At 41.5% G+C, this 144179-nt stretch overlaps 1 protein-coding gene and 1 pseudogene across 1 annotated transcript; both read left to right on the forward strand.

Annotated features, from left to right (window-relative positions):
- Positions 1 to 11616: 11616 nt before the first annotated feature.
- Positions 11617 to 74485, forward strand: LOC141409541 (matrix-remodeling-associated protein 5-like). The gene is made up of 7 exons (XM_074030582.1): positions 11617 to 12285; positions 15526 to 15741; positions 35357 to 35486; positions 35729 to 36119; positions 40467 to 45440; positions 59689 to 60589; positions 72173 to 74485. Exons 1-7 carry the CDS (start codon positions 12239 to 12241, stop codon positions 74079 to 74081), a joined length of 8568 nt encoding a protein of 2855 aa, XP_073886683.1. The 5' UTR covers positions 11617 to 12238; the 3' UTR covers positions 74082 to 74485.
- Positions 74486 to 124429: 49944 nt separating this feature from the next.
- Positions 124430 to 125184, forward strand: LOC141409540 (eukaryotic translation initiation factor 4E type 2 pseudogene; annotated as a pseudogene).
- The last annotated feature ends 18995 nt before the right edge of the window (positions 125185 to 144179 follow it).

Below are 144179 nucleotides of genomic sequence, written 5' to 3' on the forward strand. Positions count from 1 at the left end.
GGAAGTGGAGTTCAAGCAGTAATGCAAGCGATGGGGGGCAACTGTCAATACAGACGCAGCTTCACTCTCTCACCTGCTGCTCACTTCCTGCTGTGTGTGCCAGTTCCTATCAGGCCACCGACTGGTACCAGTCCATGGCCTGGGGGTTGGGGACCCCTGGGATAGAGGAGAAACAATCAGTAGGTGATAAATTAGACAACTGATAGAGATCAGATACATAGATATATATATATAAGACAATTTATAGATTGATAGAAATATAGATGGATACATGGAGGATGGATAGATAAGTTTACCCGTTAAGAAAAAAATAGAGTATGCTGAGAGTTCGTAAATAAGAAGTCTGTGCTTGCTGTGCAAATAATGTCTATATTAAGGGTTCTATTATAACGCTCCTGGAGAAACATGGGAAGTGTGGTTTCACAGTGGCTTTCAGATGTTCTGTGCATCATATTCACGGGTGCTCATTTCATGATGTGCAGATTCTGTGCCTATTTCACTAGATCAAAAATGGTTGCTAACATATTTGGTTCTTTACTAAAAAACATTACCGGCTGGGTATGATGGTTCATGCCTGTAATCCCAGCACTTTGGGAGGCTGAGACAGGGGGATCACTTGACATCACAAGTTCGAGACCAGCCTGGCCAATATGGTGAAACCCCGTCTCTACTCACATACAAAAAATTAGCTGGACATGGTGGTGCGCACCTATAGTCCCAGCTAGTTAGGAGGCTGAGGCAGAAGAATTGCTTGCGCCTGGGAGGTGGAGGTTGCAGTGAGCCCAGATGGCACCACTGCCTGGGTGACAGAGACTCCATCTTAAGAAAAAATAAATAAAAGTGTTACATATAATTTTACCTATCCATCCAAGGATCAAGGAATAAACAAAATATGTTCAATATGTTCAATTCCTACAGTCTAATATGATTCATTCATGAAATGGAATGAAGCGCTATAGAGGCTAGTATATGTGTGAATCTTGAAAACAACATGCTCAGTAAATGAAGCCAGTGTATCATTCCATTTATATTAAATTTCAAAAATAGCTAAATCTATGGATAGAAAACAGAAAATAAGTGGTTTCCAGAGACGAGGAGAAAAGGAGAACAGAGAGTGGCTGCTTAATGAATACAGGATTTCCTTTTGGGATGTTTAAAATGTTTAGGAACTAGATAGTGATGATAATTGCACTATATCAGGAGTTTCTAACCCCTAGGTCATGGAGTGGCTCCTGTCTGTAGCTTGTTAGGAACCAGACTACACCCCAGGAAGTGAGCGGCAGGTGACCAGCAAAGCTTCATCTATAATGACAGCTGCTCCCTATTACTCACAGTACTTCCTGAGCTCCACCTCCTGGCAGATCAGCGGTGGTATTAGATTCTCATAGGAGCCTAAATCCTATTGTGAACTGCACATGTGAGGGACCTAGGTTGAGGCTAATTATGAGAATCTAATGTCTGATGATCTGTCACTGTCTCCCATACCCCCTGAGATGGGGCTGTCTAGTTGTAGGAAAACAAGCTTAGGACTCCCACTGATTCCACATGATGGTGAGTTGTAGAATTATTTCCTCATATATTACAATGGAATAATAATAGAAATAAAGTGCACAATAAATGTCATGTACTAGAATCATCCCGGAACCAACTTCCTCAACCCCACCACCACTGTCCATGGAACAATTGTCTTCCACTAAACCAGTGTCTGGTGCCACAAAGGTTGGGGACCACTGCACTAAATGCCACTGAATCATACTTCAAAATGGTTAAAATAGTCCATTTTATGTTACATGAGTTTTATCCCAAAATAAAAAGTGAAACTTATGAAATTACTAAACTTCAGACACATTTTATTTAAATGAGAAATATTTCTTTTTAAAAGATTATTTCAGCTGGGTGTGGTGGCTCACGCCTGTAATCCCAGCATTTTGGGAGGTCAAGGTAGGTGAATCACAAGGTCAGAAGTTCAAGATCAAACTGACCAATATGGTGAAACTCCATCTCTACAAAAATACAAAAACTTGCCAGGCATGGTGGCAGGTGCCTATAGTCGCAGCTACTTGGGAGGCTGAGGCAGGACAGTTGCTTGAACCTGGGAGGTGGAGGGTACAGTGAGCCAACATCATGCCACTGCACTCCAGCCTGAGCAACAGAGTGAGATTCCATCTCAAAAAAATATATATATATTTCAGAGTAAAAGAAGAAAAAAGAAAAACCAGGAGATGAAAAGCACTATGTGCCCTGGGTCTTTTGGGAGTTTAACTAGGTTAACCTCATATTGCTTAATGGCTTTAAGTTTAAATGTCAAGGCAATAAAACATTCAGTGGTCCTTTTAAACATAAAAATCAGAAGACATTCTTTCTAAATCAGACAAATCCCCCTTTTGGGTATAAAACCAAAAATGTCTAGAGTAAAAAAAAAATAATAATAATACTAAGCTTTTTGTCTATCCCTTCTTTCTCCTTCCAGTCTTAAACAGAAAGTGGTCTTTAGGAATTTATTTTAACTTCTCTAAATTTTTATAGATGGTGAATCATCTGTTAATAAATACTGATGTGTGCCATTTAAAATATTTTATATAGTGAATGAATAACACTTCATACTTATGCCTATCTTTACAGTGATTATGCCTGAGAAATAAATGAGGAAAGGCGATCATAAATAATTATCTTATAATAATTTAATTATCTTTATAATTATCTTACAATAATAACCATTAGATATTAGATAATACAATATTACATTAGTTAAGATAATATTAATAATCTTATCTAATAATTTTCAAAATAAAAAACTCATGGGTAAAATACTCTGCCTCATAATAAAAATACAATGTAACATAATAATAAAAACAAAGCAAAACTTACCTTATATGTTGGTTCTTCCTTCTTTCCTATAGTTCCTTATTAGAGGAGTAGTGGATTTGGTAATGTAAGAAGTGTTGAATCTTCCCTTCAGTAACTACATGCCTGCCCAGGGAGTCAGCTCACAAGTCATGCATCAATTATAAGGACATGGTAGACCCATCGCTTTTAGTAAAGTGAGGGGCACTGTGATTCAGGAACACAGATTTTTCAAAAAGTGGGGTGAGATAGCTACAAAATTTTTGCACAGCTATTGTTTTCTTGAAGTTTCCAATTATTTTTCACCAGTCTGATATCCATCAGGAAAATACACATTGCCCTCACTTCATTTCAAGCATGAAGATATTCTCTGGAGAGGCCTGGGTCCTCCTTGCACTACGATCTGGAATTCTTTCCAGGGCTGTTGCCTAGGGGAACATTTCTTCTCAAGCATCCTTGATTATTTCTACTGCTCTTTTTATTCTGTTTTATTTTCCCCAAATATTCTTTGTTTTTCCAGGAGTGTATCCTTGGGACTTTATTTTTCCAGGAAGAATGTTTGGGATATAAATTTTGGCAAACATGCATCTTTCTTTTCTTTTCTCTTTTTAAAATTTTTTTGTATTATGTATTTATTTATTTATTTATTTATTTTGAGATGGAGTGTCGCTCTGTCGCCCAGGCCAGAGTGCAGCGGCATGATCTTGGCTCACTGCAAGCTCCGCCTCCCGGGTTCACACCACTCTCTTGTCTCAGCCTCCCAAGTAGCTGAAACTACAGGTGCCTGCCACCATGCCTGGCTAATTTTTTGTATTTTTTTTTTTTTTTTTTAGTAGAGACGGGGTTTCACTGTGTTAGCGAGGATGCTCTCAATCTCCTGATCTTGTGACCTTCCCCCCTCAGCCTTCCAAAGTGCTGGGATTTCAGGCATGCGCCACCTCACTCGGCCTGAATGTGCATCTTTCTAACTCCAAACAGCCTTATTGTAAAGTAATATTCCTTCAGATATTTAAAAACTCCACTTCATACTTTCTGATATATTGTATCCTTCTGATAAGAAGTCTAAAGCCGGTAAAAGTTTTCTTTTTAAATTTGTAGATAAAGGCCTCTTTCTTTTTCCTCTGATTATGGAATGTATCTAGTGTGTGTCTGCCTTTTTTTTCCCCTTGAAAAACATGTGTTGTAGACCACACAATCATGTTCATAGCAGCATTATTCTGCACAGCCAAAAGGCAGAAGCAACCCAGGTGTCCATCAACAGGTGAATTTCAATGTGGTAAAACCCTGCTTCTACAAAAAAAAAAAAAAAAAAAAAAAAAAGGCCAAACAGTAAATGTGTTATATACCAAAAAGGAATATTATTCAGTCTTAAACAGGAAAGACATTCTAGTAAGTGGTACCACATGAATGAACTTCAAATATGTTATGCTATGTAAAATAGGCCAGATGCAAAAAGAGAATAGTTGTTGGATGCAGTGGTTCATGCCTATAATCCCAGCACATTGGGAGGCCAAGGTGAGAAGAGGGGTTGAGATCAGGGGTTTGAGATCAGTCTGGGCAACAGAGTGAGACCAAAAGGGAAAGCACTTCACATGGTGTCCTATAGAATTCTGAGTATTCACTATTTATAGGACATCTTTCTGAATTAATAGTTTCATGCTGAAGGAGAGACCATTTACCAGTTTTATTCTGAAAAGTGAGATGGGTCTTAGAATCCATCCACATGTAAGAAGAATGTCATAGGATAGGGGTTTGCAACCCCATGGGCCATAGACTGCTACCAGCCTGTTAGAAACCAGGTTGCGGTCGGGCGCGGTGGCTCAAGCCTGTAATCCCAGCACTTTGGGAGGCCGAGGCGGGCGGATCACGAGGTCAGGAGATGGAGACCATCCTGACTAACACGGTGAAACCCCGTCTCTACTAAAAACACAAAAAACTAGCCGGGTGAGGTGGTGGGCGCCTGTAGTCCCAGCTACTCGGGAGGCTGAGGCAGGAGAATGGTCTAAACCCGGGAGGCGGAGCTTGCAGTGAGCTGAGATCCGGCCACTGCACTCCAGCCTGGGTGACAGAGTGAGACTCCGTCTCAAAAAAAAAAAAAAAAAAAGAAAGAAACCAGGTTGCACAGCAGGAGGCGAGCAGCAGGTCAGTGAGCGAGGCTTCGTCTGTGTTTACACTGCTTCCCATCCTGAGTTCCACCTCCTGTCAGGTCAGCAGCAGCATCAGATTCCTACTGGAGCAGAAACCCTATTGTGAACTGCACATATGAAGGATCTAGGTTGCAGGCTGCTTATGAGAATCTAATGCCTGATGATTTGTCACTGTCTATCCCATCACCCCCAGATGGGACTGCCTAGCTGCAGCAGAACAAGCACGGGGCTCCCGTGGATTTTACATGATGGTGAGTTGTAGAATTATTTCATTGTATATTACAGTGGAATAATAATATAAATAAAGTGCACAATAAATGTAATGTGCTTGAATCATCCCAAAACCATATGTCCCACCCCCATCCTACTCCACAGAAAAGTTGTCTTCCATGAAATTTGTCCCGGTGCCAAAAACATTAGGGACCACTGTCCTAGGAAATTTCTAGACCATGCCACTCAAGGGCAAGGTCTCCACCAGCCATTAGTGCTCAAACTAGTTTCAGTGACATTCTTTCCTTCTTCCTCACAAGCTTCTAGGGCAGCTTCCATGTGGAATCCCCTAGAAGCCATTTGGTTTGTATTCCAAAAGGCAGCTTGTCTGAAAGAAGACGAATCAGCAAAAACGTAAGCCAAAACAGAACACGGGAAAGAAAGAGTCTCAACTCTTTAAATATAGACTTTTAAAAACTAGACTTTATTTTTAGAGCAGTCTGAGCTGCAAAATTGAGCAGAAGGCACAGAAATTTTTATATATCCCTTTCCTACACACACACCCGCTCTTCCATGATCAATATCTCTCAGCAGGGTGAGACGTCTGTTACAACAGATGAATCCACATGGAAACATTGAAGTCACCCAAAGTCCGTAGTTTTCATTAGGGCTCCCTCTTGGTGTGAACTCCAGAATTGTGAGTGTTCATCATTTATAGAACATCTTTCTGAAATGAATAGTTTTACGTTGAAAAAGAGACCCTGTGTCATTTTTATTTTGAAAAGTGAGATGGGCTGAGTGTGTTGGCTCAGGTGTGTAATCCCAGCATTTTGGGAAGGTGAGATGAATGGATGACTTGAGGTCAGGAGTTTGAGATCAGCCTGGCCAACATGGTGAAACCCTGTCTCTACTAAAAATACAAAAATTAGTTAGGCAAGATGGCGTGCGCGTGCAGGCCCAACTACTTAGGAGTCTGAGGCAGGAGAATCACTTGAATCCAGGAAGTGGAGTTTGCAGCGTGCCATGATTCCATCATTGCACTCCAGCCTGGACAACAGAGTGAGACTCCATCCCCCTACAAAAAATGTGAGCTAGGTCTTGGTTTCTGCTGAATTACCCATCCAGGACTGAGATATTTGAAGATTAATAATTGTTGACATTTTCTTGCCGTTCCCTGTCTGCAATTCACTGGCCTGTGTGGTCTGGGTCAGGGAAGAAGAGGGTAACCTTCCACAATCTCATTTTCTGCAGCTGCTTTTCTACCAACTGAAATTTTAGGGATCCAGAGCAGAGAAGCCTGTATCTGAGTTCCGTGTTCTAAGTACTGCTGGTCCTAGTAAGAGACAATAGTAGACAACTTTCATTTTGCCCGGAAATCCCCATCAGCACGTCCTCCCAAGCTGGGTCAGGCAAGTTCACTTCTCCACAATGCTTTTCTCTGTAGGCTGATGTGCACCATGCTAAGCAGAATTTTCTCCAGCCTAATTTGCAGAGATAACTCAACTGTACTTAAGAGATCTAGAGGGTTTCTCTGACATGTTCCTTGTGTTTATTTACTTATTTTCCATGCTGCTGTTCTATTTTAAAGTTGAGAAAATCTGGAAGCATTTTAGTACATGCAACAGAACAGGGTATTCCTACTGACTGTGCTATGAGGATAAGAAGAAAAATAAAAATACCCCCTCCTTTTCATCGAGGTGGCCAGTAGCCTGTATTTTTATTTAAGGTTTACCCTAGACAGATGAGGGCAAGTTCCCATGGAAAATTCCTAAAAGTCTGTTTCTGCTCAAATAAAGATACAACCCCACTAGCTATTAGTCTGCCCCCGGGATTTCTGAGCTATGCAAGCCCATGAGTTTGAAGTAGAGATTTCCTGTGTAAACTATTTTTTTTCTCTCCAGTCATTCAAAGGTATTCACTAGATCAGCCCTTCTCCTGATTACAGAGTTTAGGAAGCAGTGGGATTTGCAGGCATTAAAAAAGTGACTAAGGAAGTTACTTTTACAACCCTGTTAAGAAAATTACATAGTGATCCACAGAGTCCTTTAGAATATTAGATTTTCACATTGAAATCAGAATCGCCAGGAACTGCAGTTCATACACAAAACAGCCAGTGCACCTCCAGAGACTCTGCATTGGGGTAGCACCTGGATAGGAAGATAAAAAACACAGCAATAAAGTTGAAAAAATGACTGTAGGTTCACTGGATCCTCTATATAAATATTAACTACAGATGTGGTGCAGGTAGTATGTTCAGTTCTCTCTATACAGCATTGCATTCTGTCTTTACGACACCTCCAAGAGGTAAAATTACCCTTATTGTACCCCTGAGAAATCTAATTTTAGGAAGGGAGAATAGTGTGTTCTAGGCCCTCTGGCCAAGAAATAGTGAGTAGTAGGAGGAGGTGGTTTGAGCTCTAATATCTGTCTGACTTAATCACCTATGGTTCTGCTGTTGGTTAAAGCCTTGCAAGAAAAGTGGATTTTAAAGGTCTTATGATGGAGGCAGAGGGATGATGGCTTCCCCATGGTAAGGGCCTCCTGGGTCTCCTGGGCTGCAAGTTTCCCTATCTCCATATTTCTAGAGGAAAGATGGTCTCTGTGGAGGGTCAGCGTTGGGTAATGAGAAGTGAATTAGCAAACCTGTTTGGATTTCCTTCTGAATGCGTCAGTCTAGCGGGTTGAATTTAAAAGGCAGACACTTCTCAATCATGTCTTTTCACACATCACTTTTTAAAAGTGGCATGCCATCAGCCTGCTTCAGAGGCATCTCAGCAAACAGAATTGGTTACACAAGGAAATGGTACCATTAGGCTTGTAAAAAAACCAGAAAGTTCTATTTTTTTTTTAATACTCACAGATGTCTTTTATAGATCAAAGACAAAACAGGCAAACATTGATAATAAGGACATGTTGTCAAAATGCTGGCTCAGGAAGAGAAATGCTGCTAACCAGAGGAACAGTGAAAAGCAGTGGCTGGTAAAAGTCACCGGTGCATCCGTAACAAGCAATCCGTCAGGTTCCATGGCATTTGGCGATTAAGAAGGCTCCGACCTTTGGTTAATCGCTGAATTCAGTATTATTCTTTTGCTTGAAGTACATTCTGTAGCTACAAGTACTGACCTGCCCTTCATTTGATCATCCCTGCTCACCCACCATATTTTGAAATTATTAGTAAACAGATGAATTTAATTTAACCAATACGTACTCCAAACCTCCTGTATTTAAGGAACTCTCTTGGCACTTCAAGGGATTCGACAATTAATCTAATTTCCATAAACTTCTGCCTTTAACTGCCTTTGATAAACCATTTTTGGGGTGCAGATTATCCAGGTAGCACAAGTATTTAGAGGTATTAATAGATATTATCTATTAAGTGTGGCAATAATATTCCCTCTGAATTCGCTAGCACAAATAGATTTCCTTAGTGTAGGGACATCTTGACTTTTTTTTTTTTTTTTTTTTTTTTTTTTGAGGCAGGGTCTTGCTTTGTCACCCTGGCTGGAGTGCACTGGTGCAATCTTGGCTCACTGCAAAGTCTCAAGCGATTCTCTCTTTTCAGCCCCCAGTATGTAGCTGAAACTATAGGCATATGCCTCTATGCCTGGTTGGTTTTTTGTTTGCTTGTTTTTTTTTTTTTTTTTTTTTTTTGTAGAGATATGGTTTTCCCATGTTGCCTAGGCTCAAACTCCTGGAATCTTCCTGCCTCAGCCTCTCAAAGTGCTGGGATTACAGGCATAAGCCACTGCATCCGGCCAAATCTAGACATTTCTTAATAGAATTCAACCTTAGTCATGTTTTCTTTCTCTCTTTCTTTCGTTCTTTCGTTCTTTCTTTCATTCATCTGTTCACTCATTCAATTGAACACCTGGTGTATGCCAAGCTGTGTACTATACTCCAGGTGTCAAGAAGCTATGACAGCATGAAAAGAAGGTGAGTGATTGTCCACAATGCAGGAAAAAGCCCACATTAGCAATGGATACAGATGCAAGGTAACGCTATACAATGGAGACTAAGGAGAAGTTTGTCAAAACAGTGGCATAAACCAACAACAACAACAACAAAAATCAGAGATGTGCTGCCTGTTCTTGATAAGCCGGATATATCAGCAAAAGGAAGAGCCCAGTGACAGGCTGGGAAGTATAGGGTGTGGCACCAGCCACCCATGGAAAACTTCAGCCTTGGGTTTGAGGATGATGGCACCCCTCTAAGTCTCAGTGATGGCCTGGAAGGGATGAATGAGAAGGAGTTGGTGGAGGAAGAAGTTGTCAAAATATAAGACATATCCATGCAACTGCAGTGAGAGAGGTGGAGAGAAGAGCACATTGGGCCCAGAGATTCTTAGCCATCATGATCTAAACTTGGCAACCAGTTGACTATGAGGAAGACATGAAGGAGAGGCAGAAGGGGAGGATGGCTTGAGCTTCTAGTTTAGCTGACAAGATGGGTGGCAACATTATTAACAAAGGTAAAGAGATGTTCAAGAGATGGTTGTTTTTTGTTTTGTTTTGTTTCATAATTTAATCAATGGGTTTGGGACATGCCCAGAAAGAGGCTACCTAAGGTTATTTGACTAATCCCTGGAACTCCGTCAACACATGCTGAAAACAAAAGCTAGATAAGGAATGAATTCCCATTTATGAACCAGTGTTTCCTGACTATCAACTCTGTGGAAGCCACCCTAGGTGTGGGAGGAAGGTGGTGAGGAATTCCTAGATGCTGTGTTTCTTAGGAGGAGCTAAGATGGTCCAGGCTCCATGCAGGGGAAGCAACTTATTTCTTAGGCTTATTCCCACCTTCTTCCTGACAGGCCCTGACAGAGTGCTGGATGTAGGACAGGGCATCAAACCTAAAGAGCAGATACTTCTCAATTATACCTTTTCCATGCATTGCCTTTTAAAAATTGCATGTCTGCTGGGCATGGTGGCTCATGCCTGTAATTCCAGTGTTAGGAGAGTCTGTGTGAAGAGACCAATAAACAGGGTTTGTGTGAGCAGTAAAGCTTTTTAATCCTGGGTGCAGGAGGGCTGAATCTGAAAAAGGAATCAGCAAAGGGACATAGAGGTGGGACAGTTTTATAAGATTTGGGAAGGTAGTGGAAAATCACAGTTAAAGGGGGTTGTTCTCTGCAGGCAGGGGTGGTGGTCACAAGGTATTCAATGGGGAGTTCCTGAGACTCATTGTCCAGGAGAAGAAATGCCGCAAGGTTAAGTGATCAGTCAGGGTGGGGTGGGAACAAATCACAATGGTGGAATGTCATCAGTTAAGGCAGGAACTGGCTATTGTCACTTCATCTTCTTTTTTTTTTTTTTTTTTTTTGGAGACAGAGTTTTGCTCTTGTAACCCAGGCTGGAGTGCCATGGCACCGATTCACCATAACCTGTGCCTCCAGGGCTCTTTTTTCTGGTTTTTCAGTTGCTTCAGGACATCTGGATTTTACATGCAGATCACAGGGGTATGATGGCTTCGCTTGGGCTCAGAGGCTTGACACGCAGCACTTTGGGAGGCAGAGATGGGTAGATCACTTAAGGCTAAGAGTCCAGCCTGAGCAACACAGTGAGACCCTGTTTGTACAAAAATAATAACAATAATAATAATACAAAAATTAGCCTGGTGTGGTCGCACATGCTTGTGGCACATGCCTGTAGTCCCAGCTACATGGGGGACTGAGGTGGGAGAATCGTTTCAGCCCTGGAGGCAGAGGTTACAGTGACCCAAGATCGTGCCACTGGCACTCCAGCCTGGGCAACAGAGCGAGGCTCTGTCTCAAATAAGTAAATAAATAAAAATAAATAAATAAAAGCCGTCCACCTGCTTCAGGGGCATCTCAGCAGAGAGGATTGGTTGTACAAGTACATGATACCACTGGGCTTGTAAAAAAAATTTTTATATACTCACAGATGTCTTTTGTAAATCAGAGAACACAACAGGCAAACACTGACCCTAAAGACGTGTTGTCAAAATGCTGCTTAGGAAGAGGAATGCGGCTAACCAGAGGAACAGCGAAAAGCAGTCGCTGGTGCACCCCTCAAGAAGCTGGTGCAATGGTGCCTTTCCGGGCCCTGCACACCTGTCTGAGCTCCATGTTTTTACCCCAGGTGGGCTCTGCTGACCGAAGTTCCTGTCCTGACCTCTCCCCACCATTCCAGGTCTGACTTATCTAGGAAGCCAGGCAGCCGCCTTCTCCTCATCTGCCTCCTGGAATAGGGACCTACCCTCTACTTTTCGCCTTGTCGCCAGGTCGCTCCCACCCTCCACCCACGCCCTCCGCAGACAATACCATCCACCCTTCGAACGTCTCAGCCCTCGCCCTGACCCTCGAAGGCTCCCCACGCGGAGGGGAGCCGTTCCACCTTTCTGGCAGGAAGACTCCGGCAGAGGGAGGGAGGCGGGCTCCCGGGAGTCCTGGAGAGGCGGGAGGGCGTGGCGGCGGCTCTCACGTTGCAGCCCTGCCTGCAGCTAGCTGGATGCCGGCTGGGCCAGCCCGCTCCTGCCTGCACACGGGCTGGGAAGAGCTGCCAGAGAAAACGCCATCTGGCCCGGAGAAGCGCAAACGCTGCTCCTTCTCTCTACCCTGAAAGGAACAGAAACGTTCCCGGCGCTGCTTAGGCGTTCTCCAAGCGCGGACTCTGTACTGTGGCTCCCAACTCGCTCCCTGCATCTCGGCCTTCCCTCCTGGGTCCCAGGACTTGTCTCTGACAAGGAGCCCTCCTTCTCGAAGCTGCCTGCGGTTCTTGCAGTGGAAGTGAGGGAGGCATGCCCACCCTGGCCCAGGCGCAATGAAAATGCGAGAGGAAAGCTGAGCGCGAGCGGCGCGGCCAGGGTCCCTTGGCTCCGGCCTGCGCCCCGTCTCCCCGGGGTGGGGCAGGGTGAGGGTGTGCCGAGGCGTGGATTTGGGGAAGCCTCGCAGCGCCTGGAATAAAAGGGCGCCTGCTCGCTGCGTCGCACTGGAAAGCCGAGCTGCCTCACTCCCCGCCAGGGGAAGGGCATGACCCTGGCAGACTCCCGGCAGCGACTCGCGCGCCTCGGCTTGGAGGATGCTCTCGGCTCACCGCTCCAGTGTGCGGCGGCTTCCTAAGGACAGGTGAGAACCCAGGGTGGCCGGGGTGCCCGAGGGCTGCTGTGTCTGCTTGCAGGGGGTAACGGGATTTGATGGACGCCCAAGGGAAAAACTGAGGGTAAAGGGCCCGCATGCAGGCAGATTGCACTGTTCCCCAACATAATTCGAAGTTGCTAAGAAATCAGGATACCTGAATGCCTGCAATTTTAAGTAGCTGAGGATCAGTTAGGGAGGAGATCCAGATCTTCACGGAGGATGCATTCAGGTCTACTTAAGCCCAGACATCCGTGCCTCCTTTTTTCCCTCTCCCAAACGCGCTCCTCATCCCTCGCTCTCTCTGGAGACCTAAAACCCAGCCATCCGGCGTTTCTAGGAAGCTGCCGACGGAATTCCTAAATGAAGCCCACTCTGCTCCTGCAATCGGTGGGGGAAAGGACACTTGAGGGCCCTCTTTCCAAGTTGCTCAGGCTTTGACTACTTAAAGTCTCCTCTCCCTCCTCTGTTCCCCTACTCCTTCCCCGCCTCTTTCCTCCTACTCTTGTCCAGGCTTTCCCTGGAAATGGGACAACCCAACCCCTAGTGTGATCTGAGACACACACACACACACACACACACACACATACACACACACAGACAGAGACAGAGAGAGAGAGAGAGAGAGAGAGAGAGAGAGAGAGAGAGAGAGAGAGAGAGAGAGAGAGAAAAGAAAAGAAAAGAAAAGAAAAGAAAAGAAAAGAAAAGAAAAAAAGACAGTCGGCCGGGCGCAGTGGCTCAAGCCTGTAATCTCAGCACTTTGGGAGGCCGAGACGGGCGGATCACGAGGTCAGGAGATCGAGACCATCCTGGTTAACAAGGTGAAACCCCGTCTCTACTAAAAAATACAAAAAACTAGCCGGGCGAGGTGGCGGCGCCTGTAGTCCCAGCTACTTGGGAGGCTGAGGCAGGAGAATGGCGTGAACCCGGGGGGCGGAGCTTGCAGTGAGCCGAGATCCCGCCACTGCACTCCAGCCTGGGCGACAGCAGCGAGACTCCGTCTCAAAAAAAAAAAAAAAAAAAAAAAAAAAAAGCCATCACCTCAGAGAGAAGGAGTTTGAAGTCCAAGTCCGAGGACTCGCGGCGCTACCCCATCCGAGTTTTGGGAAAGCACATAATTCACCCGCATACAGCTCGACGCGAACCAACGTACTCTGGAAGCGAGCCAGGGGCGTAGGGCGGCCAGCGCTCCCACTCTAGGTTGTCCACCCCGGGCCAAGAAGAAAGCAGACGGCCTCACCACCCCTACTTCCCGGCAGGGTTCGCAGACAGTCTCCGGCGGCCTAACTGGCGCGGGGCCGCTTTCTCTGCGACTGAGAGACCTGACCCCGCGTCCGAGGGATTAGGGTTGTCTGGGGGCGAGTTTCCTGGCTGGTGCCGGGGTGGGAGGTCGTACAGGGAGCGGAGGCTGAGGAGTCCTCTGGAAAGCCCGGGCCAAGTCCGCCCCCAGACACCTGATGCTGGGGACTGGCGTCCTGGGCTGCCCTTGGGACCAGCCCAGCACCGAGGTCAGGCGCGCTGGCAGGGGCGGGGGCAACCTGGGCTCTGGCGAGAGAGAAAACTCCGAGGACTTGAAGAGCTGCGGGAGTCAGTTTGTTCCAGCACTCACGGGCGGAACCCGGAGTTTAACTTTTTTGCAAAGCTACCAAGTGCACCATCAGTCCTTGATGGGCAACTGAAGGGAGGCGCGCCCCTGGCCTTAATAACCTTTTCTAGGTCACTAAAGGCAGGAAAAGCTGCAGGTTTGAATACTCCTCATTTACAGAAAGGGTTTTAGAATTTTTATTTATTATTGTTGTTATTATTATTATTATTTTTGAGACCGAGTGTCCTGTCCCTCTTGTTGCCCAGGCTGGAGTGCAATGGCCCGATCTCAGCTCACCGCAACCTCTGCCTCCCGGGTTCAAGCGATTCTCCTGCCTCAGCTTCCCGAATAACTGGGATTACAGGCTTGCACCACCACGACCGGCAAATTTTGTACTTTTAATACAGACGGAGCTTCATCACGGCCTCCCAAAATGCTGGGATGACCGGCGTGAGCCACCGCGCTCGGCCCGGGTTTTAGAATTTTTAATCAGCAGTTCGTGTTTGTTCAGAACCCAGGCGAATGGGCAGGCGCGCGCTTGCTGTGCATCCCTATTTACTTTCCATGTGTGCCACTATTTTTAAGTGAACGCCATTCAAGAGATGACAAAAGGTTAGATGACATAGGCATTGCCAGGGCATAAAGAAAATGATCACTGCCATTTTAAATGAGGTAGCTGATGCAATCTAGCTTTTCCGTTTTTTTAGTGACTCCATTTTTTTTCTGTTTGCCTGAATATATTTCATAAGCAGGCCCTTCCTGTTTATTGAATGATCGGAGATTCCCCCAGACTTCCTCCCTGATTAACAGCAACTCTGTATCATCAAAAAAACTCTCTGGCTTTTCCAAGACAAAATAGTAAATCAACCCAGAAATAACAGTATGAATCTTCTTCTAGCAAATACCTCTTTAAGCTCTTGAAGAAGCTAGAATTAAAGGTTTGAGAAATATCATTAAAGGAAAGAATACAAATAAACACCTCTCTTAGGAAGTAATTTTGTATTTTTTAGTAGAGATGGGATTTCTCCGTGTTAGTCAGGCTGGTCTCTACATACTGACCTCAGGTGATCCCCCCTCCCTGGCCTCCCAAAATGCTGGGATGACAGTAGTGAGCCACGGCGCCCAGCCTGGGTTTTAGAGTGTTTAATCAGCAGTTCACCCTCCAGAACCTGGGAGAGTGGGCAGGCGTGCATTTGTTGTTTGTGTAGATATATAATGACTCAGTCTTGTCGTTGGAGGCAGAAACACAACATTTTGTTATTTCTTTTATTATGGAAACATAAATAGAAATCTATCCTTTTCTAATGTTCTCTCTGTCTCTCTCTCTCTCTCTCTCTCTCTCTCTATCCTCCAACCCCTATTTCATACCCACAATTACAGACTGCAAGACAGATTTCCAAATCGTAGTATCCAAGCCAAGGATGAAGATTATATTCTATAGTCATGATTAAAGTGAATGGTGAAAAGTTTAGAAAAGCTGTGAGTTCCATCTTTCTCAATTCCCATGGTTTAAGCGTCACTACAACACATCGTGTGAAGTCCTGGGAAGCTTGAAACCCTGATGCACAATTCAAATTTAAAAATTGCCCACAGGAAGTCGGTGCCACCTGTGAATAAGCGCACCTCTTTTCGTTGTTCTACGTCAGGTATCCCAGAATCAGGCACCCCAACAAGATGCCCAAGCACGCGCACTGGGGGGCCCTCTCCGTGGTGCTGATCCTGCTTTGGAGACATCCGCGAGAGGCGCTGGCTTGCCCACCTCCTTGTGCCTGCTACGTACCCAGCGAGGTCCACTGCACGTTCCGATCCCTGGCTTCCGTGCCCGCTGGCATTGCTAAACACGTGGAAAGAATCAATTTGGGGTTTGTACCACCTTCTTCCCGAACCATGCCACTGTCAGTGCGTGCGTCTTGATCTGCTTTTACATGTGTGTATGTGCATTGCCTCTGTGTAGCTCTGTCGAGAATTATGGAGCTGCAGATGGGCAGAACAGAGAGGAAACGTTTTAGTTATGCTAAACGCAGCTTTTTCGATGATTATCTGAATATACCCATCAGTTGCCACTGCTGTAAGGTCTATCAAGGAGCAGCATGAACAACTTTAGAGTTTGTTGAGTAATTCCCTTGATAGCGTTTCTTTAATACATTGTAGAGGTGAATGCATGAGCCACACACTTAAACAAGTGAAGATGATTTAAATAGACTTCAGCAACGATTTAAGAATGGTAAAAATAAGCAGAACATCTGTGCCATTTTATAAGTCGTGTAGATGATAGAATTGTGACTTTGAGGCAGTAGAAGAATTCCTGCAGATTTTGGCTATTAAAAATATAAACATCTTTTTAAAAACATATTTTGATGTGCTGTGCAAGGTAGAATTTTAATATATTGGTTTCATTTTACACACACGAATGTTTTGTGGACCTAACTGTTAGTTGCTATGAACTACAGGTGCTCAACTGCAATTTTAATAGTCAACAATCATTTGGAGTTCTTTAACAAAATATATTAGCTACTTTCTAGCGTCTATCCCCAGAACAACTGATTAAATTAATGTTTGAGAAATATCCACCGTGGAGATGTTTTAATAAAAATAAAATGGCCAGATTTGAGCCAATGCCAAATAACTGTAAAGGTACCTGGACATCTTATAGAACAAAGTTAAAAAAAAAAAAAAAAAATTCTCCTCTATTGACAGTGGTAGAAGAGAATGAACCATTGACATAATAAGATGGAAATTTCTCTGTTGACAGTGGTAGAGTCAGAGAATGAAACGTTGAGGGAGTAAGATGGAAACTTCCCTATTGACAGCGGTAGAATAAGAGAATGAAACGTTGAGGGAATAAGATGACAATTTCCCTAACCCATGGCAACAGACCATTAAATAGGTTTCTCAGTGAAATATTCTTAGACTCTAGGAGTTGGCCATCTGAACATTCAACCACAATGATGATAGCTCATTGGGGAAAACAGCCTGGCATTGCCAGAGGAGGGAATAGTAACAGGTAAGCCAGCTTCCCTTTTCACAATCTTGTAATTTATCAGGACACATTTCTTGTGTAGTGGAAGTAAGAAAAAGGGAAGAAGTGCTAAAACCCATTTGTTTTATTTATTTATTATTTATTTATTTTTATAACTTTAAGTTCCAAGATACACGTGCAGAGTGTGCAGGTTTGTTACACAGGTATATGTGTGCCCTGGTGGTTTGCTGCACCTATTGACCCATCCTCTATGTTCCCTCCTCTCAACCCCCATCCCCCAGCTGGCCCTGGTATGTGTTGTTCCCCTGCCTGTGCCCATGTGTTCTCAATGTTCAACTCACATTTATGAGTGAGAACATGCAGCGTTTGGTTTTCTCTTCCCCTTGTTAGTTTGCTGAGGATGATGGCTTCCAGCTTCATCCATGTCCCTGAAAATGACAAGATCTCTTTCCTTTTTACAGCTGTATAGTATTCCATGTTGCGTATGTACCACATTTTCTTTGTCCAGTCTATCATTGATGGATATTTGTGTTGTTTCCATGTCTGGTAAAACTCATTTGAATCCAGGGAGATGGTGCGTGTGATATTTGAAAGTACAGCTTATCTATAACTTCTTTTTCTTCCACCCTTGGTGTGCAAAATGGCTGTCATTGTTTTTTATACATGAACCATTTTAACACATGGTCCCACTTGCTGGGATTAACCACCTCATCTCTCAAACCTAGCACATTGGCAGGTCCTATGCTGGGGGTAGCATCAGCCAGGCCTTGGTGGAGCCCTCTAAAAAGCATGGGGCTGATACAGAATATGTATATACATATTTATTTATTTATATTTATTTATTCATATATATATTGCAGTACTCCCTGCATAGCAGGTCTGTGTGTGTGTGTTGTGTGTAGGGAAGGAGGCTATCAGGCTGGAAATGAGGGTGGGAACAGTCCCTGCATGCACCCTCCTCAAAGAGATGATTTGTTTAATGGCTTGAGACTTACAACACCAATAAGACTATTACTTCTGAAGTTGTTTGCATCTCATTTACAGTTTTGGGGATGCTTTTCTTCACATTTACTTTTTTTTTTTTAATTAATTTATTATTATTATACTTTAAGTTCTAGGGTACATGTGCATAATGTGCAGGTTTGTTACATATGTTGGTGTGCTGCACCCATCAAGTCATCATTTACATCAGGTATAACTCCCAATGCAATCCCTCCCCACTCCCACCTCCCCATGATAGGCCCCTGTGTGTGATGTTCCCCTTCCTGAGTCCAAGTGATCTCATTGTTCAGTTCCCACCTATGAGTGAGAACATGCGGTGTTTGGTTTTCTGTTCTTGTGATAGTTTGCTAAGAATGATGGTTTCCAGCTGCATCCATGTCCCTACAAAGGACGCAAACTCATCCTTTTTGATGGCTGCATAGTATTCCATGGTGTATATGTGCCACATTTTCTTAATCCAATCTGTCACTGATGGACATTTGGGTTGATTCCAAGTCTTTGCTATTGTGAATAGTGCTGCAATAAACATACGTGTGCATGTGTCTTTATAGCAGCATAATTTATAATCCTTTGGGTATATACCCAGTAATGGGATGGCTGCGTCATATGGTACATCTAGTTCTAGATCCTTGAGGAATCACCATACTGTTTTCCATAATGGTTGAACTAGTTTACAATCCCACCAACAGTGTAAAAGTGTTCCTGTTTCTCCACATCCTCTCCAGCACCTGTTGTTTCCTGACTTTTTAATGATCGCCATTCTAACTGGTGTGAGATGGTATCTCATTGTGGTTTTGATTTGCATTTCTCTGATGGCCAGTGATGATGAGCATTTTTTCATGTGTCTGTTGGCTGTATGAATGTCTTCTTTTGAGAAATGTCTGTTCATATCCTTTGCCCACTTTTTGATGGGGTTGTTTGTTTTTTTCTTGTAAATTTGTTTGAGTTCTTTGTAGGTTCTGGATATTAGCCCTTTGTCAGATGAGTAGATTGCAAAAATTTTCTCCCATTCTGTAGGTTGCCTGTTCACTCTGATGGTAGTTTCTTTTGCTGTGCAGAAGCTCTTTAGTTTAATGAGATCCCATTTGTCAATTTTGGCTTTTGCTGCCGTTGCTTTTGGTGTTTTAGACATGAAGTCTTTGCCCATGCCTATGTCCTGAATGGTACTACCTAGGTTTTCCTCTAGGATTTTTATGGTATTAGGTCTAACATTTAAGTTTCTAATCCATCTTGAATTAATTTTTGTATAAGGAGTAAGGAAAGGATCCAGTTTCAGCTTTCTACTTATGGCTAGCCAATTTTCCCAGCACCATTTATTAAATAGGGAATCCTTTCCCCATTTCTTGTTTCTCTCAGGTTTGTCAAAGATCAGATGGCTGTAGATGTGTGGTATTATTTCTGAGGACTCTGTTCTGTTCCATTGGTCTATATCTCTGTTTTGGTACCAGTACCATGCTGTTTTGGTTGCTGTAGCCTTGTAGTATAGTTTGAAGTCAGGTAGCGTGATGCCTCCAGCTTTGTTCTTTTGACTTAGGATTGTCTTGGAGATGCGGGCTCTTTTTTGGTTCCATATGAACTTTAAAGCAGTTTTTTCCAATTCTGTGAAGAAACTCATTGGTAGCTTGATGGGGATGGCATTGAATCTATAAATTACCTTGGGCAGTATGGCCATTTTCACGATATTGATTCTTCCTATCCATGAGCATGGTATGTTCTTCCATTTGTTTGTGTCCTCTTTTATTTCACTGAGCAGTGGTTTGTAGTTCTCCTTGAAGAGGTCCTTTACATCCCTTGTAAGTTGGATTCCTAGGTATTTTATTCTCTTTGAAGCAACTGTGAATGGAAGTTCATTCCTGATTTGGCTCTCTGTTTGTCTGTTATTGGTGTATAAGAATGCTTGTGATTTTTGCACATTAACTTTGTATCCTGAGACTTTGCTGAAGTTGCTTATCAGCTTAAGGAGATTTTGGGCTGAGACAATGGGGTTTTCTAAATATACAATCATGTCATCTGCAAACAGGGACAGTTTGACTTCTTCTTTTCCTAACTGAATATCCTTGATTTCTTTCTCTTGCCTAATTGCCCTAGCCAGAACTTCCAGCACTATATTGAATAGGAGTGGTGAGAGAGGGCATCCCTGTCTTGTGCCAGTTTTCAAAGGGAATTTTTCCAGTTTTTGCCCATTCAGTATGATATTGGCTGTGGGTTTGTCATAAATAGCTCTTATTATTTTGAGGTACGTTCCATCAATACCGAATTTATTGAGCGTTTTTAGCATGAAGGGCTGTTGAATTTTGTCAAAAGCCTTTTCTGCATCTATTGAGATAATCATGTGGTTCTTGTCTTTGGTTCTGTTTATATGCTGGATTATGTTTATTGATTTGCGAATGTTGAACCAGCCTTGCATCCCAGGGATGAAGCCCACTTGATCATGGTGGATAAGCTTTTTGATGTGTTGCTGAATCCGGTTTGCCAGTATTTTATTGAGGATTTTTGCATCGATGTTCATCAGGGATATTGGTCTAAAATTCTCTTTTTTTGTTGTGTCTCTGCCAGGCTTTGGTATCAGGATGATGTTGTCCTCATAAAATGAGTTAGGGGAGATTCCCTCTTTTTCTATTGATTGGAATAGTTTCAGAAGGAATGGTACCAACTCCTCCTTGTACCTCTGGTAGAATTCAGCTGTGAATCCATCTGGTCCTGGACTTTTTTTGGTTGGTAGGCTATTAATTATTGCCTCAATTTCAGAGCCTGCTATTGGTCTATTCAGGGATTCAACTTCTTCCTGGTTTAGTCTTGGAAGAGTGTAAGTGTCCAGGAAATTATCCATTTCTTCTAGATTTTCCAGTTTATTTGCGTAGAGGTGTTTATAGTATTCTCTGATGGTAGTTTGTATTTCTGTGGGGTCGGTGGTGATATCCCCTTTATCATTTTTAATTGCGTCGATTTGATTCTTCTCTCTTTTCTTCTTTATTAGTCTTGCTAGCGGTCTGTCAATTTTGTTGATCTTTTCAAAAAACCAACTCCTGGATTCATTGATTTTTTGGAGAGTTTTTTGTGTCTCTATCTCCTTCAGTTCTGCTCTGATCTTAGTTATTTCTAGCCTTCTGCTAGCTTTCGAATGTGTTTGCTCTTGCTTCTCTAGTTCTTTTAATTGTGATGTTAGAGTGTCAATTTTAGATCTTTCCTGCTTTCTCTTGTGGGCATTTAGTGCTATAAATTTCCCTCTACACACTGCTTTAAATGTGTCCCAGAGATTCTGGTATGTTGTATCTTTGTTCTCATTGGTTTCAAAGAACATCTTTATTTCTGCCTTCATTTCGTTATGTACCCAGTAGTCATTCAGGAGCAGGTTGTTCAGTTTCCATGTAGTTGAGCGGTTTTGATTGAGTTTCTTAGTCCTGAGTTCTAGTTTGATTGCACTGTGGTCTGAGAGACAGTTTGTTATAATTTCTGTTCTTGTACATTTGCTGAGGAGTGCTTTACTTCCAATTATGTGGTCGATTTTGGAGTAAGTACGATGTGGTGCTGAGAAGGATGTATATTCTGTTGATTTGGGGTGGAGAGTTCTATAGATGTCTATTAGGTCTGCTTGCTGCAGAGATGAGTTCAATTCCTGGATATCCTTGTTAACTTTCTGTCTCGTTGATCTGTCTAATGTTGACAGTGGAGTGTTGAAGTCTCCCATTATTATTGTATGGGAGTCTAAGTCTCTTTGTAAGTCTCTAAGGACTTGCTTTATGAATCTGGGTGCTCCTGTATTGGGTGCATATATATTTAGGATAGTTAGCTCTTCCTGTTGAATTGATCCCTTTACCATTATGTAATGGCCTTTTTTGTCTCTTTTGATCTTTGATGGTTTAAAGTCTGTTTTATCAGAGACTAGTATTGCAACCCCCGCTTTTTTTGTTCTCCATTTGCTTGGTAAATCTTCCTCCATCCCTTTATTTTGAGCCTATGTATGTCTCTGCGTGTGAGATGGGTCTCCTGAATACAGCAGACTGATGGGTCTTGACTCTTTATCCAGTTTGCCAGTCTGTGTCTTTTAATTGGACCATTTAGTCCATTTACATTTAAGGTTAAGATTGTTATGTGTGAACTTGAGCCTGCCATTATGATATTAACTTGTTATTTTGCTCGTTAGTTGATGCAGTTTCTTCCTAGCCTCGATGGTCTTTACATTTTGGCATGTTTTTGCAATGGCTGGTACCGGTTGTTCCTTTCCATGTTTAGTGCTTCCTTCAGGGTCTCTTGTAAGGCAGGCCTAGTGGTGACAAAATCTCTAAGCATTTGCTTATCTGTAAAGGATTTTATTTCTCCTTCACTTATGAAACTTAGTTTGGCTGGATATGAAATTCTGGGTTTAAAATTCTTTTCTTTAAGAATGTTGAATATTGGCCCCCACTCTCTTCTGGCTTGGAGAGTTTCTGCCGAGAGATCTGCTGTTAGTCTGATGGGCTTCCCTTTGTGGGTAACCCGACCTTTCTCTCTGGCTGCCCTTAAGATTTTTTCCTTCATTTCAACTTTGGTGAATCTGGCAATTATGTGTCTTGGAGTTGCTCTTCTCGAGGAGTATCTTTGTGGCGTTCTCTGTATTTCCTGGATTTGAATGTTGGCCTGCCCTACTAGGTTGGGGAAGTTCTCCTGGATGATATCCTGAAGAGTGTTTTCCAACTTGGTTTCATTTTCCCCCTCACTTTCAGGCACCCCAATCAGACATAGATTTGGTCTTTTTACATAATCCCATACTTCTGGCAGGCTTTGTTCATTTCTTTTTCTTCTTTTTTCTTTTGGTTTCTCTTCTCGCTTCATTTCATTCATTTGATCCTCAATCGCAGATACTCTTTCTTCCAGTTGATCGAGTCGGTTACTGAAGCTTGTGCATTTGTCACGTATTTCTCGTGTCATGGTTTTCATCTCTTTCATTTCGTTTATGAGCTTCTCTGCATTAATTACTCTAGCCATCAATTCTTCCACTTTTTTTTCAAGATTTTTAGTTTCTTTGCGCTGGGTACGTAATTCCTCCTTTAGCTCTGAGAAATTTGATGGACTGAAGCCTTCTTCTCTCATCTCGTCAACGTCATTCTCCCTCCAGCTTTGATCCGTTGCTGGCGATGAGCTGCGCTCCTTTGCCGGGGGAGATGCGCTCTTATTTTTTGAATTTCCAGCTTTTCTGCCCTGCTTTTTCCCCATCTTTGTGGTTTTATCTGCCTCTGGTCTTTGATGATGGTGATGTACTGATGGGGTTTTGGTGTAGGTGTCCTTCCTGTTTTCCAGGACCCTCAGCTGTAGGTCTGTTGGAGATTGCTTGAGGTCCACTCCAGACCCTGTTTGCCTGGGTATCAGCAGCAGAGGCTGCAGAAGATAGAATATTTCTGAACAGCGAGTGTACCTGTCTGATTCTTGCTTTGGAAGCTTCCTCTCAGGGGTGTACTCCACCCTGTGAGGTGTGGGGTGTCAGACTGCCCCTAGGGGGGATGTCTCCCAGTTAGGCTACTCAGGGGTCAGGGACCCACTTGAGCAGGGAGTCTGTCCCTTCTCAGATCTCAACCTCCGTGTTGGGAGATCCACTGCTCTCTTCAAAGCTGTCAGACAGAGTCGTTTGCGTCTGCAGAGGTTTCTGCTGCTTTTGTTGTTTACTGTGCCCTGTCCCCAGAGGTGGAGTCTACAGAGACAGGCAGGTTTCCTTGAGCTGCTGTGAGCTCCACCCAGTTGGAGCTTCCCAGCAGCTTTGTTTACCTACTTAAGCCTCAGCAATGGCGGGCGCCCCTCCCCCAGCCTCGCTGCTGCCTTGCCGGTAGATCACAGACTGCTGTGCTAGCAATGAGGGAGGCTCCGTGGGTGTGGGACCCTCCCGGCCAGGTGTGGGATATGATCTCCTGGTGTGCCTGTTTGCTTAAAGCGCAGTATTGGGGTGGGAGTTACCCGATTTTCCAGGTGTTGTGTGTCTCAGTTCCCCTGGCTAGGAAAAGGGATTCCCTTCCCCCTTGCGCTTCCCAGGTGAGGCAATGCCTCGCCCTGCTTCAGCTCTGGCTGGTCGCGCTGCAGCAGCTGACCAGCACCGATCCTCCGGCACTCCCCAGTGAGATGAACCCAGTACTTCAGTTGAAAATGCAGAAATCACCAGTCTTCTGTGTCGCTCGCGCTGGGAGTTGGAGACTGGAGCTGTTCCTATTCGGCCATCTTGCTCCGCCCCTTGTTTTCATTTTTATTCTTTTCAGTATTTTCTACAAAAATCATATTCTGTATTTATTTTTACAATAAATCCATGTTTCTTTCTTCCCCCGGCTCCGCGGGGCCCCGAGCACCATCGCCGCCACCGCCTTACACAAAGGCCCCGGCCCGCCGTGCCCCTCACATTTACTTTTAAACAGAGTACTTTCTAAGTGCAAAACATAACTAACCTCTAAATTACAACACGTTTCTGATGGTTTCATTTTAAACAACTCACAATAAAGATTGACTGTAACATGGGAATAAAACAGATATACCAAAACGTTAATGTTTCTTTTTCCTGTTGATGCCAGTAATATCTAGAGACAGTTTCTGTAATATTAAAATGAAAATAAAAATCTAAAATCCCTAGAGAATCACTTCACTGCATCAACATCTATTACTTCCATCTGGTTTAATTTGTAACAAGAACTAATATACTACTTGAAAAAAAATCACTAATAGTATCATAATAGCATTGTTTCTGAAAAATCAATCTCAAATTAGCTAATGGGTCTGGCATCTTGCATTTCGCTGAGGAAAAAACTGAAGCAAGGGCAGTGTCTAACAGATAAAACTCAAGGGATTGATTTGTGTTTTAGCAGTCTGGAGAGAATATAGGACTCTCAAGGAACGAGAAATTACTGGCCAAGTCCTTAGACAAGCTAAAACTATTTCTGAAAATTACTTTCCAAATTTTTTTTTAGGAACCAACAACATAGCATCTATTTAGAGATGGATTTACAGACTCTTAAATGTTTTTTTCCCTTGATTAAAAAACTGGTTTTGATGATGCTTTTCTGCAGCTTTGACAATGCCCATACTTGCCTATTTTATTTTAAGTTCTGCCTTGTGATATTAACCGGAACCTATGACATAATTTTGCAAATATTGTATGCCATAAACATTTCACAGGGTTGGTTATATATTCAGTGAGTGCCAATCAATAGTAATGAAGGTAGTCTGGAATGTAAGCCATAGGGCTACAGAGCCACAGAACTGCACTTCTTGCAGGGTCATCCCAGTCTCCAGTTAGATTCTGTTCCCTGAGTGTCATGCTCATTTCCCAGACTCTCTGCTGATTTTTACAAGGATGCGAAAAGGGGACATGTATACCCTTGGGTTCTGAGAGGGGGTACTCACGTGATTCCCCAGGCTTATGTCTGTTCCAGAATATCCTTTCCATTCTCATATCTGGCACCCTTGGCATCTGCATCTGCATCTGCATCTGCAAGCTCTCTAATGCCCCTTAAAAACAGCCAGCAGGAAGATGACAGAGTCAGGAAGGTTTCTGAGCTGATATGGAGCCCAGACTTCGGGTGCCTTCCCGAATAGGGGGAATTATCCAGATCTGAAGGGAAATCAACCAGTATTGATCCTTTCTTCCTATTTGTGCTTCTTCTCCACCTTGATAGTAATCACCAAAATTCTCAGGTTACATTTGACATTCAGCTATCCATGGTTTTAGTATGAGCCATTCTGTCTATTTTTCTCAATATCTATCTATCTATCTATCTATCTATCTATCTATCTATCTATCTATCTATCTATCATCTATCTATCTATCTATCTATCTATCTATCTATCTATCTATCTATGTATCTATCTATCTATCTATCTATCTATCTATCTCCTATCTACCTACCTAACATCTATCTCTACCATCAATCAGCCAATTTATCTGTCTTCCTACCCATCATCTATCAATCTATCAATCAATCTATGTTTCATCTGTCTGCCTATCACCTACCTATCACCTAGGTGTCCTTCCTGTCCTTTAATTATTTCCTTCATCTATCTATTGATCTATCTATCCTATCTATCTATCATCTATTAATCAATCTACCTATGTATTCTCCGTCATCTATTAATAATCTACCTACCTATTATCTCTGTCAATCAATCTATCTCTATCGTCTATCCATTCTCTCTATCTATCTATTATTTGTCTGCCTACGTATGTATCTATTATCTATCTGTGACAGTAGTTATCAACAATGGATGAGTTTGCCCATGGAGAACATTTGGCAACATCTGGAGACCTTTTTGGTGACCACAATATAGAACCAGAACATAGCACACCCTTGAAGTAAAATGTGCTGAAGAACATCCAGCTGTTTCTGACCCATTTCAGAGAGTGAGCCTCAGAACCCTATCTCCTTTGTCTGAAGATCTGCCTCCTGTGGGCTCTGTTCAGATTATTTACTTCCAGGGCTCTGTTCCATTGGTTGATTGGCCAGGCTCCCCTGAACATGCATTGTAGATCTCCATCGTGGTCTTGAGCCCTATTCTCCCCTTAGATTCTCACAGAATTCTCAACTATCTCATGGTAAATACAGCTTTGAATTATTTCCCCCACACCTGTCTCTCCCAGCCTTTGCCATCCAGCAAATGATAGCATTCACCCACACGGAGAATCCTCCCCTCCAAGCAGAAGTCCTTCCCTCAAGCTTGTCCTCATTCTCACTCCCACCACTCAGCAGTTTCTGCTGGCCCTTCCTGTAAGTACATTTGGAAATGTTCTGTGTACCTTCATATTTACTGCCACACCTGTTGTCAACCAAGCATCCCTCAATTTCTCTGCAGGGTTTACTTCATTTCTACCTCCTTCACTTGCCCAGCTCTGACAAGTTCTCCAGGTAGTGGCCAACATTGCTGTTTTAACAAATACTTCAGTTCATGTCACTCCCTTCCTTAAACCCTCTAATCACTCCCTTTTGCAGTTGGTGTGAAGAAAACATAGTCTTTTCCATGTCTTCTCAGATCTTAGGTAACCTGGTCACTGACAATCTCACCTGCCCATCTGATATCATTATTTCCCCTGCTTGCAGTATCTAGAGAAATCTCAGCATCCAAGAAATGGAAAAGGATTTTTTTTTTAAGATGGAGTCTCACTCTGTTGTCAGGCTGGAGTGCAGTGATGCTACCTTGGCTCACTGCAACCCCCACCTCCTGGGTTCAAGTGATTCTCCTGCCTTGGCCTCCCAAGGTAACCTTACCACAAGTGACTCACCCACCTTGGCCTCACAAAGTGCTGAGATTACAGGCATGAGCCACCTGCACTCGGCCTGAAAAAGGATTTTGATGCTGATATCAATTCCGTTTTGGGTGTTCACCATGCTAGACAGATTTGTTCTAAAATCCTAAATAATAATAAACACACCACACCTGCCCAAAGATTATCTAGGATTAGAGCAGGATTTCCTCACTTCAGCATAACTGACATTGGGGCACTATTACCATTTTGGATAGGAACATTCTTGGTTTTATGTGGTTGTCATGTGCATTGTAAGATGTTGAGCAGCTTCCCTGACCTTAACCCGTTAGATGCCAGTAGCACCCGCTTCCGTATTTGTGATCACCAAAAATGTCTACACATGATTACAAATGTTCCCTAGAAGCAAACTTTTCACTGGTTGAGAACTACTGCCATAGATAGATAATAGGCAGACAAACAGAAAGACAGAAAGACAGACAGATGATAGAATGATTGATTGATTGATAGAATGATAAAGATAGATGATAGATAGGTTGACAGGTAATAGGATATTAGATGATAGATAAGATAGACGATAGAATGATAAGTAGGTAGACAGATTGATCAGTGACAGAGATATATGAAAAGTAGGTATGTTGATAGGTAGGTGATTGTATAATTGATAGAGTAGATATATGTATATAGAAAGGTGCTAGGTAGATGATAGATATATGTGATGGATGGATAGATAAAAGAAGATAGATAGATAGATAGATAGATAGATAGATAGATAGATAGATGAAAGATGGTAGGGTAATAAGCAGATGATAGAATGATAGCTAAATAGGATGATAGACTGATAGATGATAGAGATAGATGAAAGGTAGGTATATTGGTAGGTAGATGATAGGATGATAGATAGATGGAATAGACATAGATACAGAGACAGATGATGGATAGATGGATAGATAGATACCCAATACATAGCTGGATGCAATGGATAAATAGGTAATAGATGATAGATAGATAGATAGATAGATAGATAGATAGATAGATAGATAGATAATAGATAGATGTGATGGATGATAAATATATGATTGATAGAAAGATGGATGTGATGGATGGATAGATAATAGATAAATAGATGTAATGGATGAATAGATATATGATTGGTATATAGATAATAGATAGATAGGATTATAGATAGATTGATAGAAAGATAGATAGATAGATAGATAGATAGATAGATAGATAGATAGATAGATAGATAGTAGATAGATACAGACAGATAGACAAATTTGCGCATGCTAAAGTAAGGTTACCAAATTTCTGCAATCTTGATGTTTAGGACTGAAACAATCTGGGTTGTAGGGGCTGTCATGTGCATTACAGGATGTTGAGCAGCATCTCTATAGAGAACGAATCAATGGCTGTGCCATAAAGTGGGCAAGCTTGGTGAGTCTGAGGAACAGAAAGACGGCCAATAACTCTGAACTTTATGGCAAATAGCAAAATACCAGAGAGCTAGCTAATTGTCCACCATGGAATATTCTTCTAAAATGATGAGGCAATGCCCGAGTGGACCAAGAATGAATCTCTGGAAATAAAAGGAGGCATCTTGGAGCAGGGAGTTAAGAAAGTGAATGAACTGTAAGTCAACCTATAATTGAGTGAAACACTGAGGTAGCACCCAAAAGCAACTTCCTAATCAGGGTCAACAAACCAAACAGTGAACTTTTATATAAAGCAATGAAAATCTCTTGATGTCTTCCTCCATTGGGAATGCCTTGCTGCAAGAGAGCTGTACATGGTCACACCCTTTTGTTTCTGAAACCTTACTTCAAATCTCAGCTCTCCAGAGTCCTGCCCTAGACATTGGACAGCCAAACCCCTCTACTCTCCTTCGTGTCCTTTAGTTATTTCCTTATGAAATTTACAACTACCGGAAATGATCTTTTTCATTATTTTTACCCTTCTAGTCATCCGTCTTGCTAAGAGAGCTGAGCCCTTGCCTATTTGGTTGACCCACCCAGAATAGTAAGTTGCAGACACACAAAGCTCAAATTATAGCTGTGACTGCGTTGCAGAATGAATCCATGCATGGAGAATCTGTAGCAGACATTGTTTCATATTGAGGGAAGTTCAAACAGCATCTGCCTTATTTTTCCTTTTATTTCTCCATCTCTAAAAGCATTAGAGCTTGTTTTCAGAGCCCACTACATCCTGAAGGCACATACAAAGTTGACCTGTACAATGTTTCTGCAATTTTCTAAAGTAAAATTCGAATGGCATTACATCCACTATTGTAGGCTCTACAATTCAGTACCATTTAGTACATTCATACTATTGTGTATATATCATCTCTATCTTGTTCCGAACATTTCCACCACCTCAAAAGGAGATCTCATATCCGTTAAGCAGTCATGCTCTACTCCCTCTCCTCCTCCAGCCTTTGGGAACCACCACTTTATTTTCTGTCTCTATGAATTTGACTATTCTGAACATTTCATTTCTATGGAATCATATAATATACAATTAATATACATAGAATCATACAATAGATCAGCAGTCCCCAGGCTTTTTGGCACCTGGGACCAGTTTCAAGGAAGATAATTTTTCCACAGGTTGGGGAGGGGGTGGTTTTGGGATGACTCAAGCTCATTACATTATTGTGCACTTTATTTCTTTTATTATTGCGTTGTAATATATAATGAAATAAATCTACAACTCACCATAATGTAGAATCAGTGGGAACCCTGAGCTTATTTTCCTTTAACTAGACAGTTCCCTCTGGGGGTGACAGGAGACAGTAACATATCATCAGGCATTAGATTCTCATAAGGAGTGCATAACCTAGATCCCTCGCATGCACAGTTTAGAATAGGGTTTGTGCTTCTATGAGACTCTAATGCTGTCACTGATCTGACAGGAAATGGAGCTCAGGCAGTAATGCCAGCAACGGGGAATGGCTGTAAATACAGATGAAGCTTTGCTGGCTCACCCACTGCTCACCTCCTGCTGTGCAGCCTGGTTCCTAACCGGTCCGGTACTGGTCTGTGGCCCGGGGTTCGAGGACCACTGCAACAGGTGATCTGTAACGGCTTCTTTCAGTGAACAACAGGTTTCAAGGGTCACCCACATGGTAGCCTGTGTCAGAGCTTCATTATCTTTTGCAGTGTGCCTCTTAAGCAATGATTACTGCCACTGCATAGTGATTTTGCAGAGAATTGATTTAAAGAGTGAACGAGAAAATGTGCCTTGTAGACTTCTATTCTGTAGTTGGCATTTCTAAAACATATATTTAGACTCTCTTTGCTTCTCACTCATGTGCACTGCATTATTCCTCATGGTTGGTATTTCAGTCAAACAAAAACCTCTGAACAATTCTGAGGATGCCATTGGCAAACCCACCCTGCAAGAGTTTCTTGGCCCCCTCTAGTATGCTACATCATCTGTGCTTGTGTTTAAATAAGAATAAACAAGGTACTCCCTTAAACATAAAAATGGTGACCAGGTGCAGTGGCTCATGCCTGTAATCCCAGCATTTTGGGAAGCTGAGGCAGGCAGATAACCTAAGGTCAGGAGTTTGAGACCAGCCTGGCCAACATGGTGAAACCCCATGTCTACTAAAAATACAAAAATTAGCCGGACGTACTGGCAGGCACCTGTAGTCCCAGTTACTTGGGAGGTTGAAGCCAGAGAATTGCTTGAACCTGGGACGTGGAGGTTGCAGTGAGCTGAGACGGTGCCAGTGCACTCCAGCCTGGGAGACAGAGTGAGACTCTATCTCAAATGAATAAATAAATAAAACAACATTTAAAAAATAAAAATGGCAGCTTAGGATGGTCATTATCTGTGACTGACACTTCATTTACCCACAAGATGGGAACTTAAAAACCCTGCAAACACAGTAACAACAACAGCAATGTCCCCATTATAGAGGAAAGGAGACTCGTGGAAGGCACTGAATACATCCAAGAATACACAGTCACTATGATAAAATACAGGTATCTTGAGACCAAAACTTCACCTTGCATTCAGAGACCATTAACTGAGGTGGGAAAGGCTATCAATATCCACTTGACACTTTATTTTATTTAATGAGTTGAAACATATGGAATCAGGCTGCAGAGTTCCTCAAAACATAACATGGCAAAGAATGAATTAGAAATGTATCAGATTTCTACTTTGGAGTCAGCTGAAATCAGGTCTGAAATTGGTCGTTTCAGTGTCTCAGAGAAGAATCATTGAATGGACTTGTTTACGAATAGTATGATTCCTGTATGATTTTTACATTATTCATATTATGTATAAATATTTGAACATCTGAATATGTTTTCATTGAATGTCTTTATTCATATAACATATTGCTCATTATTCCCCTGCCTAACTGCGTTTTAGTTGCCATTTTTAACTCGCGGATTCTTATCATGTTTCTTTTTGTGTCTTGCTTGGCTATGACTTTCCCTTGATCTCCCTGGTGTCAGCTTTGTTGTACCTATTCCCTCCAGAAACTCTGTGGCAGTCCTTGACACAAAGCAATGTCTGAGGGGCTACAGACATTATGTCCTTTAACCCACACATGGCTCTCTGAAAAAAGAATCCTCAGCAACATTACTAATGAAGAATTTGAGCTTCCAAAAAGCTTGGTAACTTCTCTGGGATAACCAGCAGGCAAGTGAAGTGTGCCTGACTTCAAAACATGAGGCCTGGCTGGTTGCAGTGGCTGACACCTGTAATCCCAGCACTTTGGGAGACCGAGGCGGGTAGATCACTTGAGCTCAGAAGTTCAAGACCTGCTTGGGCAACATGGTGAAACCCCATCTCTACTAAAAATACAAAAATTAGCCAGGTGTGGTGGTGTGTGCTTGTAGTCCCAGCTACTCAGAAGGCTGAAGTGGGAGGATGGCTTGAGCCCAGGACACAGAGGTTGCAGTGAGCCAAGACTGTGCCACCACACTCTGGCCTGGACACCAGAGCCAGACCCTGTCGAGAGAGAGAGAGAGAGAGAGAGAGAGAGAGAGATCTTTCTATGCTTCTATCTCACCTGTACACACTGGGACCCCTATTCCCCACCCAACTTGCAGGAGTCAACACCTTCCTTTCCCTTTATTATACTCTGCAGGAAACTGCTGAGCTCATGATTGGAAAAAAATGCACCTCTTTCTTCTCTTACTTGGAATTTTACCCATGGAGGAAGTTCATGGTCCTTAACATGAAATAAAACTTCATGCCTTTGAATTTCATTTATCTTTGCAGCATTATATTTTGGGGAGTTTTGCACCATGATTCTGTACATTTGAACTCACTAAATAAAATACAACATCATGTAGATATTGACAGTTTTTCCCACCTCAGTTCACAGTGTCTGAATGCAGGTTGTAGCTTTGGTCTCAAGATGCCTGGATTTTACTCTCACTGACTGTATTCCTGAATGCATTCAATGTCTTCTGGGAGTCTCCTCTTCTCTGTAATGGGGACATTATTGTTGTTGTTACTTGTTTGTTTGTGGAATATTTAAGTTCTAATCTTGTTTTAATAAGACCAAAATACTACTAGGTAATAGGAAAAAGCTTTGGAAAGGAACATTGTGTGGTTTAACCCTCTTCTTCCTTATTACTTGAAAGTTTGGAAAGTCCCTTCCTTCCTTCCTTCCTTCCTTCCTTCCTTCCTTCCTTCCTTCCTTCCTTCCTTCCTTCCTTCCTCCCTCCCTCCCCTCCTTCCCTTCCTGCCTCCCTCCCCCTCCATCCCTCTCTCCTCTCTCTTGCTCTTCCTTCCTTCCTACCTTTTTCTTTTCTTTCTTTTCTTTCTTTCTTTCTTTCTTTCTTTCTTTCTTTCTTTCTTTCTTTCTTTCTTTCTTTCTTTCTTTCTTTCTCTCTCTCTCTCTTTCTTTCTTTCTTTTTCTTTCTTTCTTTCTTTCCCCTTCCTTCCTTTCTTCCTTCCTTCCTCCCTGCCTCCATCCCTCTATTTCCTTCCTTCCTTCCTTCCTTCCTTCCTTCCTTCCTTTCCTTCCTTCCTTCCTTCCTTCTTTCTTTCTTTCTTCCTTTCTTTCTTTCTTTTTTTCTTTCTTTCTCTCCCCCTTCCGCTTCCCCTTCCTCTTCTTCTTTCCCTTTCCCTTTCCCTTTCCTTCCCTTCCATCCCCTTCTCTTTCCTTTTTGGTTTTGCTCTGTTGCTCAAACTAGAATGCAGTAGCACAATCATGGCTGTCTGCAGCTTTGACCTCCTGAGTTCAGATTGTCTTCCATGCTCAGCCTCCTGAGGAGCTGGGACCACAGGCATGCATGACTACACCAAACTATTTTAGTATTTTTTGTAGAGATGAGGTTTCACTATGTTGCCCAGGCTGGTCTCGAACTTCTGGGCTCAAGTGATCATCCCCCCTTAGCCTCCCAAAGTACTGGGATTATAGGCATGAGCTGCCATGCTCAGCCTGGAAACTTTCTTGAATCTCAGTTTTTGCTGTGGAAAATTGCCTGCTTCATGGGGTTTAGGTGATAATGGGTGAAAAGCAATATAAAGAGGACAAGGCTCAATTCCAGCTAAGTCTCCCACCTTCTATGGAATCCACAGCTTGCCATAGGATACACAAATAGCTATGAGCCCAATTCTTTTAATATGTTACCTCTTACCAGTGTTAAAAAAGCAGAACTTAGCTGACAAGACACTGGAATAATGTGTAAAGCATGGAAAATGTCATGTAATCAAGAAGAAAGAACCTCTATTTATGATTTTTCATTAACTACTTGAGTGAAAAATGATGAAGAGGAAATAGGATCATCTTTTAGTGTATTTTCTACTACACCATATTGAATCTATACAACATTATTTCAATAAAGTGGGATGCATTTAATTCCAAATGATGTTTTCTTTTTATAAAATCATCTTAAAGAGAAAAGTGCAATTATGAAAGAAGCTCTTTGAAGAGTTTGAAACAATCAAGATGAATGGTTTTTCAGGGTAGAGCTTATAAATTTCCTGCACTCAAGAATTCGTAGCTGAAAGATGCTTCCTAAGGCTGGGTCTTAGGGGAGTCACAACTAACCCAGTATTTCTGTTGACTTTGGAATTGTAGTCCAGATTTGGGCACATATGAGTGTGAGAAAACTGAACCATGCTAGCATCTGCTGCATTTAGCTATGAGCTGTCCACTTGTGTTCTCTGCTAATTGATTTCCTTTTATTTAGTTGATAAGGAGAAGCAATCAATTATATCAGGCTAGATGTGTTATATCTCAGCAGAAACAGTGATTTATGGTAACAGCATGCAGGCCTCTCTCTTCATTTTTCAAACTTCTTATCCAGGAATCAAGTTTAAGCATTAGTGTTTGCTATTGCCAATATGGCAACAAGAAATTTCTAAATAGGTCAAGAAAGCACCTTGACAATTATATATGCAGCAACAACAACAAAAAAAAACTAAAAGAACTCACCTTGAGGACCGGTTACAGGAAAAAACAAAACAAAAAAGAAACCTAGCATGTCCACAAATAACTTAGATTATCCATCAGACATATCCATGGGAAATAAGAGTGTCGGCGCTGTAGTCAACGTTTATATTTGGCCCTTAGCAGGGAGCTCTCTCCTTTCTTACCATATGCAAAGCAAATTCCAATTCTGTGGATTTTCCCATCCCTGCTAGCCATGTGTCACTCTTTATTACTGTCACTTTAGCACAGAGTTTCCAAGAAAGAGACATGTGGAATAGCCTCATGTTGAATTCTAAATCCTACTGATGGACATCAAATAGCCTCCTGACCACATTAGCATATTCTAAGTCAAGTTCTCCATGAATGTTCCTTAGCAGAATGAAGACAAATAAATATGGGTCACTTTCTTCCTGACTCCAGAGAGAGACAAGGACACAAATGGATAAATTTCTTTGGGAATGGCACCCCTATAACCTCAGAATCACTATTTCATGGCCAGGTACAGTGGTTCATGCTTGTAATCCCAGCACTTTGGGAGGCCTAGGCAAGAGGATCACATGAGGCCAGGAGTTCCAGATCAGCCTGGGCACATAGCAGGACCCTTTCTTTACAAGAATAAAAATAAAAAATTAGGCAGGGATGGTGGCCTGTGCCTGTAGTTCCAGCTACTTGGGAGGCTGAGGTGGGAAGACTGCTGGAGCCTGGGAGATTTCACCACTGCCCTCCAGCCTGGGTGATGGAGTAAGATTGTCATAAATAAATAAATAAACAAACAAACAAACTCACCATTTTACGAGTTTGCTCTTGAGCAGGTAAGGGAAGGGGGGAGTTAAGTATTTGCTATTTCTTATCTTTATTATCATTATTATTATTCCTTAGGTTTAATAGCATACAGGCCCTGCCAGAAACCTCATTTGCAGGGCTGACCAAGTTGGAGTTACTTACGATTCATGGCAATGAGATCCCAAGCATCCCCGATGGAGCTTTAAGAGACCTCAGCTCTCTTCAGGTAAACCCGCGGCATTTATAAGTGTCACTAAGTGCATCCTCTAAGACCAGTAATAAAGAATGGGAACTATGTCATTCTCTTTAATGATCGATAAAGCAGCTTTTTTTTTTTTTTTTTTTTTTTACATGAAAGACAAGCTTCATGTCATTACTCCCCAGCCCTTTGGTTTCTGTTTGGGGTTGCGGCTTTTTAAACTATAAACAGGATCCTTTTGTTTTGTTTGTTTTCCCCTGTCCTTGTAGGTTTTCAAGCTCAGCTACAACAAGCTGAGAGTGATCACAGGACAGACCCTCCAGGGTCTCTCTAACTTAATGAGGCTGCACATTGACCACAACAAGATCGAGTTTATCCACCCACAGGCTTTCAATGGCTTAACGTCCCTGAGGCTACTCCATTTGGAAGGAAATCTGCTCCACCAGCTGCACCCCAGCACCTTCTCCACGTTCACATTTCTGGATGATTTCAGACTCTCCACCATAAGGCACCTCTACTTAGCGGAGAACATGATTAGAACTCTTCCTGCCAGCATGCTTCAGAACATGCCGCTTCTGGAGAATCTTTACTTGCAGGGAAATCCGTGGACCTGTGATTGTGAGATGAGATGGTTTTTGGAATGGGATGCAAAATCCAGAGGTAAGAAGAGAGAAGAAACCATTTCTAGTTGCACACTCTTATCTTTTTGGAGATGGTCCATTCTTGAAGGAAGGTTCTTATGTTGACTTATTCATCTTGCCTTGGGCGAAATCTGAGCATCTAATCAGTAAGACAGGAACTCACACTTTAAACATTAGCCACTTAAATGTTAAGACACCTCCATTCCCCAGAGCCAATGCAGTTATCCCTTAGTTAAATGTTGTGCTAACATAATCAGTTACATACGGTTGATGTGGGTTGTCATGGAATGGGTATCTGGAGGATCATGCCAGCCTTGGACTGCAGCTTAATGTGGGAAACTGGGACTGAGAAGGGACTCTGAATGCATGCTCCATGAGGAAGTCACAAAGAATGCCTGGCAAAGAGCAGGCTGGTGGGAGCAGGGGCTACAAGGTCATTGTTTTATGGACAAGGAAGCAATGCGCAGTATTGATCCAGAGAGCTATGAAAACAGCCAGGACTTATGCATAGGAGTTGCAACAAAGTAGGTCGTGGTTCCTTCCTTCCTTCCTTCCTTCCCTCCTTCTGTCCATCCCTCCTCCTTCCTTCCTTGTTTCCTTTCTTCCTTCCCTCCCTCCCTCTTTCCTTCCTTCCTTTCTTCCTTCCCTCCTTCCTTTTCTCTCCTTCTTTTATTCCTTCCCTCTCCCCTCCCTTCCTTCCTTCTCTCCTTCCTTCTTGCCTGTTCTCCCTTCCTCCTTCCCTCCCTCCCTCCTTCTTTCCTTCCTTCCTTCTTTCCTTCCCTGACTCCTTCCTTCCTTCTCTCCTTCCTTCCTTTCTTCCTTCCATCTCTCCTTTTCTTCCTCCATTCTTTCCCCCTCTCTCCTTCCCTTCCCCCTGCTTCTTTCCTCCTTCCTTTCTCCTGCTTTTCTAAGTCCTACCTTGCAACCTATCCACATCCCCAGATTGCATTGTGTTCACCATATCCTGAATCTATTTCCTCAACTCCATTCTCACAGCCACTGGCCTAGATCAAGCTCCTTTCCTTCTCTCTCTGGTGGGAAAGGGGAGCATTCTAAACAAGTGTCCCCATGGCCTTGTCAGCCCTGTTTTCCATCCACTCTCTACAAAGCAGTGAGAACAGTTTTGCAGAATGCGCATCCAGCTAGGCCACACCTCTGTGTAACTGATTTCCATTGCTTTTAGGATAAGATGCACATTTGCACTTTCCCTCCAAGAAGTCTCCACACAATGGTCGCTCAATGTGTCCCCACCGTTGTCTAGCATTGTGGCCTCATTTTTCTTCTTATTCACCTATTTCTAGCCACATGGCCTTCCTTTCTGTTTCTTGCAGCTTCTAAACTTATTTCTATCTCAATATCATTGGATTTGCTCAGTTGCCTACTTGCAGATCTTTACTGCTAGATGTTCAAAGGGCTTGATTTTTCTCAGCTTTTAGAACTTCATTCCAAGAGGTCATCAAGCAATGGATGTGGGAAAGACAGAGGTACACGCACGTGTGAATGGTCTTAACCAGAAAAGACACACACCTCCTCCACTCATGTTTCATTGGTGGGAACCTGTCCTCACACCACAGTGGATGCAAGGGGCCAGAAAATGCATTTGGATGGCTATTTTGTAGCAGCAACACTACATTATGGATGTGGACCTATAAAGCTTTGCTGGGCAAAGAACCATCTTTGCTACCGTCTGAAGATAAACATGCATGTCTTTGTCTGTGCATGCCTATGCATGTATGTGTCTCTGCACATGTGTGTACATCTGCATATGCATAGATTTGCATGCATGTGAAAGGAAAACCAAGACTTTAAACTATTAAAGTTAGTTTTATGTAGTGATCCTTTCTGAAGATTGCAATCCCAGAATCTTTCAGAAAGTTTCTATTAGACTGTTCCATAGCAGTGTTTCAGCCCACAGCTTTTACACAGGTGGTGGAGCTTCTGCAGGTGCTCAGAAGTCACATCAAATGTGGTCAGAATTCACATCAGATGTGCTCAGAGGTTACATTAGAGCTGATTCTCATCAAAGTTTGGGTGCCAGGGGACATCTGCTTACAGGTTACAGAGGCATAGTCATTAATCCTGCCAGACATTATCTTATGTGCAGAAAGAGGCAGGGGCTAGGAGCATTGAACTCATCTTTTCTAAAAGTGCAGTGATTCAGGCAAGTGACATGCGGGCCTGTGCTCCATCCTGCTCGTCATCTTCAGGGCATTCATTTACAGGCTGTGCTCATTCCCTGAACCCTGAAACTGAGCTGGCCAAGGGATTTTGTGAAATGCTGCTGATGTTTGCTGGTTTGTCTCACAGCATGTATGTGTGTGGGTATGAGTGTGAGTGTGTGTATGTGTGTTGGGGGGAGATGTGCAAAACAATCCTATTTGCATGTTGAAGTGTTTACTTTGAATGTCACACAGAAAACTGGTCAGGAGGGCAAAAGGAAAGACAGCAATGTCAGTTAGGAGGTTTACAATTGTCCAAGTCATAGATGAAACAGTGTGACTGGCTTTTTCCCAATGGGAATGGTCAGAAGTGGTTGAGGACTTTCAAGAAAAACTCCTAGTCTTCCAGTTTCCCAAGCTGAGAGAGTATGACATCACTTACTGAGATAGAACAGGCATGAGACTCTATATTTAGGTCAGGGAGAGAATATAAGTTTGTTTTGTAGATGTCAGTTCAAGGAGCCTTCATGCTATCTAAAAAGACATATAAAGAGGCAATAGGGTGTGGAACTCAGAGAATGTGTTTGGACTAGAGAAGCTCATAAGATAGTCATCACTGGCAGGTGGATGGTAATTGGAACCACACATGTGGGAGAGACCATTGATGCTGAAGCAGACCAGGAAAGAAAGGGGCTTAGGACCAAGTCAAGGAGGACCCAGTCAGCAAAGATTCAGGCAGAGGAGGAAGAGCAAGCAGTGACTGAGACTGAGTTGTGGCCAGAAAGGATGAAGAAAATTCCAGAGGATTTCATATCCGGGAGACTAAGAGGACAATGTGAACTCAAAAGCAAACCCTCTGCGAAGTATTTACTATAGAGAGAGTTATAAATATAGATATAGTTACCTAGATACATACATATTGATTATATATACATTATATATTATAAATTTATACATATAGAGTTATAAATGCAGATATAGTTACCTATATACATACATATTGATTAAATATAAATTATATATTATAAATTTATAAATATAGTTATAAATACATAGTTACCTAGATACATACATATTGATTATATATAATACATTATAAATGTTTAAATAATAGTTATAAATACAGATATAGTTACCTACATACATACATATTGATTATATGTAAATTATATGTTATAAATTTATAAATATAGAGTTATAAATATAGATATAGTTACCTAGATACATACATATTGACTATATATAAATTATATATTATAAATTTATAGTTATAAATATAGATATAGTTACATAGATACATACATATGATTATATATTTATATAAAATATATAAATTATATATTTTAAATTTATAAATGATTTATAATATAAATATGTTGATTATATATTTATATATAAATAAAAATGTATATCTATAAATTTATATATTGTTATATCACGATTTTTAAAAGTAAATATGATGTGATACATGCCAAAGATTCTTCCTTTTACCTGAAAATGCTTTCATGGGTTTATATACTTGTATCCATATATATTTATATATCATTTATATATATTTAGATATATACACACATTGATTACATGTCTATATATCTACATATTTATATATATTTATTGATATATCAATATGTTTATATATCATGATAGATATATATCTATATATTACATAAATATATATTAAGTTAGATATATATTTGTATATATTGAGATGATATATATCAAGATTTTTTGCATATATGTAGGTTTATATATATCAAGATGAAAAAATAATAAAAAGTAGACATGATGTGATACATGCAAAGATTCACCCTTTTACCTAGAAATGTTTCCCCAGTTTGCAGTTATTTATACAGATTCTTCTAAACTTTCACAGAAAGTACATTGTATAACATATGTGAGTGAAACTGTTTTCTTTAACTTAGAATGTTTTTAAAATACCTGTTAGTAAGCATTTTAAGGTATTTTAAAGTAAAAATTATTATTACTGGTTAAGCAGTTATAAAGCACCCATTAGTTACCACACAGTGTGCTAAAACTGTGGTTTGACATAAAGCCTCAAAGGCAACTCATGTATAGGATTCCTTGTTCATGGGATTACAGCTGAGTGATAAAGATGCAAACATAGGCTTTATCCTCTGGCCATGTGCAAGGCGTGTCATTTTTTGGCTCCTTACCCTATTGAGTGTCTATTTGCTTATTTGTTTTAGGAATTCTGAAGTGTAAAAAGGACAAAGCTTATGAAGGCGGTCAGTTGTGTGCAATGTGCTTCAGTCCAAAGAAGTTGTACAAACATGAGATTCACAAGCTGAAGGACATGACTTGTCTGAAGCCTTCCATAGAGTCTCCTCTGAGACAGAACAGGAGCAGCAGTATTGAGGAGGAGCAAGAACAAGAAGAGGATGGTGACAGCCAGCTCATCCTGGAGAAATTCCAACTCCCCCAGTGGAACGTCTCTTTGAACATGTCTGACGAGCACGGGAACATGGTGAACTTGGTCTGTGACATCAAGAAACCAATGGATGTGTACAAAATTCACTTGAACCAAACGGATCCTCCAGATATTGACATAAATGCAACAGTTGCCTTGGACTTTGAGTGTCCAATGACCCGGGAAAACTATGAAAAGCTATGGAAATTGATAGCATACTACAGTGAAGTTCCCGTGAAGCTACACAGAGAGCTCATGCTCAGCAAAGACCCCAGAGTCAGCTACCAGTACAGGCAGAATGCTGATGAGGAAGCTCTTTACTACACAGGCGTGAGAGCCCAGATTCTTGCAGAACCAGAATGGGTCATGCAGCCATCCATAGATATCCAGCTGAACCGACGTCAGAGTACGGCCAAGAAGGTGCTACTTTCCTACTACACCCAGTATTCTCAAACAATATCCCCCAAAGATACAAGGCAGGCTCGGGGCAGAAGCTGGGTAATGATTGAGCCTAGTGGAGCTGTGCAAAGAGATCAGACTGTCCTGGAAGGAGGTCCATGCCAGTTGAGCTGCAATGTGAAAGCTTCTGAGAGTCCGTCTATCTTCTGGGTGCTTCCAGATGGCTCCATCCTGAAAGCGCCCATGGATGACCCAGACAGCAAGTTCTCCATTCTCAGCAGTGGCTGGCTAAGGATCAAGTCCATGGAGCCATCTGACTCGGGCTTGTACCAGTGCATTGCTCAAGTAAGGAATGAAATGGACCGCATTGTATATAGGGTACTTGTGCAGTCTCTCTCCACTCAGCCAGCTGAGAAAGACACAGTGACAATTGGCAAGAACCCAGGAGAGCCGGTGATGTTGCCTTGCAATGCTTTAGCAATACCCGAAGCCCACCTTAGCTGGATTCTTCCAAACAGAAGGATAATTAATGATTTGACTAACACATCACATGTATACATGCTGCCAAATGGAACTCTTTCCATCCCAAAGGTCCAAGTCAGCGATAGTGGTTACTACAGATGTGTGGCTGTCAACCAGCAAGGGGCAGACCATTTTACCGTGGGAATCACAGTGACCAAGAAAGGGTCTGGCTCGCCATCCAAAAGAGGCCGACGCCCAGGTGCAAAGGCTCTTTCCAGAGTGAAAGAAGACGTAGTGGAGGATGAAGGGGGCTCAGGCATGGGAGATGAAGAGAATACTTCAAGGAGACTTCTGCATCCAAAGGACCAAGAGGTGTTCCTCAAAACAAAGGATGATGCCATCAATGGAGATAAGAAAGCCAAGAAAGGGAGAAGAAAGCTGAAACTCTGGAAGCATTCGGAAAAAGAACCAGAGACCAATGTTGCAGAAGGTCGCAGAGTGTTTGAATCCAGACGAAGGATAAACATGGCAAACAAACAGATTAATCCAGAGCGCTGGGCTGACATTTTAGCCAAAGTGCGTGGGAAAAATCTCCCTAAGGGCACAGAAGTACCCCCAGTGATTAAAACCACAAGTCTTCCATCCTTGAGTCTAGAAATCACACCACCTTTGCCTGCTGTTTCTCCCCCGTCAGCATCTCCTGTGCAGACAGTGACCAGTGCTGAAGAATCCTCAGTAGATGTATCTCTACTTGGTGAAGAAAAGCACATTTTGAGTACCATTTCCTCAGCCAGCATGGGCCTAGAACACAACCACAATGGAGTTATTCTTTTTGAACCTGAAGTAACAAGCACACCTCTGGAAGAAGTTGTTTATGAGTTTTCTGAGAAGACTGAGGAGATAACTTCCACTGAAGGTGACCTGAAGTGGACTGCAGCCCCTACATTTATATCTGAGTCTTATGAACCATCTCCTACTCTGCACACCTTAGACACAGTCTATGAAGAGCCCACCCATGAAGAGACGGCAACAGAGGGTTGGTCTGCAGCAGATGTTGGATCCTCACCAGAGCCCACATCCAGTGAGTATGAGCCTCCATTGGATGTTGTCTCCTTGGTTGAGTCTGAGCCTGTGCAATACTTTGACCCAGATTTGGAGACTAATTCACAAACACATGAGGATAACATGAAAGAATACATCTTTGCACACCTTACTCCAATCCCCACCACCTGGGTTAATGACTCTAGTATATCAAAGTCATTTGAGGATTCTACTATAGGCGAACGAGGTGTCCCAGGCAAATCACTTTTACAAGGACTGACAGAGAACATCCAGCTTGTGAAAAGTAGTTTAAGCACTCAAGACACCTTACTGATTAAAACAGGTATGAAAGAGAAGTCTCAGACACTACAGGGAGGAGATATGCTAGGGGGAGACCCCACACACTCCAGAAGTTCTGAGAGTGAAGGCCAAGAGAGCAAATCCATCACTTTGCCTGACTCCACACTGGGTATAATGAGCAGTGTGTCTCCAGTTAAGAAGCCTGCAGAAACCACAGTTGGCACCCTGCTAGAAGAAGACACCACAACAGCAACAACAACTCCAAGGCAAAAAGTTGCTTCGTCATCCACCATGATCACTCACCCTTCTCAAAGGAGATCCAATGGGAGAAAGAGATTACGCCCCCACAAATTCCGCCACCGACACAAGCAAACCCCACCCACAACTTCTGCCCCATCAGAGACTTTTTCTACTCAAACAACTCAAGCACTTGAAATTAAGATTTCAAATCAAGTGGAGAGTTCTCCAGTTCCTACAGGTTGGGTGGATAACACAGTTAATACCTCCAAACAGTTGAAAATGGAGAAGAATGCAGAACCCATATCCAAGGGAATGCCATGGAGAAAACACGGGAAGAGGCCAAAAAAATATCAATATACCCCTCCTACAGTGAGCTCAAGAGCATCCGGATGCAAGCCCAGCCCTTCTCCAGAAAATAAACATAGAAACATTGTTACTCCCAGTTCAGAAACTATACTTTTGCCTACAACTGTTTCTCTGAAAACTGAGGGCCCTTATGATTCCTTAGATTACATGACAACCACCAGAAAAATACATTCATCTTACCATAAAGTCCAAGAGACACTTCCAGTCACATATAAACACACAACAGATGGAAAAGAAATTAAGGATGAGGATGCCACAAATGTCAACAAACATAAAAGTGACACTTTAGTCACTGGTGAGTCAATTACTAATGTCCTACCAACTTCTCACTCCTTGGTCTCCACTATGGGAGAATTTAAGGAAGAATCCTCTCCTGTAGGCTTTCCAGGAACTCCAACCTGGAATCCCTCAAGGACAGCCCAGCCTGGGAGGCTACAGACAGACATACCTGTTACTACTTCTGGGGAAAAACTTACAGACCCTCCCCTTCTTAAAGAGCTCGAGGATGTGGATTTTACTTCTGAGTTTTCATTCTCTGTGACAGTCTCCACACCATTTCAACAGGAAGAAGTTGGTTCTTCCACAACTCTCTCAAGCATAAAAGTGCAGGTGTCTTCAAGTCAGGCAGAAACCACCACTCTTGATCAAGATCATCATGAAACCACTGTAGCTATTCTACTCTCTGAAACTAGACCACAGAATCACACCCCTACTGCCGCCCAGATGAAGGAGCTAGCATCCTCGTCCCCACGCACGATTCTCATGTCTTTGGGAGAAACCACCACCACTAAGCCAGCACTTCTCAGTCCAAGAACATCTCAAACATCTAGAGATTCCAAGGAAAATGTTTTCTTGAATTATGTGAGGAATCCAGAAACCAAAGCAGCCCCAGTGAACAATGAAGGGACACAGCATATGTCAGGGCCAAATGAATTATCAACACCCTCTTCTGACCAGGATGCATTTAACTTGTCTATAAAGCTGGAATTGGAGAAGCAAGTATTTGATAATATGAGTCTACCACATGGCCCAGATGGCCACCACCAGGATGGAAGAGTTCATGCTTCTCACCAACTAACCAGAGTCCCTGCCAAACCCAAACTGTTCCTACCAACAGGAGCAGTGAGGCTGCCTGAAATGTCCACACAAAGTGCTTCCAGATACTTTGTAACTTTCCAGCCACCTCATCACTGGACCAACAAACCAGAAATAACTACATATCCTTCTAGGTCTTTACCAGAGAACAAGCAGTTTACAACTCCAAGATTATCAAGTACAACAACTCCTCTCCCATTGCACATGTCCAAACCCAGCATTCCTAGTAAGTTTGCTGACCGAAGAACTGACCAATTCAATGGCTACTCCAAAGTGTTTGGAAATAACAACATCCCTGAGGCAAGAAACCCAGTTGGAAAGCCTCCCAGTCCAAGAATTCCTCATTATTCCAATGGAAGATTCCCTTTCTTTACCAACAGGACTCTTTCTTTTCCACAGCTGGGAGTCACCCTGAGACCCCAGATACCCACTTCTCCTGCCCCAGTAATGAGAGAGAGAAAAGTTAATCCAGATTCCTACAACAGGATACATTCCCATAGCACCTTCCATCTGGACTTTGGCCCTCCAGCACCTCCGTTGTTGCACACTCCGCGGACCACGGGGTCACCCTCAACTAACTTACAGAATACCCCTCTGGTCTCCTCCACCCAGAGTTCTGTGTCCTTTGTAACATCTTCTGTCCAGTCCTCAGGAAGCTTCCACCAGAGCAGCTCAAAGTTCTTTGCAGGAGGACCGCCTGCATCCAAATTCTGGTCTCTTGGGGAAAAGCCCCAGATCCTCACCAAGTCCCCACAGACTGTGTCCATCACTGCCGAGACAGATGCTGTGTTCCCCTGTGAGACAACAGGAAAACCAAAGCCTTTCATTACTTGGACAAAGGTTTCCACAGGTAAGATGTTTAAGCATCTACTTTTTTTTTTTTTTTTGTCAATTTTTATTTTATTGGCTAGCAATATAATACATTAAAACAGCATGTGTTGAACAACATAAGCACATTAGGAGAAATTTTTATAACACATTTGGGGAATTGTTTTTACTTGAATAAGCGTTTATTGTTATTTTTATAATTTCAGCTTTTGTTTTAGATGCAGGGGGAGCATGTGCAAGTTTGTCGCATGGGTAGATTGCGTGATGCTGAGGTTTGGGGCACAAATGATCCCATTACCCAGGTAGCTAGCACAGCACCCGATAGGTGGATTTTTCAGCTCTTGCCACCCCTCCTTCTCCTCTCTAGTAGTCCCAAGTATCCATTTTTCCTATCTTTATGTCCATGTGTACCCAATCTACACTTTAACCAGAGTGTAGGAGAAAGTTACCGGAGTCTTACTTTAAGCACAACCAGAAACTCAGAAAATAATGAATTGTTAGGATGTCAGGAGTCATCTGAAAACTTAGATCTAAGCATGTTTTTCTTCAGGGACAGGAAGTGAGGAACTAGAATGAAAGTGAGATTTTAATGGAGCCATGGAAACATCTAATAGGTCCTTTGGATAGAGAATAACTCAGGTTTGAAATATTCCATAAGAAAGCCTCTCAATTTTTTCAGTTGACTCCAGTACAAATGCCTTCAACCACCATGTGAGGGCAGAGTGGATGTGAGATGTGGTCTGTAAATCCCCCTTGCCCTTTTATCAGTTTGCAAAGGTAAACCCAGCTTAGTCAGAGATCAGGTTATAGTCTTACAAGTGCTATTCAGGTGCTTCTTTGATTTGGACCTAGACCTATGGTTGTGTTAGTCTGCTTGGGCTGCCATGACAAAGTACCACAAACTGGGCAGCTTAAGTAACAGATAGTTATTTTCTCACAATTTCAGATGTTGGAAGTCCAACATCAAGGTATTGGCAAGATTGGTTCCTTCCGAAGCCTCTCTCCTTGGCACGTAGATGCCGTCTTCTTCCTACGTCATACATGGTCAAACTTGTTTGTCTGGGTCCTAATCTCTTATAAAGATACCAGTCCTGTTAGATTAGAGCCCATCCTACTGACCTTGTGTAACCTTAATCACCTTGTTAAAGACCCTATCTCCAAATGCAGTCACATTCTGAGTTCCTGGGGGTTAGCACTTAAATGTATAAATTTGGGGGGACACATTTCAGCCCACAAAAAATGGTTTATAGTTGGAATCCTGAGACAGACATTCAAACAGCATCCAGCTTCCTAAATTGACCATCTGCTTTCTCCAAATGGCAGAACAATTTCTAGGTTACAGAAGAAAATAAAACTACAGAATCACAGCCTGGACAAAAGACCATACTTTTTCTCCTTTCTCTTTCCTTCTCTCTCAACACAAATGTATCTTCAGCTCTGGATTCTGATCAGAGGATTGCGTGTGTGTGTGTGTGTGTGTGTGTGTGTGTGTGTGTGTTTCGCCTTCATTTGGATAATACAAAATGATTTATGCTGCTAGCACTTAGCTGTACTTTCTTTGTACTGCTTTATCTCCCAAATGTTGGAAGTATTCCAGAGGTTCACAGAGATTCTGAGCCTAGGGCAATTGTTTACTTCTTTGATAACCTTAGCACTTGAAGTCATAGGTTTTCATAATTTCTTAATTAATTTTGCTGGAAGTGGGAAATGGGGGACACCATGGGTTATTTATTCCAAAAGGGTTATGTCCTTGAAGGAACCCATTCTCCTTCTGGGAATACCATTTGTATAAATCCTTAGGGTCCTTCACACCCTATGCCATTTCAGAGCATCTTTGAATTTTGCCCCTGCACCAGAAATTCACGCACATTTTTCTGCTACACTTCCTGGAATCAGCTCTCAATGCTGGCTGCTCATTTGTTAGCTAGCTCTTGTTTTTAGATAAGAGCTATTTCTCTCAATACATGGCCAAATGAGATTTGTTCACATCCAAAAGTGTTGTAGTTGCATGTTGTGGAACTACATGGCATGACTTTATCATGCCTTTGTTTTCAGATAAACTAAGCTCTTTTATTGAGGCATCAGAGAGAAATGGAAGGCACCTTATAATTGCCCCAGGAAGTGTAACAATAATTGGCAGGAGGTTTCAGTGGTCCTTCCCTTGCACTGCAAACCAAATGAAAGACAGGCACTCTTGTACCTCTGCATCATAAAATGCTTCAGTGGGGAGGTGGGACACCATGAGTGAGAGTCAGCAGGTTGGTGTCCATGACCATGCCCATGGTCACCTGTCATTTGGGAGGGCTCAGCTACAAAGTTGGTGGCATCTTGGCTGCATTGCCGGAAAAGTAGGGAGATTATATCAGCACCAAGAAATACTTGCTCTCCAAGACCTGGTGGGCTGTGCAGACTCACTGGGCTGCTGCTGATCCTGGCTTTGGAGGGGACAGCTGTGGTCTTGGCTGCTTCTGTAAACACACGAGAGCAGTGGCCTTTTTTCAATGTCTGTTCTGTGTTGGAATAATCTATCCACTATGAAGTTATTTTCATAGTGACAGCAAGTAATTTTGCAGGTGGGTGAACACCAGATGCTTTGTCAGAGAGTATGAGTTCCCCTTGAGGATGGAAATGATGGCAAGCTTGCAGGATTTGAAAGCTTTAACCTAAGGGTGAACTCCCATATTAGAGAAAGTTATTAGCAAAAGAGTCTGAGGCACTGGTTAGAATGAAATGAATGGTGCACAGGAAAAGTCCAGACCCAGGAAGATCCAGTAATATGGGAGAAGAATGGAAGTTCTAAAATTCAGGGCTGTCTTGGGCTTCCCTGTTTAGAAATGTAGGTTTTATTATTACATTTCATCATTAACAAAAGTCCATGAGATCTGTGGAGGATAAAGGTGGAGCTTTATTTTCTTTTTAAAGAAAACTATCTCTAGATTGGGTGGACATAACCTTCAGTGTGAGTAAAAAAATGTGCTATCTGAAGAACAAAGGAAGTAGAGACAGTTCCTATACTGGTTCCCAATCAAGTCCATTTACACAAATTAGGAATTCAAGTTTGTTTAGTTCTGATTGGTCCAAATATTTGAGCCCTGATTGGGTGATTGCCAAGCCCCAAACTGGAAGTCTCTGGCAAGTTGTTTGGCAAGAGATACTGCTCTAAGGACAAACAGCATTTGACTGCTGTTCTGTCACCCTGCCATGGTTGCCTGGTTCTGTTTTATAAATTTGGGCATCTCTCTCAGTCACAGGAGATTCATGTTATGAGAGTTTGAGGTCTCATTTACAGTTTCATTGTATGCCTGTATGATTAGGCCAACAGATCAGGAGATGACTGCCATTAAAAAGATAGTTTGTTACTCAGGTACCAGGACAGAGCACATCACATCATGCAAGGCCACAGAGGAAAGCACCAGGTTTGGTTAGGAAGCAGAGTAATAGGGAGAAAATGTGGGCAAGCACCTTTTTTTTTTTTTTTTTTTTTTTTGCAGTTTCTATGGGAAGAAACAGGCGAGGCTTAGAATTGAATATTTTGAAAAATGTCAGCAGGCTCGGCAGCACATGGGGCTGTCACTAGTTTGTGTGGTACCTGACCCTGGGATAGTTAAGGCTAGAAGATAGTTACCTGGAATCAGACAGCCCAATAAAGGAGGTGGTTAGGGTGTGGTCTCTGGATTGATTGGTTTGCATATGGAAGGTGCACTCACAGGTTATCCCGACCCGCGGGATAGTCAGAGCAGGCCCTGGAGGAGGGGGTGGGAATTTTGGGAACAAGAGACACGAGAAATGGAGACAAGACAGTGCTCTGATCAAGTCTCGTTTAATGGCGGTAATGCACTGCCTTATATACACTTGGAAGGGAAGGGGTTGGGCTAAGGCAGAAATGATCTCATTGCCGAGGGCGTGGCCAGGTTAGTTTCGGTTTCTCCGGTCGGACGTCATGTTGTGCTTGCGCTATTAAGTAACAATTTTCCCGGGCGTGGGAAAAGTGAGTGAAGAAGAAGCAGGAAGAGCGCCATCTTTAATGAGGTATTAGTACAGGGGAAAAAAGGCAAAGATAGGGAGAAGGTGTGGGGTGGAAATGAATATAGCTCAGGCGTTTAATCCTCAATTATTATTCGCTATGGCCGGGGCGTGCAGCTCCGGACAGGCCCCCCTTTTTATATTTTTATAAGAAAACCCCTTGGGAACTGCGCCTGTCTTAGGTTGAGTCAACTCACCCCCACCTTCTAGGCCCGTCATGGGATAAGGCAGCAGGAAGGGTGGCCCTCCTGTCTTAGGCTCCGATGGAGATAGTGTCCTCTTACCCGTCATTGACTGTCCAGTTCAGCACACAGGGGAGGTGGTCTTATTAAGGTAAATAAGACTCACTGTTTTCAGTCATCTCAAGGCGATGATAATGGACCTGTATAGGTTTGGCCTGGAAGGCCTCAATTTGTTGTCTGACAAATGCCATAAGCTTATTAAGGATTATAGGCCCGAGAGTGAGGAAGAGTAAAAGAGTGAGTAAAGGACCAAGAAATGGCAGGAGATAGGGGAGAAGTCCATCGAGGCCAGTCCATAGTGGATTGGCGGCCAGGCCTTTTCTGCGCTTTTCTAGTTCTTCTTGCAAAGTTTTTATCTTATCTCTGATGATTCCGGATTTGTTGGCGTAAAAACAGCACTTTTCCTGTAAAGCCAAACATATCCCTCCCTGTTCTGCCGTTAACAAATCTAGACCTCTTCTATTTTGGAGAACTACTTCAGCTAACGAGTCTACTTGGTCTTGTAAATCTTGTATAGTACTGGATAAAGTCTGTACATCTGAGATTAATTGATTGGATAATTTAGTATATTGGGTTAGTGAGACTCCTAGGCCTGTGGCTCCTGTAGTAAAAGCAGTGGTGATTCCTAGTCCAGCCAACAAGGGAATAAATTGTATGGCTCGTTTCGGTCTATAAATAAAATGTTCAATAGCGGGGATGGGGATAGGTTCATCTCCAGGGATTATATCAATGTCGGGGAGAAGAGTGGCCAGAACACAAAGCCCTGTCCAATTTGTAGGTAGATACGTATATGCCATGTTGTTTCCACAAACGAAAACCGAGCCATTTATAGCACACAAAGGGGTGGTGGCATTGATTATGGAAGTACAGTTGCCAAACACAACATAGCCTAAATCAATTTCTTTAGTGTTATTATATGATGGTGAAAAGAGGCAAGAGGAATTAGAAAACGTCATCGGTTGAACTAAGGGGGGGGGTAATAGGACAGGAATTATTTACTAAGGATTTATTTGAGTAATTGACATAGGACAATGAAAGGTTGGGTATGGCTAGAGGAATAGGGGGGCCCATTTTAAGACAAAGCCAACAATCGTGGGCCAGGCTTGTATTGGACATTTGAAGTAAATTGTAAGTAGCATTGAGGATATCAAAGGTTTGGGCATCGAGCCTAAAATTATCTCTAAGCTCAGGCAGGGCTAAAGGGTGATATTGAAGTTCAGGATATGAAGCTTTATGAATTTCTTCTAATTCTTTCTGGACGGTTTTAATTCTTGTAATATCTAATGGGCCTCCTCCATCAGAAATGTGAATGGGGGCAGTAGTGCTCCAACAAACAGGCTTTCCTTTTTGGCCGTTACAAGGAGATTGTACAAGTTTATTAGTGGATCCTAATACTTGTACATCATTGATGCCTCCAGTTTGTGTTTTTAGTAACGTGGCCGTATAATATGTTCTATTGCCTGATTTGCATTGTTGATAGGATGTATAACAGGAACTATGTACAGAAGATTGGAAAGAGCTACAAGGGCATTCTAGGAGCGGCCCGCTAGGTGAGGTATCTCTTGGGGTAGACTTACATTTCCATAACTGGTTTGGCATTAGGTAAGCTGTCTTGCCCGTGCAGGTCACCTGGGTGATTCTATCTGACGGAGGTGCAGATATTTGTCCCCCTCTGCAGTCACAAGGCTGGCCGTATTGTTTTCGTAATAATTCTCTTGCCTTACGAGGGTCACCAAAACCTGCATAGACTGTCACTATGTTATATAGAGCGATTATTCTCCGAAGGAATTTCATGTTAGGCTTCATTTTCTGAAAAACAAGAAGGAAAGAACTTCTCAGGGAGATTTATCTTCCCTGGACTGACAATGGTTATGATTTATTTGTCTTACCAATCTTTCAGGCAGCCATCTGGCTGCATCATTTTTTTGTGAGAAGATGCATACTGAGCCTCTTCCCCAAATTAAAACTGGATCGGGGCCATGCCATGAACTATCAAGTGGATCTTTCCATTTTACCATTGCAAACTGTTTTTGAGATTCAGGATGCCAGAAACGGTCGGCAGCCGATTTTCCATGACTGTCCAAATTTAAAAAATTAAGGATAAACAGGGCATGATTGAGTATGTTTCTGGGGGTACCCTTCACGGGGTACCAGCTCCCCCCTTTTAATTTTGTGATAATAGTTTTTAATGACAGATGAGCTCTTTCTACTATACCTTGTCCTTGGGGATTATAGGGAATGCCTGTGGTATGTTTAATTTGTAGGGTATTACAAAATTGTAAGAAGGTTTTGGCTATATAACCGGGGCCATTATCTGTTTTGATTTGTTTGGGTATTCCTAAAATAGAAAAGCAGTGTAATAAATGAACTATGATGTGTTTGGTGGCCTCTCCTGTTTGGAGAGTTGCACTGATGAATCCACTATAGGTGTCTATGCACACATGGATATATTTTACTTGACCAAATTCTAAGTGGTGAGTAACGTCCATTTGCCAAATTTCGTTGGGGATGAGTCCTCGGGGGTTAACTCCTAGATGGGGAACAGGTAAATATGTTATGCAGTTGGCGCATTGTTTAACTATTTGTCGAGCTTGTTCTCTGGTAAGTTTAAACATAAGTCTTAAGGTTTGGGCGTTTAAATGATGTAAGGCATGTGCTTTTTGCGCTTGTTGCAAATTGTCTGTAGTGACTGTAGCTATGGTTTTTGTTGCCGTGTCAGCTGTTGTGTTACCTTGTGTTAGAGGTCCCGGTAATCCTGAATGTGCTCTAATATGCCCAAGAAAAAAGGGAGTAGTCCTTTTTCGGATAAGTTGTTGACATTGTAAAAATAGGTTAGCTGTGTCTGAAATATGTTTAATTTGAGACACGGTCTCTAAGAGGGGTATTGAATGAGCCAGGTAGGTGCTGTCTGTATAAATGTTAAGTGGCTGACAAGGAAAAGCTGATAGTGCTGCAATTATAGCTTGCAATTCGACCAGCTGAGCTGATGTATAAGTGGTCTGGAATTTAACGACTACATTATTGTAAGTGTAAGCGGCAAGTCCTGTGGAAGATCCATCAGTGAAAATTAGTAATGCGTCATTGAGAGGTTCTTTACTGGTAATATGGGGAAATACAAACGCATGAAGTTTACAAAATTGAATAAGTTTGTTAGGTGGGTAATGGTTGTCAATCGCGCCAGTATAAGAAGTGCAAGCAATTGGCCAGGCTTCCGTATTTTGTAACAGCCAATGGATGCGTGATTGAGTGTAGGGTTGTATAATAGTAGAGGGTTCTATTCCAAAGTATTTTCTACTGTTTTCTCTTCCCAAGATAATTAGATCAGCTATTGCATCATAATAAGGCAACAAAACCTTTTTAGGGGAGGAGGGCAGGTGTACCCACATAATGGGATTGTTCTGCCAAAATAGGCCAGTAGGGGTTATTGTTGTGTTAAAAATAAGGAATATTAATGGCTGAGAATAATCAATACCGGTAACAAATTGTGTTGCAATGGCATGTTCTACCTGTTGGAGTGTTATTAATGCTTCTTTAGTAATGGACCTGGGGGATTTTGGATTAGAGTCTCCTTTTAATATATCGAAAAGAGGTTTTAACTCTCCTGTGGTGAGCTTTAAGTATGGTTGAAGCCAATTTATGTCTCCCAGTAATTTTTGGAACTCATTTAAAGTTTTTAAATGATCACGACGTATAACGGCCTTTTGATTAATGATTTTGGGTCCATTAATCTGGAAACCAAGATAAGTGTATGGATCTTGTAATTGTACCTTTTCTGGGGCTATCTGTAGTCCGGCTGCTGTTAACTCTTGTTTGAGTTGGGCGAAGCACTGTAAGACTTGTTCGCCAATTTCTCCTGCTATTAAAATATCATCCATATAATGTATAATATACATTTGTTCCCATGTTTTTCTGACTGGCTCTATAGCGGCAGCTACATATTTTTGACACAAGGTAGGACTATTGGCCATACCCTGAGGTAAAACTTTCCATTGATAGCGCTTCATTGGTTGTTTAAAATTTGTAGATGGAAGACTAAAGGCAAATCTTTTCTGGCCAGCAGGGTGAAGGGGAATTGTAAAAAAGCAATCTTTAAGGTCAATAATGATTTTAAAATATTTTTCAGGAATCGCAACCGGTGAAGGCAATCCTGGTTGTAAGGCACCCATAAGGATCATAGTGATATTTACTGCTCTTAAATCTTGTAAGAGTCTCCATTTTCCAGACTTCTTTTTAATAACAAAAATAGGTGTATTCCAAGGGGAATTACTTTCCTCAATATGTCCTGCTGCTAGTTGTTCCTGCACTAACTGTTGGGCAGCACTTAGTTTATCATTGAGTAAAGGCCACTGATCAAACCAAACGGGCTCATCTGACTTCCAAGTAATGGGGTCAGCGCACCTTTGGGGTGCAGGTATGTCAGTGGCCTGAGCTAAAAATTTCCAAACCCCTTTTTATCAAGTTGTCCTGAAACCAGTATAGGCTGTGGGATACCGTTCTCTCCTTTTCCAAGACCTTTACCAGGGGTGTATCCTTGAGCTAACATTTGTGCAGTAACTATATCATTTGGACTACACATTATAATTTTCATTGGAGAGAGTAGATCTCGCCCCCAAAGGTTAACAGGTAGGTAAGGGATGACAAATGGCTTAATGAGGCCTGAATTGTTTTCTTTATCTGTCCATGTTAGGTATTTAGAACTTTGTTTAGGATTACTGCTTTGTCCAATTCCTCTCAAGTGAGTTAAAGTTTCTGTGGTAGGCCAATGAGAGGGCCAATCTTCCTGTTTAATGATAGTTACATCAGCCCCTGTGTCTATTAGTCCAGTGAATGCCTTCCCGTCTAACCATAAGGTTAGAGAGGGTTTTTGATTTGTCGTTGGTTGCACCCAATATATATCTGATGATCCGAAACCTTTTATATTTCTATTAGAGTATTGGATATTATTATCTGTTTTAACCAAAGGTAGCAGGAGTAACTGAGCTATTCTAACTCCTTGAGGGACAGTAATAATACTATCAATAGCTCTGGCCATAATTTTAATTTCTCCTTCATAATCATTATCGATAACTCCAGGGAGGACTTGTAAGCCTCTCATGGTGACACTACTTCTTCCTAAAAGTAGCCCAAAAGTGTTAGGTGGTAAGGGTCCATATATTCCGGTATTTAAGGTTTGCGGTCCCATTTCAGGTGTTAGTATTGTGTGGGAGGTGGAACTGAGGTCCAATCCTGTACTTCCTGGGGTTGCTCTACTAAGTTTTGAAATGGATTGCTGTTGCTGGCTGGAACAAAGCTGACTGCCCCATATGCTTGTTTCGGGGCCTGAGGCTGGCCCCTCATCCCGTTTCCCTGCCTGGGGGGTAAAGGATTTCCTTGACTGTCAGTTTTAGATTTACATTCATTTGCCCAGTGCCTTCCTCTTTTACACCTTGGGCAAAGGCCTGGGATTTTTGCTTCTGGACTCCTATTTTGGTTTTCACAGCAATCTTTTGCAAAGTGTCCCCTTTTACCGCATCTAAAACATCCCCCTTTATCTTTACCTTTGTTAATGAGGAAATCTCTTACTGTTTGGCCACTAAAAGCGGTGGCCATTGCTAGGCCTTGTTGATATGAGGGCCCAATATCTGAACAAAGGTGAATGTATCCTGTTAAATCTGTTTTCTTTCGATAAGGTCTGATTGCCACTTGGCAGGCGGGGTTAGCATTTTCATAAGCTAACTGTTTAACATAATCTACACCCGTTTCTGCATTTCCAAAGATTCTACCTGCCGTGGTCATAAGTCTATGCACAAAGTCTGAAAATGGCTCATCGGGTCCTTGTTTAACCGCTGTGAGCGAGGCCCCTGGATCTCCTTTAACGGGAAGTTTTCTCCAGGCCTGTGTAGCAGCAGCCTGGATTTGTGAGAACAGTCCAGGGTCATATTGCATTTGGGCCTGAGTGTCTGCATAATTACCTGAACCTGTTAACATATCATAATCCCAACCGTTTCCTGCCTGTTGATTTCTTTTAGCTGTATCTCTACAATTTTCAAAGAACTCTGACTTCCAAATTAAGTGGTCTCCCCCAGAAAGAACTGCCCTGACTAAGGTATTCTAGTCTATAGGAGTGAGCCAATTCTCAGCTGCAGATTCCACTATAGCAAGAGTATATGGATCAGTAGCCCCATACTGAGAGGCAGCAGTCTTTAACTCTTTTATAATAGTAAAATCAAATCCAGTATGATGCCTCCAAGCCTGTCCCTGTTCATCTATGGTTTCCGTGACCGGAAAAACGTCTTTGGGGGAGGAGTCTTCTCTATGTCGGCTGGCAACTAACCCCCCTCTTGGAACATGTTGTCCAGGCCGCTGAAGTGGGCGCAAGGAACCCTCCATAGCGTCTGAGTTAGGTATTTTTTCATTTCCTGTTTTTAGCTTTTGGAGCCTAATTATCAATGATTGATGTAACTCTTCAAGTTTAATCTGTTCTTCTAGTTGAGCAATTTTTTGCTTTAATTCTTCTTTAGGATCTATTGCTGCCATAATAATGGGCGCAGAAGCCTCATTATGTGTCTTATTATATGGGGGTGGGTATGAAGTAAAGGGAGGCAAATCAGGGTTGTGATATTTAGCCGCCTCTTCCTCTAAATCATCCCAATTGATATCCAATTGATTAGGCTTATTAATTTCCTCCTCCTTTTGAAGCATCTGTAAAACTGGGGGTTTTTTTGGTTTGTTTTCGTGTAGTATTTCTTTATCTGTTACAGAAGGAGACTTGATTTCCTCATGATCACTTTCGAGGGAAATGAGATCTTCCTCCGTATCTTGCGGAGGCTTTGTGAGGTTAGAGCGGGAGCTAACCTTTAAAATATGCTCTGTCTGAGCGACCGCAGCCATGACTTGCGGATTGGCCTCCTTCTTATCTATTAAATCTCTAATGAGGTTCCAATAAGAGAAGGCGGTTACAGGAATTTTTTCTGGCCCAAAAGTATTATAATAGTCCTGCAAACAATCCCCTACTCTACGCCATCTTTTAATATCAATAGTTCCTTCCTGTGGAAACCAAGGGCAAGTGACTTTTACAAAATCAAAAACTTTAAACAAATCATTACCTTTAACCTTTACTCCTCGTATCTTTAAAGCCTCTTTTAATTGTCCTACATATATTTGATGTTGGCTTAATTCTTGTCCCATTTCGGACACGTCACTTACCTTCGATCCTGACGCGGCAGGTTCCCGCGGTGATCGGAAGAGTTTGACTCCTTTTGTCTTCGTTAGCGGTCGACCGTCCTTTGGCGTCCTCTTCCTCACAGAGTCCCTCATTTCCAGGTCCCTGTTCGGGCGCCACGTATCCCGACCCGCGGGATAGTAAGAGCAGGCCCTGGAGGAGGGGGTGGGAATTTGGGGAACAAGAGACACGAGAAATGGAGACAAGACAGTGCTCTGATCAAGTCTCGTTTAATGGCGGTAATGCACTGCCTTATATACACTTGGAAGGGAAGGGGTTGGGCTAAGGCAGAAATGATCTCATTGCCGAGGGCGTGGCCAGGTTAGTTTCGGTTTCTCCGGTCGGACGTCATGTTGTGCTTGCGCTATTAAGTAACAATTTTCCCGGGCGTGGGAAAAGTGAGTGAAGAAGAAGCAGGAAGAGCGCCATCTTTAATGAGGTATTAGTACAGGGGAAAAAAGGCAAAGATAGGGAGAAGGTGTGGGGTGGAAATGAATATAGCTCAGGCGTTTAATCCTCAATTATTATTCGCTATGGCCGGGGCGTGCAGCTCCGGACAACAGGTGAGTGGTTTGCTATCTCTATTAATTATCTAGCTTTGGGAGGGTCAGCAGTTTGGTAGTTTCCCTGGGGTCAGCAAAACCCCAGATGCCAGAGCATCAGAAACACACAATTAATACAGAGCCTGATGATTGCAGAGTCTTAGGAGGTCAGACAGAGTGTGAAATGTGGAGAGTATAGAAAGTGGAGAGACATAAGGACCTATGTCCCATAATTCCTCCCACTGGTTAGAGTGATGAGAGGTCAGATGTCACTGAGAAGCATGAATTCATGCTCAACTCAAGTGGAGAATGACCCCATCCTGACCCCATCAATCTAACCAATCTACCTTCTTTTCTTTTCTTCTCTCTTTTCTTCTTTTCTCTTATCTTATGTCTCTCTCTCTCTCTCTGTTTTGTTTTTTTTTTTTCTTAAATAGAGTTTCACTCTGTTGCCCAGACAGGAGTGCAGTAGCATGATCATAGCTCACTGCAGTCTCTATGTCCCAGGCTCACGTGATCCTCCCACCTCAGCCTCCCAAGTAACTGGGACCAAAGGCACATGCCACCACACCCAGCTATGTTTTTTTTTGTTTGTTTTTGTTTTTTTTTTTTTAGAAACAGAGTTTAGCTGTGTGGCCTAGGATGGTCTAGAACTCCTGGGCTCGCTCAAGGCATACTCCTGCCTTGGCCTCCTAAGGTGCTGGGAATAATTTACCTTTCTTGTGGACTCAAGGACCTCTCTGGGTAGGGGTGGCTGGCTACTGCAAGCCTGGGATGCCCATGCAGACAGCTAGCCCGAGGAGTTAAGGAGAACAGCAAAAGCATAAAGAAATAAGGGAGAGGCTGTGTCTCTAGTAATTGAGCTTGTGACATATCAGCTCACCTTGGAAGTGGCTGGGACTCATGTCTGCTTCCAGAATTCTCTATTAAACCCACATTTGCCCTCCTTTGCTGAATATGGCCCTGTTTCTGGGACTAGTGTAAAAATGAAAAAGAGAAACAAAATATTATTTTTCTCTATCCTTTTTTAAAGAGCATACTTATTTCATATGTGTGTGATGACAACACAAAATCTACTCTGAACAATTTTCAAGTATAAGCTAAATTTTTATTAACTATAGTTGCCATGAGTATAATATCACTTAAGCATATTTTTCCTAACTGAACTTTCTATTTTTTAATTAACATCTTCCCCTTTCTCCCACCCCCAGGCCCTAGTAACCACCATTCCACTATCCATTTCTTCTTCTATGAGTTCAACTTTCTTACATTGCACATATAAGTGAGATCATGCAGTATTTATCTTTCTGTGCCTGGCTTATTTCACTTAACCTAATATCCTCCAGGTTCATTTATGTTGTGGCAAACGACAGAATTTCCTTTTAAAAAAAAAAAAGACAGAATGGTATTTCATTGTGCATATATACTGCATTTTCTTTATGCATTCATTTATTGATAGACACTTAGCTGAATTCCATGTCTTGGCTATTGTGAATAGCTCTGTGATAAACACAGGAGTGCAGATGTCTCATCAACAAACTGACATCATTTCCTTTGGATAAATACCCAGTAGTGGGATTGCTAGACCATAGGCAGCTCTATTGTTAGTTTTATGAGGAACCCCCATGCTGTTTTCCATAGTGGTTGTACCAATTTACATTTTCATCAACATTGTATGGGGGTCCCCTTTTCTCCACATCTTCACCAGTGTCTGTTGTTTTTGGTCTTTTTGATAATAGTCATTCCAGCAGGCGTGAGGTGATATCTCGGTTACATTTCTTTAATGGTTAGGACCAAAACAGGCTGGGTGTGGTGGCTCACATCTGTAATCCCAGCACTCTGGGTAGCTAAGACAAGAGAATCAGTTGAGGCCAGAAGTTCAAGAGCAGCCTGGGCAAAACAGCAAGACGTCTCTACCAAAAAAAAAAAAAAAAAAAAAAAAAAAAAAAATTAAATTATCCAGGAGTGGTGGCCTGCACCTGTAGTCCCAGCTATGTAGAAGCCCAAGTCCAGGAGGTTGAGCCTGCAGTGAGCTATGAGTGTACCACTGCACTCCCGCTTGGGAGACAGAGCAAGACCCTATCTCTAACAAATAAAATAAACATAAAAAAAAAAACTTTTAAAAACACTAAAACATTCTACCTTCTACATTTGCTTTTGCTGTCTGAGTAACAAAGTAGAGAATTAGATTAATACTGCTCGTTTGAGCATTATCAAAAGGGCACAGTTTATGCCAAAGCTGACTGTGTTACTTTTCTCCAGGAGCTCTTATGACTCCGAATACCAGGATACAACGGTTTGAGGTTCTCAAGAACGGTACCTTAGTGATACGGCAGGTTCAAGTGCAAGATCGAGGCCAGTATATGTGCACCGCCAGCAATCTGCACGGCCTGGACCAGATGGTGGTCTTGTTCTCGGTCACCGTGCAGCAACCTCAAATCCTAGCCTCCCACTACCAGGACGTCACCGTCTACCTGGGAGACACCATAGCAATGGAGTGTCTGGCCAAAGGGATCCCAGCCCCCCAAATTTCCTGGATCTTCCCCGACAGGAAGGTGTGGGAAACTGTGTCCCCCGTGGAGAGCCGCATCACCCTGCACAAAAACCGAACCCTTTCCATCAAGGAGGCGTCCTTCTCAGACAGAGGCGTCTATAAGTGCGTGGCCAGCAATGCAGTCGGGGCTGACAACCTGGCCATCCGCCTGCATGTGGCGGCACTGCCCCCAGTTATCCACCAGGAGAAACTGGAGAACATCTCGCTGCCCCCTGGGCTCAGCATTCACATTCACTGCACTGCCAAGGCTGCGCCCCTGCCCAGCGTGCGCTGGGTGCTCGGGGACGGTACCCAGATCCGCCCCTCGCAGTTCCTCCACGGGAACTTGTTCGTTTTCCCCAACGGGACGCTCTACATCCGCAACCTCGTGCCCAAGGACAGCGGGCGCTATGAGTGCGTGGCTGCCAACCTGGTGGGCTCCGCGCGCAGGACTGTGCAGCTGAACGTGCAGCGTGCAGCAGCCAACGCGCGCATCACGGGCACCTCTCCGCGGAGGACGGACGTCAGGTACGGAGGGACCCTCAAGCTGGACTGCAGCGCCTCGGGGGACCCCTGGCCGCGCATCCTTTGGAGGCTGCCCTCCAAGAGGATGATCGACGCGCTCTTCAGGTAGGCGGCTCTGCATGGCTTCCTGTAAATCGCTGGGCTGGTGGCCCCAACGAATATGAGTCCATTTTCAGGATGAATATGCACACACCCTGCTCCCTGCGTCCGATAAAATTAAATGAAATTAATTAGCAGGGCACGGTGGCTCACGCCTGTAATCTCAGCACTTTGGGAAGCCGAGGAGGGCGGATCACTTGCGGTCCGGAGTTTGAGACCAGCTTGGCCAACATGGTGAAACCATGTCTCTAACAAACATATAAAATTTTGCCTGGCGTGGTGGCGAGCATCTGTAGTCCCAGCTACTCGGGAGGCTGAGGCAGGAGAATTGCTTGAACCCCGAGGTGGAGATTACAGTGAGCCAAGATCACACCACAGCACTCCAGCCTGGACGACAGAGTGACACTGCATCTAAAAATAATAATAACAAAGAACTTAATTAATTGAGACAGGGTGTCACTCTGTCACCCAGGCTGGAGAGGAGTAGTGTGATCATACCTCACTGCAGCCTCAACCTCCTGGGCTGAAGCGATCCTCCAGCCTCAGCCTCGTGAGTAGCTGGGATTACAGGTGTGCACCATAAGGCACAGCTGCTGCCGCTGCTTCTCCTTCTGCTTCTCCTTCTCCTTCTCCTTCTCCTCCTTCTCTTCCCTTCCTCTTCCCCTTCCCGCTCCCCTTCCCCTTCTTCTTCTTCTTCCCCTTTCCCTTCCCCTTCTTCTCCTTCTCCTTCCCCTCCTCCTCCTCCTCCTCCTCCTCCTCCTCCTTCTTCTTCTTCTTTTCTCCTTCTCCTCCTCCTCCTTCTTTTTTTGTACAGATGGGATCAGCTATGTTGCCTAGTGTGATCTCGAACACTTCACCTCAATCAGTGCTCCTGCCCTGACCTACCAAAGTGCTGGGATGACAGGCTTGAGCCACTGTGGCTGGCCCTGTGTGTGATTTTTATGCAATGACGTTTTGTATCTCTAAACTTGGATCTGGAACAAATACTTAACTTCTTAAAAAATACTTAACTTTTTCCTCTCTTGTCCCATTAAAAAAAAAAAAAGATAAATAAACCAAGAAACTTTTGTTTTAATTATTATATGTTTAACTATACTGTTAGGACAAACAATTCAGCTTGCTTCTATTTCCATTGTAGATTTCAACAATATACATAGACGTGTTAGGCTCTATTTTAATGTGGCAATATTGATACAGTCAAAGTGTACCCGTTGTTTGAAAAGCATCATTACCACACCAATATAGTGCACTTGAAATGATAAAAATGTACTCGGGCTATGAAGAAAGCCACCTTTCTAATCAAGTGCCATCAGTTCCCAGGTGTACAGGTTTATGGCAGTGCTTATCAACCAAGGATGATTTTGCCCCAAGACAACCCTTGGCAATATCTGAAGACACTTCTGGTTGTCACAAGTGGGGCAGTGGGTGCTTCTGGTATCTGGGGTGGAGCCCAGGGACAGTGCTCAACACCCTGCAGTGCACAGGATGGCCCATCACAGATAGTCATCCATCTTACCTTCAATGTCCATAGTGATGAGGCCAAGTAACTCTGTCTTAGCATGAAAGATTCTATCTATCTCTCTCTCTCTCTATCTATCTATCTATCATCTATCCATCCTTCTACCTATTTCATCTATCATCTCTCTATCATTGGTCTGTCTGTCTGTCTATCCATCCATCAAGCATAGCAGTGGTTTGCAACCAGGTATCAGGTGTTCCTTAGTCCCCAGGGGATACTTGGTGATGTATGGAGACATTTTTGGTCATCAGGACTCTGGGGTGGAGGGTGTATTTCTGGTATCTGGTGACTGCAGCCCTGGGATGCTGCTCAACACCCTACAGTGCACAAGACATCCCACCACAGATAAGCATTCATATTGCCTTAAATGTTAATACAGCTAAGATCAAGTAACCCTGTCTTAACATGTAAGACTTTGTCTATCCATTTACCTATCTATTTATCCATTCATTTATTCATTCCTGTATACCTAGCCTATCCATCCATCCTTATCTCTTGTGTATCTATTCATTCATCCATCCACCCATAACTATCTCTCTCTCTCTCTCTCTCTCTCTCTCTATCTATCTATCTATCTATCTATCTATCTATCTATCTATCTATCTACGTACCTACCTGTCTATGGCAGTTGCTTGCAACCAGGGAGATTTTTTTCCCAGGAAATATTTGGCTATGTCTGGCAACATTTTTTTGATTACCACAAATGGGATGCATGTTACTGGCATCTGGTGGATGGAGCCCAGAGATGCTGCTCAACACCCTACAATGCACAGGACAGACCCACCACAGAGAATCATCCATCCAGCCTTAAATGTCCCTAGTGCTGAACCCAAGAAATGCTATCTTAGTATGAAAATTTTAGTCTATCTATATACTTGCCTATCCATCCATTTCTATCTACCTAACCTATCCATCCATCCATTCTTATCTCTTATGTATCTATCTTTTCATCTATCCATCCATCTATCCATCCATTTATCCATCCACCCATCCATCTCTATCTATTCTATCGATCTATCGATCTATCTATCTTATCTATCTATGTAATCTACCTAGTCTGTCTACTGATCTATCTAACTAACTAGCTAGCTATGGTAGTTGTTTGCAACCAAGGAGATTTTACTCCCAGGAGACATTTGGCTATGTCTGGCAACATTTTTTGGTTGTTACAGATGGGATGGATTCTACTGGCATCTGGTGGGTGGACTCCAGGGACACTGCTCAACAGCCTACAGTTCACAGAATGGCCCCATCACAGAGAATCATCTAGCCTCAAATTTCCCTAGTGCCAAGGTTGAGAAACCCTGAGCTAGATTCATAAAAGAGCTAATATCTCTTTAATAAGTGTTAAAAAACAGAGGACACAGACAGTAGAGGAAAGGTAAAATGGAGTCCAACTCAATTCACAGTGCCGTGGTGGAGCATTGTGCTGTCTTCAGCATTCAGCAGCTCAAGCAGGAAAGCCTCTCACCATGGTTCCCCCGCCATGGTGGGAGCAAAATCAGTGTCCAAGAGTTTCTTCTGCACAGTTGTATCTGCCCTTCTAGGACGCTTTGCAGTTTAGGAAAAGGGCTGAAATGTCTTTCCCCTGCCTATATTTTATACTTTAGATGGCTGGGTGGTACCCTGAAGAGCTTGCACAATCAGTCAAGAAGAACCATGTACCAAATATACCCAGGAATGCCTTCCAGCTTAGCAGATGTGCTGCCACCAAGAAAACTGTTTTCCATTGACTTTGCCATGGTGGAGGTAATTTTGAATGGATAGCAGTACAAGAATGCAGTTCCAGTAGGATTTTTGAGTCATTCTATTAATACTTCCATATAAATCCTAAATAAATTATAAACTGTTATTTCTGTCACTTCATTCTTAGTAAACTCTGACTCTATTCTTAGTAAAGTGTAATTGAACAAACCATGTGCATTTTGTCAAAGAGCAGTCTGCCCTGCCTACATGTTGGGATTATTTAAAATTAAAAAGGGGTTCAAGACGGCCGAATAGGAACAGTTCCAGCCTCCCGGCATGAGTGGCACAGAAGACAGGTGATTTCTGCATTTCCAACTGAGGTACCGGGTTCATCTCACTGGGGTGTGCCAGACAGTGGGTGCAGGATATGGAAGCAGCCCACTGAGTGAGAGCCAAAGCAGGGTGAAGCATTGCCTTACCTGGGAAGTGCAAGGGAGAAGGGAATTCCCTTTCCTAGCCAAGGGAAACCATGACACACAACACCTGGAAAATTGGGTCACTCTCACCCTAACACTGCACTTTACCTAGGGTCTTCGCCAATGGCATACCAGCAGATGATATCCTGTGCCTGGCTTGGAGGGTCCCATTTCCACGGAGCCTCCCTCATTGCTAGCATAGCAGTCTGAGATCTAACTGCAAGGTGGTAGCGAGGCTGGGGGAGGGGTGCCCGCCATTGCTGAGGCTTGAGCAGGTACACAAAGTGGCTGGGAAGCTCGAACTGGATGGAACCCACTGCAGCTCAAGGATGCCTGCCTGTCTCTGTAGACTCTACTTATGGGGACAGGGCATAGTCAAACAAAAGGCAGCAGAAACCCCTGCAGATTTAAATGTCCCTGTCTGACAACTTTGAAGAGAGTAGTGATTCTCCCAGCATGGAGTTTGAGATCTGAGAACAGAGAGACTGCCTGCTCAAGTGGGTCGCTGACCCCCGAGTAGCCTCACTGGGAGACACCCCCAACTAGGGGCAGACTGAAACCTCACAGCTCACATGGCTGGGTAACCCTCTGAGATGAAGCTTCTAGAAGAATGATCAGGCAGCAACAATTACTGTTCAGCAATATTAACTCTTCTGCAGCCTCTGCTGCTGATACCCAGGCAAACAGCATCTGGAGTGGATCTCGAGCAAACTCCAAGACACCTGCAGCTGAGGGTCCTGACTGTTAGAAAGAAAAATAACAAACAGAGAGGACATCCACACAAAAACCCCATCTGAACGTCACCATCACCAAAGACCAAAGGTAGATAAAACCACAAAAATGGGGAAAAAGCAGTGCAGAAAAGCTGAAAATTCTAAAAATCAGAGCGCCTGTCCCCCTCCAAAGGAACACAGCTCCTCACCAGCAACAGAACAAAACTGGACAGAGAATGACTTTGATGAGCTGAGAGAAGAAGGCTTCAGAGGATCAAACTTCTCCGAGCTAAAGGAGGAAGTTCGAACCCATCGCGAAGAAGATAAAAACCTTGAAAAAAGATTTGATGAATGGCTAACTAGAATAACCAATGTAGAGAAGTCCTTAAATGACCTGATAGAGCTGAAAACCATGACATAATAACTACGTGACAAATGCACAAGCTTCAGTAACTGACTCTATCAGCTGGAAAAAGGGTATCAGTGACTGAAGATCAAATGAATGAAACGAAGCGAGAAGAGTTTAGAGAAAAAAGAGTAAAACGAAATGAACAAAGCCTCCAAGAGATATGGGACTATATGAAAAGACCAAATCTATGCCTGATTGGTGTACCTGAAAGTGACAGGGAGAATGCAACCAAGTTGGAAAACACTCTGCAGGATATTATCCACGAGAACTTTCCCAACCTAGCAAGGCAGGCCAACATTCAAATTCAGGAAATAGAGAGAACACCAAAAAGAAACTCCTCGAGAAGAGCAACTCCAAGACACATAATTGTCAGATTCACCAAAGTTGAAATGAAGGAAAAAATGTTAAGGGCAGCCAGAGAAAAAGGTGGGGTTACACACAAAGGGAAGACCATCAGACTAACAGCGGATCTCTCGGCAGAAACTCTGTGAGCCAGAAGAGAGTGGGGGCCAATATTCAACAAACTTAAAGAAAAGGATTTTCAACCCTGAATTTCATATCCAGCCAAACTAAGTTTCATAAGTGAAGGAGAAATAAATTCCTTTACAGACAAGCAAATCCTGAGAGATTTTGTCACCACTAGGCCTGCCTTACAAGAGCTCCTGAAGGAAGCACTAAACATGGAAAGGAACAACTGGTACCAGCCACTGCAAAAACATGCCAAAATGAAGAGACCATCAATGCTAGGAAGCAACTGCATTAACTAATGAGCAAAACAACCAGCTAATATCATAATGACAGGATCAAGTTCACACATAGCAATATTAGTCTTAAGTGGAAATGGGCTAAATGCGCCAACTAAAAGACACAGACTGGCAAATTGGATAGAGTCAAGACCCATCAGTGTGCTGTATTCAGGAGACCCATCTCACATGCAAAGACACACACAGGCTCAAAATAAAGGGATGGAGGAAAATCTACCAAGCAAATGAAAAACAAAAAAAGGCAGGGGTTGCAATCCTAGTCTCTGGTAAAACAGACTTTAAACCAACAAAGATCAAAAGAGACAAAGAAGGCCACTATATAATAGTAAAGGGATCAATTTAACAAGAAGACCTAACTACCCTAAATATATATGCACCCAATACAGGAGCACCCAGATTCATAAAGCAAGTCCTTAGAAACTTACAAAGAGACTTAGACTCCCACACGATAATAACAGGAGACTTTAACACCCCACTGTCAACATTAGACAGATCAACAAGACATAAAGTTAACAAGGATATCCAGGAATTGCACTCAACTCTACACCAAGCGGACATAATAGACATCTACAGAACTCTCCACCCCAAATCAACAGAATTCTCAGCACCACATGGCCCTTATTCCAAAATTGACCACAGAGTTGGAAATAAAGCGCTCCTCAGCAAATGTAAAAGAACAGAAATTATAACAAACTATCTCTCAGACTACAGTGCAATCAAACTAGAACTCAGGATTAAGAAACTCACTCAAAATCACTCAACTACATGGAAACTGAACAACCTGCTCCTAAATGACTACTGGTTACATAATGAAATGAAGGTAGAAATAAAGATGTTCTTTGAAACCAATGAGACCAAAGATACAACATACCAGAATCTCTGGGACCCATTTAAAGCATTGAGCAGAGGGAAATTTATAGCAGTAAATGCCCACAAGAGAAAGCAGGGAAGATCTAAAATTGACACACTAACATCACAGTTAAAAGAACTAGAGAAGCAAGAACACACACATTCAAAAACTAGCAGAAGGCAAGAAATAACTAAGATCAGAGCAGAACTGAAGGAGATAGAGACACAAAAAAACCTTCAAAAAAATCAATGAATCTAGGAGCTGATTTTTTGAAAAGATCAACAAAATTGATAGACCGCTAGCAAGACTAATAAAGAAGAAAAGAGAGAAGAATCAAATAGACGCAATAAAAAATGATAAAGGGGATATTACCACCGACCCCACAGATATACAAACTACCATCAGAGAATACTATAAACACCTCTACACAAATAAACTAGAAAACATAGAAGAAATGCATAAATTCCTACATACAGTCTCCTAAGACTAAACCAGGAAGAAGTCGAATCCCTGAAGAGACCAATAACAGGCTCTGAAATTGAGGCAATAATGAATAGCTTGCCATCCAAAAAAAGTCCAGGACCAGATGGATTCATAGCCGAATTCTACCAGAGGTACAAGGAGGAGATGGTACCATTCCTTCTGAAACTATTCCAATCAATAGAAAAAGAGGGAATCCTCCCTAACTCATTTTATGAGGCCAACATCATCCTGATACCAAAGCCTGGCAGAGACACAACCAAAAAAGACAATTTTAGACCAGTATATCCCTGATGAACATTGATGCAAAAATCCTCGGTAAGATACTGGCAAACCGAATCCAGCAGCACATCCACCATGATCAAGTGGGCTTCATCCCTGGGATGCAAGTCTGGTTCAATATATGCAAATCAATAAACATAATCCAGCACATAAACAGAATCAAAGACAAAAACCACCTGATTATCTCAATAGATACAGAAAAGATCTTTGACGAAATTCAACAGCCCTTCATGCTAAAAACTCTCAATAAATTCTGTATTGATGGAGCTTATCTTGAAATAATAAGAGCTGTTTATGACTAACACACAGCCAATATCATACTGAATGGGCAAAAACTGGAAGCATTCCCTTTGAAAACTGGCACAAGACAGGGATGCCCTCTCTGACCACTCCTATTCAACACAGTGTTGGAAGTTCTGGCCAGGGCAATTAGGCAAGATAAAGAAATAAAGGGGATTCGGTTAGGAAAAGAGGAAGTCAAATTGTCCCTGTTTGCAGATAACATGATTGTATATTTAGAAAACCCCATTGTCTCAGCCCAAAGTCTCCTTAAGCTGATAAACAACTTCAGCAAAGTCTCAGCGTACAAAATCCATGTGCAAAAATAACAAGCATTCTTATACACCAATAACAGATAAACAGAGAGCCAAATCATGAGTGAACTCCCATTCACAATTGTTTCAAAGAGAATAAAATACTTAGGAATCCAACTTAAAAGGGATGTGAAGGACCTCTTCAAGGAGAACTACAAACAACTGCTCAGTGAAATAAAAGAGGACACAAAAAAATGGAAGAACATTCCATGCTCATGGATAGGAGGAATCAATATAGTGAAAATGGCCATACTGTCCAAGGTAATTTATATATTCAATGCCATCTCCATTAAGCTACCAATGACTTTCTTCACAGAATTGGAAAAAAACTACTTTAAAGTTCATATGGAACCAAAAAAGAACCCACATAGCCAAGACAATCTAAGCCAAAAGAACAAAGCTGGAGGCCTCACGCTACCTGACTTCAAACTATACTACAAGGCTACAGTAACCAAAACAGCATAGTACTGACACCAAAACAGAGATATAGACCAAAGGAACAGAACAGAGCCCTCAGAAATAATACCACACATCTACAGTCATCTGATCTTTGACAAACCTGAGAAAAACAAGGAATGGGGAAAGGATCCCCTATTTAATAAATGGTGCTGGGAAAACTGGCCAGCCATAAGTAGAAAGCTGAAACTGGATCCTTTCCTTACACCATATACAAAAATCAATTCAAGATGGATTAGAGGCTTAAATGTTAGACCTAAAACCATAAAAACCCTAGAAAAAACCTAGTCAATACCATTCAGGACATAGGCATGGGCAAGGACTTCATGTCTAAAACACCAAAAGCAATGGCAACAAAAGCCAAAATTGACAAATGGGATGTAATTAAACTAAAGATCTTCTGCACAGCAAAAGAAAGTACCATCAGAGTGAACAGGCAACCTACAGAATGGGAGAAAATTTTTGTAATCTACTCATCTGACAAAGGGCTAATATCCAGAAGCTACAAAGAACTCAAACAAATTTACAAGAAAAAAACAACCCCATTAAAAAGTGTCAAAGGATATGAACAGACACTTCACAAAAGAAGACATTGATGCAACTGACAGACAGGTGAAAAAATGCTCATCATCACTGGCCATCAGAGAAATGCAAATCAAAACCACAATGAGATACTATCTCATACCAGTTAGAATGGTTATCATTAAAATGTCAGGAAACAACAGGTGCTGGAGAGGATGTGGAGAAATAGGAGCACTTTTACACTGTTAAACTAGTTCAACCATTGTGGAAGACAGTGTGGCGATTCCTCAAGGATCTAGAACTAGAAATACCATTTGACCCAGCCATCCCATTACTGGGTATATACCCAAAGGATTATAAATCATGCTGCTATAAGGACACATGCACACGTATGTTTACTGTGGCACTACTCACAATAGCAAAGACTTGGAACCAACCCAAATGTCCATCAATGGCAGACTGGACTAAGAAAATGTGACACATATACACCATGGAATACTATGCAACCATAAAAAAAGGATGGGTTTGTGTCCTTGGTAGGGACATGGATGCAGCTGGAAACCATCATTCTCAGCAAACTATCACAAGAACAGAAAACCAAACCCGGCATGTTCTCACTCAAAGGTGGGAATTGAACAATGAGATCACTTGGAAACAGGAAGGGAACATCACACACTGGGACCTGTTGTTGGGAGGGGGGGAGGCAGGGAGGGATAGCATTAGGAGAAATACCTAATGTAAATGACAAGTTAATGAGTGCAGCATACCAACATGGCACATGTATACATATGAAACAAACCTGCACATGTACCTTAGAACATAAAGTATAATTTAAAAATAAAAATAAAAATATTGGGCCTAGTGTGGTGGCTGATGCCTGTAATCCCAGCATTTTGGGAGGCCAAGATGGGTGGATTGCTTGAGGTCAGGAGCTCAAGATCAGCCTGACCAACATGGTGAAACCTGGTCTCGACTCTAAATACAAAAATTAGCAGGGCATAGTGGCACATGCCTGTAGTCCCAGCTACTTGGAAGGCTGAGGCAGGAGAATTGCTTGAACCCAGGAGGCAGAGATTTCAGTGAGCCAAGATCAGGCCACTGCACTGTAGCGTGGGTGACAGAGTGAGACTCTATCTCAAAAAACAAAAATGAAAACAAATATCAGAGCTTTGTTTCTTGAAGTCAAATCCCTCATGATGCATAGGCATCTGTGGCTTTCAGATTTGCTCAGTTCATTTATTCTGATGGCAACTGGACTGGGGTCACTGTTATGGAAGCCATAGAATGTTTAACAGATACATGCTATCATACTCCTTTTTAGATTCAAACTCCAAGGCACATTAAAATGTCCTGGCCTGCCCCACATCTATTAAGTTCCTTACTGAGTTACATTACCTGATTCTCACTCATGACCCACAAACAGTATATTTTGTCATTGTTAACTGTTGCTTTGATTACAATGATTAGGTTGAATGTAATCACAAGCGGCTCATTTTGTTAAGATCTATGACGTTGTCTTAGACATGTCATTAGAAAAATGGAGTGTTGCCAGGTGTGGTGTCTCATGCCTGTATTCCCAGCACATTGGGAGACAAAGGCAGAAGGATCACTTAAGTCCAGGAGTTCAAAACCAGCCCAGACAACATAGCAAGATCTTGTCTCTAAAAAACAAAAAACAAAAACAAACAAACAAAGAAAAAAACCTTTTTTTCCAGCCAGACATATTGGTGTATGGTTATAGTCCAAACTACTCAGGAGGCTGAGACGATAGGGTCCCTTGAGTCCAGGAGATTAAGACTGCAGTTAGCTATGATTGCACCACTACACTCCATCCTGGGTGACAAAGCAAGACCCCAATTCTTCAAAACAAAGAAAGTGTGGTATTTAGGAAATACTAAGGCTCCCATTATAGTGTATGTGTAACTCAGAATTCAATAGGGACAGTTTTAAAAGTGAGAACTTTCTCAATCTTTACACCGGAATTCAACATAACAGTTCTGAATAACTAAAGGATGTTTCAATATTTCTAAAACTCTTGCATACGTAATGAAGATTTTCCTATCATCTTTTGTAGGTTGCCTCTCTTAAACACTTTTGTAATTATTCACTCAGCAGTGCTTAGACTTCATGGGGAAGAATGATACACCAGCCTTGAGGTTTTAGTTAGTGAGTGTTACTCAGCTTCAATTACAAATTCTAGAAAACCTGTTACACCAATAGTGCCATCTTCTGAAGAGCCCAATTTTAGCCTTGAAACTCTGGGCATAACCATAATTACATGACCGTGTTAGATTAGAGTTGCTTTTCTGACTCTGGCCCAAAACTGTGATACAACAGATTTAAAGAGAGAGAGAGAGAGAGAGAGAGAGAGAGAGAGAGAGAGAGAGAAAGAAATTGCCAAGACTAGAAACCGTGTGTAAAGCATTTTCTCCAGGAAGAACTTAACATCTTTATGAGGTTGACTCAGATTCATCACCATCTCCATGACTGTAGCATTTTATCTGATTTTGTTGTTACAATGACCTCTGTAATGACCACCATGCAAATACTTGATCCACACACAGTTGCAGGAATAGGATTGATGTCTTTGACTATGTTTCATGTCCTTGAACCCATGGTCAGGCCAACCTAACATCTGATTCAACAGGGAGTTCTTTTTTGCAGTCAATCACTTTCCACAACCTTCTCCAGGCTGTAAAAACCATTGGGCATTTTGCAATAGTAGCCATCTGGGCTGATGCATCACAGAACCAACTATTTTTGTGTTATTCCAGTGACCTAATGCCACAGTAGAGCATTTGGGAAACTGACATCTACTCCTTTTTCTTTTTTTCTGTAGTTTTGATAATAGAATCAAGGTGTTTGCCAACGGGACCCTGGTGGTAAAATCAGTGACGGACAAAGACGCTGGAGATTACCTGTGCGTAGCTCGAAATAAGGTTGGTGATGACTTCGTGGTGCTCAAGGTGAATGTGGTGATGAAACCGGCCAAGATTGAGCACAAGGAGGAGAGCAACCACAAAGTCTTCTATGGGGGTGACCTGAAAGTGGACTGTGTGGCCACCGGGCTTCCCAATCCCGAGATCTCCTGGAGCCTCCCGGATGGGAGTCTGGTGAACTCCTTCATGCAGTCAGATGACAGCGGTGGACGCACCAAGCGCTATGTCGTCTTCAACAATGGGACGCTCTACTTTAACGAAGTGGGGATGAGGGAGGAAGGAGACTACACCTGCTTTGCCGAAAATCAGGTCGGGAAGGACGAGATGAGAGTCAGAGTCAAGGTGGTGACAGCGCCTGCCACCATCCGGAACAAGACTTACTTGGCGGTTCAGGTGCCCTATGGAGACGTGGCCACTGTAGCCTGTGAGGCCAAAGGAGAACCCATGCCCAAGGTGACTTGGTTGTCCCCAACCAACCGGGTGATCCCCACCGCCTCTGAGAAGTATCAGATATACCAAGATGGCACTCTCCTTATTCAGAAAGCCCAGCGCTCTGACAGTGGCAACTACACCTGCCTGGTCAGGAACAGCGCCGGAGAGGATAGGAAGACGGTGTGGATTCACGTCAATGTCCAGCCACCCAAAATCAACGGTAGCCCCAACCCCATCACCACTGTGCGGGAGATAGCAGCCGGGGGCAGTCGGAAACTGATTGACTGCAGAGCTGAAGGCATCCCCACCCCGAGGGTGTTATGGGCTTTTCCCGAGGGTGTGGTTCTGCCAGCTCCATACTATGGAAATCGGGTCACTGTCCATGGCAACGGTTCCCTAGACATCAGGAGTCTGAGGAAGAGCGACTCCGTTGAGCTAGTATGCATGGCGCGCAACGAGGGAGGGGAGGCCAGGTTGATCGTGCAGCTCACTGTCCTGGAGCCCATGGAGAAACCCATCTTCCACGACCCGATCAGCGAGAAGATCACGGCCATGGCGGGCCACACCATCAGCCTCAACTGCTCTGCCGCGGGGAGCCCGACACCCAGCCTGGTGTGGGTCCTTCCCAATGGCACCGATCTGCAGAGCGGACAGCAGCTGCAGCGCTTCTACCACAAGGCTGACGGCATGCTCCACATCAGCGGTCTCTCCTCGGTGGATGCCGGGGCCTACCGCTGCGTGGCACGCAACGCCGCTGGCCACACGGAGAGGCTGGTCTCCCTGAAGGTGGGGCTGAAACCAGAAGCAAACAAGCAGTATCATAACCTGGTCAGCATCATCAACGGTGAGACCCTGAAGCTCCCCTGCACCCCTCCCGGGGCTGGGCAGGGACGTTTCTCCTGGACGCTCCCCAACGGCATGCGTCTGGAGGGCCCCCAAGCCCTGGGGCGCATTTCCCTTCTGGACAATGGCACCCTCGAGGTTCGTGAGGCCTCGGTGTTTGACAGGGGTACCTATGTATGCAGGATGGAGACGGAGTACGGCCCTTCGGTCACCAGCATCCCCGTGATTGTGATCGCCTATCCTCCCCGGATCACCAGCGAGCCCACCCCCGTCATCTACACCCGGCCCGGGAACACCGTGAAACTGAACTGCATGGCTATGGGGATTCCCAAAGCTGACATCACGTGGGAGTTGCCGGATAAGTCGCATCTGAAGGCAGGGGTTCAGGCTCGTCTGTATGGAAACAGATTTCTTCACCCCCAGGGATCACTGACCATCCAGCATGCCACACAGAGAGACGCCGGCTTCTACAAGTGCATGGCAAAAAACATTCTCGGCAGTGACTCCAAAACAACTTACATCCATGTCTTCTGAAATGTGGATTCCAGAATGATTGCTTAGGAACTGACAACAAAGCGCGGTTTGTACGGGAAGTCAGGCTGGGGAATCGGAGCTCTTAAATAATGTGTCATAGTGCATGGTGGCCCCCTGTGGGTTTCAAGTTGAGGTTGAACTTGATCTACGATTGTTGGGAAAAGGAAGCAATACGGACACCAGAAGGAGGGCTCAGCCTCGCTGGGAATTTTCTTTTGTGTTTACATCATTCCAGAGGCTTCATTCGCGGTATCTGTGCTCTGACTGCAATTTTTCTTTTTTTGCAAATGCCACTCAACTGCCTTCATAAGCGTCCATAGGATATCTGCAGAACATTCACCAAAAATAAACCATAGACACGAACAATCCCCCACTACCCCATTAAAGACGCATCACCTAGTTAACCTGCTGCAGTTTTTACATGATAGACTTTGTTCCAGATTGACAAGTCATCTTTCAGTTATTTCCTCTGTCACTTCAAAACTCCAGCTTGTCCAATAAGGATTTACAACCAGAGTGATTGATATGTGTATATATATATTTTTTTAATTCAGAGTTGCATACATACAACTACAATTATATATTAAAAAAATAACTTATTTCTTCCTGGAACTCGCTTTTTATATCATGTTTTATATATATAATGTATATATATATTTTTCCCTTTCAAATCAGATGAGACTAGGAGAAATACCTGGTGCCTCATTAATAAATTACTGGTCTTTAAAAGACTTGTATACATTACAGCAGACACAGAAATACAATTTTTAAAAATTCCTCTCCAATCTCCTTCAAATTCAGTAACCATTATTACATTACCTTCTCCAGGAACCTTGCAGTGGGGAAGGCTGTGATATTAGATTTCTTTGTATGCAAAGTTTTTGTTGAAAGCTATGCTCAGGAGAGGTGAGAGGAAAAGAAGGAGAAAACTATACCATAACTTTACAGAATTGAATCCAGAGTCTTCCCTGAAAAGCCCAGAAACTTTTCTGAAGTATCTGAGCTGTCCATCTGGTCTAAGATGGCTGCTTCTTCCCCAGCCATGAGTCAGTCTATGCTCATGAATAATACAAGACCTGTTATTTCCATGACTACTTTATTGTAATTTTAGGGTCAATATACTGCACACTTGATAATAAAATAATATGCTCCCAAAACCAGGCAGTGATGACAATGCTATTTTCGAGGACAAAAGAGGGTCACATGAATTTGGGTTTCCATCAGAGCGGTTGAAAAAATCGCTTTCATTCACCTTCTCTCAATGATTACCTTCTCTACACCTTTTTAACAGGCAAAGAAACTGAGTCAAAGGCAATGCTTCTGATGACAGATTTAGCAGGCAGGAAGGCAGAGTTTGAGTGTCACTTGCATGTAGTGACAATTTCAGTATGCAGCAAGACAGTGTGGGGACTGAGAAGCAGTGCTCTAGGAAATCCTTCAGGATTTTTCTTTTTTAATTTTTTGTCAAAGAGACATCTGGAAATACATGTACTGTGTTCCACAAATATGCAAAACTGTCCTTTTGCTTCCCCTGAGGGAAAGGAAAAAGGCAAGCAAGATAAATATTTGGGAAAAAAAAATTACTGTCAGAATTTTAAGAAATGCAGTGTTAAAGAACAAATTGTTAAAGAATATTGGTCATGGAAACTAAAGACAGCTGTTGTTTTTTTTTTAAACTCTGTGGGAGGCATAGAACCTGTCTCTCATTCATGAATCCACTTATTTTCTTAAATATATCTGCACAGCCCTTACTGTGTGCTGGATATCAACAGAGGCCTGAGGAAGCAGAGAGGTGGAGGAGGAGGTGGTGCTTGGAGTATTTATTCTCAATAGACAGGCGCTGCAGATAGTGCAGGGTCTCTCAAAATGCACATGAATGGCATTTGGGGATGGATGATTCTCTGGGCTGGGGTGTCCTGTGTAGAGTGTTGAGCAGCATCCCTGGGCTCTACCTGCCATATGCTAGCTAGTACCCTCCAACCCCCCAAAAATTGTGATAACCAAAAATGTCTCTGGACATTACCAAATGGCCCTTTAGGGGGGGCAAACTTGCTCCTGAGAGCCACTGACATAGAGGACAGGTTAGATTGGTAAATAGATAACTGATAAATGATTGATATAGATAGATAACAGATAGATGGTAGATAGGTGATAAATGACCAATAGGTATAAAGAGATAGAGGATAGGTTGATAATAGATATAGATAGAAGACAGATAAATAATGATTGATACAGACACATAGATGATTGATAGATATAAATAGACAATAGATACAGACAGAAGTAAAATAGGTAGATAGATGATTTGATGGAGGATAGATAAATGATGGATTGTTGGGATAAATGATGGATAGTTGGATGGATGGTAGATACACACATAAATAAATAATGGATGGTTGGGTGGATGATAGGTATATAGATAAATAGATGATGGATGTTTGGATGAATTATAGATGATAGATATAGATAGATGATAGATAATGTGTGGTTGAATAGATGATCAATAGGTGGATAGATATATACATAGATATACTGATGATAGGTGGTTGGGTGGATTAGATAGGTAGTTAGGTAGATGATAGATGGATGGATGAATAGATAGATAGATAGATAGATAGATAGATAGATAGATAGATAAGGGATGACTGGATGGATAATAGATAGAGTTTCTCATGCGAAGGAATTCTCAGCCTCAGCACTATGGATGTCTAGAGCTGGAGGATTCTCTGTGGTAGAACCATCCTGTGCACTGTAGGGTGTTGAGCAGCATCCCTGGGCTCCACCCACCAGATTCCAGGAGCACACATGACCCCAGTGTGACAACCAAAAATGTCTCTAGACATGGCCAACTTCTCCCCATGAGGCTGTACCATTCCTGGTTGGAAAACACTGTGCTAGATAAATACACGCAGTAGAGTGTTTTAGAAATGTGTTCATTTGGACACCATTCTTTAAGGCATGATGTGGAAACTGAGATCTGGGGAGGTAAATTCTCCTAGGTGTAGGGAATGTTTCTGCAGGACATACCTTGGTACAATTTTACCTGGAAAAAAATTGGCAAAAACATCCTATCAACCCAAACTTCTGCATTCACATGAGGTGATGGGCTGAAGAGGTATTTGGAAACATTAAATGTGTTTCAGAGAGCATTCGGATTCTAGAGGATCAAAAACCAGGTGGGATTGTAGTCCCATTAAGAAACAGCCATAGTTTTACAGAGCCAAGAATAGAAGAATGGCTGGGCAGAATGATATGGACAAATGAGAGGATGTGTTCTTCTGGTCACAAAAAGATCATGAAGAAAGTTCAACCCTCAAGCAAGAAGACCTGGGGTCTAGTGATAGATAAAATGTAATAGTAGTGCAGGTCCGTCATCACAGCTACTCAGGAGGCTGAGGTAGGAGGATCACTTGAGCCCAGGAGTTTAGGGCTGCAGTCTGCAAAAACATCATCTCTACCTGGAACCTGTCAGTGCAACCTCATTTGGAAGAAGAGTTTTTGCAGATGTAATCATGTGAAGGATCTGGAAATGAGATTATTCTGGATAAGGATGGGTCCTAAAGGCAATAAGTGTCACTATAAGAGACAGATGAGGGGACACAGACACAGAGGGGGAGGTCACATGGAGACAGAGGCAGAGACTGGAGTGACATGGCCACAAGCCCAGGGATTCCTGGAGCCCCCAGGAGCTGGAAGAGGCAGAAAGGATCCTCCGCTGGAATATTCAAAGGGAACTGCATACAATTGTAGTGTATTAAGCAGTGGCCCCCAAAATATATGCCCATATTCTGACTCCCAGAACCTGGGAATGGGATCTTATTTGGAAATAGGGTCTTTGCATGTTTAATTAAGGTAAAGATCTTGAGAAGAGATCATCCTGGATTAGATGGGCCCTAAACCCAATGATAAGTTCTGTCTAAGAGACAAAATAGGAGGCACAGACACAGGATAAGGCCATGTGGAGATGGAGGCAGAATGGAGTGATGTGCCACAGGCCCAGGCACATCTGGAGTGTCCCAGGAGCTGGAAGAGGCAGGAAGGATCCTCCCCTAGAGCTTCCATAGGGAGCATGGCCCTGAGACACTTTGATCTCAGACTTCTGGTCTCCAGAGCTGGGAGAGAGTTCACTTCTGTTGTTTTAAGCCCCAATTTTGAGGTGACTGGTTACAGACCCCCTAATAAATAAATGTGAATATTTAAAATTTTCTTGTAGGGATGATCATGATGAGAGGTACTTAGCACCTCATGACTTAGGTAAAATAAGAGCCATTTAAACCAGTGTGCCCAGAACACGAAGGTGTGTGATTTGAGCAGATGATTAATCAGAATTACATATGGCTGTATCATTATTTGTAAATAACACACTAACTGGAAGATAGTTGTTTCTTCTCCCTAAATGGCTAAGCTCTGCCATCTGTTATATGTGCTTGTAAACCTGTGGACACAAGCAAAATCCCTAGCTAACAGTCCATTGTCACTATTTAATTACTCTCAGGCCCTCACGAAAAACAAAACTTCAACCAGGCTCTAGTCCTTGAAGTCTGGTTTGTAATTGCAAAGGCACCTCTTGTTTTAATGAAGCTTGGCCGAATGTGGGACAAGATGAGGAAGACCCCAACCCTACTCCTGAATTCAATCTGCAAGACACTGAACCCCACAAGATCCTTTTCTGAACTTTTGTCATTTAAGACCCAAGTCTCACCTGTAATCCCAGAACTTTGGGAGACCAAGGCCTGCAGATCGCTTGAGCCCAGGAGTTCAAGACCAGCCTGGGCAACATAGCAAGATCCCATCTCTATAGAAAATACAAAAATTACCTGTGTGTGGTGGTGCATGCCTACAGTCCCAACTACTCTGGAGACTGAGGTAGGACAATCACTTGAGCCCGAGAGGTGCAGGCTGCAGTGAGCTGAAATCACACCACTGCACTCCAGCCTGGGTGACAGAGAAAGATTGTCTCCAAAAATTTTTTTAAAAAGACCCTAGTCTTTGGAGGTGGAAGTTCAGTAACAGATTAATGATGAAACTAAGAAAGTTAGTGTTAGTGAATTCCTGGATGGCCAGCACGAACTGACTCTGTTCTGGGAAAAAAACCCCAAATGTTGGTTTATCTTCATCCTGAGAGGCTGTTCATCTTTCTTTTTAGCAGAGTCTTTTTTAAATTAACCTCATTCGAACACAAGAAACCTGTGGTTCTTGTTGGCTTTATGTTGTCATATCCTGGATTCATTTAAACGACCTCATGTCCAAGTGTCTTCATTTCCTGGGGCTGCCCTTGCAAATGACTATAGAACCAGTGGCTTAAAACAACAGGAATTGATTATCTCACAGTCTGAGGTCAAAGTGTGGGCAGAGCTGGACTCTCTCTGGAGGTTCTATGGGAGGATCCTTCCTGCCTTTCTCAGCTCCTGGAGGCTCCAGGCATCTCTGGGCTTGTGGTTGCATCACTTCAGTGTCTGCCTCCATCTCCATGTGGCCTACTCCTCTCCATCTGTGTCTCCTCTTCTGTCTCTTAGAAGGAAACTGCTGTTTGATATACAGCCACACTAATCCAGGATGATCTCATCTTGAGATCCTTGACTTAAGTATACCTGCAAAGCCCTCATTTCCAAATAAGGTTCCATTCACAGGTTCTGGTGTTAGGATGTGGACATATCTTTTTGGGACACTATGGTTCAATCCATTACAATTGTATTCTGTTCCTTCTGGAAGCTCTAGAGGAGGATCCTTCCTGCCTCTCCCAGTTCCTGTGGGCTCTAAGCATACTTGGGCTTGTAGCTGTATCACTCCAGTCTCTACCTCCATCTTCACGTGGCCTTCTCCTTTGGGTCTGTTCTCCTCTTCTGTCTCTCTCTCTCTCTCTCTCTCTCTCTGTTTTTTTTATTTGAGACAGACTTTCACTCTTGTTGCCCAGGCTAGAGTGCAATGGCACGATTTCAGTTCATTGTAATGTCCGCCTCCCAGGTTCAAGCAATTCTCCTGCCTCAGCCTCCTGGTTTTCTGTAAGGATATTTGTCCATAGATTTAGGGTTCATCTAACCCAGGATAATCTCATTTTGAGATACTTAACCCAATTATATCTTACATAAATAAGTTCACATAAGTTCCAGGGGTTATGACATAGACATATCTTTGAGGGTCACCATTCCACCTGCTATACCAGACTCTATTAGTATCTCCGACCTACAAATCAGAATCTCTGAGAGGGAAGCCTGGGTAAGTACAAAGTGCAGCAAGAATGTGATAAGGAAGTGGCATCTTTAGTGCTGGAACTCATTTGTTCCTGAAGTGGTTTGGCAAAACTATACTGTGATCCATCATATATTTCTTATGATTTAACCCTTGATGGGGCAACCTACTGTGCTAATTTGTACCATATTGTGTGGTACCTCTCCCCATGAAGACATTTGGACCTTGTGTGTTGTTGAAATTCTACATGCTTCTGTTTTCAGATTTGTGGGAAAGAGGAAACTTATAGGACACTCACTTCATAAGGCCATTGTGAAAACAAAAGATGAGGTTCTCAGAACAAAGCCTGTCACATCACAAGCACCCAGTATATGTTGGTTATTTCCATACTTATTGCTGTCATTTCTCCAGTAGTTTGAAGAGCAATGGTTTCCAAAGTATGTTCAAATTAAGCATTACAACCACCTTGGGAGAGTTGAATTCTGAGGAAGGGTGCTTAGATATGACCACTGTAATGGTGTAGGATTGGAGCATTGGTGTAGGTTCAGTCCTACACCATCCAACTTCAGCTGAAGCTGATGCATCCTAAGCCATGTAGCAGAACCAGAACTAGAAACCAAAACTAGAACCAGCATGTGTGCTGTGCTGTGTTGTGCCTAACCACGGAGCTTTGGGAAAACATGGCTGATCAAACAAGGTTTTGAGTGGATGGGACACTTGGGAAAACATGGTCAATTAAATTAGGCTTTGAGTGGATGAGCAGCCTTGGAAAAGCACAGCTGATATTAAGGCTTTGGGTAGATGAAAAGCCTTGGGAAAACATGGCTGATCAAACAAGGCTTTCACTGGATGAAGAGCCTTAGAAAAACATGGTCCATGAAACAAAGCTGTGGGTGGATGGGGAGCTTTGGGAAAACATGACCAATCATGACCATTCACAAGGCTTTGAGTGAATGAAGAGCCTTGGGAAAACAAGACTTCAAGTGAATGAGACACAAGCTTGAATTTAGTTCCTGTTCTTTAGCAGCTGTGGGAATGTAGATGTCATCTACTTAAACTTCTTTTTCTTTGTGTGTGTCAAGTGGGGATCACACCACTCATTTTACCGGGCCATTGGGAAAACCACAGGGATAGCATATAGCTGGTGGGACAAAACTTGAAAGTTCTGAAATGTTAAAAAAAGAGGAAAAACACTGAAGTTGTGTACACTCTCTGATAGGGTAGCATAAATTACTTGAAAGAAAAATGTACCTTTTTTTTTGTTTTAGAATACACTTTATAATGCTTCCTAATTTTGTAAACAGAAAAAACTTCAAGGGCTACATAGTTGGAGTTTTCAGTCAAGGGGAATTACTATATGGTTTTGTCTAAAGAAAGAAAGGAAGGGCTGAGGAGCCCAACTAGAGCAGTAGGCACCTCAGAGAGTGAGTTGCAGAGTGATGATGTATCAGTTGTGGCTGCAATATTGTTGCCCAAGGCCAACACAGAGGAGATGCACCCACCTTCCATTCCTCCCACTTCTCCTCGAAACACCTCTACCTGTCCCATTGCTGACTTCAGCAACAAGCCAGCTGATACGAGCTCTGTGGGGGACATTCCCCTTGCCATGCAGAGGACATACAGGAAGAGGATATACAGGAAGAGCTGAGGATATACAGGAAGTAGACCAGGAAAACGGGTGCCAGGAAAGCTAGTATAGAAGACAACAATTACTCACAATGCTTGATTGAAGATATTTGCCTAGTTTCTTCAGTGCTGTGTGCATATTGACCTAGCCAGTGCCTGAACATGGGTAGATACTAAAAAATATCTTGAGTAGCTGTAATAAAAGTATATAAACTTTCTCTTGGGCTGGGAGATGATTCTGAAGTTGACTTCATTTTGTCTTCCTCTGGGGAAGGGCTTGAGTTCTGAGCTTTATGGCAGTAATAAGGATCACATGCACTGTTATATTTAAAATTCCTTTTTAATTTTTTCCCATTTTTGTACAATTTTCATTCTCCAATATTTACAAAACTTTGGTAAAGTTCCATGACACAAAGCAACCTTGAGTTGGTGATGTGTTGGGGCACAGTAGAGAAAGATCTGCTTTCTCTTCTATTGATGAAGACTTTGAGAGGGAAGAACAACAACCTGAATAAACATAATATAAAGATCTGAGAGATTATCAAAATCCAGATGAAGAAGGTAAACAGTGCCTGTGGACTATTTGAAGTACTGGGAAAGACCGCAAATCTGCTTGACACTCAATTTGACTCAATGTATGCCGTCATTTTGTTAAGGGTAGTCTCTGGAAGGCTGCAAAAACTGGAAATCCCTAAACTGGGGTATAAAACCTTTATTTCATGTCTGCCACATAATACGCTCTCATAAATAAGGGTGCTTCTTTCCCACTCTCATTTTTTCTTTGATTCCAGGAAAGCATCCACTGCCATTTAACCCCATGTTATGCTTATCTGCTGGGTATCTTCAGGCATACATTTTTTTTAGGTTTTTGTGATGCTTGTAGAATGTCGTAAGGTTAGGAAATGATTCCTGCCTTTATCCTCTCACCCTTCCCACCTGAGACCCACTCAAATGAACTACAGTATGTAAGAAAAGCAAGGGTTATCTTCATATGAACTTTGCACAGTAGCCCAATTCTCTGCACATGTGGGCAAATGAGTAGAGACATGATGCAAATATCCATGGTATTGTCTAAGCTTTTTATGACCAACCAAAAACCTAAACATTTATTGTGATACTCTTTCTTCCTTTGCTTTCAATTACTCACCAAGCTATGTTGAGATACCTTTGTAATATTGATTTCATCCTTCCATTTTTCCATATTCCTTGTCTATCACTGCTCTGGTGCTGATACCAAATTTGAGACCTCACTTGGATTATTGCTGATGTTGTCTACTAAAGTCTTCACCTTAATGCATTCAACATACAATACTGCTAAGCTAGTCTTCTGCTGTAGAGTTCCAGTCATCCTATTTCAGTGAAAAATCCTCAGGTTGGATCTTCAAATTTACATTGTAAACTCCACCACTTTGGATTAGTAAATAAGGGCTTCAACTACCTTTCATTTTTTACCTCATGTTTTAACACAAGGATTGTTATTGTCAACCAAACATTTGTGACCCTCTATCAAAGACTTTTCTCACTATCACTATCATCATCATCATCAAAACCATCACAACCATCACCATCATCACCATGATCATTGATATCATCGTCATCATCCTGTTTATCAACTGCAAGGTCACTCCTCTTACTCCTCTCTCCCTTTGGCCATCGCACTTTCAGACCATGCAGGCTTAGACTGGACATCAGCAGAGGTAAAATTTTGCAAAAGTTTCCTTTTGGAAATAAAGCTTTGCCTCTTTGAAACTTACTTGGTAAACTAGAAATGAAAATCATAAAGACCTTGTAAAAGATTTCTTTGTCTTTCTTACTCTCACCATGCTCTCAGAATTCAGTCAACATTTACTGAGAGATAGCATGGGATAAGCACTGAGTCAGATAGTGGAATGAAAAGTGAATTACATGGGGTTCCTGTATCCCAGTGAACTTACAAGTACAGACATTAATTGTAACATGATAAGATAAGCATCAAAGGATGTATACACAAGGGACAAAGATTATGAAAACTATTAGAAGAGAATTATCAGTTGTTGATAAATATAAAGAAATGGTACTGATTTGTTTGTTTTCTTTTTTGAAAGTTTATTTTATTAATACATTTTTCAGAAGCTGGGTATGGGGAGGGTCTTCCAGGCTCAGTGAGCAGCTATGTGAATAACTCTCAGGTGCACTATTTTCTATCTCCTGTCTTTATCCCTTCTCACATTTATGGCCTTTGACTTTTCTATGATGGTGATTTAAAAACTAATGTTCCCTGTTGTATCTCTTTGCCCTACATTCCTGACTTACTGCCTCTAGAATTCTCAAAAACTGCCTTTGCTCATTATGTAGGTCACCCAAATGACTCAGGTCCTCCTTCTGGGAGGTTGCCCTTCTCTTAAACATCCCAGTAGAATGATTTAGGTACTCTCCCAAAGACTATGGAAAGCCCAGAGCTACTTTCTATTGTGAGGTGCTTCAGTAGGAGAAAGGTGAATAATTGTTCTCATAGCCACTGGGTTGCAATGTGCCTCTTCTGCTTCAGTCTCCAGTTCTGGCAAAATTCTCCTTCAACTCTACCTGCCATCTTAAGACCTTGGAAGCATCTGTCTCAATGACTGGGTAAATTTGTCCCAGTCTCAAATTCAACTTCTCTCCTTCATCTTCCAAATTCAATACTGATGATAATAACTGGTATCTATGTAGAGTCTTGACAGTCTTGGCTAGTTTCCATATTTTATTCATTTGATTATAACAACCACCCTGCAAAGATGGTGCCAATACCACTGCTCCCATTTTGCATAGTAGGAAATTAAGGCACAGTGAGTTTGAGCAGCTTGCCTTTGATCATTCAGTTCTAAGATGGTAGAATTACTACTCCACCTTCCTACCTTCTTTTTTTTTTTTTTTTTTTTTTTTTTGAGACAGAGTCTCGCTTAGTCGCCCAGGCTGGAGTGCAATGGCGCAATCTCGGCTCACTGCAAGCTCCGCCTCCCGGGTTCACGCCATTCTCCTGCCTCAGCCTCCCGAGTAGATGGGACTACAGGCGCCCGCCGCCTCGCCCGGCTAATTTTTTGCATTTTTAGTAGAGACGGGGTTTCACCGTGTTAGCCAGGATGGCCTCGATCTCCTGACCTCGTGATCCGCCCGCCTCGGCCTCCCAAAGTGCTGGGATTACAGGCGTGAGCCACCGCGCCCGGCCCTTCCTACCTTCTTAATGAGAACTTTAAATCCAGAAAGTCTGTGCTTTATATTCATGTTCCTCTTCTGTCCTGTGAGAACTTCAGAATCTAGGAAATTCCTGCTCTGCATTGCATTATCTTAACCTCTGTACAACCTTGTCACATGAACATGGGATAGAAGATAATGAAAGGCAATATCATACAGGATGGGGCATATGGGGACAATAAAACTTCAAATATCACCACTCCTTAAGGCAATGGAAATGTCAAACCCTAATTAATATCCTTACCAGTGGTGCTTAATTTGGGATGCACTTTGAAATCATTGTAAGAGTTTAATAAATCTGATGTCTGATAACATCTCTTTCTTTCCCTTATCCCACTGTTAGCAATTCAGATTTGATTAGTTTGGGGAATGTTTTGGGTGTTGGTATTTGTGCAAGCTCCCTGGTGATTCTAATGACCAGCCAAGATTGAGAACTTCTGTTCTAGCTTGCATCTCTGTAGACTTCACTCTACCTCCTTACTTTCATTCTAAGAACTTTAGATCCAATCTTGCTTGAAGCTCCAACCTTTTGTTCCCCCAACTGGTAGCAGTAAACCTTCAAATTCCAATGACTATGCTGAGCTGAGCCATCAACATCCTTGCTTTGACTGAACCTCTTCCATGCACAGCAGCACTGGGGCATACCCCACCCTTTGCAAAGTCAAAAAGGCTCATTGACACTTTAGTTTACTTGCCCAAAAGAATAATTTTATTTCTAAATGGAATTATTTGCCACCTTAGTGCACTGCTTTAAATGGTATTTTTCCTTCTAAAGTGAAACTGGCCTCATAATATATGTCATTTGAGTCATTTTTAAAATAATTATTAGACTGGGATAAGTAGAATATATAGCATATAATACAAAACATACATGAATATAAAATATAAGTATAAAATTACACACGTGTGTGAGTATGTGTGTGTGTATGAATAGATTCAAGACTGAGGGACTCATTTTTGAGACTACTATTAAATCCATTTTAAAATAACCTGCTAAATCCTTTATTATACAAACACTTACCCAAATCTCACACTGTACTTACTACTGCCTATTTTAGTCCACACCATAAAAATAGCATACCTTGCACCTTTAGGATTCATTAAACCCAGTTAAAGAATTTCATTTAAGCATATCTGTCATCGGTTTATAAAAAGCTTTCCTATGTGTAAAAGAGAATACCACACTTGTGAATATTATCCAACTTCTTGGACACATCTTAATGTAGCCTAAATTGTTCACCCTTATTTTAAAAGTCTTTTTCTATTTCTCTTTGGAAGTTATGGAATAACAGATGGAGAAATGAAGAGATGGGATTCCAAGTGGAGAGAGATCAATAACCTAAACAGTCCCATGTAGGAGTGAAAACATAATTTGGGGGACATTTTGAAGCACAAATAATAAATTAAAAACAAATCTTTGTTATTTTTTGTTTGACACATTCCTCCCTTTCGAGTGCAGAAGAAAACATGTGCTAAAGAAGCAGTTCTGCTGTATAATGTAGCCTGGACCTACATCTGACTCCCATTTGTTGAATTGCCCAATTCCTTGCTCTGCAACATTGATAGCAATGCAACTGTCCTGAGGCAGAGGTGGCTACCTATCCACCGAGCACCACGCACTTCCTGCCATATTGAATGGGGATCCCGGGGGCAAAGACTACATTTCCCATGCTCCCTTGCTCTGAAGTGGAGTCATGTGATGGATTCCCGCCAACGGGGTGATGTGATGAATTCCCGTCAATGGTGTGTGTCCTTTCTTGGCTCAGGAGTAAAGAAGCAAGGACGCTTTTCTACCTCTCTGTTCTCATTCCCCACTCAATAAAGGGATTATAAGGCACTAGGGGATGGGGAAGGCAAGATGGGAAGAACTTCAGTTCTTGAATGAATTCAGAGCACCTTCAATGGGGGTCCACAAAGTCTCTCTATTATCATACTACACCTTATCTTCTTATCCTCACTGCTGCCATACCTCTTGAGAAACACTCTTGCTCTTGACATCAGAAAGCAATACTTATCAAGGTATGCCTCTCTTAGACTGAAGTTTATTTTACCCACAGTATATTTCCACAAAGCCACAAAATGTTGTCATGTTTAAATGAAATAATATTTGTGAAAGGCTCCTCTAGAAATGATACATAAGTACTATCTATTATAGATTTATATATATATAACTATATATAGTTATTGTGTGTGTGTGTGTGTGTGTCTCTCTCTCTCTCTCTCTCTCTCTCTCTCTATATATATATATATATATATATTTTTTTTTTTTTCTTTCTTTCTTTCTTTGAGATGGAGTCTCCCTCTGTCACCCAGGCTGGAGTGCAGTGGCACAATCTCAGCTCACGGCAACCTCTGCCCCCCGGGTTCAAGTAATTCTCCTGCCTCAGCCTCCTGAGTAGCTGGGATTACAGGCGTGCGCCACTTGCTATTTTGTGTCTGTGTGTGTGTGTTTAGTGGAGAGCGGGTTTCACCATATAGGACAGGGTGGTCTCGACCTCCTGACCCTGTGATTCGCCTGCCTCAGCCTTCCAAAGTGCTGGGATTACAGGCGCGAGCCACCATGCCCAGCCATAATAATAATTATTATTGTTTTTTTGATGCAATGATGTTAATAGCATAACTCCAATTTACCCAAGGAATTGTAATTTTTAAAAAGCAGTCCCTTATACTGCCATTTAAAGTGTATAACAATACTGTAGGCTGAACATTATTTCTTTATTCCAGGTTAGAGGACTAGGATTCATGGGATTAGGTACCAACTTAAGTTCTCCCCCCAAGTGATGGAGAAATGTCATCTGCAGTCCAGGCAAGTGTCCCTGATACAATTTAGTTGGATTACCAATCACAACACACATTACAATTTTCTACAATTTCCCATTCACAATCTTAAGACGCTTAGCCCTCTTTATCATCTAAGAGAGATCTAAACAAGTACATTTTATGTTTTAAAAAGCCATAAAGAGGCAGGAGAATGGCGTGAACCCGGGAGGCGGAGCTTGCAGTGAGCTGAGATCCGGCCACTGCACTCCAGCCCGGGCGACAGAGCGAGACTCCGTCTCAAAAAAAAAAAAAAAAAAAAAAAAAAAGAAGTTGGGGAATAGTGGAGCATTGTTAGCGGAATCTAGCTTTAACTTTCTGATATGAAAAAGAAATATGGACATGTGGATTTTGGAAGAATAAATGCAAAACCATTTTTCACTAATGGCCAGCAATCCAGCAATGTGAGTTTTAAGACAATAAGAAAAAAAAAAAAGCAAACAAAAAAACTAAGAGTTTCCACATGTAACAGGGGGCTCACACCATCTTTTTTCATTATTTTATGTTATGTAAGCTTTTGCAAAATATGTCAATGTAATGCAATCATACATTTTCTGGGCTTGGCTGAAGGGTTGAAGTTTTTAGTTTTTTCCTCAAGATTTGGCTTTGAATCATTATAAAAATAGCTTATGTGTATAAACATTTTCTATCTTACTTTCTGGATAATGGTAGGAGGTTGAGGTTCATTTTAAGTAAGTACTTAAAGGAAGAGATAAAAATGATTTTCAGATGACTGGATTAAAACCTATTGCAGTTTTATTTTTTTTTAATTGTTGATTCTGGAAAAGCGAGACTTTCATTAGGCCAGGATTTAAACTAATAGGAAAAAAAATCACTGATATTTTTATACAGAAAATACTGCATTTAATACATTCTCAAACAGAGAAAGATAATCTGTGTTGACGTCCTCCTTGCTGAAACAAGAGCAGACACAAAAACCCACCCTGGATCCAGGTGACTGGAGGATAAGGAGGAGCAGAGGGGGAAGAGGAGGAAAGGAAGAGGAACGGTAGAAGGAGAAGGAGAAAGAAGAAGGAGAAGGAGGAGAGAAGAAGGAAAACGAGGAGGAGAGAAGGAGGAGGAGAAGGAGAGGGAAGAGGAAAGGGAGGAGGAGAGGGAGGAGACAAAAAGAGAATACCCCTTTGTAGCTATCAAATTAGGAGTTGTTAACATGATAGCAATTCTTGGGACGCGTGGAGGTACATGTGCATTCTCATAGGCCGGCATAGTGACAATATAACTTGAAAAAACCTCTTCTTTGTTTGTTTTGTGTTTTTTTGAGACAGAGTCTGGCTCTGTTGCCAGGCTGGAATGCAATGGCCTGATCTTAGCTCACTGCAACCTCCGCCTCCTGGTTTCAAGTGTTTCTCCCACCTCAGGCTCCCAAGTAGCTGAGATTATAGGCACCCACCACTACACCTGGCTAATTTTTGTATTTTAGTAGAGATGGAGTTTCATCATATTGGTCAGGCTGGGCTAAAACTCCTGACCTTAGGTGATCCACCCCACCTCAGCTTCCCAAAGTGCTGGGATGACAGGCATGAGCCGTAGTGCACAGAGACTAAACCTCTTTGAAGGGCACTTAGGAAGGAGAATCGGCCCCTGCTTGGAGAAGAAAAACAAGTTTCCAGCATTTTCATACACATAGCTGGAACTAGCCTCTCTTTCTTTGTGAAAAGCCTTTATTTCGTAGTGTAACTATCATAAATAAGACATCAAAATATATTAGAATATAATACTCTATATAATGTAATATATACTGGAATAGAAAGGAATGAATAAATAATAATTATTTGCAATCTCATTCCTCAAGGATAAATATTCTGAACAAGCCCAGGTTTTGGTTAGTGTGTATGAACACTATGTAATTGCAGTTTGGATTATAAGTCAGATCATGTGGTTTAAAGTTCACCCCTGTCCCCAAAACCTCAATATTTGATTTTCATAGTTCAACATTAGTCAGCCCCATACTATGGATGTACAGATGTGTCATTAATTATTTAATTCTATCTTGGGGGACATCTAGACTCTTTCACAACGTTGCCCACCTCTGCAAAGAATCCCCATAGTCTCTGAAATTCTGAGATATGGAATGGCCACAGTGAAGTGTGTGAGCATATTTAAGGCACTTGCAAAACATTTCCAAAATGCCCTTCAAAGAGCGTTTTCCAGTTTATATTGTCACCACGCCAGCCTATGAGAGTCCACACTTTATCTCCATACTTCCCAAATGAATTACTATCATTTTAACAACTTGTATTTTGATAGCCACTTAGTTGTATTCTCTTCCTGTCTCCTCCCTCTTCTCTTCCCTTTCCTCTTCACTCTCCTCCTTCTCCTCCTCCTCCCTCCTCCTCTTCTTGGAGGAGCACAAATAACTTAAAAAGAGATCTTGGTTATTTTTTTTTTATTATTATTATTTTTTGAGACGGAGTCTGGCTCTGTCGCCCAGGCTGGAGTGCAGTGGCCGGATCTCAGCTCACTGCAAGCTCCGCCTCCCGAGTTTACGTCATTCTCCTGCCTCAGCCTCCTGAGTAGCTGGGACTATAGGCGCCCACCACCTCGCCCAGCTAGTTTTTTTTCTTTTTTTTTTTTTTTTTTGTATTTTTCAGTAGAGACGGGGTTTCACCGTGTTAGCCAGGATGGTCTCAATCTCCTGACCTCGTGACCCGCCATCTCGGCCTCCCAAGGTGCTAGGATTACAGGCTTGAGCTACCGCGCCCGGCCGATCTTGGTTATTTTTTGTTTGGGTGTTGGTATTTGTGCAAACTCCCTGGTGATTCTAATGTTCAGCCAAGATTGAGTACTGCTCTTCTAGCTTGTGTCTCTGTAGACTTCACTCTACCTTCTTACTTTTATTATAAGATGAAATCTTAGATTGAATCTTTAGATAGAATCTTACTCCAACCTCTCATTCCCCCAAATGGTAGCAGTAAATCTCTAAATTCCAGTCACTATGCTGAGTTGAGCCATCAACATCCCTACTTTGCCTCAACTTCTTTTATGTACACCAGCACTGAGACACACCCCAACTTTTGTAAAGTCGCCCGTCTCAGTGACCTCCTGCTCCTCTTCCTTCTCCTCTTTCTTCTCTCTTCTTCTTCTTTTCTTCTTCTTTCCTTCTCCCCCTCCTCTTTTTACTCCTCCTCCTTACGAACCCCTTCTTCTTTGCCAAACCAGATGATAATTTGGTCATCTCTTGGAAGAGTTTAATTTCTTAGTTTGTCCTTACATTTCCTTTTCAAAAATTTTGGCCGGGCGCGGTGGCTCAAGCCTGTAATCCCAGCACTTTGGGAGGCCGAGACGGGCGGATCACGAGGTCAGGAGATCGAGACCATCCTGGCTAACACGGTGAAACCCCGTCTCTACTAAAAAATACAAAAAACTAGCCGGGCGAGGTGGCGGCGCCTGTAGTCCCAGCTACTCGGGAGGCTGAGGCAGGAGAATGGCGTAAACCCGGGAGGCGGAGCTTGCAGTGAGCTGAGATCCGGCCACTGCACTCCAGCCTGGGCAGCAGAGCGAGACTCCATCTCAAAAAAAAAAAAAAAAAAAAAAAAAAAAAAAAAATTAACTGACATAGTATAATGTATGGGGTACATAGTGATGTTTTGATACATATGATGTGTACTTATCAGATTACGGTAATTAGCATATTTATCACCTTAAACATATGTCATTTCTTTGTGTGGGGAACATTCACTTCTCTCTAGCTATAGGAAAATATAGATTTTATTACTGTGGTCATTCTACAGGGATATAGAACACTAGAACTTATTCTTTCTGTCTAGCAGCAGTTTTGTATCCTTTATCTACTGAGCTGCCCAGCCTTAGTTTACAGAGCAGTAAGAATTAATCTACATAGCAAGCCTTATATATAGTAAATACGTAAGAAGGCATTAATATTGTTCTAAATATTACAAATAACTTGTTCACAGTTATCATTTTTCTTTTTTATGAAACTGCATTTTTGGAATGTACAGTAATGTTAAGTTGTTTAAGGAAACTATCGAAAGGAGAGAAAACCAAACCCTGCATGTTCTCACTCATAGGTGGGAATTGAAGGAGGACACTTGGACACAGGATAGGGAACATCACACACTGGAGCCTGTTGTGGGATGCGGGGAGAGGGGAGGGATAGCATTAGGAGATATACCTAATGTAAATGATGAGTTGATGGGTGCAGCACACCAACATGGCCCATGTATACATATGTAACAAACCTGCACGTTGTGCACATGTACCCTAGAACTTAAAGTATAATAATAATACAAAATAAAAAATTGTTTGTAGCTGTATTTTTCATTTTTCCTTTGTTATTCATGCTTCTTTGTGTTTAGAAAGTCACTCTTCTTTCTAACATGAGATATTGCCCACAAGCGTTTATAATATTTTTCATCTTTAATTATCAGAATTTGGCCAGGTGCAATGCCTCACACCTGTAATCCTGGCAGCTGGGGAGGCTAAGATGGAAGGATTGCTTGAGACCAAGAGTTCAGACAAGCCTGGATGGTGACCATCTCTACAATTTCTTTTTTAATTAGGTGGTTATGGTGGCCTATGCCTGTAGTCCCTGCTACTTGGGAAACAAAGGCAGCAGGATTGCTTGAGTCCAGAAGCTGGAGGCTGCATTGAGTTATGATTGTGCCACTGTACTCTAGCATGGGTGGTAAAGCAAGACCTTGCCTCTAAAACATATATATATATATATATATATACTTAAAGCATTTGGAACTCACTGGAGTATATAGTGTGAAATCAAGATCTAACTTTGTTTTACCTGAATATTAAACCAATTATTCTAACATTATGTATTAATTTGTTCTCATGCTGCTATGAAGAAATACCCAAGACTGGATAATTTATAAAGTAAAGAGGTTTAATTGACTCACAATTCCGCATGGCTGGGAAGATCTCAGGAAATTTACAATCATGGTGGAAGGCACATCTTCACAGGGCGTGAGGAGAGAGAATGAGAGCCAAGCAAAGGGGGAAAAACTCCTTATAAGACCATCACTCCCAATGAATCAGTTGCCTCCCACTAAGTCCTTCCCATGATATGTGGGGATTATGAGAACTGCAATTCAAGATGAGATTTAGGTGGGGACACAGCCAAACCATATCACACCATGTATTAAGTGATTTATTATTTTCTCAGTGACCATAAATGTCACTCATATTAAAAACCCATGGGAGTTTCTGTTTTCTGCTTTATTGTAGGGTGTCTTACAACATATTTTAATATGAAAACCCATGCTTTCTTATATTTTCCATGTTGTTATATGTGTTCATACTAATTTTTGTCTTTAAATTTCATTTACTAAATATTTATCACCAAAAGTCATTGAAATTTTAACTGAATTTCTTTTAAAAGATAAATCAAATTTTTAGTATGTGTTCTTTATAACATTGTGTTTTCCCATGCAAGGACATATATATTTCCAGGTTTTCAGCGTCTTTGTAGAAGCCTTGAATACTTTTGCTAAACTTTCTCGGGAAGGTCTTGTTTATTCGCATCATTTGCAGCTGAGCTACTTAATTGATCATATTGCTTGTAATGAAGTATAGCTTTCTCTCTCTTCCCACAGTTATATCTCTGGCTTCTTTTTCTTGTTTTATTCTACTGCCACTTTCCAAAGTTGTGGTTAGCAATGTTTCTGATTCTTAGAGAAGAAAAATGTCCCTAGGACAGTCTTTTGTAGGTAATGCTCAGAACTCTGGTTCTGATTTTAGCAGATTGTCTAAAAAATAAAACAACAAGGACTTCTGTGTTGAAGAAAATGTGCAACCTGTAGCCAAAAGAAAATGTTCATCGCCTTTAAGAAGAATCTTCCCAAGTCTAGATTACTAAGTGTACTCTGTTTTTGAGAAAGGTTGTTGAAATTGAGCAAGGGCATCCTCACACCTTTATGCATGAGCAGTGCTCTGGAATGGGCTCATTCTGACTTTTAGGAGCTAACCATGAAACATCCAGGAATTGTGTGAGCCATCTGTCCAACCATTTGTAGCTCGAAATGAACATAGTGGGAGAATTTACACTATGGGAATTGGCAAACACGGAGAGCTGGTTTGCTTAGCACACTACCTATTATACAGATAATCTCATCCATGCCTTTATTTAATAAGGGGCATATTCTATATGCCAAACAAGGTAAAAAGAGTTTAATAAAAATTTCAATAAGGAAGGGAAAGTTTCAATGAATAATTACACCAATAATCAATTGACAATACAGTTATGATCAGTACTATAAATGTCAGATGCTATCAGAATTTATAAAACAGATGCGTGGCCCAGGGAAATGACATGTCGACTTTGACCATGCCACTTTGCAGGACTCCTGGTCTATCTCGTAAATACATAAAGAGTTGTTTCCTAATTGGATTTACCTGCATCACATTTAGGGAAAGTATATTTTATTTTAACAGCTTACCACAATTAACAGAACTCACCTCTGTGGGTATGTCCAGGCCTCAGGATTGAGTAGTAAAAGACTGATGGGAGGGAGATCTGAGATGAAAAGAACAAGATAGAGCATTGAGAGTAGAATATGCAGGAGAGTCTCTGCCATCTCTTCTGGAAGGTTTGCCATTTCAAGACTTCCCAGATTTGCTTTCTCACAAATAAAGTGACCACCAAGTCTGGCAGTTTGGTGTTCAGATACATAATTCTCTCTGTGCAGCAGACTGCTCCCCAGAAAATAAAAAGAATGAATTTCATTGTGTATGTGGACCACATTTGCTTTACCCAATCTGTCATTGATGGGCATTTAGGTTGATTCCATGATTTTGCTATTATAAATAGTGCTGCAATGAACATTCGCATGCATGTGTCTTTATGGAAAAATCATTTATATTCCTCTGGGTATATATGCAGTAATGGGATTGCTGGGTTGAAGGGTATTTCTGCTTACTATGCAGCCATAAAAAAGAATGAGATCATGTCTTTTCCAGGAACATGGATGGAGCTGGAGGCTGTTATCCTTAGCAAACTAACACAGGAACAGAAAACCAAATACTGCATGTTCTCACTTACAAGTGGGAGGTAACTGATAAGAAATTATGAACACAAGGAAGGAAACAACAGACACTGGGGTCTACTTGAGCAGGAAGCGTAGGAGGAAGGACATGAGAGAGAGAGAGAGGGAGGGACAGGAGTAGAAAAGATAACTCTTGGGTACTGGGTTTAATATGTGAGTAATGAAATAATCTGCACAACATGACCCCATGACACAAGTTTACCATTGCAACAAACCTTCACAGGTACCCTCAAACCTAAAATAAAAGTTAAAAAAAAAACTAATAAATTTCACATAGTTTGAAAAGAAATGAAATAAAAGTATAACTTGGAGTAATTCATTTAACTTCGCACCCAAATTCTACATACATTTAAGTAGGTTCTACCACATTTAAGTAGGTTCTTGGAATTTTTCACCCTCCATGATTGCCTTTTTGTTTTAAGTTTGTCAATAACCCAAACTGCCAACATGTTTAGTTGACCAAACATTCTTTATGTTACCTTTAGGCAATAGAGGCACCATTTTTCTCTTGTATTTGCTGTTAAGATAGCTGATGAAATATAAGTACAACTTGTTTATGAATGAGCTGTTTTTTAATTGAACTCAAACTTCAGTTCTTAGCAACAGAATTCCAAGTGTAGTTAACCTTGGATGACAGTGTGAACCAAAAAAGGGTGTGATAGTTCAATGTTGTTGCATATATTTTAGTGTCAGTCATTTACACTTTTCCATATTGAGTGAATACATGCCATTAAACCTGATTCACCATTTGGTGGAAGAAATGAGACAGACACCCCAATGAGTGTTGACAGGCTAGATGACCTCCTATACGCTCATTAGCAGATATAGATGTAGGGACTGCAAAGTGAATAAATTTGGGTTAGAAATGGGGTCTTAGTAGAAAACTCACTCAATGATGGTTTTAGTTTGTACAAGACCCTTTAGCAGAGAATTGTCAGCTTGAGCCAGACTCAGGGACATGGTTCTTTAGGGTGATTTTGGGAAAGAATGAGTGGTTCAGTTTGGCTTAAAGGTGGGTTATATACGGCTTTGGGTAGAAGAAAATTCTGGAAGTACTGTGCTGCATTTCATTCTTTATTTTACTTATTTATTTTTAGAGACAGGTTCTTGCTTTCAATCAGGCTGGCCCAGTGGCTTGATCATAGCTTACCACAGCCTTGATCTCCTTGGCTTTAGTGATCCTCCAATCTCAGCCTCCCAAGTAGCTGGGACTACAGGTGCACACCACCATGCTTGGCCAATTTTTTAAAATTTTTGTAGAGACAGGGTTTTACTATGTTGCCCAGGCTGGTCTCAAACTCCTGGCCTGAAGTGATCCTCCCACCTTGGCTTCGCAAAGTGCTGATATTATAGCTATCAGCCACTATTCCCAGCCCCTGTACTGCATTTTAAAATAGGTTCCATACTGGAATGAATTGGATAAATATGGAATGGTTGCGGAGATTTTGTTTGGTTAAGCAAGATACTATGGAGTATGTAATCAGTAAGAAATTTAAAAAAATTAAAATGGGCACAGCAACTTAGATTGATCTGCATTAGGAAAAATTAATTGGCCTCCTTGTAAAAAATAGACGGCAATTGTCAAATCGGTGAGAATTTTCAGGAAAATTAATAGGGGATTGCATTGGATTGATTTCCATTAGGCAAAATTAATTTGCCTCCTGATCAAAATTAGTTAGGAAGTGATTATCATGATTTAGACAAGGATTACTAAAAGTTTTATATAAAGTGGTTCTAGAGAAAACAGAAATTAGGAAAAATACTTGCAAAATATGAGAGAGTTTCTCTAGAATTTGATGATTGTCTGCCTGTAAAAGAGGGAATATCAGTATCAAAAAATATTTGAACCTGACTGACTATGAGTAACATGTCTCATTCAGCCAGGGTGGGGAGGTTAAAAGGGGGACTGTTTTTCTAGATAATGATTTGAAGATATCATACAAATAGTTAAAAATAACGACAGATATCCATTCAATATCAGTAGATTCAGAAACAATCACATTAAGATGTTTTTTTCTTTTCCATTATTTTAAAGTTCAGTTTCTTTGACTGTTCAATTTTTTTTTGTATGTTCGAAGCCAAAGACACAAAGATAAGAAAGCTTAGACTATGAGGACAAAAATGAAACTGTAGCCGGGTACAAAAAGGATTTGGAGACACAGAGCAAACTGTTGAAGGAAGTACACTGGGAATTTTTATTTGGGTTCTGAGATCCAGTTATTATAATCCAGTGTGTGCACTGGTTGCAGACTGCTGAAAGGTTTATTAGCTTCCTATAAAACCTTTGTTAATTAGCCCAAACTGAGACAATGCAGCTTCAAACAAGAAAATCGGCCTTTGTCAAAAAGTGCACTCAAATCAGCTTAGAGAACCACAGGCCAGAGAACAGTCCCAGCTGGCCTGCAAAACTGCACCCTTTACTGCTGAGACCCCACTGTGATTCATGGCCCATGGGGTCATCCAGCAGGAATTGGGGGCACCGCAGCCCACTGGAAGGAAAGCCCAGAAATAATGGCTCCCTGCAGGTATTCACAACAAAGACTCATAGAGGTATGGAGACAACCTCAGGGTGCAGCTTTTACTGAGTCCATGGACATGACTCAGACTCTGCTTCTTCCGCTGTGAGCCACAAAATTAGCACGAGAAAAATTAAGAAGGGTTAAAAAAATCACGTTTGCTTTTCAAGAGAGGGGAGACTCAATGTGTTCAGTTTTCATCATCACGAATGGTATATGTTCAATGAGATGAAGGAAATTCTCATTAGTTGAAAGGTTTAATTGATCTTGGTGCAGCCCTTATGCCCACAAAACAACTGCCCACTGCCAGTTAATTTGCCAGGATAAATAAAGCAAGCTGGACCCGTTCGGGCTTGGTGCATGGCTTCAGTGTTAAGGGTGGAGCCCACAAAAGCTTGCACTTCTCCCAAATCTCTTTAAAGCTCTTACCACATGCCTATAGAATGAATCCCATTGGAGCTGAAATCTCTAGTAAGTGCATTAGTAAAGTAAGAGGTCAAGATGAATTATATACTTGTATGCAGTTGCAGTCCATCAGGTTTTTTATTTTATTTTTCGCTAACTGTAACCATGGGAGCACAAAGGAAGGTCAGGCAGAACAAGTACTGCCATAAGATTTGGAAAATCCTTCATTATAATTTTCTCATTTTATTAGAAGATGTGTAATAACGGAAGCCATGTAGACCAAGGATACTAAAAGATTTAACAAAAGTCATGCAACAACACATGACCAGATGAAGCCTGGATAAGAAAACATTCAGACAGACAGAAGGGAATCCTATAATGGAAGTGATAAGAGAGCATTATTAAGGCAAAAAGTAGTCAAAATAATATATATAAGCACTTACCAATATTGTTGCAGTGTACAGTGTCAATGCCAAAGAAATGTTCAACAACCTCATTAAAAAATAGGCAAACAGCAAGGCACAGTGGCTCATGCCTGTAATCCCAGCACTTTGGTAGCCTAGAGCAGGCAGATCACTTGAGGTTCAGCAGTTCAAGACCAGCCTGGCCAACATGGTGAGACCCTGTCTCTACTAAAAATAGAAAAATTAGCCAGACATGGTACTGCATGCCTGTAATCCCAGCTACATGGGAGGCTAAGGCAGGAGAATTGCTTGAACCCAGGAGGTAGAGGTTGCAATGAGCTGAGATCATGCCTCTGCACTCCAGACTGGGTGACAGAGCAAGATACTATTTCAAAAAAAAAGGAAAAAGTGGGAAAAGGATATGAACAGACACATCTAAAAAGAAGACCTAACACACAGACAACAAATATATGAAAAAATACTCCATATTACTAATCATCAGAGAAATGCAAATTAAAATCACAATGAAATACCATCTCAAACCTGTCAGAATGGCTATGATTAAAAAGTCAAAAAACAACAGATCCTCGAAAGATTGCAGAGAAAAGGGAATACTTATACACAGTTGGTGGAAATGTAAATTAGCCCAGCTACTGTGGAAAACAGTTTGGAGATTTCTCAAAACATGAAAACAGAACTACCATTCGACCCAGCAATCCCGTTACTTAGTATATGCTCAGAGGAATATACATTGTTCTACCATAAAGGTACATGCACAGGTATGTTCACTGCAGCATTATTCACAATAGCAAAGATATGGAATCAACTTAGACGCCTATTAAGAGCACACTGAATAAGGAAAATGTGGTGCATATACACCTTGGAATATCATGAAGCCATGAAAAGAATGAGATCATGTTCTTTGTGGCTACATGGATAGAGCTAGAAGCCATTATTCTAAGTGAATCAACACGGGAACAGGAAACAAAATACCGCATGTTCTCACTTACAAGTGGGAGCTAAGCGTTGAGAACACATGGACACAAAGGTGGGAACACTATACACCAGTGCCTACTTGAGGGTGGAGGGTGGGGATCAAAAACTACCTATGGGATACTATACTTATTACCTGGGTGATGAAATAATCTGGACAACAAAACCCTATACGTACAATTTATCCATTTAACAAATCTGTACATGAACTCTCTGAACATAAAATAGAAGATGGAGAGAAAAAGTTAGTAAATAAATAAATATATATATAAGACTTAGCTGAACACTATATTTTATAACAAATGAAATATATATACTATTCGCAATGCAGAAATAAAATTTTTTGTTTTTAATTGTGCACTGAACAATTTATAAGGTGATTTTTGCAAAAGATAAGGCTAAAAAATATATTGATTATTTATAGAGGTCATTGAAAACTACTAATATTAATATATTTTATATAAGTGTAGAAAAATACAGAAAATATTTCATTCCAATGTATATTTCATTCTAATATTATATATATAATGTCAATAGATTTCTAGATGTTTTATATATTTCAAGGTAGATATAGATATTGGTATTACAAAGATGCCTAAGTTTTCATTGCTCAATACTTCATTTCTTTTTAGCACTGAATAATATTCCGTTGTTGATAAATTGATGATGAGAAAGGGTATACATTTATAGGGACATGGGTCTAGGGAACTCTCTGTACCTTGTGTTCAGTTTTGCTATGAACTTAAAACTGCTGTAGAAAATAAAGTTCATTAAAAAATATGTACAAATCAAACAAAACTATGAAAAAATAAATTTTGCTAAATCTAAAATATCCCCTTTCTTAAAAAAAAAAAAAAAAGCATAATCTCCTTTGCTGAGACAAAAGGGAAAAATTACTTTCTAAGAAGTATGGGTATGAAGACCCTCCTCTTTAGGTCTCTAAAACTTCTTTGTCTGTTCCTTCTGTATAAGCAGAGCTTTAGGTGCCTGGCTTCCTCCATCAATGGGCCATGTGACTGGACAAAAGAAAGAGGAAAGTTCTTGAATTAAGTATTAGCTCTTTCTCCTGCTATTGGAGCCATGGTGGAGGGAAAAATTCTTTGTACAATGGAAAGGTACAATGTTGAGTCAAACTTTTCTGTTTAGTCAGTTGACATCCTCTGAAGAAGCACCATGGTAAAGCTTGTCCTTCTGCAGATCTTGGACTAAAATTAGAATAAATGTGCAGTTCCTGCTGGTATATGTCCAGCATTAGATGTCTCTCATGGATAAACTTTCCAGAGAGAAACAGAAATCTGAGTATTTAATACATGCATCTTAAAAGCAAAAGCAAAACCCAATTATAATAAGTTTTAAATTTCCCTCTTTAAAAGAATTTTTTAAAATTACATATGATATATATGTGTGTATATATGTGATTGTGTGTGTGTGTGTGTGTGTGTATATATATATATATATATATATATATATATATTTTTTTTTTTTTTTTTTTAGCGTCTTGCTTGTTGCCCAGGCTGGGGTGCAGGGGTGCAGTGGTGTGATCTTGGCTCACTGCAACCTTCTCCTCTGGGGTTCAAGTGATATTCCTGCCTCAGCCTCCTGGGATTACAAGCGCCCACCACCATGCCCAGCTAATTTTTGTATTTTTAGTAGAGATGGGTTTTCTCCATATTGGCCAGGCTTGTCTCGAACTCTTGACCTCAGGTGATCCGCTCACCTCAGCCTCTCAAAGTGCTGGGGTACAAGTGTGAGCCACCACACCCGGCCAAAAAATACAATTATATTTTTTAAAAATACTCAGAATCCCTCTCATTTTATTTGTAAGCATTGTTATATCCATGTGATTTGTGTCTGATTCCTCAGAAGTAGACCCTGAGAAGAAGGGCTCCCAAGAAACCTGTAGGAATGTTGGTGGAACCAACCAATATTGGGGGAAAAAATATAAATCAAGCAAGGTGGGATCTCAGGCCAAGTTGTAGGTAAGGAAAGTTTCATTCTGCATGATTTAAATCAAAGCCTGCACACTATCTTTTATACATTTTAAACACAGGTTACCATCATTTTAGATCAGCATTCTGTGTGCAATTAATAGCAGTTTTCTCATTATTAACTAATGGGTTCTCTTCATGAGCTCACTCCCAAATTGTTGGCCATATCTGGTATCTATCCTGGAATCCATCATTTCTGCACAGAAAGATAAATGTGGGGGTCTGTCCTGCAGACCCAGATGCAACGAAGTATGAATAACGTGCACTGACACAAATATTCTGCTTTGCCGGTCCAGCCGAGCTAAGGGGCTGCTTACAGACTCCAAGCAGAGTGCTGTAAACAGTAGCAGCTGCAACAAGCTAGCTAGATAAACTCCTCCACATTCCTTTGTATCTACTTTAATCTATTTAACTAAAGGTAAAGGGACTAGGCTGCCTTCAGCTATATCTTTTACTGAAGTTATGGAAACTCTCAGGCCTTCTAAGAGGGTTTGTGGCTATTATAACTAAAATTTTTCCCACCAGCTGTACTTAACTGCCAGAGATAAAATTTCAGTTTATTTCCAATTTGTTGATATATTACTCCATTCCTCCCTCATAAATTTTCATGCTAAGTTTTCTATAGCTTGGTCCCTAAATTATGTCCTGGTGATAGAAGAACCAAGAACAGGTAATATATCATGTTCCTTAGCCCACATGTGGTTATCTGGAGCTGTTATATGGTCTTGTCTTGCTGACCACCTAATTTCATTCTTGAAAGGTAAGTTCCCTTGAATCTACTTTTCCAAACCTTTACTCATCCTATGATCTTTGTGAGAAGGATTTCTGCACTTTTCATAGTAGGGCAGAGCTACATCTTGAACTATCAACACACATGTGATATCATCTCTACAAACTTTATAGAATTTATCAGGGAAAAAAGAAGGGGGAGAAATGAAAATAAATCAAACTCACAGAACACTCAATACTCATCCTGAGGTCAGCTTGCTCTCTGACCTGCTTTGTCATAGTTGTTTGGTGCCTCTTGTCCTAGAATCACATAGACCCTAGATTAGAGTTACCTTAACTGCTCTGTAGATAACTTCAACATCAGGAAACAAGTTTTCCCTTGGAGATATTTTTTCAGGTCCTGCATACTGATGAAACTACTGATGCCAGCTGGTCTGAAAGACACCTCAAGAAGCAAACTCACCAAAGAATGCAGTTTCCATATCCTGATGACTTCATCCTCCTTACCCCAAGCAGTCAATGACCCCAATTTCTCAGACCCTTATCCTCTACAATCCCCTTAAAAACTACAGCTCAGAATTCCACAAGGAGACAGATTTGAGGGTTTCCTCCCATTTTCTCACTCAGTGTACTGCAATCATTAAGCTTTTTCTCTGCTGCAAACCCTGCTGTCTCGGTGTACTGGTTTTTTACTGCACAGTGGACATTCAGACCCAGTGGTCCTATAACACATAGTTCAAGACAGCTGTCATTGGGTAAGACAGGTCCTGCTTGTAGGCACACAAAGTTTCAGAACAGAGAAGGCTGTAAGATTTCTTCATTGGCTACAAGTAAAATGTCTTAGAAAAAATCCCATGTTACTTTCTTCCATCTTTCCTGTGGTTCTCAAAGTGTGGTACCTGGACCAGACTCATCAGCATCACATGGGAATTTGTTAGAAATGTAAATTTTAGAAGCCTTTAGACCCACTAAATGAGTGGGACCCAGCATTATGTGTTTTAACAAGCCCTCCTTAGTTCTAATGCTCCAGCAACATTGAGAACTACTGGTTAGGACTGCAATCTCTCTCATCAAATCTCATTCAAATCATGACCTAATTAGCAAACAAGACTATCAGTCATTCCTGGACCGACCTGCCCTTTTTCTTTATATATACCAAAGCTTTCTGTGTTTCAGCTGACTAAATGGGTGAAATTCAGTAAGGAGCAGCCAGTTTATGAGGACATTGTGAGGATTTAACATATTATGGTGGGGTTGCAGATTAAATCCACACTGGGACTTAAAAAAAAATGGAAACATTACAATATAAGACACAGAGATGAAACACTTCCAGGCTTTAAGAAAATCTAAGGCTGAGCACAGTGGCTTATGCCTGTAAGTCCTAGCACTTTGGGAGACTAAGGACAGAGGATTGCTTGAGGCCAGCAGTTTAGACTAGCCTTGAGGCTAGTCAAGGCAACATAGTGAAACCTGTGTCTACAAAAAAAACTAAAAAGTTTACCTGGGTGTGATGGCATGTGCTTGTTGTCCCAGCTACTTGGGAGGCTGAGGTAGGAGGATGACTTGAGCCCAGGAGTTTGAGGCTGTAGTGAGCCATGATTGCAGCACTGCTCTCCAGCCAGGGGAACAGAGCAAGATCCTGTCTGTAAAATAATAATAATAATAATAATAATAAAATTTTACAAAGAACAAAAGAGGATATCTAAGAAAATTGAAAGAATGGTATCAGAATATAACTTGGGCAAGTTATAACTATATAAAGAAGAAGATGTAGTGGTCCACAGACTATTTTCCAAACCTCTGTGTGTTTCCCCATTCAGGAAGCCACAAATAACAACATACACCTGTAAATCAGAGTCAAGTGAGTTTCATTAATGACTAAAGCAAGGCTCCATTAACCTATTTACGACCAAGATGCCGGCCCACTGTAAGTCTCATGAGTCATTATGTTAAGTCTCATGAGATAACTGGAGGTCATTATGTTAAGTCTCATGAGTCTCACAGTGGGCCGGCATCTTGGTCGTAAATAGGTTAATGACTCCAAGGATCGTTTCCTCAGACTTAGACTTTCTTTCATGTTGAATGTGTTTCACAGCATTCCTTTTTACAAAAATGTAAATGAAAACCACTGATAATTAACATACCTGCTCAAATAATTTTCAGACATGTATTTGAGGCTGTAACTGCAATATAAAACAGAAATGTTACAGGAAAGCAACTCTCATTTTAAAACACCATGGCATTTTAATAGTAAACGGTAAGGTAAGGATGGAATAAAAGACCCACAGTTTTGCTCTAGATAGAATCATTGAGATAGATACCAGAATTGCCAACACTGGTGTGTTGTGTTGGCAACTCAAATAGCAGCAGAAGGATTTCCATAGATGGTGTTTTGCAAAGTGGTGACTAGTTCTTGATCAGGTTCTGATCAAGGGAATAGACTGCAGTCTTCTGTTTCCACTGTTTTGCTTTCTTGTGATTTTCATGTTGATTAAACCTGTTCAAACATGGATGGAACTGGAGGTCATTATATTAAGTGAAATAAGCCAGTCACTGGAAAACAGTGCATATTCTCACTCCTGTGGGGAACTCAAAAAAGTGGATCTCATGTAGATAGAATGCAGAATGGTGATTACTAGAGGCTGGGGAGAGAAGTCTCACAGTGGGCCACCATCATGAGTCTCACAGTGGGCTGGCATCTTAGTGGTAAATAGGTTAATAGAACCTTGCTTTAGTCGTTGATGAAACCCACTTGAATATGTGTTGAATACTTAGAACAATAGATAGCCATAGTAGGTATCCATTAATTTCAATAATTAGTATTTGCAACCAAATTTGTTCAGATGAGCTGTCTTCATGAAAACTAACTTTCTTGGGTAAGTAGGATGAAGCTGTTTATGAGTATAGCAGTGAGCCACTGAATGAATATACTCCTACCTAATAGATTATAACTTATGTCCTAGCTTATTGAGGCAAATTATAAACATATTGTTAACAGCAACCATTTATCACACAATGCTAGGACTGTTGCAACCTTCTTGTTTCCTGCTGTCAAAATTAAATCTACGGCATGTACTCGTTGATCCTTCATGGAGGGAACTCCCCTTACTACTTTCAGTTTTCAGTTTATTTTTATTCTTAATTAACAAATAATAATACATGTATTTATGGGTTAAAATATGATTTTTTTATACATTTATACATTGTGGCATTAACAAATCAGGCTAATTAAAATAATCATCACTTCACATATTTGTCATTTCTCTATGGTGAGAACATTTGAAATCCAATTTTTAAAGCAATTAAAAAATATACAATATATTATCAACTACAGTCACTGATACGGTTAGGTTCTGTGATTCCACCCAAATATCATGTCAAATTGTAATCCCCAGTGTTGGAGGAGGTGCCTGGTGAGAGGTGATTGAATCATGGGAGTGGACTTCCTTCTTGCTCCCCTTGTGATTGTGAGGGAGTTCTCATGAGATCTGATGGTTTAAAAGTGTGTGGCACTTCCCCGTTAACTCCTCTCTCTCCTCCATCACCATGGTAAGACATGCTTGCTTCCCCTTCATCTTCTGCCACGATTATATGTTTCCCGAGGCCGCCCCAGCCATGCCTCCTGTACAGCCTGCAGCACCATGAGCCAATTACACCTCTTTTCTTTATAAATTACCCAGTCTTACATAGTTCTTTACAGCAATGTCAGAACAAACAAATACACTAACCTTGTTGTGCAATAGATCACCAGAATTTATCCTTCCTGTCTGACTGAAACTTTGTACCCTTTGACCAACATACACACACATGCCCCCATCCTCTGACACCCACCATTCTACTCTCTACTTCTATGAGTTTGACGTTTTTAGATTTCACATATGAGGGAGGTTACGCAATTTTTGTTTTCCATGCCAACTTCCAGGGCATGGAATGGTGTGGATGGTACACATGCCCCAAATTGGCTACAGAGCTGTGGGCAGAAAACTTGAAGACAGCTTGAGGGTATTTTGGTATCCAGCTCTGAGACACACAGCAAGCTTGATGGGTCTTTAATGACAACCATTGGAGAAACAGGATAATATTCCTCCCTGCCTTTGTCCACTTGGGATTCTATAATAAAATAGCATACACTGAGTGGCTAAAGCAACAGTCATCAATTTCTCATGGTTCTGGAGGCTAGAAGTCCAAGATTTGGATGTCAGCAGATCCAGTGGCTGGAAAAGACTCTCTTTTTGGTTTGCAGATGGCTACTTTCTTGTGTCTGCAAATGGTGGTGGGGAAAGAGGATGGAGAACAAGCTCTCTTGTCTTTCAAATTATAAAGGCACTAATTCCATCATGAGGGCTCCATTCTCATGACCTGTTTTCCAAAGTCCCCATCTTCAAATACCATCTATCTTAGTCTTACAGGCTGCTATAATGACTACACCATAAAATGGATGGCTTATAAACAATATAAATGTATTCCTTCCAGTTCTAGAGGTCCAAGATCAAGTTGTGGCAGATTTAGTGTCTGGTGAGGACTGGTTTCCTGGTTCATACATGGTGCTATGTCCATCCTGGTTCATAGATGACACCATGTTCTTGCTGTGCCCTCACATCGTAGAAGCGGCAAGGGAGCTCTCTGGGACCCTTTTTATAAGGGCACTCATCCCATTCATGAGGCTCTACCCTCATGACCTCATTACCTCCCACAGGCCTCACCTCCTAATACCATCTCCTTAGAGATGAACATTTCAACACATGAAATTTGGAAAACACAGACATTCAGATCGTGGCACCATGATAGTAAAGATTGGGATTCCAAACCATGTAAATTTGGGGAAGGTGAGATAAACGTTCATTCCATTGCATCCCCTGTCTGCCCTGTGGAAAGAGAGTTCATGCCTATTGAAGTCAGATGCCTGCCTATTTAACTGGCATTTTCACTTGCTGGGTGTGGATGGCACATGTGCCCAAAATTGGCTACAGAGCTGTGGGCTGGAAAGCCTGAAGACAGTTTGAGGGCATTTTGGAATCTGGCTCTGAGGTGCACAGCAGACTTGATAGGCCTTTAATGACAACCAGAGACTTGGAAGTGGAGAGTGATCCTCTACACAACAGATGAGAATGAACTTCTCTCCAACATTTGTTTGGATGAAGCAACTCAAGCCATCCATGAGACAGAATGACCAGGCCTGTCATTACCCAGCTGACTGGAAAGTCTTCTGGGAAGGAATCTTCTCATTCCCCATCTGGCAGGCTCCTGATGCCACTGCACCATTGGAGGTTCCTAAAATGCTCATCAACACAATTCACTGGCAGTTCATTTTACCTAGGGATTTGACTCTCGATATCACTGAGTGTGTGGAGAAAAGCTTTCCACCTCTCCGACATTTGGTAAGGAGACCAGAATTGGGCCATGAACACAGGAAGCGGGGAGCGCTGCCATCTGTAGAAATGGAACTGCTTTCTTGGGAAAAACTTGGTTTTATTGGGTTTAGAAAGTCTGCTCATCAGAACTACCATCTCATCCAGCAATCCCACTTACTGCATATCTACCCAAAGGAAAATAAACCATTCTATCCAAAAGATACCTGAACTCACATGTTTACCATAGCACTAATCACAATAGCGAAGATATGGAATCAACCTAAGACTCCATCAGTGCATGAACGGATAAAGAAAATATAGTATATATACACACCATGTGTACTAATCTGTTCTCACTCTGCTAATAAAGACATACCTAAGACTGGGTAATTTATAAAAGAAAAAGGTTTTAATGAACTCACAGATCCATGTGGCTGGGGAGGCCTCACAGTCCTGGCAGAAGAGCAGGGGACATCTTACATGGCATCAGGCCAGAAAAGAAGGAGAACCAAGCAAAAAGTGAAACCCCTTATACAACCATCAGATCTCGTGAGACTTACTCACTACTGTGTGTACACTATGAGGGAGACTGCCCCCATGATTCAATTATCTCCTACCAGGTCCCTCCTACAACACGTGGGAATTATGGGAGCTGCAATTCAAGATGAAATTTGTATTGGGACACAGCCAAACCATATCACTATGGAGTATTACACAGTCCCCCCATAGAATGAAATCATGACTTTCGCAGCAATATGGATAGAACTGGAGGATATTATCCTAAGTGAAACAACTCAAAACAGGAAGATAAACACCACATGTTTTCACTTATAAGTGGGAGCTAAACACTGTGTAGACATGGAAATAGACAGTGGAATAAGAGACATTTAAGACTGGGAAAAGAGGGAAGGGAGAGGAAGGTGAGGGATGAGAAATTACCTAGTGGATATAATGTACATTATTCAAGTGACAGTTACAGTAAAAGCCCAGACTTCAGTACTCTGCATCTCTCCATGTAACAAAACTGCACTTGTATCCCCTAAATCTGTAAAAATAAAAAAAACTTGTAAAAAATTACAAATAAGAGGCCAGGTATGGTGGCTCATGCCTGTAATCCCAGCACTTTGGGAGGCTGAGGCTAGTGGATTGCTTGAGTTCAGGAGTTTGAAAGCAGCCCAGGTAACATGGCAAAACCTCATCTCTACAAAAAAATACAAAAAAATTAGCCAGGCAGGTGGCATATGCCTGTAGTCCCAGCTGCTTGGGAGGTTGAGGTGAGAGGATTTCTTGTACCCAGGAGATAGATGCAGTGAGCCAAGATCACACCACTGCACTTCAGTCTTGGCAACAGAGGGAAACCCTGTCTCAAAAAATTAAAAATAAAAAAATAAATATAAGAATACTCAACCTTACCTTATTCTTAAATATCCATTGGTATGAGTCTATGGTGGCTGTGCTTCCTTGGGTAAACATGTACCAGCATTCATCTGCAAAGAATGGGAAATAAATAGGGTTTGGAAAAAATGAATCTCTATGAAGGTATTTACTTAAAATGCAAGAGGACATGGGGAAAACCACAAGTCATTTTATTTTGGTTCCTTCAACAATGAAGGACTTCCTGTCTTTGAGTAAGGTGGTGCTTTCTGTGTGTGTGTGTGAGTGGGGGGGGGGGGTGTGGGTGTGTGCCCACGCACACACAGTCATTAAGCATTTACAGTCCTGGAATGTTATTCTGACTACTCATAGCAACTCCACTTCCTGCCCACCCAAACAGTCATCCATTATGGAAAATACGCCAGCCTCTGAAATATTAACCGGTGGCCCCGGAGTGCCACACAGGCATTTCTTATAAATACTCAACCTTCTGTTCAAGTCTCCAGGGGTCTCTTTTCTGTTTGGGTAGCAGGGTGACTGTCCATGAATTGCTGACGCTGCAAGCTCCCCCATGTCCAGCTGCTCTGTGATATTTATTTTCCACCTCCAATAATTAACTTCATCCTCCTCTCAAAATGCAAGCACCAGGCAGCTTTAGAAAGATGATGCAGTTTTGCAGATTGCAGGCTTCAACGTGCAGGACCTTGTCGAGTGCGTTCAGAGGCTGGTTTTATTTAAGGAGATTTTTCATGGTGCAGTGATTCCGGGCAGCTACAGAGGTACCACTGGAAGGTGGAAAGCCACCTTGGAATGAAAGTCTCTGCAGGAATCAGCTGAGTGGTCTTGAATCAGAAAGGGATGTGGGGCAGATGTAAGGAGTTGACATTGAATTTGCACAATGCCTCCTTGTGTGTTTTCTTGCCTGTCTCCACGACCCTTCTCGAAAGCCACCTGGAAATACTGGACACGTTAGCTTGGCATGGATTTAACATCATGCTAGCTGGCAGAACTCAGTGATCCCTGAGCAAAGCCAAAGGGGTGATAAATTAAAGCCATGCTATGTTGGAAAGAGCTTCAGGGGGAAGCAGATTTATCAGTGCGAGGGATGTCTGTAGGCACAGCTGACATTGTCAGCTCCCCCCATTCCCCAGACAGACGGGACAGGAAGAGTAAACTCATTATTAGATCTGTAATTCCTCTCGGGGATTTTACTGTGCTTCTCTAGCAAGCTCTAAGTGACAAGCATAATTTCTCTTTCAGCACAAACAGTTCTATTACAAATGTGATCTCTCTGGGCTTCCAGTATAAGCCCACTGCTACTGGCACGAATGAAAGACCTAGTAAAAGGAAAGTTGTCTCTGCAAAATGTTGGCACTGCAAAGACTTGGGGTAAGAAGTTTGAAAAGGGGCAGCTCACACGCTCTTTCTTTACTGCTCAGAGGTATTATGGTAATATTTGTGGCTACAGAGTCTATCTACATGTTTATTCGGTGGAAAATAAGACAACTAAAGTGATTATTTAATGTATGCATTTGTTTCCATGAAACAGACTCTGTTTGGTACAAAAACATCATAGTGAATAAAAGAAGAAAATATACAGTGTGTCCTGACAGCCTGAGTTCTGGTGCAGAGATGAACTTGGCTGTTACATCAAAAGAGAAATTTCCATCCTAAAAGAGAAAGAGCTCTGATGCAAAGACCCTGTTACCTTAATGTTGTGCTTTTAGACAAGTTGGGAAGGGAACTCTGAGGAAGACAGGCCCCACATCTCCTGAAGCTACCACAGAATCTGATCGTTTGAATGAGGACAAGGAGTCTTCGTTCCTATAGAACGTCTGTTTGCAGTTTGCCAGACTATACGATGCTAAACAGACGTAGAAATCACCTAAATTAGCTGGGCACAGTGGTTCATGCTTGTAATCTCTGTAGCTTGGAAGTCACAGTGGGAGGATCCCTTGAACCCGGGAGTTTAAGACCAGCTTGGGCAACATAGCAAGGCCCCATCTCTACCAAAAAAAAAAAAAATTATCCAAGTGTGGTGGCACATGCCTGTGGTCCTAGCTACTTGGGAGGCTGAGATGGAAGTTTTGCTTGAGCCCAAGAGTTCAAGACCAGCCTGGGCAACATAGTGAGACCTCATCTCTATTTTTAAAAAATGAAAATAAAAAAAAAAAAGATGTACATTCAATTTGGGGAACTGAGGTGGGAGGATTGCTTTGGTTCAGGAGTTCGATAGCTATGGTCGTGCCACTGCACTCCAGCCTGGACGACAGACCAAGACCTTGTATCTAAGAAAGAAGAAAGAAGAAGGAGGAGGAGGAGAAGGAAGAAGAAGAAGTAAAACAATACTTTTTTTTAAATGACCAGGTGTGGTGGCGTGTGCCTGTAGTCTCAGCTATTTGGGAGGCTGAAGTGGGAAGATCACTTAAACCCAGGAGTTTGAGATTACAGTGAGCTGAGGTTATAGTGAGCTATGGTCATACCACTGCACTTCAGCTTAACTGACAGAGAACCATCACTGGAAAAAAATAAATAAACAAAATGAAAATAAAATGGCCTGCAGGCATAGTGCTGAGTATCGTCCAGTCTTCCTAAGTGCAAGAAAGAAAGCTATGATGTGCCTTACACAGAAAATACTTTTGTTAGGAAAGCTTCATTCAGGCATGAATTATAGCACTGTTGGCCATGAGTTTCAGCATTTAGTATTCATTAATTCAGTGTTCGTGGTAATTTTATACAACAAAACACCTCAAAAATGAGTGTATATTCACAATTGCAAACTATGGAATCAGCCTAAATACCCATCAACCAATGAATGAATAAAGGAAATGCAAGACATATATATGTATATATATACACACACCACAGAATACTACTCAGTCATAAAAGGAACAAAATAATGTCATTTGCGGCAACCTGGATGGAGTTGGAGACCAATATTCTAAGTGAAGTAACTTAGGAATGGAAAACCAAACATCATATGTTCTCACTCATAAATGGGAGCTAACCTATGAGGATGCAAAGGTGTAAGAATGACACAGTGGACTTTGAGGACTTAGGGAAAGGGTGGAAGAGGGGTGAGGGATAAAAGACTACACATTGGATACAGTGTACACTACTCAGGAGACAGGTGAAACAAAATCTCAAAAATCACCATTAAAGAACTTTTTCATGTAATCAAACACCACCTGCTTCCCCAAAAATGTATTGAGCTAAGAAAAATAATTTTTTTAAATGAGTGTGTGGTACACATAAATATATCAAATAAATATCACAATGATATATAATCATGAAATGTATAACACAAAAATAAGTGTGATATAAATCCAACATGTTTGTTTTGTATATAAATATAAAACATTATACATAATAATATACATATTATGCATAATATATTATGTATATATATTTTATATCTTTATTTTGTATATCAAAAATATATTTTATATATTAACATAGATACTAAAATATTTCTATAATATTTTATATAATAAAATATATTTTATATATCTTATATATACAATAAAGATATAACATACATAATTATATATTTTTATATATAAAATAAACATATATTGCCTATGCAAAGGCATAAGAATGACACAGTGGTCTTTGGGGACTCAGGGGAAAGGGTGGGAAGAGGGTCAGGGATAAAAGACTATAAATCGGGTTCACTGTATACTGCTTGGGTGATGGGTGCACCAAAATCTCACAAGTCACCACTAAAGAACTTATGTAACCAGGCCGGGCGCGGTGGCTCAAGCCTGTAATCCCAGCACTTTGGGAGGCCGAGACGGGCGGATCACTAGGTCAGGAGATCGAGACTATCCTGGCGAACACGGTGAAACCCCGTCTCTACTAAAAAAATACAAGAAACTAGCGGGGCGAGGCGGCGGGCGCCTGTAGTCCCAGCTACTCGGGAGGCTGAGGCAGGAGAATGGCGTAAACCCGGGGGGCGGAGCTTGCAGTGAGCTGAGATCCGGCCACTGCACTCCAGCCCGGGCGACAGAGCCAGACTCCGTCTCAAAAAAAAAAAAAAAAAAAAAAGAACTTATGTAACCAAATACCACCTGTTTACCAAAAACCTATGAAAATTAAAAAGTTAAAAAAAAAAAGCAAGAAAGAAAAACATTTTGAGTGTCTGGGTCTTTGTCTCCTAAACCAGCCTATAAACTCTCAAAAGGCAGAGGTTATGTATGTGTCTGCATGTGTGTATTTGTGTATTTTCATGTCCCTTACAATGCCTTTACAATCTTCTCCAATCTCATGTTGCTTTTTATAATCTTTCTGTATTTGAGAGCCAATAATTTAATGTCATAATGATCAGAGAATATTACTCCATTAGATACTGGAAACTTCCTTTAACTATATGATGTATTTCTTTAGTCTTATTTTATACAATGCTATGGTTTCTGTAAAAAAAAAAAAAAAAAAAAAATCACTGACCTATTATATGTTTGGATACCTCAGCATCTTTTACAGATCATCAGGAATATTGGCTCTATTTTCCACTGCCCTAAGACAATCTACTATGAAAGAGGAGAACTTGAACAAATATTTAATTTTTTTCCATCTATTTAATAGGGCTGAGAAGTGTGTCTGTTTTAGGTAATTGTTGAGAGTAGTTGGGATTTTTTTTTAACTTCACTAAATTAGGAGAAAAGGTTATGGCAAGGTTATCAGCTGGGAGGACAGAAGGATGTCAATAAAGATTTTCACGTTAAAGTGTATAGGCTTAAACCATCTAAAAGAACATGATTTGCTGCTGAGGCCCAACCCTGTGTTTCCCCTTCTTCTACCCTTCTGTTCCTCTACCTGGCCTTTGCACTAGAAATCACACTCTCCTTGCATTAGACTTTAATGAGTAGCTGTCTCTGTCTTCTAGACTTCAGATACATATGCAGATTTCCCCTTGGGCCTAGAGATCAAGCTGTCTTCCAGTTTGGGGGTCTCTGTTGATTGACCCACATTAGCAAGACTGACATATTGAACAGAGAACTACATAGCAGCATGTGGTGTTTGGGAGTAAGTATGTTATTAGTGGAAAGAGCATGCCCACATTTTTACCACGAGTAGTAGAGATTGAGTTTCAAAGGACAAACATTTCTTTTTGAACATGGATTAAAAATATTTTTGCAAGATATGGAACTAATCTAAGTGTCCATCAAACAACGAGTGGATAAGAACATGTGGTATATATATACCGTGGAATACTACTCAGTCATAAAAGGGAATGAAATGTCTTCTGCAGCAACATGGATAGAACTAGGGGTCATTATTCTAAGTGAAGTAACTCAAGAATGGAAAACCAAACATGGTATGTTCTCACTTATATGTGGGAACGAACCTATGAGGACGCAAAGGCATAAGAATGACATAATGGAATTTGGGGGCTCAGGGAGGTGGGAAGGCTGGGATGAGGGATAAAAGACTACATGTAGGGCACAGTGTACACTGCTTGGATGGTAGGTGCACCAAAATCTCAGAAATCACCAGTAATGAATGTAATATGTAACTGAAAACCACCTTTACTCCCCACAACTATTAAAATAAAATTAAAAAGTATTTTAAAAATATTTTTTGCACATTTTGAGTGCCAATCACTAAATTATTTTTTGTAGTAGTTTATTTTATTTATTATATATTTTATTTCTGTAGGTGTTTGGGGAACTGGTGGTGTTTGACTACATGAGTAAGTTCTTTCATGGTCATCTGTGAGTTTTGGGTACATGTTCATAGCAGCACAATTCACAATTGCAAAAATATGAAACCAGCCCAAATGACCATCAATCAATTAGTGAATAAAGAAGTTGTGGTTTATATATACTATGGAACACTACTCAGCAATAAAAAGGAATGAAAGGACCGGGCGCTGTGGTTCACACCTATAATCCCAGCACTTTGGGAGGCCGAGGTGGGTGGATGATGAGGTCAAGAGATCAAGACAACATGTTGAAACCCCGTCTCTACTAAAAATACAAAAATTTGCTGGGCATGGCGGCGCACATCTGTAGTCCCAGCTACTTGGGAGGCTGAGGCAGGAGAATGGCTTGAACTCCAGAGACGGAGGTTGAAGTGAGGCAAGATCACACCACTGCACTGCAGCCTGGCAACAGAGCGAGACACTGTCTTTAAAAAAAAAAAAAAAAAAGGAATAAAAGAAGGCATTCACAGCAACCTGGATGGAATTGGAGATCATTATTCCAAGTGAACAAGTGAAGTAACTCAGGAATAGAAAACCAAACATTATAAGTTTCCCTTATAAGCAGGAGCTAAGCTGTGAGGATGCAAAGGCATAAGAATGATGCAATGGACTTTGGGGACTCAGGGGAAAGGGTGAGGGGGGGTGAGGAATAAAAGATTACGAATTGGGTACAGTGTATACTGCTTGGGTGATGGGTGCACCAAGCACTAATTTAAAAGCAAACAACATACATGAGTAGAAAGTTTTCATTTCGTAAGATGAAAACGAGTTCTGAAGATGGATGGTGATGGTTGCACAATAACGTGAATGTATTTAACACTACTTCAGGGTACACTTAAAAATGGTGAAGATGATAACTTTTGTGTTATTTTCATACAATTTTAAAAACATACAGTACTAAAAAATGGTTCTTTCCTCCTCTTAGGGTAATGGTAGACATACAGCAATGCATACATTTTACTCTAAAGTTGCTTGCAAGATAACCTGCTAAATGATTTCAAGTCCCTCCTGCTGGTTCAATGAGAAGCAAAGAAAATAACCACATTTCTATATCACAGTAGAGGACATGCAGGCTACAGTGGATTGATATCACAGTCCATGCCAAGGAGAAGGCCACACTTGGATCTCATTTACCTGTCACCATGGATGTTCTATTAAAGAGACATTAGCAGAAATCCAGTCTTAAAAACCATGTTCATTTTTTTCCCAGCAGTTTAAATTGAAGGAACACACTTTCTCAATGGGAAAGCTTTAAGATATGTGCCCCCAGACAAGCACGTCTTGGCTATATTACTAACAATTGTACTGACCAATGTGGGTGGAGCCCTCTGAATGTATATGGGAGTCTGGGGTATTTGAGGCATATGTATTTTTATTTAATCTGCACATCAATACTGATAATGGTCCATTGTTATCTCTGTTTTACAGCCTAGGTGACTGGTACAACTAGCCAGTCAGAAAACGTGCATTCAGGATTCAAACCCAATTAGCTTGCCATAAGAGTCTAAAAACTCTTGCCAGCTTCCTGGTCTCTGCACAGGTGAAAAACAGCCATTTCTTGGTGTCTTCACAGGATGCATTATCACTCTCTTCTTCCTCATATATTAGATGATTTCACACATGTGCAACCTGGAGTTAAGTACTTTTGAGCCCCTCTTATGTATTTCTATTCTTATCACATTACATTTAAGTCAATTCAATAATATATATTGACTTAAAACACATCACTGTTGGGGGCCCATTCCAAGATGGCCGAATAGGAACAGCTCTAGTCTGCAGCTCCCAGCGTGATCAACACAGACAATGGGTGATTTCTGCATTTGCAACTGAGGTACCTGGTTTATCTCATTGAGACTGGTTGGACAGTGGATGCAGCCCATGGAGGGTGAGCAAAGCCTCACCCAGGAAGCACAAGGGGTTGGGAGATTTCCCTTTCCTAGCCAAGAGAAGCTGTGACAGGCTGTACCTGGAAAAACGGGACACTCCACCCAAATACTGCACTTTTCTGACAGTCTTAGCAACTGGAAGACCAGGAGATTCTCTCCCATGCCTGACTCAGTGGGTCCCATGCCCAAGGAAATTTGCTCAAAGCTAATGCAGCAGTCTGACTGAGATTGACCTCCAAGGCTGCAGTCAGGTTGAGGGAGGGGCGTCCACCATTGCTGAGGCTTCAGTAGGTAAATAAAGCAGCTTGGAATCTGGAACTGGGTGGAGCCCACCACAGCCCAGCAAGGCCTGCTGCCTCTATAGACTCCACCTCTGTGGGCAGGGAATAGCTGAAAAAAAGGCAGCATAAACTTCTGCAGACTTACACGTCCCTGTCTGAAACCCCTGAAGAGAGCAGTAGTTTTCCCAGCATGGTGTTTGAGCTTTGAGAATGCACAGACTTTCTCCTCAAGTGGGTCCCTGATCCCTGTGTAGCCTAATTCCCTACTGGGAGACATCTCCAAGTAGGGGCTGACAGACACCTCATCTACCCAGAGGGTTCCCCTCTGGGATGAAGCTTCCAGAGGAAGGATTAGAAAGCAATATTTGCTGTTCTACAGCTTCAGCTGGTGATACCTAGGCAAACGTGGCCTGGAGTGAACCTTCAGCAAACTCCAACAGACCTGCAGCTGAGGGACGTGACTGATAGAAAGAAAACTAACAAACAGAAAGGAATAGCATCAATATCAACAAAAAGTATATCTACACCAAAACCCCTTCTGTAGGTCACCAAAATCAAAGACCAAAGGTAGATGAAACCACAAAGATGGGGAGAAACCAGAGCAGAAAAGCTGAAAATTCTAAAAACCACAGTGCCTCTTCTCCTGCAAGGGATCGCAGCTCCTCCCCAGCAACAGAGCAAAGCTGAACAGAGAATGACTTTGGTGAGTTGAGAGAAGGAGGCTTCAGAAAGTAGGTAATAACAAACATCTCCAGGTAAGGAGCATGTTTGAACCCATCACAAGAAAGCTAAAAACCTTGAAAAAAGATTAGACAAATGATTAAGTAGAATAAACTCTGTAGAGAAGAACTTAAATGACCTGATGGAGCTGAAAACCATGATACAAGAACTTCATGACGCATGCATAAGCTTCAATAATTGATTCAATCAAGTGGAAAAAAGGATATAAGGAATTGAAAATCAAATTAGTGAAATAGAGTGAGAAGACAAGATTAGAGAAAATAGAGTAAAAAGAAACAAACAAAGCTTCCAGGAAATATGGGGCTATGTGAAAAGGCCAAATCTACGTTTGATTGGTGTACCTGAAAGTGATGGGGAGAATGGAACCAAGCTGGAAAACACTCTTTGGAATATTATCCAGAAGAACTTCCCTTACCTAGTAAGGCAGGCCAACATTTAAATTCAGGAAATACAGAGAACACCACAAAGATACTCCTCAAGAACAGCAACACCAAGACACATAATTGTCAGATTCACCAAAGTTGAAATGGAGGAAAAAATGTGAAGAGCAGCCAAAGAGAAAGACTGGGTTATCCACAAAGGGAAGCCCATGAGACAAACAGTGGATCTCTCGGCAGAAACCCTACAAGTCAGAAGAGAGTGGGAGCCAATATTCAACATTCTTAAAGAAAAGAATTTTCAACCCAGAATTTCACATCCAGCCAAAATAAGCTTCACAAGTGAAGGAGAAATAAAATCCTTTACAGATAAGTAAATGCTGAGAGATTTTGTCACCACCAGGCTTGCTTACAAGAGCTCTTGAAGGAAGCACTAAACATGGAAAGAAACAACTGTTATCAGCCACTACAATAACATGCCAAATTGTAAAGACCATCGATGCTAGGAAGGAGTGGCATTAATTAATGGCAAAAATGACCAGTTAACATCATAATAACAGAATCAACTTCACACATAATAATATTGACCTTAAATATAAATGTGCTAAATGTCCCAAATAGAAGACACAGACTGGCAAATTAGATATAGACTCAAGACCCATCAGTGTGCTGTATTCAGGAGACCCATCTTATGTGCAGAGACACAAATAGACTCAAAATAAAGGGATGGAGGAAGATCTACCAAGAAAATGGAAAGCAAAAAAAGCAGGGGTTGTAATCCTAGTCTCTGATAAAACATACTTTAAACTAACAAAGATCAAAAGAGACAAAGAAGGCCATAATATAATCGTAAAGGGATCAATCAATTCAACAAGATGAACTAACTATCCTAATTATATATGAACCTAATACAGGAGCACCCAGATTCATAAAGCAAGTCCTTACAGACGTACAAAGAAACTTAGACTCCCACACAATAATAATGGCATACAACCCCGCTGTCAATATTAGACAGATCAGTGAGACAGAAGGTTAACAAGGATATGCAGGACTTGAACTCAGCTCTGAACCAAGCAGACCTAATAGACATCTACAGAACTCTCCACCTCAAATCAACAGAACATACATTCTTCTCAGCACCGCATCACACTTATTCTAAAATTGACCACATAATTGGAAGTAAAGCACTCCTCAGCAAATGTAAAATAACAGAAATCACAACAAACTGTCTCTCAGACCACAGTGAAATCAAATTAAAACTCAGGATTAAGAAAGTCACTTAAAACTGCACAACTACATGGAAACTGAACAACTTGCTCCTGAATGACTACTGGGTAAATAACAAAATGAAGGCAGAAATAAAGACGTTCTTTGAAGCCAATGAGAACAAAGACACAACATACCACAATCTCTGGGACACACTTAAAGCAGTGTGCAGAGGGAAATTTATAGCAGTTAATGCCCTCATGAGGCAGCAGGGAAGATAAAAAATTGACACCCTAACATCACATTGAAAAGAACTGGAGAAGCAAGAGCAAACACATTCAGAAGTTAGCAGAAGGCAAGAATAACTAAGATCAGAGCAGAACTGAAGGAGATAAAGACGCAAAAAACTATTCAAAAAATCAATAAATCCAGGAACTGGTGTTTTGAAAAGATCAGCAAGATTGATAGACTGCTAGCAAGAACAATAAAACAAGAGAGAGAGAGAAGAATCAAATATATGCAATATACAATGATAAAGGGGATATCATCACTGATCTCACAGAAATACAAACTACCATCAGAGAATACTATAAACACCTCCACACAAATAAACTAGAAAATCTCCAAGAAATGGATAAATTCCTGGACACATACACCCTCCCAAGACTAAATCAGGAAGAAGTTGAATATCTGAATAGACCAATAGCAGACTCTGAAATTGAGGCAATAATTAATAGCATACCAGCCAAAAAAAGCCTAGGACCAGACAGATTTACAGTCAAATTCTACCAGATGTACAAAGAGAAGCTGGCACCATTCCTTCTGAAAGTATTCCAGTCAATAGAAAAAAGGGAATCCTCCCTAATTCATTTTATAAGGCCAACATCATCCTGATACCAAAGCCTGGCAGATACACACACACACACACACACACACACACACACACACAAAAGAGATAACTTTAGACAAATATCCCTGATGAACATCGATGTGAAAATCCTCAATAAACTAGTGACAAACCAAATCCAGCAGCACATCAAAAAGCTTATCTACCACAATCAAGTCGGCTTCACTCCTGAGATGCAAGGCTGCTTCAACATATAAAAATCAATAAACATAAAACCCATCACATAAATAAAACCAACAACAAAACCACATGATTATCTCAATGGATGCAGAAAAACTCTTTGACAAAATTCAACAGCCCTTCATGCTAAAAACTCTCAATAAACTAGGTATTGATGGAATGTATCTCAAAATAATAAGAGCTATTTATGACAAACCCACAGCCAATATTTTACTGAATGGGCAAAAACTGGAGGCATTCCCTTTGAAAACTGGCATAAGACAAGGATGCCCTCTCACACCACTCATATTCAACATAGTGTTGGAACTTCTGGCCAGAGCAATCAGGCAAGAGAAAGAAATAAAGTGTATTTAATTAGGAAAAGAGGAAGTCAAATTGTCCCTGTTTGCAGATGACATGTTGGTATATTTAGAAAACCACGTTGTCTTGGGCCAAAATTTCCTCAAGCTGATAAGCAACTTCAGCAAAGTCTCAGGATACAAAATCAATGTGCAAAAACCACAGGCATTCCTTTATACCAATAACAGACAAACAACCAAATCATCAGTGAACTCCCATTCCCAATTGCTACAAAGAGAATAAAACACCTAGGTATCCAACTTACAAGGGATGTGAAGGACCTCTTCAAGAACTACAAACCACTGTTCAACAAAATACAAGAGGACACAAATAAATGCAAGAACATTCCATACTCATGAATAGGAAGAATCAATATCATAAAAATGGCCACACTGCCCAAGGTAATTTATAGATTCAATGCCATCCCCATCAAGCTACCAATGACTTTCTTCACAGAATTGGGGAAAAAAAACTACTTTAAAGTTCATATGGAACCAAAAAAGAGCCCACATTGCCATGACAATCCTAAGCCAAAACAACAAAGCTGGAGGCATCACGCTACTTGACTTCAAACTATACTACAAGGCTACAGTAACCAAAACAGCATGGTACTGGTACCAAAACAGATATATCGACCAATGGAACAGAACAGAGGCCTCAGAAATAACACCACAAATCTACAACCATCTGATCTTTGACAAACCTGACAAAATCAATAAATGGGGAAAGGATTCCCTATTTAATAAATGGTGCTGGGAAAACTGGCTAGCCATATGCAGAAAGATGAAGCTGACTCCCTTCCTTACACCTTATACAAAAGTAATTCAAGATGGATTAAAGACTTAAATGTTAGACCTAAAACCATAAAAGCCCTAGAAGAAAACCTAGGCAATACTATTCAGGACATACGCATGGGCAAAGACTTCATGAATAAAACACCAAAAGCAATGGCAACAAAAGCCAAACTAGACAAATGGGATCTAATTAAACTAAAGAGCTTCTGCACAGCAAAAGAAACACTATCAGAGTGAGCAGGCAACCTACAGAATGGGAGAAAATTTTTGGAATCTACTCATCTGACAAAGGGTTAATATCCAGAACCTACAGAGAACTTAAACAGATTTGCAAGAAAAAAACAAACAACCCCATCAAAAAGTGGGCAAAGGTTATGAACAGACACTTCTCAGAGAAGACATTTATGCAGCCAACAGATATGTGAAAAGATGCTCATCATCACTAGTCATCAGAGAAATGTTAATCAAAACCACATTGACATACCATGTCATGCCAATTAGGATGGCGATCATTAAAAAGTGAGGAAACTACAGATGCTGGAGAGGATGTGGAGAAATAGGTATGCTTTTACACTATTAGTGGGAGTGTAAACTAGTTCAACCATTGGGGAAGACAGTGTGGCGATTCCTCAAGAATCTAGAACTTGAAATACCATTTGACCCAACAATCTCATTACTGGCCACATACTCAAAGGATTGTATATCATGCTACGATAAAGACACATGCACACATATGTTTATTTGACACTATTCACAATAGTAAAGACTTGGAACCAACCCAACTGTCCATCAAAGATAAACTGGATTAAGAAAATGTGGCACATATATATCATGGAATACTATGCAGCCATAAGAAAGGATGAATTCATGTCCTTTGCAGGGACATGGATGAAGCCAGAAACCATCATTCTGAGCAAACTATCACAAGGACAGGAAACCAAACACCACATGTTTTCACTCATAGGTGGGAATTGAATAATGAGAACACCTGCACACAGCAGGGAGAACATCACACACCGGGGCCTATTGGGGTTGGGGGGGAAGGGGGAGGGATAGCATTAGGAGAAATACCCAATGTAAATGATGAGTTGATGGGTGCAGCAAACCAACATGGCACATGTATACCTATGTATCAAACCTGCACGTTGTGCACATGTACCCTGGAACTGAAAGTATAATAATAATAATAATAAAACATCACTGTTCATGTCAAAGCTACACATACACTGCCAAAGCTACACTGTTGCTGCCTGCACAGACTAACTCTGTGGAGGGAAATGAAGCTATGGTACACAAAGATATACAGGTAATGGACACAAAGGGAGTTTGGAAAGTTGTCTTCTTTCACTAGGGCTGCTATAACAAAACACCATAGACTTGAGGCTTATTAACAGCAGCCATTTATGTCTCACAGCTGGAATTCCAAGATCAAAGCATGCCAGAAGCAGTGTCTGGTGATAACCAGCTTCTTGATTCACAGACACTGTCTTCTTGCTGTGTCCTCACATAGTGGAAGGTGCGATGGAGCTCTCTGGAGTCTCTTTTTATAAGTACGCTCATCCCTTTCATGAGACTCCACCCTCATGACCTCAATATCTCTCAAAGGCTCCATCTCCCAACACCATGACCTTGAGTGTTACGATTTTCATGCAGAAATTTTGGAGGAACACAAACATTCACACCATAGCAGAATAGTAATATAAAAAATGAAAAGGTCAAGGGTGGTAGCTCACAGCTGTAATTCCAGCATTTTGGGGGGCTGAAGTGGGCAGATCACTTGAGGTCAGGAGTTTCAGACCAGCCTGGTTAATATGATGAAACCCTGTCTCTACTAAAAATACAAAACTCAGACAGGTGTGGTGTCACCTGCCAGTGGTCTCAGCTACTCAGGGGGCTGAACAGGAGAATCATTGAGACTGGGAGGTGGAGGTTGCAATGTGCCAAGGTTGAGACAACTACACTCCAGCCTGAGCAACAAAGTGAGACTACCCCCACCCCCCCCCCCCCCCCCCCGCCCAAAAAAAAAATGTCCAGGCTTAGTGGCTCAAGCCTGGAATCCCAGCACTTTGGGATGCTGAGACGGGTGGCTCATGAGGTCTGGAGATCGAGACCATCCTGGCCATCATGGTGAAACCCCGTCACCACTAAAAATACAAAAATTAGCTGGGTGTGGTGGTGTGTGCCTGTAGTTCCAGCTACTTGGGAGGCTGAGGCAGGAGAATTTCTTGAACCTGTGAGGCGGAGGTTGCAGTGAGCCAATATCATGCGGCTGCACTCCAGCCTGGGTGAAAAAGTGAGACTCCATCTTAAAAAAAGAAAAAAAAAGTGAATAAATGATATAGAAAGAAAAAGAAGAGGAGCTGTTAATTAAGTTAAAGGAACTTGGTGAGATTTCAGGAACAAAATGGCTTTAAAGCTGGGACTTTAAAGCTGGGCATTCAGCATATAGAGATGGTGCTAGGGAGGAAAATGAGAGTGAGGTCAGAGAGGATGGGAGGAGATAAGAAAAGCGAAAGAACAGAACCAAGAGGAAAAGCAGAACTAAGTCTAGGGGAGAAGGGAATTTGGAAAAGCAGAGGCCATTGACCTCTCTATAACTTTGTGAATAACTCTTTGTGTTTGTCTGACCTGGGAAAAAGTTCCAGAGCAACCACTTTCAAGATTGGGCAGCTTTCTCAATTACTCTAAGTCTCATCTTTTATTTATTTTTGTTTTTATGTTTGTTTGTTTTTACAGTTGTTTGCACAAGAGTAGCAACTACTCAGAGTGGGGTGCATGGAATAAACTCAAAAAAAGTCATGCTTTAAGAAAATGCTTAGTCCAATGGCTATCATCAAATATCCTCATTAGGAAATAACCAAATACAAGAAAAATTTGAAGGCATGGAGTTGACTAATGGTTTAAAGAGTTAGCCCTGTATAATTATAAAATTTACAGACCTGAGATTTATGAATATTCTGTTTTCTAAGTACAGTTGATTTTCATTATTTATACATTTTGTCTTTCTGAACTTTCCTGCTCACTAAACTTTGTAACCTCAAAATCAATATGGCACTTTTGCAGTCATTTGCAGAGACACACACAAAGCTGGAAAAAAATGTAAATTGCTCAAAGTGCACATTCCCAGCTACAGTGGAACAAGGCCATGCTCTACCTTCTTATTTCAGCTATCACACTTTAAACAAGTGGAATTATTATGGTCCATTGAGTACCATCGGTTTTGCATGTTTGTGCTTTTGTTGGTGATTTTGCTGTTTAAAACAGCCTGAAGCCCTGGTGGAGCGGAAGTCACTCCCTGAGGCAGTGGCGACAGCCGCAGCGAGAGGATGAACAACAAGTTCGACGCTTTGAAAGATGATGACAGTGGGGACCATGATCAAAATGAAGAAAACAGCACACAGAAAGATGGTGAGAAGGAAAAAACGGAACGAGACAAGAATCAGAGCAGTAGCAAGAGAAAGGCTGTTGTTCCTGGACCAGCAGAGCATCCCCTGCAGTACAACTACACTTTTTGGTACTCCAGGAGAACCCCCGGCCGTCCCACCAGCTCACAGAGCTATGAACAGAGTGTCAAACAGATTGGCACCTTTGCCTCTGTGGAGCAGTTCTGGAGATTTTATAGCCACATGGTACGTCCCGGGGACCTGAAAGGCCACAGTGACTTCCATCTCTTCAAAGAAGGAATTAAACCCATGTGGGAGGATGATGCAAATAAAAATGGTGGCAAGTGGATTATTCCGCTGCGGAAGGGCTTGGCCTCCCTTTGCTGGGAGAATCTCATTTTGGCCATGCTGGGGGAACAGTTCATGGTTGGGGAGGAGATCTGTGGGGCTGTGGTGTCTGTCCGCTTTCAGGAGGACATTATTTCAATATGGAATAAGACTGCCAGTAACCAAGCAACCACAGCCCGAATCCGGGACACACTTCGGCGAGTGCTTAACCTACCTCCCAACACCATTATGGAATACAAAACTCACACCGACAGCATCAAGGACAATTCAAGCTTTCGAAATACAAAAATCACATTGTGAAAGTACACAAGCTGGCAATAATCCTTTTCTGTATGTATGTGTTTGTCCGAAATGGATGGGAGGCCTCCAGCCAGTGTTTCCATTGCTCACTGAAGGGACGTCCCTGTAGCCGTGCGCTCCCCTTTTGCACTCATTGCTGGAGGACGGATTCCGCTAGACAACCTCCAGCATCGCTGACTTTATAAGGCTGAAAAACGGAAAACGTGACTTTGTGATAGACATTGTTTTTTAATGGGGTTCCGTGGGGGACGTTCAGCCTTTCTGTTTGCTGTGTCCTGTCCAGATGCCTCTTGGGCATCCTGTTGTTCTCTTCCCGTGCTGTAGGAAGGGTACCATGGCCACGTGTAGATGCCAGAGCTGTTGATGAGAGTTACCAGTATTATGAATGTCTGTGCATCCAGGAAAAGCTTTCTGTTGGAGAGTCCCAGAAGAGCTGTAAATGCTGTCTTCTAGCTATGCCATTAAATTATTGGGACACTTAAAAATAATAATAAAAAAAATAAATAAATAAAACAGCCTGAAGAACAGAGCTGAAGTGCTGTCTGGGGTCCCCAGTATAAAAAAACTACAATGTGCCTCACAGGAAATATCTCTGTGTTAGAGAAGCATTATTCAGGCATGAGTCATGGTGCTGCTGGACATGACTTCAGTGTGAATGAGTCAACAATATCTACTCAGAAAGATTTTCTTAAACAGAAACATACATAAAACAAGATTAGGTATTGACTGGTTGATGAAAATGTTGTGACCAGACATCATAGAAACCTAATCTTGTATTTCCCCTAGGAGCAATAGTTTATGATTTGCTAAGTCGGTGTTTATGGTGATTTTTTTTTTTTTTTCTTTTTTGAGATGGAGTCTTGCTCTGTTGCCAGGCTGGAGTGCACTGGAACGATCTTGGCTCACTGCAACCTCTGACTCCCTGGTTCAAGTGATTCTCCTGCCTCAGCCTCCTGAGTAGCTGGGATTACAGGCATGCACCCCAATGCCCAGCTACTTTTTGTATTTTTAGTAAAGATGGCCAGGATGGTCTACAACTCTCACAAATACTGAGAACTTAATGTAATTTCCATTTTTATTTCTACTAAATTGTGACCTTAATCAACCTAGAAGCCTGTTAGGTTTGCCCATTGCTGCATTGCTGATGATTGTCCCGATGGTGGGCTTATAATAGGCATTTGATTAATATTAGATTTATACATCAGGTGAGTAAGGAGGAGATTGGTTTCATTAATGCCACATAGTCACCATGCAAAAGGTGTCACATTTATTAGGGAAGTGTGACACTGGCATGGAGAAATCAAATGAATAAAATTCCTATAGTAAATCATGGCTGAACATAATGTAAAATAATCATTGTGGAATAGAAATTATAATTACTTCTCCAATATTCAGTTCAATAACACTCTAGGAAGGCAATTACATTACTAATATCTATTTTGACCAATTGTCTGTTCCAGTCATTAAAATGAATGACAACTACAAAGCCTAAAGTATGCATACACTTCTTCTATTATTTTTTTGTGGCTGTTGTAACAAATTACTACAATCTGAGTGGATTGTGGAACCAGCCAAAATGCCCATCAATCAACAGGTTGACAAAGAAACTATGAAATTATATCTATCTATCTATCTATCTATCTATACACACACACACACATACACACCATGGAATACTACTCAGCCATAAAAAGGAATAAATTAATGGCATTTGCAGCAACCTGCATGGGATTAGAGAAGATTATTCTAAATGAAGTCACTCAGGAATGTAAAACCAAACATCTTATGTACTCACTCATAAGTAGGAGCTAAGCTGTGAGGATGCAAAGGCATAAGAATATACAATGGACATTGGGGACTTAGGAAAAAGGGCAGGAGGCGGGTGAGGTATAAAAGATTACAAATTGGGTTCAGTGTGTATTGGTCTGGTGATGGGTGCACCAAAGTCTCACAAACCACCATTAAAGAACTTACGTAACCAGATACCACCTGGTCCCCCAAAACCAATGGAAATGAAAAAAAAAATGTAAAAAGATATCAGGAATTTGTTCTCTCAGACTTCTGGAAGCCAGAAATCCAAAATCAATGTGTGAGCAACAATACACCCTCTCTGGAGACTCAAAGAGAGAATCTGTTCTTTGCCTCTTCTGGCTTCTGGTGCCTTTTGATGTTCTGTCTTTTGGCCACATCACTCCAACGTCTACCTCCATGGTCACATCACCTTCTCTTCTTCTGTCTTTCTTGTCCTTTGTGCATATTTTGTTTAAGCCACCCAGTTTATGGCATTTGATATAGCATTAGAGGTAGGTCTGCCCAAATAACCCAGGATGACATCCTCATCTCAAGACTTTTAGCTTAATTACATCTACAAAAACCCTAATGTCATAGAAGGTCACATTCACAGTGTCTTAGTTCAGGATCATTAACTAATGCTTTAAGCTGAGTGGCTTGAGCAACAAATGTTATTTCCCATAGTTCTGGAGCCTGGAAAGATGAAGATGCTGGCAGATCTGGTGTCTACTGAGGGCCTTCTTCCTCCTTCCTGGTCTGCAGATGGTGCCGTGTCTCTGTACCTTCACATGGAGGAGAGAGGGAGCTCTGAGTCTCTTTCTCTTGCTATAAAGACATTAATCCCATCGTGCAGGTGCCGCCCTCATGATCTCATCTAAACCTACATACCTCCCACAGGCCCCACCTACTAAGACCATCCCACTGGGGATTAGGGCTTCCACATATGGATTTAGGGAGGATGTGCTGTATTAGTTTATTCTTAAGCTGCTAATAAAGACACTCCTGATATTGGGTCATTCATAAAGTAAAATTGTTAATTGATTCATAGTTCCACATGGCTGGTGAGGCCTCACAATCATGGCAGAAGGCAAGGAGGAGCAAAGCCATATCTTCTTCTTACATGGCAGCAAGCAAGAGGGCTTGTGCAGGGGAATTCCTATTTATAAAACCATTGGCTCTCATGAGACTTACTCACTACTGTGAGAACAGTATGAGGAAAACTGTCCCCATGATTCAATTATCTCCACCTGGTCCTGCTCTTGACATGCGGAAATTATTACAATTTTTAAGGTGAGATTTGAGTGGGGACACTGCCAAACCATATCACATGCATTCCATAACTTAAACCAGGGATTAGAACGCGTACTCTGTAATTTAGACCAGGGATAAAATACAGACTTTCATTCTGAAGGCCATGTAACTTTCTACACGTCTATACGGAGAACCATCAAATCAGAAGAAAGCAGCAAATGCCATTGTGATTTTACGTAAAAGTAAAGAGAATAGCCACATAAATGCAAAGTAAAACAAAGTAGATCTGAACTTCTCTGGTTGGCAACTTGGAAGTATTTTGTTTCAATGACATACCAAATTCCTATCTTTGCATTTTCCCAGAACTGAGTTAAAATGACATTAATACTACAAAACTCATACAATGACTGTGGCAGCAAAAAAGAATGTGCTAATGTAAAAATTAGCATTAAGTTGAAATGCTGTGGAAAACACATGTGGAAGTCTTACCATTTTTGCTGCAGAATTGTGGCTGACAGACAGGGAACATAAATCATGACATCTTATTCAAAGACAATAAATGCACCAACTCAATTAACACAACCTGATAACAAGCCAAAATACTCTAGAAGGAAAAGAAGGTAACGTCTGAACATGTCCTCAGCTGACGAAAGTACACTTGGAAAGGGCATATATATAGCTGTTTCAAATGCTCCATTTCCGTATAAAGCACAAGGTTGACATGAATTAAAAGCAAGCTCCCAATGTGTTACTCTATAAGGTATGTTTCTGATGCCCTGAAGAATCTTATTTATATGACGCCAAATGCATTCATTCATTGACAAATTCATTCACTTACAGGTGCTCACAATGCATTCACTTTATGCTAGTGCCATTCTGGGCACTGCTGAGAGGTGTGGATAAATAGGACATACAAACTTCACATCCAAGGCAACTGAATCTAGATGTGCTCCAGCAAAGTGTAAGGTTCATTTATTTGTCTTCTGTCTCCTAGGAAGTAGATGAGGGTAGAATTATTACTAAGAAGGAAAATTGCAACCCCATCAAAGCTCATGTATACACAAACACATCTGCTCACCGAACATAGTACATCCAGTGAACAGTGTCCATATTGGCCAAATTTTTTCTGTGTTTCTTACCTTGGGAAAAGTTAAGACTCCTAACATTAACTGAGCAAAGATTTGCTTCTTTCAAGATCTTACATTTAGATCCAGGGTCATTCATTGAACTGTGTTAGAATATGTTACATGTGGATGAAAGGAATGGAATGAGATGATGGAGACTCAAAAGAGTAAGGAGACAGTAACCAAAACAGCATGGTACTTGTACCAAAACAGAGATATAAACCAATGGAACAGAACAGAGCGCTCAGAAATAATACGACACATCTACAGCCATCTGATCTTTGACAAACCTGACAAAAACAAGAAATGGGGAAAGGATTCTCTATTTAATAAATGGTTCTGGGAAAACTGGCTAGCCATATGTAGGCCATTACATAATAGTAAAGGGATCAAATCAACAAGAAAAACTAACTATCCTAAATATATATGCACGCAATCCAGGAGCACCCAGATTCATAAAGCAAGTCCTTAGAGACTTACAAAGAGACTTAGCCTCCCATACAGTAATAATGGGAGACTTCAACACCCCACTGTCAACATTAGACATATCAACAAGATAGAAAGTTAACAAGGATATCCAGAAATTGAACTCAGCTCTGCACCAAGCTGATCTAGTAGACATCTACAGAACTCTCCACCCCAAATCAACAGAATATACATCCTTCTCAGCACCACATCTCACTTCTTCCAAAATTGACCACATAATTGGAAATAAAGCACTCCTCAGCAAATGTACAAGAACAGAAATTATAACAAACTGTCTCTCAGACCACAGTGCAATCAAACTAGAACTCTGGACTCAGAAACTCAATCAAAACTGCTCAACTACATGGAAACTGAACAACCTGCTCCTGAATGACTACTGGGTACATAACGAAATGAAGGCAGAAATAAAGATGTTCTTTGAAACCAATGAGAACAAAGATACAACATACCAGAATCTCTGGGACACATTTAAAGCAGTGTGTAGAGGGAAATTTATAGCACTAAATGCCCACAAGAGAAAGCAGGAAAGATCTAAAATTGACACCATAACATCAAAATTAAATGAACTAGAGAAGCAAGAGCAAACACATTCAAAAGCTAGCAGAAGGCAAGAAATAACTAAGATCAGAGCAGAACTGAAGGAGATAGAGACACAAAAAACCCTCCAAAAAATCAATGAATCCAGGAGTTGGTTTTTTGAAAAGATCAACAAAATTGACAGACCACTAGCAAGACTAATAAAGAAGAAAAGAGAGAAGAATCAAATCGATGCAATTAAAAATGATAAAGGGGATATCACCACCGACCACACAGAAATACAAACTACCATGAGTGAATACTATAAACACCTCTACACAAATAAACTAGAAAATCTAGAAGAAATGGATAATTTCCTGGACACTTACACTCTCCCAAGACTAAACCAGGAAGAAGTTGAATCCCTGAATAGACCAATAGCAGGTTCTGAAATTGAGGCAATAATTAATAGCCTACCAACCAAAAAAAGTCCAGGACCAGATGGATTCACAGCTGAATTCTACCAGAGGTACAAGGAGGAGCTGGTACCATTCCTTCTGAAACTATTCCAATCAATAGGAAAAGAAGGAATCCTCCCTAACTCATTTTATGAGGCCAACATCATCCTGATACCAAAGCCTGGCAGAGACACAACAAAAAAAGAGAATTTTAGACCAATATCCTTGATGAACATTGATGCAAAAATCCTCGATAAAATACGGGCAAACCACATCCAGCAGCACATCAAAAAGTTTATCCACCATGATCAAGTGGGCTTCATCCCTGGGATGCAAGGCTGGTTCAACATATGCAAATCAATAAACGTAATCCAGCATCTAAACAGAACCAAAGATAAAAACCACATGATTATGTCAATAGATGCAGAAAAGGCCTTTGACAAAATTCAACAGCACTTCATGCTAAAAACTCTCAATAAACTAGGTATTGATGGAACGTACCTCAAAATAGTAAGAGCTATTTATAACAAACCCACAGCCAATATCATACTGAATGGGCAAAAATTGGAAGCATTCCCTTTGAAAACTGGCACAAGACAGGGATGCCCTCTCTCACCACTCCTATTCAACATAGGGTTGGAAGTTCTGGCTGGGCAATCAGGCAAGAGAAAGAAATAAAGGGTATTCAATTAGGAAAAGAAGAAGTCAAATTGTCCCTGTTTGCAGATGACATGATTGTATATTTAGAAAACCCCATCATCTCATCCCAAAATCTCCTTAAGCTGATAAGCACTTCAGCAAAGTCTCAGGATACAAAATCAATGTGCAATAATCACAAGCATTCTTATACACCAGTAACAGACAAACAGAGAGCCAAATCATGAATGGACTCCCATTCACAATAGCTTCAAAGAGAATAAAATACGTAGGAATCCAACTTACAAGGGATGTGAAGGACCTCTTCAAGGAGAACTACAAAACACTGCTCAGTGAAATAAGAGAGGACACAAACAAATGGAAGAACATACCATGCTCTTGGATAGGAAGAATAAATATCATTAAAATGGCCATAATGCCCAACAAAATTTATAGATTCAATGCCATCCCCATCAAGTTATCAATGAGTTTCTTCACAGAATTAGAAAAAACTGCTTTAAACTTCATATGGAACCGAAAAAGAGCCTGCATTGCCAAAACAATCCTAAGCCAAAAGAACAAAGCTGGAGGCATCATGCTACCTGACTTCAAACTATACTACAAGGCTACAGTAACCAAAACAGCATGGTACTGGTACCAAAACAGAGATATAGACCAATGGAACAGAACAGAGTCCTCAGAAATAACACCACACATCTACAGCCATCTAATCTTTGACAAACCTGACAAAAACAAGAAATGGGGAAAGGATTCCCTATTTAATAAATGGTGCTGGGAAAATTGGCTACCCAAAAGTAGAAAGCTGAAACTGGATCCTTTCCTTACTCCTTATATGAAAATTAATTCGAGATGGACTAGAGACTTAAATGTTAGATCTAATACCATAAAAACCCTAGAAGAAAACCTAGGTAATACCATTCATGACATAGGCACGGGCAAGGACTTCATGTCTAAAATACCAGAAGCAACAGCAACAAAAGCCAAAATTGACAAATGGGATCTCATTAAACTAAAGAGCTTCTGCACAGCAAAAGAAACTACCATCAGAGTGAACAGGCAACCTACAGAATGGGAGAAAATTTTTGCAATCTACTCATCTGACAAAGGGCTAATATCCAGAACCTACAAAGAACTCAAACAAATTTACAAGAAAAAAACAAACAACCCCATCAAAAAGTGGGCAAAGGATATGAACAGACATTTCTCAAAAGAAGACATGCATACAGCCAAAGACACATGAAAAAATGCTCATCATCACTGGCCATCAGAGAAATGCAAATCAAAACCACAATGAGATACCATCTCACACCAGTTAGAATGGCAATCACTAAAAAGTCAGGAAACAGGTGCTAGAGAGGATGTGGAGAAATAGGAACACTTTTACACTGTTGGTGGGATTGTAAACAAGTTCAACCATTGTGGAAAACAGTATGGCGATTCTTCAAGGATCTAGAACTAGAAGTACCATATGACCCAGCCATCCCATTACTGGGTGTATACCCAAAGGATTATAAATCATGCTGCTATAAAGACATGTGCACACGTATGTTCATTGTGGCACTATTCACAGTAGCAAAGACTTGGAATCAACCCAAATGTCCATCAGTGACAGACTGGATTAAGAAAATGTGGCACATATACACCATGGAATACCATGCAGCCATCAAAAAGGATGAGTTTGTGTCCTTTGTAGGGACATGGATGCAGCTGCAAACCATCATTCTCAGCAAACTATTGCAAGAACAGAAAACCAAACACCGCATGTTCTCACTCATAGGTGGGAACTGAACAATGAGATCACTTGGACTTGGGAAGGGGAACATCATACACCGGGGCCTATCTTGGGGAGGGGGGAAGGGGGAGGGATTGCATTGGGAGTTACACCTGATGTAAATGACGAGTTGATGGGTGCTAACGAGTTGATGGCTGCAGCACACCAACAGGGCACAAGTATACATATGTAACAAACCTGCACGTTATGCACATGTACCCTAGAACTTAAAGTATAATTTAAAAATAAAAGTAAAAATAAATTATAAAGGGGATTGTCTGGTTTGAAGAATTATGATCATCACCACACTTGTTTAGGTTAAGAATATTGAAAATGTCAAAAATAATAATACATTATCGCTAGGCTCATGTCTATAATCCCAGAACTTTGGTAGGCTGAACCAGGAGGATCACTTGAGACCAGGAATTTGAGAACTGCCTGGACAATACAGACACCTAGTTTTTTTAAAAAGTTTTTCAAGAAAAACTTATCAGGGAGTGGTGACATACACCTGTAGTTCTAGCTACTTGAGAGGCTAGCTTGAGTCTAGGAGTTGCAGGCTGCGTTGAACTATAATTGTGTCACTGCAATCTAGCCTGGACAACAGAGCAAGACCCTGTTTCACAAGAAAAGAAACCCTAATTTTATCAGCAAGGTCACACAATTTATTTAATGGTGGAAGCATACATAGTAATAATGAATAAATAATCTAATCAGGACACAGTTTAATCAAACTCTTTAAATGCCTGGCTTCTTAAAAAAAAACCTGAAGGGTACTCAAGTTTGATTCTGGAAAATATGATATTTTCTCAAATGTCTCTTTATGTCAAAGATGGATGTCAAAGACATCTAGAAAACAATATTTTGATGAGTTAGCTACAAATTTAAAAGCAGAAATAAAATCATCTAAGTTTAACATTTTAAGAAAATTTGAAGGAAATAGTTCTTTGCAAAATCTGTTTTGTGTTTGACAGAAGTGAAATGTTTGAATATATTTGGTTCACTCTAATCAGTAAGATTTAGCCACTTCTATCATCTAGTACTATTTTCCAAGAAAAACAAAGTAATTTCACATTTTCCAGGAAAGCATTTTTCTAATATAAAAAGTCACAGGGATGCAGGTTAAAAATTAAGCTTTTCCTTGAAACCTCTTATTCATATTTTTATTTCAGGTGTCTTCTGATATTGGCTAAAAAAAATTTAAAGATGACAATGAGCAAGAGTTTTTAAAACACTAGTTACTATAGTTGCAATCTTAATAAAATGGTCTGGGTTGGAATCATTTACCTTCAGTAGAGACAATGAAATGATACAAGCATAATAGCTGAAGAAGTCTTAGATATGGCTTGCTTTTCCATTTGCTGTAAATGGAAGCTGAGCCTCAGAGATGCTCATGTCACCACAGAGATAGGAAAAAAATATGAGAATCACAAGCTTTTTCAGTTCATGTTATATCACCAAGTCACTCACAAATTGCAGTATTCCCCTCTTATCTTTGGTGTTACTTTCTGCAGTTTAACTTACCATGGCTGACTGAAATCTGTAGATATTAAATGGAATATTCAAGAAATATTCCAGAAATAAACAGCAGATACATTTTATTATTTTTTTATTTATTATTGAGACAGAGTCTCACTCTATCACCCAAGCTGGAGTGCAGTGGCACTATCTCAGTTCACTGCAACTTCTGAGTCCCAGGTTCAAGTGACTCTCATTCCTCAGCCTCCTGAGTAGCTGGGATTACAGGCACCTGCCACCACACCTGGATAGTTTTTGTATTTTTAGTAGAGACAGGGTTTCACCATGTTGACCAGGCTGGTCCTGAACTCTTGACCTCAGATAATCCACCTGACTCAGCCTCCCAAAGTGTTGGGATTACAGGTGTGAGCCACCATGCCTGGACTCACAATGCATACATTTTAAACTATGTGCCATTCTGAGTAATTTCATACTATCATGCCTCATTTCATTGAGAGAGCAAGTTGTTCCTTTATCCAGGGTATCTATGCTTTATACACTACCCACTTACCAGTCATCACCACCACCTGCTCCTAAGATCTCAGCTTTGACACCATGGCTGAGCCCCCAATCACCCCAAAGTTTAAGCCACTCCTTCTATGGTATCATCAGAAGGTATTTTAGTGCAGTAAAATAGGACCAGATAAATGGAAGTGTTAAATCACACTGTTTAGAGTGAACCAAATATACTCAAACACTTCACTTCTGCCAAACACAAAACACACTTTGCAAAGAATGATTTCCTTCAAGTTCTCTTAAAGTTTCTACTAGGGCCATTTTAGTTCTATGTTCTTACATTTAGAGTTAACTCATCAAAATATTGTTTCTAGATATCTTTGATGTCCAAGAGACATTTGAGTTCTGTTTTTACAAAGGAGAACATCCCATTTTTCAGAATTCATGCTACCTCACTAAGTCATTCATCTAACTTCATCTCATAATGTTCATTCTGTAGGCTTTTATCATTGCATATCATCACCAGAAGAAAGGTAAGTAAAGTGAAATAAGATATTTTGATGGAGAGAGACCACATTTATACAACTTTTATTATGGCATGTTGCTATGATTGTTCTGTTATGGGTTATTGCAATTAATCTTTTAGTGTGCCTAATTTATAAATTAAATTTCATCATGGGTATATTTGTGTAGGAAAAAAACCTAGTATATATAGGGTTTGGGTACTATCCACACTTTCATGCATCCATTGGGGGTCTTGAAACATAAACCTCTGAAGACAAGAAAGAACTGCAACACCAAAATACTCAAAAAGGCCAGTCACAGATGCTGAGTTTAACATTCATGTTCTTAGTTGTAATATACTTAATGAATCAACACTATTTCCATTTCAAATTCTACTGTTGAATTATGAGGTTGGTGCAAAAGTATTTGCCACTTTTGCCATTAAAAGTAATGGCAACAACAGCAATGACTTTTTTCTTTTTCTTTTTTGAGATGAATTCTCATTCCGTTGTCCAGGCTGAAGTGTAGTAGCACAATCTCACCTCATTGCAACCTCTGCCTCCTGGCTTCAAGCAACCTTCCTGCCTCAGCCCCCCAAGTAGCTGGGACTACAGGCACACACCAACATGTCGAGCTAATTTTTGTATTTTTAGTAGAGACAGGGTTTTCCCATGATGGCCAGGCTTGTCTCGAACTCCTGAGCTCAGATGATCCACCCCCTTTGGCCTCCAAAAGCGCTGGGATTACAAGATAAGCCACTGCACCCAGCCAAAAACTGCAATGACTTTTTGCACCAACCTAATCGTTTTCACTCATCTCAAAACAGACTTCACACAATGCTTATAATTCCTAGGTTTCAGATCATTGTCTTCCTCAGTTTCCTCCCATAGAACTCTATGGTTTTTAACCTAAATGTACTGCAGAAACTAAGTCAGAGCTACAGAGAAAATAGCACTATATATTCTTTCAATAGCTCTTCCAGGCTTCCCATGAATAATGATTTTATATCAAAAAACAATCATCTGAGTGTTCATGAAAAAGTTGGAGGGAAATGGAGAATGAGAAGATTGGTGAGTTTTCATTTAAAATTTGTTTCCTTTGGAATGTTATATGTTGGGAGAAATCTCAACTCCTGTTTCTTCAAGTGAAAAGAAGGGAGATAACAGAAGTGGGATGAAAAAAGGCTTTAGAGAGGATAGAATCAGTGGCAGTCATATGTTCTTCCCCAATGGAGAAGAAATCATTTCTGTTAAAATCCATGTGCTGTGATGAGAACACAGGCCAGATTTAGTGTAGCAACACATTTTCCGGCAACATCAATTCTACTTTTGAGTCTTTGGGACTTGGGCTGAGCCACAACTGGCTTCCTACTTCCTCAACTGGCAGATGGCCTATCGTGCAACCTCACCTTGTGATCATGTGAGCCAATGCTCCCTCATAAACTCCCTTTCATTTATACATAGATCCTATTAGGTTTGTCCCACTGGAGAACCCTGACTAATAACACAAACCTACTTAGCAAAAAAAAAAAAAAAAAAAAAAGGTCTAGTTAAGAAAGGAGAACAGTGCATTATATAATGCAGATTACAAATGCTATTGACTGGCTTATGGTAGACTTTCCATGTTAGTGGACTTTCAATGTACTATTCTGAGGGCTCCCTGTTTTCCTGAATATCTCCAAATATAAACACATTTTCAAACAGAATCTGTATTTGCTTCTTCCTAGTTAGTTAAGGAATCAGCACTTTTCTCTGGTGTCAGTCTTCTTACTGATATTAGTTCTTTGTCTACTTCGTTATTTGCAATGTGTCTATAAACTTCATAAGGAGAGTGAATGTGTCATCCATGTGATCATTGTATTCTTGGCCCCAAGCAAAATGTCTGTGGCAGAGAAGGTTCTCCAAAAACAGACTATTACAAAAATAAACACAAAAGCCTTATAATAACCTGGTACTTAACTGAATTTAGGAATGCTAAGCCTTCCTGCAGAAAACATTAAGTGAGTCTTTAAAAAATCTGCAGTAATGGAAATCCAAAAACTTTTGTCAGTTGTCCATTGTGATAGAAACTGGTTTTCTCAACTTAATTCTCTCCCACGTTATCCTGAGCCTTAGCCAGAGATCATATTTCATAATGATGTAAAGTCATAAATAAGAGATAATATTATTACACACCCATTTTCCAATTTAAACACAGCTCTTTGTATGATTAAAAACAGCTATCAACTTAGCATTTGACTCTTGCCTTTTATGAAGAACCCATTGTATTTCTTGGTGAACATTTCTGAGCCTAGTAGATTGTATGAGAAGCCTGTTTATCCACAAAAAGAAGTGTGAATTCTAGAGTCAAATGTCTACACAATGATGCTCTGCCCATTAGGAGTTCTTCTTGTATCATAGATACCTCTTTGTATGCATAGATAGAATGGTTGTATCTACAAACCTTAAAATAAAATTCTAAGTCCCCACCCCCCATCATCTGAATGGACTTTTCCTCTTGGCAAGGGCATTTCATTTTTCAGGCATAATATGAAAAATGTGTTCAGGCCATGATGGGGAAGTTGGGCATGCCTCATGATACCCTCCTCCATTTTGGAATTACTGAAAGAACAGATTCTAATAAGGAACATTGACAATTTATTCTCTGAAGCCTGCTATCTGGAGGCTTCCTCTGCATCATAAAACCTAGGTCTCCACAGCCCCTTACTGTAACCCAGACATTGCTTTCTATTGATAATAATTCTTTCTACCAATTGCCAATCAGAAAATCTTTAAATCTACCTATGACCTGGAAGCCCCCACTTCATGTTGTCCTGCCATTCTGGACTGAACCAATGGACATCTGATATGTATTGGTTAATTTCTCGTGTCTCCCTAAAATGTATAAAACCAAGCTGTAGCCCAACCACCTAGGGCACACATTCTCAGGATCTCCTGAGCCTGTGTCACAGGTGTGTCCTTAACCTTGGCAAAATAAACTTTCTAAATTGCTTGAAGCCCGTCTCAGAAACTTTTCATTTGCACATCTGTGGATGGAAGTGGATTCAAATCCACATTAGTAAGCAGAAGTGTGGACTGAGGCCAGGACTCTTGTTGGTTTCCATGACAATCTCTTGCACCTTATTCCCCCAGTTTCCCCATCCTCCAGTCCTAGGTTGCCTCTCTTCAATCTTTAGACATAGATTAGATTGGGTCACCTACTCACCTCTGGACAAATGATGGGAACACAACAAACTTGCTGGCTTATTCCAAACACAACATTCCCCAGAGCTGACATAGGGCTGATGTGTGCGTGTACATGTAAGTACAGGACTCCAGCAAGAAAAACAAAAGAATGGCTGATAAGCAAAGCTCCTTCTCTATAAAGTTATTTGGTTAGAGCACTTCATAATTATCTACTTCCCAGGGAACTCCTAGGTAATTGAGGAGAACCCTTAGGGCCTTATTTTAAGAATTTAGATAAACATGTGGGACACAGTTTAAGAGGCAAGTGTGATATTAGTAATCACACATCTTATCTTGCTTTGGTTTAAGAAGTAAGTTCCCCATAATTCCTCATTTTCTGTTCTGAGTATTACCACAAAGTGGTCCCCATTCAGACCCCAAGAGAGGATTCTTGGACCTCATGCAAGAAAGAATTCAGGGTGAATCACTTTACTTTATAAAGTAAAGTGAAAGCAAGTATACTGAGAAAGTAAAGGAGTGGCCAGGCACAGTGGCTCATGCCTGTAATCCCAGCACTTTGAGAGGCCAAGGCAGGCAAATAACCTGAGGTCAGGGTTCAAGATCAGCCTGGCCAATGTGGTGAAACTCTGTCTCTACTAAAAATACAAAAATTAGCTGGGTGTAGTGGTGCATGCCTGTAGTCTCAGCTACTTGGGAGGGTGAGACAGGAGAATCATTCCAACCCAGGAGGTGGAGGTTGCAGTGAGCTGAGATTGCACCACTGTACTCTAGCCTGAGTGACAGAGCAAGACTCTATCTCAAAAAAAAAAAAGGAGTAAAGAATGACTATCCCACAGGCACAGCAGCAGCTTAGGCTGCTGGACAAAAGATACTTTCAGTTATTTCTTGATTATATGCTAAACAAGAGGTGGAATATTCATTATTTTGGGGGGAAAGGGTGGACAATTCCCAGAACCGAGGCTTTCTCTCCCTTTTAGACCATATAGGGTAATTTTCAGATGTTGCCATGGCATCTGTAAACTGTCTTGGTTCTTTTAGGAATGAATCTTAGTATGCCAATGCATATAATTAGAGTATAATGAGCAGTGAGAATGACCAGAGGTTGCTTTTGTTGACATCTTGGATTTGGTGGCTTTTGACTGGCTTCTTTACCACATGCTGTTTTATCAGCAAGACCTGTATCTTGTGCCAGTCTCCTATTCCATCCTGTGACTTCGAATGTCTCACCTCCTGGGAATGCAGTCCAGTAGGTTTCAGCCTCATTTTACACAGCCCCTATTCAAGATGGAGTCGCCCTGGTTCAAACACCTCTGACATGAGTACTTTCCTCAGATTTCGCTAGATTCTTCCCTCCTACCAATAAATGAAGGGTTTCTCAGTACAAGGTGGACATACCTCATCTGAAAACCCAAAATCCAAAATGTTCCAAAATCTTCAACATTTGGAGTGCTGACACGATGCCAGATGTTCTGCATGGATGGCTGAGAGACTGACAACTGACATCTTTGCTTCCTCTTTTGTTTTTTTACTTTCTTTCAGACAGGGTCTCAACCCATTGTCCACCATGGCTGGAGTGCAGTGGTGTGACAATAGCTCACTACAATCTCCACCTTCCAGGCTCAAGGAAATCCTCCCACATCAGCCTCCTGAGTAGCTGGGACTACAGGTATGTTCCACCACCCCAGGCTAAGTTTTGCATTTTTTGTAGAGACAGGGTTTTGCCATGTTGCCTGGGCTGGTCTGGTACCCCTTGCTTGGTTCAAGTGATTCACCCATCTTGGTTTCCTGAAGTGCTGGGATTACAGGTGTGAGCTACCACACCCAGTCAACCTTTGCTTTGTGATAGTTCAGTATAAACAAACTTTGTCTCATGCACAAAATTATTTAAAAATTTTATATAGGTTGGGTGCAGTGGATAATGCCTATAAACCTAGCACTTTGGGAGGCTGAAGTGGGAGGACAGCTTGAGCTTAGGAGTTTGAGACCAGCCTGGACAACATAGTAAGAGCCCATTTCTAGAAAAAATAAAATAAAATAAATAGGCATGGTGTCATGAGCCTGTAGTCCCAGCTACTGGGGAGGCTGAGGTGCAAGGATCACTTGAGCCCAGGAGATTGAGGCTGGAGTGAGCTGTGACTGCACCACTGCACTGCAGCTCGGGTGACAGAGTGAGATCCTGACTCTAAAAGTATAATGATGATAATAATAAAAATAACAGTATTGTATATGAAAAGGTATACAATACAATAAGTTACATGTATAAAGTATATATTAAGCATAAATTAATTTTATGCTTATACTTATGTCTTATTCCCAAGACATCCCATTATGCATATGCAAATATTCCAGAAACTGAACAAATCTGAAATCTGTCACTGCTTCTGGTCCCAAGCATCTCAGATAAGGGAAACTCGGTGTGTGGTAGCGAAAATACTAAGTGTAGGTGGAGGATGTCTTGCTTCCCATGAGATGGTACATTCTCAAGTGGACATAAACCCATGTGGGACTCTTGGCATCCCAACGATGGGATTTCCTCACATCCTACTCATGGCCCTCACCCTATGTCTCCTTTAGAGTTATCTGAGCATCAGGAAAACCCAGTGCAATGGTAATCATCAGAACCCATCCCTTGCAAATAACCTCATCTGCCTATCACCAAAAACCTCATCTGCCTATCATCTCACCAGATGCCATTTGTCCCAAGATGAGCTGACATGGCTTTTCTGCAAGGAACACGGCCTTCCTGAAGCTAAAAATGGCACAACATCGAAATGAGAAAGTCTTGCTTCTTCTTAAACTGCTCTTGAAAAACTAAATCAAACCTGTGAGTCTGGCAGGGCACAGGGTCTCATGCCTAGAATCCCAGCACTTTGTGAGGCTGAGGGTGGTTGATCACTTGAGCCTGCCCAACGTGACAAAATGCAGTCTCTACTAAAAATACAAAACTTAGCTGGAGATGGTGCCACATACCTGTAGTTCCAGCTACTTGGGAGTCTGAGGTGGGAGGATCACTTGAGCCTGGGAGGTCAAGGCTATAGTAAGCCATGAATGTGCCACTGCACTCCAGCCTGAGCAACAGAGCAAGATCCTGTCTCAAAACAAACACACAAATAAAAATCCTGTGAGTTATTCTGTGGGGTGCTGTGATATGACTCTAGGATTTGAGACAGATATGTACCCTGACCACCAAAAATCCCATTGTCACCATGGGCAGCATGCAAATGAAGGGACCCTTAGGTGGCTAAGAATTTTGTTCTTGAAGCAATGATTGCAGTTGACTGAAGGAGGAATCATAATAGTAATAATAATAATAAAATTCTTGACTTCAAAGGATCAGGCAAGAAAAAGGGAGTTCTCACAATAGCAGAAGTTTCTTTGCATTAAGCTGTTGGGAGGTAGGGCAAGAGGGAGGGAGGACAGCCATCTCCATTGCTGTTGCATGGTACAGCTTAGGCTATCATCACCATGTACTTTATTACCCATACACTAGTAAACTGAACTTTGCAACAGCAAATATTTGTGGGAAGAAAAGGATTTTAAAGATAGAAATTGGCCGGGCGCGGTGGCTCAAGCCTGTAATCCCAGCACTTTGGGAGGCCGAGACGGGCGGATCACGAGGTCAGGAGATCGAGACTATCCTGGCTAACACGGTGAAACCCCGTCTCTACTAAAAAATACAAAAAACTAGCCGGGCGAGGTGGCGGGCGCCTGCAGTCCCAGCTACTCAGGAGGCTGAGACAGGAGAATGGCCCGAACCCGGGAGGCGGAGCTTGCAGTGAGCTGAGATCCGGCCACTGCACTCCAGCCTGGGTGACAGAGCGAGACTCCGTCTCAAAAAAAAAAAAAAAAAGATAGAAATTGAAAACACCAACCTGGTTCAGAAGAGTGAGAAATCTACACAGATTCAAATACACAGGACATTCCCTGACACAAATCCGGGTCCCACCTGGTGTTCACTGGTGAATCAGAAAGGCTGTACTCATCTGTTTTCATGCTGCTGATAAAGACACACCTGAGACTAAGCAATTTACAAAAGAAAGAGGTTTAATGGACTAATAGTTCCATGTTGCTGGGGAGGCCTGACGATCATGATGAAAGGTGAAAGGCACAGCTCACGTGGTGGCAGAGAAGAGAGGATAACCTGTGTGGGGGAAACTCCCCCTTATAAAATCACCAGATCTTCTGAGACTCATTCACTACCATGAGACTAGCACAGGAAAGACCCGCCCCCATGACTCAATTACCTCCCACTGAGTCCCTCCCACAACACATGGGAATTGTGGGAGCTACAATTCAAGATGAGATTTTGGTAAAGACACAGCCAAACCATATCAGAGGCTAAATTTGAGCTGTGTCTTCATGTCAGGGTCTTGCTCCACAGTTTGCTTCTCCTCATTCCTTCTACAAACCCTGGAGGCGCTCAGCCATAAGGATGCACTTCGGGGACCCTTTCTGGGTCCATTGGAGTTCCCCACATTGTAGTTCACTATGATGATGACACCAGCCCCTACAGCAACTCCAGGACACAGGTCCAGACAGTCTTGGGGTGCAGAAGATGCCAGAGGCTGGAGACTAGAATTAACGCAAGTGAAACCACCAGGAAGCATGTCCTGCTTCCCCTTTGAGAGTTTTGAAGAGCCAAGGAAAAGCATTGTCATGTATCTTCAAGGAGGATAAATGGAAGTTGGCATACATGTGTGTATATTTTACAAAAATGCAATGCTTCACTCCAGGTCACCCATAGGGAAAGTGAGACATAACCCTATGCATAGACTTTCTAGATGGATGATGGAAGTGACATCTGCATCACATAATGTGTCACTAAAGGCCATAAAATAACCTCAGAAACACCTCTTGGACCTTCTCAGAGTAAAGCACTTGGGAAGGCCCAGTGGGCACACATCTTTGATAAAGAATCTGGCTTTCTTTTCAGGAATCTCATAATGTCACCCTTAGCATCGTTTAGAGATGAGGACATCTAAGGAAGGTGGGCAAATTCTTGGGCTCTGAACTTCATCAGTCAGTTGAAGAAACACACTGACTTAGAGTTTCCTTCCTAGAATTTACAAAAAAAAAAAAAAAAAAATCTTACTTTGTTAAACATCATCACATTCTGCTCTTGTATTGTTCTGCTATTTTCATATTGACCCGTGCATGTCTCTTCCAAACATGACCTCACTTGCTTGTGTGTTGATGGGTCTTTGAACATCCATAGCAAATGATTTCAAAATCACTTTCTCACCAAGGATCCCAAGAAATCCTTGACTTTATGTGGTGTTTCTTCCACTTTCTCATTGCC

Source organism: Macaca fascicularis, chromosome Y (assembly GCF_037993035.2).
Source record: "Macaca fascicularis isolate 582-1 chromosome Y, T2T-MFA8v1.1".
In the NCBI taxonomy this organism is placed as follows: domain Eukaryota; kingdom Metazoa; phylum Chordata; class Mammalia; order Primates; family Cercopithecidae; genus Macaca; species Macaca fascicularis.

Bases quoted from the DNA above. Each gene is read 5' to 3' on its own strand.
- LOC141409541 (XM_074030582.1), top strand. From the start codon at position 12,239: ATGCTCTCGGCTCACCGCTCCAGTGTGCGGCGGCTTCCTAAGGACAG. The intron at 12,286-15,525 runs GTGAGAACCCAG...GTTCTACGTCAG, and splicing joins CGGCGGCTTCCTAAGGACAG to GTATCCCAGAATCAGGCACC. The intron at 35,487-35,728 runs GTAAACCCGCGG...CTGTCCTTGTAG, and splicing joins GAGACCTCAGCTCTCTTCAG to GTTTTCAAGCTCAGCTACAA.